Source organism: Mesoplodon densirostris, chromosome 4, assembly GCF_025265405.1.
Source record: "Mesoplodon densirostris isolate mMesDen1 chromosome 4, mMesDen1 primary haplotype, whole genome shotgun sequence".
In the NCBI taxonomy this organism is placed as follows: domain Eukaryota; kingdom Metazoa; phylum Chordata; class Mammalia; order Artiodactyla; family Ziphiidae; genus Mesoplodon; species Mesoplodon densirostris.
The window spans coordinates 118662275-118803805 of record NC_082664.1 but is presented as its reverse complement, the minus strand read 5'-3'; the positions used below and the strand labels follow the sequence as shown (position 1 = coordinate 118803805).

Genomic DNA, 141531 nt, shown 5'->3' with positions numbered 1-141531 from the left:
GCAAGGATGGTGTTACTCTCTCCATTTTACAGATGGAGAGACTGAGGCCCAGAGAGGTTAAGGGACATGATAAGAATTTGGGTCGTCTGATTCCGAGGACAGTTCCTTTTCCTCGGTGGTAAACTGGTGGCTGCAGGGGTGGGGGTAGGGGGTGGCATGTCCAGAGGGTGGGATAGTGTGGAAAGTACACCTCTTTAGGAGGGCTCAGAGTACCTGTCCTAGAAGGATTCGATTCCTGGTTTTCACACTCACAGGGGCCCAGCGAAGCTCTGCCCTGAGGCCCTGCAGGGCTGTTGGGCGTGGGAGGGTGGGCAGCAGTTCATCCTGCCAGAGGGAGTCTCAGGGAGGCAGCCACAGCCCCTGTCTGGATCGTATGGAAGGAGCGAGCTTGGCTCTGGGTTCAAATCCTAGCCCTGCCACCCACAGACTGAGTGGCCTCTGGCCAGCCACTTGGCCCCTGAGCCTCGGTGTTGCTGGGCACATAGTAGGTTCTCAGTGCTTCCCCCTCCCTCTGCCCACTTCCTCTGCTGATGCGTGGAGGTGGGTAATGACTGGGGGTGTGATTTCTCTCCGGGATATTTTCACTTTAATAGGAGACTTTAATGCCTCTGAACCCCAAAGGAACGATGTTTCCCTTTAACGGTGACATTTCAGGTGTGGTGGCAGCTGTGGGAGATGCTGGGGTGGGGGCTTGCCTGGTTCCTGTGTCGTGTGCAGCCTCATTCTCTGGCCCTTCTCCACCCCCCTTCCCCAAGGCTCCCTCTGCTCTGTTCACGGGCAGAGGGCAGATCAACGTCTCGTTAATTTGATTGAGGGATTTGTTCCGAGCGTATTTGCCCATCAGCTTGGTGAAAGCCCACCCTGGGAGTTGGCAGACATTCTGATGCAGCCAGGGCCAGCCTGACCTCTGCTCTTCTAGGAAGTGAGGGGTCACCAGGCAGAGAATAATTAACAGGCACACAGCAGGAGTGATTAACCCCTGGGAGGGAACCTGGGGGTACGGTCCTTGGGAAGACTCTCTAGGGATAGGTCTTATCTGGTCATTAATGCAGACCCTCAGGACCTTCCTATGCTCCCACTCTGACCACTGTGAACCCTCATCCACTCAGTCCTACCAGAAGTGGCCATGAGCCCCAGGTGCCTGCCATGGTGTGGCCATGTTGCCATGGGTAGACGAGGGGAGCAGAAGGATAGAGAGATCCAGGACTGGTGCTCTGGAGGAGCCCTGGGCCTGGGGATGGGGGTGGACTCAGCAGAATTTGAAGGCAGGGAGGGTTTGGAGAAGTCCCTGGAGAGTAGAGTCTAAGGGAGTGGCCACGTGGGCTTTGGCTGGAGGCCTGGGCTCTAGTCCAGGTTCTGCATTTGGCTTCCTTTGTGACCTTGGGTAAATTGCTGCTCTCTCTGGGCCTCAGTTTTTGAGTCTGTGCAATGGGAATTTTGGTCTGGACCAGCTAATCTCTGCATCCTCCGTCCATGATTCAAGGAAAGCTTAGGGAAAGGGCTGAGCCTGAGGGTGGGGGAGAAGGGTAGTCCCAGAGCACAAGGAGCTGGAGAGGGGTAGGAGGCAGACGTATGTGCTGCCATCGGCTGCGGCCGGCACATTCATTAAGCATCTCTATGATGGATACCTCCCCACCCCCGCACCACCCCCCGCCCCTGCCCAGTTCACCTGGCGTACGGGTCTCGGGATTTGTTTCTTACCGAATGGTGTCATCCATCAAGCCAGCGAGCACAGTGTCTTGCCTGAGTCTCCTGCAGGGTAGGGTGCCTTGTTATCCTCCAGGGAGTGTTCTCCTCCCCACCAGACATGCCTCCACACCTGACTGCCCTTTACCCATGGCATGGGGGGCAATTCTACCCTCTAGATCTGCTTTAGTCTTCATCTAGGTTGCAGGTTCAAGGTGCTCTAAAGGGTGCTGGACAATCAGGGCTGGCTTCTTGGAGGAGGTAGCAGTACTGGTTCTGGACCTGAAACAATAGCTGGGCAGGAATTGGACAGGTGGAGAGAAGCGTAGGTGCTTTCAGCCTTGGGGTTGGGGGAGGGATGGGAGACCATGGAACGAGTTGGAGGAGATCCCTCATTCATACCCATGTTCCTTACGGTGGGCGCCCAGGCAGTGCTGTTGACTAACTGATCCTGTTCCCAGTTCTTATAATCTCCTGCTCTTTCAGGCTCAGGTACTCTACATCCTTCCCAGGTGGCCCAGGAACTATTAGGTGACCCTATGCTGGCCTCCATTCACAGAGTATCCCCACATTCATCCTTGCTAGAGGCATGTGGTGCATGTGGTATATGGCAAGTTCTGCCCTCAACCAGCTAAGTGACTTTGGACAAGCCACTTCATCTTTTTGAGCCTTAATCCTCCTTAGTTATGAGAGAAATTGTCAGGTTTCACTGCAGAGAGGGCATTTGAGATGGGCTCCAGAGCATGAATAGGAGTTCAGTGGGCAGAGACAGGTTGGGGTGGCAATAATTCTAGATTATAGTGGAATGCCTGGAACAGTGCTAAAGGCCTCTATTGGGGACAGCTTCTTGACCATGATGCAGTGGTTAAGGGTGCAGTCTCTGGAGCCAGGCTGTGCCCGCTGTGAATCCTGGCTACTGCACTTACTAGCTGTGTGACCTTTGGAGAGGCACTAAAACCTCTCAGTGTTTTGGTTTCCTCCAAGGAAAGGGGGATAATGAGAGTACCTACCTCACAGTGTTGTTGTTGTACTGATTAAGTGAGTTTGTACATGTTAAGTTGTAGAACAAATCTGAGGTCATAGTAACTTTCATAAAAGTTAGCTGCTATTGTTATTCTTACCGAGGCTCAGAGAGACTGGGGGACTCGCCCGTGGACACAGCCTGTGATGAAGGTTTAGGCTTCAGGCCAATGCCTGTTTAATTCCAAACCTCTGCTCTCTCTTCTACTCTGGGCTTTCCTGGGGTCTGACAGATGGGTCCAATGTACAACCGGTGTCAAGGCCTCCCTGGAGGTGTTGGACCAGGCCTGCCTACAATGTATCCTCTTCCCTTCCGAGGACCTTGTCTGTCTTACACTGAGGACCCTCAAGGCTTGGCATATAATAGGTGCTCAAGAAATACTTGTTGATTGTCTGGCTGCATGAAAGAAAGTGGGGTGGGCTCCCCACCTGCTCCTGGAGCTTGCAGTGCTCACTGCATGAGCTCCTCAGACGCCACCTTTCCTGCCTGGTTGGGAGGTAACACCCCCACTCCCCCCAGGTTCACAGCAGTATCCCCTCCGGCCTTTGCGATGCCCACCCAGCTCCCTGCCTTGCTGCTGCCCTCCCCCAGAGCGGTGGCCTAGGGGCTTTTTCTTCTACTCTGCCCCCCACCTCCAGTCACTGCAAATCTTCAGCCTCTCTCCTGCCTCCCTCCGTCCTCCCCACTTGCTCATTAAGAAGAGAATAACTCCTGAACTTGATGTCTTTGCCTCTGCTTTTATATAGAACTATAATTTGACTGTCTAAAGGTTCTTCGAGGAGAGAGAAAAGAAAATCAACCCCCACTCTATGCCCAGAGTAGACCATCTTCAGAAGGAATGGAGCAGACCCTGCCCACCCTCCTTTGGCTGGGGCTCCTTTAGGAAGGGCACAGGGCACAGGCCTGAGGCTAGGAAGCCTCAGCTCTGACCCCCGCCCCCAGTAATCTGTGCCCTTTCAGCCCCTCAACTCCGCTTTGGGGGTATCGGGGTCATGCTCCCCCTTCCACAGAGAAGGTGTGGGCCCTGGTGCTCTCTTTCCCCTCCCCTGGTCCCTGGGCTCCCCGCAGGCCCACTCTCATCACCCTGTGGGCCGTAGCAAAGGTGATGGTCATGATGGACGTGACTGACAAGGGAATGAGCCCAGAGAGGAGAAGGGGTTGCCCAAATCCCCTAGTGAGACCCCTCCTGGCAGGGAAGGCTGGCGGGCAGTTGGGGAGGACGGGGGCGACAGCCAAGTCAGCAGGGAGGGGAGGTGGCTGGGTGTGCTGTCTGTGCACTGAGGGGTCTTTCTTCCATCTCCCACTGTGCCCCACGCTTTCTCATGAGTGTTGTGAGGGGCTGTGGAAACAAGCCGGTGGGGAGGGCCAACTCCCATTTTGTCTGGGACCGTGGAATCTGAATGGTCATATGCTGGTTCACACTCAGCCCCTGCGATTTCCTCCACCTGTCGCTGCTTTCTGCTCACCTGCTGGGTTTTTAAAATAAATTTATTTATTTTATTTTTGGCTGCATTGGGTCTTCGTTGCCGTGTGCGGGCTTTCTCTAGTTGCGGTGAGCGGGGGCTACTCTTTGTTGTGGTGCGTGGGCTTCTCATTGTGGTGGCTTCTCTTGTTGCGGAGCACGGGCTCTAGGCGTGCGGGCTTCAGTAGCTGTGGCACTTGAGCTTAGTAGTTGTGACTCGCGGGCTCTAGTGCGCAGACTCAGTAGTTGTGGCGCGCGGGCTTAGTTGTTCCGCGGCATGTGGGATCTTCCCTGACCAGGGCTCGAACCCGTGTCCCCTGCATTGGCAGGCGGACTCTTAACCACTGCACCACCAGGGAAGCCCCTCACCTGCTGTTTTGATGGCACCCTTTCCTCCCGACTCTGCCAGAGGTGAAACCGCCTGTGTGTCCCACTCTCCTTAGAGCAGCTTGTCACCCTCTGCAGTTTGGTTCCCCTGGTTGCCTTGTGACCTCAGCTCTCTGATGGGCTGGATAAAAGTTATGATTTTGCCCATCATCTGGTTTTTCTCTCATCGCTGGGCTGGGAGCAGGATTCTCTGTGTCTTCTACTCAGCCTCGGTTTTCCCCTCTGTAAGGGGGATGCTCACAGCCCCCTCAGAGGGCTGCTGGGAGGGTAGGTAAGCTGCTGTGTCAACCACCCAGATGGTGGCTCTGCAAGACCCTGTTCTGCTGTGACCCTGCTTCCCAAAGGCTTCGGGTACAGTGACAGGGAGGGGCAGAGCTGGCTGGGCTGGCCGGAGGCCGTGGTCGGGGGACCAGCCTGGGCCTTCTTACCCCTCAGAGGCTTAGGAAAGAAGGTTCAGCTCCACACATGCCCAGTGGCAGTTTTTCTGGCCTGGCCCGAGCTGGGCTTGGGGAGCTCAGCCAGGTCAGCCGGCTCCCCTGGAGTGGCCCCTCTGTCCAGCCTTGCATTTGCCAGTAACTGGCTGAAGGCCCTACTCCTCTGCTTGGCTCAGCCCATGAAGCTACTGGGCACAGAGGCTGATGCCCAATATTTCCATCCGCCTGACATCCAGGCTCTGCCCACTGAGTATGGCCCAAGCTGCTCTCTGCCCCTCCCCGCCACCAGACTCTCTCCCCCTCTGTCTGAACCCTGATTTCCTCTCTGGGTTCAGCTGAGGTCTTGGGAAGCCTTGTGTTTGGACCTTCTGGGTGAGGCTTCCCTGGTCTGTGTGGGATCAGAGCTTCAGCCCCCAGCAGTGGGGCTGGGCTGGTTACACTGAGCTTCCTGTACCTCCAACCGGCCTGAGACCCGCAGAGCCCATGGCCCCAGGGGGCCGTGTTGGAGAAGCTGAGGTGGGAAGCCACTCGCCTGCAGAACCACAGGGGCAGGCTGGGCCTTTCCGTTTCTTCCTGGCGGTGGTGGGCCCTGGGGAGAGAGGCTGGCCACACTGCAGTCTGTGGGGGCCGTGGCCTGCCCCTCTGGGGTGGCCAGGCTTGGTTTCCAGGGCCGCCTGGGGGATACTGGAGGGGTAGTCAGGGACCTTCCTGAGCAAGAACCCTTAGCCTCTGCTGTGTCCTTGACCCAAGGGGGCTAGGACCTCAGGGCCAAAAGTGGGGGACAGAAAGCCTGAGACTGGCTACGGGTTTCCCAGAACAGCCTCTCAGGGCAAGGTGGTGGTAGGCGGGGAAGGGGTTGGTTTCTTCAAGGTTCGGGCTTGTGTGGGCTGACCCATGTTCCCAGGAGCCCAGCCAGGCCAGAAACCCTGGGTGTGGGCAGAGAAGCAAATCTGGCGGAGGTTCTTCTGGGGCCTTGCCCAGGATGACTCCCATCTGGAGTGCCTTTCTTAGCCCAGCAAACATCTTAGAGAACCACTTCAGGTACCTCTTGCCTCCCTAGCTCAGGTTTGGGCTCGCCGGGCTCCCATCCGCCTTCCATGGGCCACATGGTGTGGTAGCTGCCTGAGTACTAGTCTGTGAGCTCTTCTAGTGGGGGTCGTGGGTGCTGGAAATGGGTGCTGGTGGACAGTGACTGCTTAAGGACCTTTGGACAGCATCCTGCCTGCCGCTGTTGCCTGGCTGCATAGCCTAGTGGAAGCAGCTGCTCTCTGAGCCTCAGTTTCCCCCTCGCCAACTTGACTTCTTAAGCGCTGCAGCTTAGAGATCAGCCTAGGCAGGCTTCAAGTCTTTGGGTGCCCACCTCCTCGGGCCTTTCCTGTGCTGCTCTGTCTCTGCTGCCCTGGATCCCCGCCACCTTTTTTTTTTTTTTCTAATTTTTGAAAAAATATTTTATTTATTTATTTAGGTTGCATCGGGTCTTAGTTACAGACACACAGGATCTTCATTGATGCATGCAGGATCTTTTCGTTGTGGCACGTGGGCTCTTCGTTGTGGCACTCAGGCTCACTCTAGCTGTGGCGCACGGATCTCTTCTCTCTAGCCATGGCGTGCAGGTTTTCTCTTCTCTAGTTGTGGCACATGGGATCCAGAGTGCGTGGGCTATGTAGTTTGTGGCATGCGGGCTCTCTAGATGAGGCACGCGAGCTTAGTAGTTGTGGCACGTGGGCCTAGTTGCCCTGCAGCATGTGGGATCTTAGTTCCCCCACCAGGGATTGAACTTGCGTCTCCTGAATTGGAAGGCGGACTCTTTACCACTGGACCACCAGGAAAGTCCCTTTTCTTTTTTCTTTTTTCTTTTTTTTTTTTTGCGGTACTCGGGCCTCTCACTGTTGTGGCCTCTCCCGTTGCGGAGCACAGGCTCCGGATGTGCAGGCTTAGCGGCCATGGCTCACGGGCCCAGCCGCTCCGTGGCATGTGGGATCTTCCCGGACCGGGGCACGAACCCGTGTCCCCTGCATTGGCAGGCGGACTCTCAATCACTGCGCCACCAGGGAAGCCCGCCTTTTTTTTTTTTATGTGGACCATTTTTAAAGACTTCATTGAATTTGTTACAATATTGTTTCTGTTTAATGTTTTGGTTTTTTGGCCTTGAGGCATGTGGGATCTTAGCTCCCATTGAACCCACACCCCCTGCATTGGAAGGTGAAGTCTTAACCACTGGACCGCCTGGGAAGTCCCACCCACCCACCTTTTTTTTTTTCATTTTATTTTTTAAACTCTTTATTTTATATTGGAGTATAGCAGATTAACAATGTTACGATAGTTTCAGGTGCACAGCAAAGCAACACAGCCATACATATACATGTATCCATTCTCCCCCAAACTCCCCTCCCATCCAGGCTGCCACATAACATTGAGCAGAGTTCCCTGTGCCATACAGTAGGTCCTTGTTGGTTACTGGATCCCCTGCCCACCCCCCTTATATTGTCCAAATCCTTCTTTATTCAGAGCCCTGACCTACCTCTTCAGGAAGCTCTCTCTGATACCTTTGGCTGTCCCTGATCTGAGTTGGAAACTGATGGCGTCCCCAGTTGCTCCCTTCTACTTGGCACACGCTCCTGGCTCTGTGCGGGGCTCCGGCTACGCAGAGACTGCTCAGCATTGCCTGTGTGAGCAGGTGGGCCTGTAACATCCAGCAGGAGGCTGGCATGGGGAGGAGCACTGGTGTAGGAGCCCAGAGGCAGCAGAAATTCCTGCCCTGGGGCCGATGAGGTAACACTTGAGCTGCACCTTGAAGGGGGAGGCTGGAGATGAGGGGGTCTTGGGGTCAGAGACCAGGCTAGGAAGGGCCTTGAATGCCAGGTAGGGAATTATAGGATCTGGCCTCCCTTTGCAAGTGGGGAGCCCTGGGGAAGAACCCCTCCCCCCACCCCCATTGGGTGGCATCCTCCTGAGAGCAGACCCTCCCTATAATGCCTGGAGCCCTCCACCCACACCCTCTGCCCTATGATCTTCTACTTGTCCTGTAGATTTCTGCTCTAAGGACACTTCCTCAGGCAAGCCTTCCCTGACCACTCTCCATGCTCTCAGAGCCCCCTCATCCCAGTGTGGAGTGGGCTTCCCCCCTGCCCCCCAACCAGTGTGACCATTGGTTGCTCACCAGGCTTTCAGGCCACTGAGGGCAGGAATCAGAAGGGATTGGTTGTCCCCTGCATCCCCAGCTCCCAGCCCAATGCTTGGCACAGCGTAGGTGCTCAATAAATGTCGATAGATTATGTGGATGTATGTAGGGGCACAGAGCTGTGAGTCCCAGGCTGGACGGTGGGGCTGATTGGGGAGGGGGGAGGCATGCACCTCAGTGAGGTGGGGCAAAACCTGGGTCCCAGTTGGAGCTGTGCTTCCTTTGTGTGTCATTAGGCGGCTCTTTAAAGAGCCGTTTGCTGGAACAAAAGCCATCTCTGGCCGGGCCTTGCTGGCTCCCTTTGGAAATGCTTTGAGAACAGGTGGACTGAGCCAACTTGTCACCCCCAGGCTGGCTGGTGACTCTGGGGAGTGGGGGGCAGCCACAGGGGCGGGGCACTGGGAGGCAGGGTGATTGGTGGATCCAGCCCTGACCTCAACGAAATTATTTTTAAAACCTGCAAGAGAAAGGAGATATTTTTAACCTTTGTTCCATCAAGGCATCCCAAGGGAAAAAGAAGGGGGAAGGAGGCAGATAGAGAATTGGGAGAGGGGCATGAGCAGAGGCACGAGCAGAGGTGGGGGCTTCCAGGGGAGGATGAGCAGCCCCAGAGAGCCCTGAGGACAAGGTTTTTGTCCCTAGCCCTTTTAAATTTTTTAAAAGCTCCAAACAACAAGAGGGACAGTAGAGTTCATTATATCGAGTTATCTCCTCCGTTTCAGGCAAAGATCAATCTTCCGAGTCTTGCAGCTCCGAGGGGGAAGGGAAGAGAATGAAAATGGGAGGCGAAGGAAAATGCTCCCTGGACCAATTTCCGCTGGCTAACACGATTACTTGGCTGCCAGGCAGCAGTGCCAGCTGTTGGCAGGCATCCTGGTCCCCTGCCAGTCATGCTCAGTTGCCGGCTGCCCCCCAAGTCTCCCTCCTGAATGGGACAGGTTGGCAGGTGTGAGAGCCCCAGTTCCTCCCTGGGGCGGGGCTGCTGGGCTTGGCATCCCAGGGAGGCCTCAGGCCCCACTGCTCTCGAGTGTGCATCCACCACTCCAGCTGGCCTTGTCCCAGCTTTGTGCCCACCTCCCAGCCTTTGCTCAGAGGGTCCTGCCCTGCTGGGTGTGCCTTCCGGCTCCTTCCCACTTCATATGGCAGCAGACTGTGTAGAAAATAGAAGCACAGGCTTTGGAGCCAGATAGAGCTGCCTCTGCCTCTTCATTCTTTCATTCATTTATTCGTTCATTCATTCAACAAATATTTACTGAGTGTCTGCTATGTGCTGAGTACTGCACATAGTTAGAGGTGGATATAGAGCTGAACAAGATGGACACGGCCCCTCCCTGCCTTACTGGGTTTGTATTATGATGAGGAGATCCATGAGAAACAAGGACTAAATCAGCAAGATAAAGTCTATGAAAGATGGGAGAGATTGGGGTGCATGGGGATGACCAGGGAAGATAAAAGAGGTCCCATTTGACCAGGGTGATAGGGAGGTCTGGGGAAAGAGCATTCTGGGCAGCAGGAGCAGCAATGACAGAGTCCCCGAAACTGGCCAGTGTGGGAGGGGGCCAGATTGTGGTCGAAGGTGAGTTCTGAGCAGTGGGTAGGCTTTGAGGAGTCTAGACTTGATTCTCTCTGCCATGGAAACCCCTTGCTATGGCTGGAGAGTGACAGGATTCCATTTGTACCATCATGTGGCTGCCCTGACAGTTTGGGGCCAGGGTGGGGTCAGGGAGCCTGGAGAGGCAGGAGGCTGCTGCAATTATCCAGGCAAGGGCTGACAGGGGCGGAAGCAGATGAGCCAGGGAAGTGGGCAGGTTCTGGATGTGTTTTGGGGGTTGAACCGACACGGTGTGTTGAAGGCTTGGGTGTGGGGTGAGAAAGAGAGGAGTCAAGGCTGAGGGAGACATAGTTTGGGGGATAAAAATTAAGAGTTCTCTTTTGGACAGGTCTGTTAGATGAGCAAGTGGAGATGACAAATAGGCCTGTGGATACACGCAGCTGCTGCTCAGGAGAGGGCTGGGGCTGCAGAGAGATCTGGGGGCATGGCTGGGATTTAAAGCTACACATCTGACCCACCAGGGAATGCGTAGATAGGAGAGAGAAGAGAGCCCCGGCCAGCCCTGTGGCCTCTGATGTTTGGAGGCGGGTGGGGTAAGAAGGGAAGAAAGCCTGGGAGCACAACCAGGAGAGGCTGAATCCTGGGAGCCCAGAGATAAAGTGTTTCCTGATGGAGGAAGCAGTCAGCCGTGTCAGAGAGTGACCACTGGGTTTGGCAAAAATGAGGTTTCTGGGAACCTTGATAAGAGCAGTTTTGTGGGGTGATGGGGATGGAAGCACAATTGGAGAGGGAGTGAGGGAGAGCCGGAGGTGAGGGAGTGGATACTGAGACACTTAGTAGAGAGAGCTCTTGAGTTTTGCTATAAAAGGGAGCAGAAAGATGGAAGGGCACGTGGACTGAGGAATCTCCTTCCCTCTCTCCCTTTGTGTTTTCCTCCCTCCTTCTTTTCTTCCCTTTCTTCCTTCATAATATTGAGGCAAATTGATATGCTGTTTACCAGCCGTGTGACCTTGGGCAAGTAACTTAATCTCTCTGAGCCTCAGTTCCACATCTGCAAAATAGAGATGACAACCCAGGTGTTACTGGATCTGGCACCTAGTAGGTACTCAGTAAATGGGAATTGTTCTTAAGTAGGCGTTCACCTGAGGAAATGGTCAGCTTGGCATTGGCACAGACATTTTTGGAGGACAATTTGGCAGTGAGTATCAAAATTTTAAATGTGTATACCTTTTGACCTGCTTTTTAGAAATACATGAGGCGGGGTTTTTTTCCAGCAATGTTTGAAATAAGAAACTGGAACCCCCTAAGCACTCATCCTGGGAGGTCTGATTATGTAGGTGAGGGTATGTTCACCACGTGGAGTTCCTCCACGTAGGACCGAGCATAGTGGGGCTTTGTTTGGAGCACAGACACTGGCACTTCACGGGCTCAGCCACTCCCTAGGCTGGGCGTTCTTGAGCAGGTTACTCGGCACTTTGGTTTTCTCATCTACAAATTAGGCTAACAGCAGCACCCGTCTTGGGGAGGTTGTTATGAGAATTAAATGGGTTAATACATACAGTGCTCAACCCAGTATCTAGCACATAGTAGGTGCTCAGTGAGTACAAGCAGTGATTATTGTTATCTTTATGTACAGACAGGGAAAGATCTCCAGAATCTATTGTGAGGAACGTGATTATACACCAACATAGAGACCATACTCTCTGGCACGTAACTGCAGGTTTGTTCTCTATGTAAACACTTGTGCACCTCTCTGCATGTCTGTGCAAATGCATAGTGAAGGTTTCACACCAGCCGGGCAGTCAGGACCTCTGGAGACGTGGTTGGGAGTGAGAGCGTGTTTACCGTACAAATATCTGTATTTGAAGCTCTTAATAAGAGAAAGCTTTCATGTACAGGCACACCTCGGAGATATTGTGGGTTTGGTTCCAGACCACCACAATAAAGTGAATATTGCAATAAAGTGAGTCACGTGAAGTTTTTGGTCTCCCAGTGTATATAAAAGTTATGTTTATACTATACTGTAGTCTATTAAGTAATAGCATGATGTCTGAAAAAACAAAGTACATACCTTAATTAAAAAATACTTTATTGCTAAAAAAATGCTAACCATCATCTGAGCCTTCAGTGAATCATAATCTTTTTGCTGGTGGAGGGTTTCAAATATTGCAAGAATTACCAAAATGTGACACAGACATGAAGTGAGCAAATGCTGTTGGAAAAATGGTGCTGACAGACTTACTCAATGAAGGGTTGCCACAAACCTTTAATTTGTAAAAACCACAATATCTGTGAAGTGCAATAAAACAAGGTACGCCTGTATTACTTGTATAGTAATAAGACTACAATATGTAAAAATAGTAAATTTAGTCTCTACCTCCTCCAGGAAGCCTTCCATGACTGCACTGGCCCATAGCCCGCACCTATCGGATCTATTCAATATAAGCTGACCTGCGGTGGCTGCTTTGAATCAGCCGTGTGTGCACACAAGTGTGGTGTCCTCAGTCAGCCTATGAACTCCTTGAGGGTGTGGACTATGCACTTTACAGGCCAGACACATCTAGACTGGCAGTTCCCAAAGTGTGATCCCCAAATAGCAGCAGCAGCATCACCTGGGAGCTTCTTGGAAATGCTGATTCTCAGGCCCCACCCTGGACCTGCTGAATCAGAAACTCTGGGGGTGGGGTCCAGCATGCCATGTTTTCATAATCCCTCCAGGTAACTCTGATGCACTTACTGGTATTGATGGGGAAATCAAGGCACAGTGAGGGGAAGGGCTGGCCCAGGGTCATGGGGCCAGCCAGTGACAAAGCTGAGATGACCAGGTCAAGGTCCCAGTTAGAGATGAAGGAGAGGGCCTGGGTGCTCCCTGTGGCCACCACATCTGACCTCAGGAGGGAGAATTTGAGGTTTAGTCCTGTGTGTCCAGGTGCCAGAGAACCCACAGGTATGGGGAGGTGGAGACAGCTGCTCTCTGTTTATGGGCACTCGGGCCTGCCACAGGGAGCACCCCTTCCCCCAGCTCCATCCCTCCTGAGGCCCCTCCCCAGCCAGCTGCAGCCAGGCACTTGCTTTACAGAAAGTGCCTTTTTATTTTTTTTTTATTTTTTATTTTTTTTTTGCGGTACGAGGGCCTCTCACTGCTGTGGCCTCTCCCGCTGTAGAGCACAGGCTCCGGACGCGCAGGCTCAGTGGCCATGGCTCATGGGCCTAGTCGCTCCACGGCATGTGGGATCTTCCCAGAACGGGGCATGAACCCGTGTCCCCTGCATCGGCAGGCGGACTCTCAACCACTGCGCCACCAGGGAAGCCCAGAAAGTGCATTCTTGACTCTGGAGTGAGTCTGGCATCCTTTGGCTGCCCAGTCTCCTGCTCCCTCTTTCCCGGGCTGTGGGCAGAGGTTTGGTGGGGTTGATTGCCAGATGGGTCCTGTGGGTGAGGAGTCTGCTGGTCTCCATCTGACTGCGGACTCACCCCTTCTCTGCTGTCTCTCTGCAGGTGTCCCTCTGAAGAGCCCCTGAGCCCACTCACGCTAACCCCCCGAGAGGTAAGCAGCAGCAGCTGTCTGGGTTGGTGGATGAGGCTGGGCCCTAGGGTGTGTGCGTGCAGAGCAGGTTCCAGGGGCCTTGTCTCCCTCTGCTCGGCCCTCTCTGCCACCATTTCTCCTCTTCTATCTCCTGGAGCCCACCTTTGCCCTCCTCCAGCCATGCTCCTGGGGGTCTTGTTGAGTTGCAGGCTGAAAAAAAGGGTTTGGGAATCAGCTTTGGGGAAGAAAAGAGGAGGGTGGCTCCTTGGTCTGAGGGGTCAGGGTCATGGGCGCTGTTGGGGCTTGGGGGCTGCTGGCAGAGGCACCAGCCAGGAGTGAGACCCTGGAGGGACCCTGGAGGCCCCTCACTGAGCAGGGGGCAGAGCTGTGGGCCACTCAGGGGAGGTGGGCCTGTCTGTGGGGGGCAGGCCAGGGTCTAAGTTAGGCTGTAGGTGCTCTAGGTGGTCGAGCTCAGGCTTTGGGGGCCTGGCCGTGCTCTGCAATGAGTGAGCATTTTGGGGACACAATTCCTGGGTCTGGGGAACACTGTTTGATGAGGGGCTGCATGGGCAGGCCCCAGCAGGTCTCGGGGCAGACGCTTTCCCTCCCCCCAGCTCCCTGTGTCTCCTCGGACTTCAACTTCAGTTCCAAGGAGGCTTTGCTGAGTGGATGATTTCTAAGAGGGCTCTGGCTTTAATTTGGCGTCAGGGGGCCCAAGTGTGTCTGCCGAGTCAGCCTTGCAGAAGGGTGTGAAGTAGGGGAGGTGGCACCATTCCCCTGAAAGCCTTTCACAGCAATAGCAGCAGCCAGTGGGGAGCAGTGGGGGACCTGAGGGCGGGCCTCCCTGGCTCTCCACCCTCGTCTGGCAACCTAACCTTGCTACACAGCCCAGGACAGGGGTAACTGAGATAATCAGTTGGAGTTCTGGCTTCACCCTTGTCTGTGCGACCCACTCCTCCGCATTTCCTCATCTCTGAAAGGGGGCTCCTCCCAGTGTATCCTTCCGGGCATTGTGTTGTATGGAGAAGGACTGGTACAGAGGCTGGCACACAGTTGATGCTCAGTAAATGTTAAAAGACACACCAGTTATTTTGCCTCATGGACTGAGTTCTGTGAACACAGAGCCCGGGGCCAGGCACAGGGTGGGTCTGATTATTGGGAAGAGTCTGCAGGACTCTGGGGAACAGAGAAGAGCAGCCCACGGAGGCTCAGACACCCCTGCAAAGGCCGGCGCAGCCTTCCTGCCATTCTTGCGAGGGAAAACTTTGCCCAGTGGACCCAATCCAGGCAGACTGCCTGGAGGAGGGGTGTTAATTGTTATTAATTTGCCATGGTTGATCACCTCTTTTAAGTCTACAAGAAACATTTTTCACACTTTAATTAGCTCATTAATCTTACCAACAACTCATGAGAGGGAGCAGTTTGTTCCCTTCCTAGAGGTGGAAAGGAGCCTAGAGCCGAGGCTGAGAGGTGGGGATGGACCCTGGTGGCCAAGGTAGGATTTGGCTCAGGTTCTCCCTCCAAGTCCCACAGTCTATGTATCACTCTCCACTACTCTGCACCTTTCCTCCCAGTCTGGGGCCTCCCGAGGGGAGAGGCATGGTTGGAGGCCACACCTTTGGCCACCATGTCCCCTGGCCAGGCCCCCAGGAGCTGGGGTCTGCCCTCCAGAGAAGCCATGGCATGTGGGGTGGGAGCTGGACTCCTGTCTGAATCAGGAGGCCACAATCAGCAGGGCTGCAAGATGAAGCCACTTGGCTGCTCTCTCAGGTTCCCTCTCTGGGACACATCTATCCTTCCTAGACATGACCCACTTCCCTCTCCTCTGTGCCTGCACACTGACAGCCCCTCTGCTTAGAGTTTGTCCCCGCCCTTAGGAGCTAGCCCACAGTAACTGCCCTTAGCTGCCCTCCCCAGCCCACCATCCCTTGGGTGGCTGAGTGGGCTCTAGCCCCATTCAGTTGACTGAGAACAAGCTCCAGGCGCTTGTCCCAGACGTGGGATTCAGCAGCAGGGATGCTACTAAGGGTAGGCTGGGAAGGGCAGCTTCAAATCCACAAGGCTGACCACAGACCTGAAGGGATGTCAACTCTTTGGAATAGAAGAAACCTGTGCTGGATCAGAGCGTGCGCGCGCGCGTGTGTGTGTGTGTGTGGTGCATGGGGAGCCTGGCGGGGAGGCATTATGCAAGTCTGGGAGCCACAGTTACAACAGCACCTGTCCAGGGGCAGAAGGAGGAGCCGCAGGTCTGCAGGTCACACCAGGGCACGGGCTCCATCTGCAGTCAAGGCTGGGAGTGGGTGGTGGCCAGCCTTGGCCAATGCTCTGCCCCACGTGAAGCCACACGTGGGCACCAAGGGGTGTACACTCATCTGAGGGGACCAGAAGTGTGAGGGCCACTCTGGAAGAGGCCTGGGACCCCCCAGAAGAGCCCAGGAGGCCTGGGGGAAGGGTCTTGGCTGGATTGGTGGGCTTGCCAGGCACCAACCCCGACTCTATCATCGCTGCCAGAGTTCACTGGCTTTTTTCATGTGGGTCTGAGATACAGACCCAAGCTGTGACTGCCCTCATTTCTAAAACAGGGGAATGATGGGGCTGGGTGTCAGGCCTATGCCCTAATTGACATCCTATTCTTGGGGATGTAATTTTCAGCTTTAAGAAGTCAGCGTGTCTCTGCTTCAAATACTGCTCTGTTTCCTTGGTTTTCACCTCAGTCAGCTCAACACAGAAGGGAGACCCCATGGCCTTCCCCCTTCTCCCCACCAGATCTCTGGTCGTGGGCATTTCTGTGGTGCTGGGGGATGGACTTAGCAAAAAAGTATAGAGTTAAGAGCCCAAGTTCTGAGCCAAACCACCTGGGTTCATACTGTTGTCACCACTTGTGAGCTGTGTGACTTTGAGCAAGTTTCCTAACGTCTCTGTGCTTCAGTCTCCTCATCTGTAAAATGGACATAACAGTTGCTTCTTCATAGGGATGTTGGGAAGATTGGTTAAGATGACGCATGAGAAGCCTTTAAACATGGCCTGTCACGTGGTGAGGACCCCGTCAGTGGAGCTATTATTATTGCCAGGATTGGTGGCCGGTTGCTCTTATGGGTGGGGCAGGCAGCAGAGCCAGCTCCAGCTGAAGCCAGTGGTATCTCTGTCCTCCAGCTCCTGTGGCTGTGGTTGTGGAGTTGGCTCTGGCTTCTTTTCTGCTGCCTTCCTCTGGGTATCAATTACTGAAGGCTGCCGGGGGCACTGCTGGGTATGAGGTGGAGGCAGCTTGTCCCTGCTTTGGTGATTGGTGCTTTCAGCCACCAGGGTGGAGATGGGTACAGAGGGGTGAAATCCAAGTTGTGAGGAGATGGGGAGGCTGCTTGAATGGAGCGCAGGAGGGCAGCAGTGGTAACGACGGGGCTGGCCTGAAAGGCCTGGCAGGTGGAGGTGGGAGACAGGGAGGAGAGAGGGGAAGGAGAAAGACCTGGCACATGCCACCTGCTAGGCACCTGACACAGTTTTCACACACGTAGCATTGTTCATTGCTCATACGGGAGAGGGATGTCACTAGCCCTGTTGCCATACGAAAAACAGAGGCCCGTGTGGGGAAGGTGAGTTGACCCAAGTCACAGAAGAGGCAGGGGTGGGATTGAACCCACCTGTGTCCTCTGCCCTGGGGGGCATGCAGGGCACCAGGAACGGGTGGGGCTGTAGTGCTAGGCTCTGGCTGTCCCGGGCAGTGGTCATGCATGGTCCTGGATGTGCATGTGTGACTGCATGTCCTCCTCGCTCCCCGACTTCGGCTGGACACTTCTGGGAAACTGGGGCAGTGGGACGGCTCCCTGACACCTCCTACGGTATTGGCACCTGGGGGAGGCTTCCACATCGGAGCCTGGTGCCCGGGCCCAGCCTGTTCTCCTGCACAGGCCTCCTATGACTCTGTCCAGCCCCCCACCCAGCCTACCTGCCAGGAGGGGGGTGCCGAAGGTGGGCTGGAAGGTGCCCCGGGATAATAAAAATGATCAGTGGCTAAGATGTTGTATGCCAAGCGTGGGTTAGTGATAATTTTATTATGCCCATTCTGCTGCTGTGGAAATTGAGGCCGGAGGGGGTGTAGTGACTATGCAGTTGTGGGGCAGGGTTCTGACCTGGGTGGTGGGACGCAGCTCTGGTTTTGTTCAGTGGGCAGTCCCAGGAGAGCCCCTCAAGGTCTAAGGAGTCAGGATCCTGCCCCAGCCCTGCTGCAGGCCAGGCCTCAGTGGGGCATGTGATACAAATCACCTCAACTGAACCTGCCGGCAGCTTCTTACTGTTCTTATGTTACAGATGTGGAAGCTGAGCTGTGAAGAGAAAATGAGGTCTGCAAGGCCACATAGCTGGGAAGGAGTACGTGGGGTGGTGTTCCCATTAGCTCTATCTGATCCCCTAGAGCTGCCCCTGGAGGTCCCTCCCTGGAGACTGAAAGGAAGGGGCAGGAGTGAGGTGGTGAGGGCTGCAGAAAGCTCTCATCCCAATGTGGCCATCACTTGGGCCCCACCCCTCAGCGAGGCTTTGGTCTCTGGCCTGGCTGGGAACTGGGAAGACTCTGTGGGCCAGGACTCAGGCAGGCCCCAGTGCAGCCCATCTGTCCTGGGCTCGTGGGGATGTGGCGTGGCCGTGATGAATGGGCTCCTGGCAGGCTGAGCATTAATCATATTGCCGGGTGGCAGGAGAGGCAGCTGCCTGAAATGCCTACTCTGGGACAGCATCTATCACCACCAGGCCTGGCTGGACTGGGAGGGTGAGGGGGCAGCCAGGGGTGGAGGGGAAGGGGGCCCAGTCTGAGTGAGGAGAAACAGCCTTGACCTGGGGGTCATGTCTGAAGAGGCTCAGTTTGAGGGGCCTCCTCATCCCCCCGCCCCCCATATGTATATCTTCTTTGGAGAAATGTCTTTTCAAATCCTTTGCCCACTTTTGGATTGGCTTATTTGGTTTTTGGTGTTGAGTCATAGGAATTCTTTATATATTCTGGATATTAACCCCTTATCAGATATATGATTTGCAAATATTTTCTCCCGTTCACTAGGTTGCCTTTTCACTTTGTTGATTGTTTCCTTTGACACGCAGAAGGTTTTAAGTTTGATGTAGCCCCATTTGTCTATTTTTGCTTTTGTTGCCTGTGTATTTGGTTTTATATCCAAGAAATCACTGCCAGGTCCAATGTCATGAAGCTTTTCCCTTATGTTTTTCTTTAGGAGTTTTATAGTTTCAGGGCTTACATTTAGATTTTTAATCCATTTTGAGTTAATTTTTGTATATGGTGTACCATAAGGTTCCAACTTCATTTTTTTTTTGGCATGCAGATGTCCTGAAACTGAACCTAGGCTGTAGCAACTGCAAGCTTCTTTTTTCTTGTGCAATATCTATATACCTGGGTCCATCAGGCCCACATCCTTTCCTCCTGGGGAATGACTGTTGCCCTGGCCACGACTCCTTCCTCCTCCCCTCTTTAGGCACTGCTGTACCCAGGCCTGGTTAGGCAGGACAGGGGCCTACGGCCCCACTAGGGTGGTGTGGACCATTGCAGGGTTGCAGGCTTCTTCCCTGCCCATCTCCAGGGCTGCTGGGGCCTCTGGGTGGATTCAGAGGCTCTGTGACGGGACAGATACCGGTGCCCAGTGACAGTGCGCTCAGGAGGACTTGGGCGGGACCAAGGGCCCAAAGAGTCAACACTGGATGTTGGTCTGTGGGAAGAAGGTCCCCAGTGGGGCACCTTAGGGCTCTGGCCTCATTCTGCCCCAGTCTTCTGGGGACTTAGATGAAGGCACAGAGTCCCACATTTGCCAGTGAGAGGTGGTTCTCACCTTGGGTCCTCAGCTGATGGAAGCTCTGGGCTAAAACCCACCAAACCAAATGGAGTCTTAGGGGTAGAAAAATGAAGTTCTGCACTTGGGTCCAAAAACTCAATGGCCAGGGGATGGGTACAGGAAGGGGACAGGGCCACTTTCACGCACACTGCAGCAGTGCTGTACTGGAGCCAGCTTGCACACCTCCTCCTCGAGGTGTGTCCATTGGCACATGTTCAGGAATCTTGTGAGCCAGTGGTTCAGCACAGGTGTCCCAGGTGTCCTGACTTCCCCAGGCCTGGCAGATGCAGGCTCCACCTCTGATGAGGCTGCCCATGGAGCCAGGGTGTTAAACAGTCTGCCACTAGCTTTCTGTGTGACCCAGGCAGGCATTTTCCCCTCCCTGGGCCTCAGTTTCTTCATCTGTAAAATGACCACTGTTTCCTTCCCATAGGGGATTTTTTTTTTTTTTTTTTTTTTTTTTTTTTTGCTGTACACGGGCCTCTCACTGTTGTGGCCTCTCCCGCTGTGGAGCACAGGCTCCGGACGCGCAGGCTCAGCGGCCATGGCTCACGGGCCCAGCCGCTCCGCGGCATGTGGGATCTTCCCAGACTGGGGCATGAGCCTGCGTCCCCTGCATCGGCAGGCGGACTCTCAACCACTGCTCCACCAGGGAAGCCCCACAGGGAAATTTTGAGGGTTCAAAAAGATGATGGCTGTAAGTCTGTCTGTGGGGAGTCAGCTGTGCTAAGAGTGGACTGTGAGCCCGAAGGTTCCCAGGGACCACAAATGCACTCCCTGCACTCTATGGATGGGGAAACTGATACCCTCAAGCTCATATGGCTGATCCAGGACTCAGACTCCAGTCACTGAATCCCCCATCCAGGGCTCTTTGTCCTATTCAGGTCCTGGCACAGGAAGTCAGCTAAGCTCAATTAGACCTGCCTCTGCACTGGGTACACCCAAACCAGCTTCTGATACCCAGGCGGGAGCCCCACCACCTGGAGGGGAGCGGTCATGAGGGTAAATCTTTCTGCCCTGATCCTCCACCATAGCTTATGTGACCGGTGGGAGGATGGAGAGGAAGCCAGGACTCCATCTCAGGCTCCCCCAGGGTAGGTAGTAACAGGGTCCACCTGCCATCTGGGAAGCACCTACTGTGGGCTGGGTGTGAGGTTTGTGGAGACCTGCCAGGGTGGGATGTTGGGTGGAAATGGACCAGCCCCTGGCCATGAGGCTGGAGCCTGGCCCAGTGGGGGCTCTTGCCAAGGGAGGCTGTGGGCTACTTCCAGCCCTTGGGAGCTCGTGGCCCTCTTCCTCATTATGGAACGGTGGCTTCATGTGCCTCACTTCATTTGTTCCTCACAGTAGCCCACAAAGTGGGTGCCAACCTTATCCCCACTTTACTGATGACGAAACTGAGCTCAGAGAGGTGAGCTCGGAGCTAGAAAGCGGCTCTGCCACTGATTGCTTGTGACCTTCAGCTCTCAGTTGCCACATCGGAGCAATGAAGCCTCAGACAGATGCCCTTGGGGGAATGTGCTTGACTTCAGATACATATTCTGCTAAGGATGCTGAAGTGTCAGAGTACCCACAGCTTTGAAGATTTGACAAGTCCAAGGAAGGGCCCTGATCGCAGTCTGTAGACCAGTGAACCCGAGGCAGAGAGAATTAGAGTTAGGTCTTTGGAAGTCACCCCCTTTCCCACCTCACCCCATCCACCCACCCAGGTAGGGCTTGCTGGCTGCTCCGGGCCCTCTTCAACGCCCCCTGAGGCTCGGGTCCCAGCTGGCAGTCACTGGTGATGCGGGTCTGGCTGTGTGTACGTGTGCACATGCGTGTGCTGGGGTGAGGGATGTGCCTGGATGGAGCCAGGGAAGCCGAGCAGACTCTGTGGCTACTGGGCAAGAGGAGGGCCCCCACCCCTCCCCACTCCTTCTCCAGGGGGCAGTGAGTGGGAGATGCCCTGGGTGAGGGTTTGTGCCCACTATATATAGCTGCTCAGACACACACACCCAGCTATTTCTGTGTTCTTCCTCCTACTGAGGCAGGGGGGAGGGGAGAGAAAGTAGTCCAACTAAAAATATAACCCGGGAAAATATCACAGCACCAGAGCCAGAGCCTGAGAGATCTGTCTCATTCTCTCACCTCCCACCCCCGCGCCCCGACTTACCTCACAGCCGCCTCAGCTCCCTTTGGAACCTTCAAGATGTGGCCTCCTCCCCAACCTGTGCTGCTTTCCCCTCTTGCCCGCTAGGTGGGGCTGGGGTCTCCCTGCCCCTATTTCACAGATGAAGAAACTGAGGCTTGGAGAGGGCTGGCTTCGGTGGGGCCGCAGGCTCCCAGACACAGAACTTTCTGCTGATGGCCCCTTGGGATGCCCAGGTGTCCCCAGCGTCTCCCCCACCGTTGGGCCTTGGACTTGGGTGACAGGGTTCAGGCGTGGCTCTGCACTCTCTTGCTGCAACATCCCCCCTGGAGCCTCGGTTTCCTCAGCTACAGGGGGGATAATGGTACCGTGTACCTGGTAGGTGGTGGTGAGGGTAGAACAAGAGGTGCAGGTGAAGGCTGTGACCCGGTGCCAGTAAGTCAGGCCCCATCATCGTTGTTTCTATCACTACTATCATCCTTGCCTTTTTCCTGGCCCGGAGTCCCTCTTTTCCTGAGGCCTGGAGTCCTCTCAGCCCCATTTCCTGAGGCTTTGCTGGGTACAGAGTGGTTTAAAAAATTACTTTATCCCTGGGAGCTTCCTGAGGGCAGGATGGCTCTTATCAGGTCTGCATCCCTGTGCCCAGTGGGAAGCAGGTCTGCCCACCCCAGCCTTCAGTAACTGAAGATGGTTGTATTTAAATTTGCTGAGGAAGGCGGGGCCAGTAGAAGGGTGATTAAGGGTGATTAAGCACCTTCCTCAGGCTAGGCTCCTGCTACGGGGGTAGGTCAGATGGGTCAAGAAGGGTGAGGTGTTGCCACCCCTATTATAATGATAGGAACCTGGAGCTCAGAGAGGGAAAGCCATAGTCCCTGGGTTACACAGCTGGGACAGCGGACCTGAAACAGAGGCTGCCTGACTCCCCTGGGATCCCAAGTTTCTGGGTTATAGGGGCCCCTCACTTGCCTGTCTCCCCTTCTGTGGACTGCAGGAGCCTCTGGGGGTACCTCTATGAAGGTTTAGCCCCCCACCCCATGCTCCTTCCTGTGGCTTTATGTTGTCTTGCTGCCACCTGTCACTGAATCTTGCTGTACAAGGGGTCCAAGATTTCTGCGGCTGGGAGAGTGTACCCCTGGATTTAATGAACACCTGGTGGATGCCTGTGTGATGGCTCGGTGTGAAAATGTCAACCTATCCGAAAGTAGAGAGACTAGTCTACTGAGCTCCATGTTCTCATCAGCGAACGTCAATTCATGACCAGACTGGTTTCCTCTATACCCACCTACTACCCACCACCATTGGGTTATTTTGACATCGTATAATTTTATCCATAAATGTTTCAGTGTATATCTTTAAAAGGTAAGGACCCTTTAAGAAACATAACCATAATGCCATTACCACACCTTAAAAATTGAATGTTACCTCGCACTTGGTATTTATTACCTGATTCACTCTGCAAAAAAAACCCCGAGGTAGGCGTTAGCATTGCCATTGTATAGATGAGGAAACTTGGGGCCCAGAGAGGTTTGGCAACTGGATTTAGGTCACACAGCTAGTAAGTGGCCAAGAAGGGATTTGAACCTGGGCCACCTGACTATAAAGCCAGTGCTCATTCCTCTTTCCTCTGCCAGGCAAGGCCCAACTCTGCTCCTAGCCATTCCCAAAGAGTTGCCAAATCTTGTGACCCCAGCAGGGATCTGGGCATATTTTTGTCGGGGAGTGTCTAGTTCCTGGGCTTCCTGGCAATGCCAGAGTCCAGTGCAAGACTCAGCACGGGTGTGTGCTCAGAGCGCAGGCTGCAAGGGAGTCCAGGCCACACCAGGATCAGGAGTGAGCTGTCTCCTCCGGCCAGTGCTGAGCTTTACAGGAGCATTAACAAGCCATTTACAAAGAGCTGACAATACACTTTGCGGCTCCTATTTAAGATGTACTAAAAAATAAGCACCTTTTCAGGGAGGGAACTGAAGCACGTTGGGGTAAAATACACCCGTGGGGTCACCTATGCACGTGTCACCCTGTAGGTGTTGTTTCGGGAGCATCAAGCTCCCAGTTTCACCCTCCCTGTATGCCCACAGAGGGTGGCATGTACTCGGTGAGCAGGTGCATTTGTCAGCATCGCCAACTCTGTGGGGAAGGAGGAGGGAGGTCTGAAGCTTTGGGGGTGTTAGATGTCAGGGTGGGGTGGAGTGGGAGTCATGGGTGGAGGGCGGAGGATGTTCCCTGCTCCAGACCACCCATTTCACAGATGGAGAAGCTAAGGCTCAGATGGGCTGAAAAGTCCCAGGTCACACATCCTAAGAGGTGCTCCCAGCAGTTCTCAGCCCCCGCAAGCCCAAGGGGGACACTACATCCACAGTGGGTGGTCCTGTATCTCTCTCCTCCCTCCTCATCCCACCTCAAAGCAGACATTCTCAGATCCTCAGACAGACCCAGACTCTTGCACTGGTTCACTGTAACCTTGGGCATATCCTGCTTCTCTATACCTTAGTGTCCATATCTGTAAAATGGGGAGAGTAATGATGCCCAAATGGGACGAGGGGAGTGGAGGGTTTCACAGTTTGTTGGGGTGACCCCCTTACCTCCTTGAAATGTCCTCAGCTGACACGGGGGCTGTGACAGTCTCCTAGAGAGTGCCATGGGCTGGGGCTCCCTCCCCTTCCCTCCTCCCTCTCTTCCTTCTTTCCTTCCACGAATATTTAAGTACCTACCACAAGCCAAGCACTGTGATGGACACTGGGGACACAACAGTGAACAAACAAAAATACAATCAAAGCAAAATAATAAAGGGTCTGGCTGCTTCATGAAGTTTATAGTTGAACAGAGGAGACTAAAGCTAAATAAAGAATCACAGCACTGTTGTAAATCCACTGTGTGCACACTAGCAAGGGACAGATATGCGGTGCTGTGAAAGGATTTAACAGGGGATGGACCAGGTCCAGGAGGTCAAAGAGGGCTTCCCTGAGGAGGTGACACATGAGCTGAGCACTGCAGGATGAACACATGAGCTGAGAGGGTGGCAGGTGGTGGCTGGAGGGATGAGGGCAGGAGGTAGAGGGAATAACACATGAGCTGAGAAGGATGAGGAAAGGCCAGTGTGGCTGGAGTGGAGAAAGCCAGGGGAGGAGTAGTGGGAAATGTGGCTGAAGCGGGCTGGGCCAGGCCTCCGTGAGGGCCGAGGAGGGTTATACACTTACATTTGTGGTATGAACAGATTTCTGGCTGTTATGTGGGGAAATGGCCTGAATTTGAGTCAAGAGTGGATTGGAGAGATAGTTAGGGGGTGAAGGTGAACATCCAGGTGAGAGGGGCTGGTGGCTTGGACCAGGGTGATGGTCTGGGGTGCCCACTGGCTGTCCTCCCCAATTATTCCTTCTGGGCCTGCTGACCCAGGAAAGTCCCTGCAGGTGTCCGGGAGGGACAGTGCTCTAGGACTTGTCATCCAGCAGGGGGTGAGGTGGGTACCCTTGGAGATGGGTCTCCTTCCTTCCCTAGGAGGTGGGGAGGCCCTTCTGAGGTCAGGTATGAGAGGGGATCATGGTGCAGGGCCCACTGGCCCGGGGGGCACACCCTCTCTGAAATGCAGCTCAAGAGGCAGCCGGGGTGTGAGAGCATGAGTGCGTTGAAGGTGTGACATCTGCCTTGTCTCCACTTTGAGATCTAACCTAGGGAGGAGCGGGTGCCCGAGAGGGGAAGGGAGCGGGAGAAGAAAAAAGTGGCTCGCTTTACTTAATTATGACTGATTGTGACAGCTTGCATCTTTAGTCTCAAAAGTATCTATGGGGTAAGGACTGCTTTTGTCAATTGGGATAATTATGTTAATTAAAATGCTTTCTTTATAGCAGTTCTGATTAATAAAAACAGTTTCACTTCTCTCTTTAACACTCTAACCTTCTGTTGCATGGGGAAGGAGGCCCTTTCGCAGCAATTTATGGTTCTTCACGCAGATTCCAAGAGGCGACCAGCTGCTGGGTGGCCTGGTGGCAGGCACTTTGCTCACATACACGTGGGGATGGATGCGGGGAGAGAGGGCAAGAGAGCAGACCTGGCAGGCGGCTGGACTGGCCATCGGGGTGGGGATGGGATGGGGCACCGTGCTGCTGAGTCTGCTGGAGAATAAAAATACCACTTATTGGGCTTCCCTGGTGGTGCAGTGGTTGAGAGTCCACCTGCCAATGCAGGGGACGCGGGTTTGTGCCCCGGTCCAGGAGGATCCCACATGCCGCAGAGCGGCTGGGCCCGTGAGCCATGGCCACTGAGCCTGCGCGTCTAGAGCCTGTGCTCTGCAACGGGAGAGGCCACAGCAGTGAGAGGCCCGCGTACCACAAAAAAAAAAAAAAAAAAAAAACCCTACTTATTTCTCTAATTGCTCTTTATTTCCTCTGGAAAACATAAGGATAATTAATGAGCTCCCAGTTAAGAAAAATTACATATGGGGGAAAGAGGTGCCCGGGCCAGGAGTGGTTCTAGAATTGAGGGGTGAGCCTGGGGGATGACTCCATCCTGGCCTTGGTGGGTGGGAGTGGGGACAGTGCGGGGAGGAGGGTTAGCTGGGGGATAAGGAGCAGGGGGAGTTCCCGAATAAACTGGGATGGTTGTTGCTGTGCAGGGATGAGAGATAGAGTGAGGGAGGGAACGGAGGGAGGGCAGGAAGAAGGGGAGGTGGGGATGACACCTGTTTCCCCCTACCAGTGAAGCTGAGCTGGAAGGGGATGAGAAGGGGGACTTGATGGCAGAAATCTGAGTTCTGGGCCTGGGTCTCCAGTGACGTGATGTGTGACTCTGAGCCTGGCCTCACTGTCTCTCAGCCTCGATTCTTCACCTCTGCCTAGGCCAGGATCACAGATGCTGCTCAGGCAGAATCTGCTCCATAGGCATGTGTGTGTGAGCTTGTGTGTATGTGTGGATTGTGCTGGGAGCCGGCCCGCTCAGGATGCTAGTGAGTATCCTCTTGGGTGCCGGTGTCTAGGTGGGCCTTGCACCCCACTGGCAGCTCTCCGGCCCGCTAGCCCTTGTATGGAGAGAGCACGGGCTGTATAACCTACCCCATGACTCCACTGCCCAGATGTACTGAGGGCAGAGCAGGGACCCTCCTCGTCCCCTCCCCCGGAGGCCCAGCCGTGGCTGGGGGTGGGCAGGTCCCCACATGGCCCAACCAAAGCCTGGCTGTGCAGTGGGGTCTGAGCACCACTGAGGAGGGCCTGGGACTAGGTGCCTGTCTGCCGGGGCTCCCTTCCCACAGAGCAGCCTGGGCCCTGGCACAGAAGAAGCTGCGCTTGCCCTAGGCTCCCAGGGCGGCCTCTTCTTCTTCCCACCAGCACGCTGGCTAAGGTGGGGTCAGCTCAGCCCTCGAAGTCTGTCTGCCTCCCCTCCCTTCTCTCTCCTCCCATTATCTGACAGGCCCCGGGGCTGTCCCTCTACCAAGAGGGAATGTGTTTTCAAAGATGGGACAATTCCGACCCCTAAGACGCGGTGTGCTGATGGAGGGGTTTCAGGCACTGTGAGAAATGCCCGTGCGCCCCTTCTGGGCAGGACCGCCCCCTCGCCTCAGCAGACACAGTTGGCTCCTGCATGCGTGTGGCGGCCCCTGCATGCGTGTGGCGGCCCCACAGGCCTGCTGGGACCTGGGCCTGCCACCCCTACCTCAGCCTGCCTAGGAGGCTGCCCCCCTCTCACCTCCACTGTATTTACGTGTCTATTTTATGATTTCAATTTTTAATGCCTCTGCTCTTTGAAGACGCTTAATGCTTTTGAGTGGAACATTTCCTTCCAGGACCTGAGCGCAGAGTGAGGACAGAGCAATAAATCAACTAATAACTGGAACCTCATTTTCTGCTCCACAGCAGAGAGTTAACCCCCGCCTCGCTGTATTCCTCTCGGAGGCGGGCAGCTTCGGGCGGGCGAAGGGGGCTGGTGAGCTGAGCCGGGCTCCCTGCAGCTCACTGCTCAGACTTTCCCGCTGCTCCCCTCCTCTCCTCTCTTCTGCCAAGTCTCTCTCCTTCTTGCCTCTGTTTCCCCTCTTTCTCTTCTTGTCTTCTCCTCATCTCTGTCCTTTATTTCTGTCCTGCTCAAAGCAAGCAGGAATAGAGGAGATGTCTGGAATTGGAGATTGTGGAGGGGACCCTGGGATGGTGTGAGAAAGCATTTGTTGAGAGCTTCCTAGGTCTGGGCACTGGCCCAGTTTTGTCCTGGCTTGCTGTGTGACCTAACAGGAGCCTCTCTGAGCTTCCAGGTTACCACCTATGTAATAAATGGATCTCACCACATGGGCAGACGAGGATTTGACTTTTAACATCTAGGATAGACTTGACGGCAGAGGTGGTCAGTGCCTGAGATTCCCCCTGTTACTCCCCTGCCCATGGTGGCTTGGGGAGAGGAGAGGTGAGAGCCTCTCGGGCAGAGAGACTGGTAGTGATGGCTCTTCATTCCTTTTCTGTGCATGAGTCTGTATGTTCACTAATGCCTGCATCTGTATATACGTCTGTGTGTGAGTGTTTGTGCAAGTGTCTTGGCCTCCAGGGTCATGAAGCACCACCACTGTTCACCTAAGATGACTTCTGACCCTCTGCAGGACTTGTGAAAGAGCTCACACAGGGAACCACGTATGCATTGAGAGGCTGAATGGTGCAGGTCGAGGTTAGGAGCACAGACTCTGGGGGTCACACTGCCTGGGTGCAATTCTGGCTTTGCCATTTAGTGCTGTGTGACCTTGGATAAGTCACTTAACCTCTCTGAGCCTCAGTTACCCCATCTGTAAAATAGAGATAAAATAGTGCTTCCCTCATAATTTTGTTGTACACATTAATGAGTTAGTTGCCTATAAAGTGCCTGGTACACAGTAAGTGCAATGTAAATGTTTACTGTCATTATTGTTTAAGACACACGCACACAGAGCACGCTCCCCTCCCCCACCCACTGACCATGAGACACCAGAGATGTAGTAGGCACATGTGCCCAGACCCACCAGCCTCCAACACCTGGTGTGCAACACAGCTTGCAAGTGAGGAGGAGCTCAGCATCTATCAGAGCAGCCTGGGGAGGCTTCTTGGAGGAGGTGGTGCCAATACTAGGGTTCAGGTAGATAGGAGGGTGGACCTGCAAGGGCAGGAAGAATATTTGGAGAGTCCCAAGGCCCAGATGGTTGTGCTTACATTGATTCAGAGGGAAGCAGGGAGGGGAAGGACAAACATTTAGTAAGCACCTACTACATGCAGACATCTTGTATATGTTATCTCTCTGTGGAGATGAGGAAACTGCATCTGAGCATTGAGTTGTGACTTGCCCAGGGTCACCCAAGCTGTCTGTAGCAAAGGTGGGATTTTTTTTTTTTTTTTTTTTCGGTACGCAGGCCTCTCACTGTTGTGGCCTCTCCTGTTGCGGAGCACAGGCTCTGGACGCGCAGGCTCAGCGGCCATGGCTCACGGGCCCAGCCGCTCTGCGGCATGTGGGATCTTCCCGGACCGGGGCATGAACCCGTGTCCCCTGCATCGGCAGGCGGACTCTCAACCACTGCGCCACCAGGGAAGCCCCAAGGGGGGATTTGAATGCGTGTCTGTTTGACCCTGAAGCTCTACTCCACTCGTGGCTCAAGTCCCAGTGCTGCAAGGCTGGAGAAGGGCAGCCAGTCCAAACCCTTCCCCTGCAATGTCCTGCTCTGCTGGACACCTCTGGTGACAGGAGTTCACTACCTTTCAGGACAGTTCATGTCATTTTCACATGGTTGCACTCTAACCGTGATATTCAGGCTCAGCCAAAATCCAGTTGCTGTAACTCATCCCTCATACACCGTACACCCCCTCGGCCATGCCCTGCCCAATGGGCCCATGCTGAGTGGGCCCCACTGACGTGTGAAAGGAATGGGAAGTGCGCCATATTGAGTGCCTGCAGTGTGCCGGACGTGATGCACGGCACCGCCGCGTTCCACCTGTGACCACGGTCACCCTGTAGAATAGGCTGGTGCCCAGTCCCGCGCGTTCAGTGTTCCACACAACCAGGTCCACCACTGGCATCCAGGGAAGTCCAGAATAGTGCTCAGCCCCGAGTATTTGGTTTCCAGAGTATTTAAACAGATGATTCTACTAGGTTATAATTTTAGCACATTACAGCTGATGTCTTCTTGAGGCCATGAAACAGCAAACTTTTACTGCTAGAAGCAGCTCCCAGCAAGACATGGGGAAATTATCATGTCATCGAGTCATCTGGGTAACAGTTACTGTTTTGGGGAGAGTGGAGTGTGTGGATATTTATAGACACGTGCACCCTCCCCCCTGTGCAGACGAGCCTGCCTCCTCAGGGGAGAGAGGATGATGCTGGGGGAGGAGACCAGGGAGCTCTTGTCCATTCACTCAACAAGAATTACTGAGCACCTACTATGCACCAGGCACTGACGTGCAAACTCCCTCTGGCTGGTGGGTAAGGAAGACAAACAAAATAAAGGCAAAGAGGAGATTCGAAATTGCTAATGGTGCAGTGATGGGATGAATGGGGTCACCTGTGAGATGAGGCCCAGCTCCCTCTCAGGTGAGGGAGCACCTGTGGGAGAGCCCTGAGTTGGGAAGAGGAGACTGTGGTGGGAGGGAGGTGGCCTCACATGACAGCATTTGCATGGCACTCTGGGGCTGTGGGGAGGAGCTGAGATGTTTTACAAGGGGCAACGTCCAGCTAGCTCTTGATGGGTTAAGCCGGGGAGTGACTGATGTGATTTATGATTTAAAAAGAGTTCTCTGGCTGCTGTAGGAGGGACCAAGAGGGGAAACAGGGTAAGGCAGAAGTGATGGAAGCTTGGGCCAAAATGGTAACCATGGGGATGGAGAGAGGCAGATGATTCCAGACCCATTGTGGAGGCAGAACTGGGAGTTGGGGGAAAGACATGAAGGAAGCAAGGAAGACACCTTGATTTCTGACTTCAGCCACTGTGGCCATTTTCTGAGATGCAGAGGACCAGATGAGGTTTGAGATTGGGAGTCAGATAGGAGTTTGGTTCTGACCGCCTCCTGGAGCAGAAATGTCCACTGATGGTTGGGTTCATAAAGCTGGAGCTCAGGGAGAAAGTTGAGCAGGGGATGGAGATGCAGGAACCAGAAGCTGTAGATGGTGTTTATAGACATAGGTGCTGATCGCCCAGGAAGAGATGTGGATGGTGGAGAGAGAGGACCCAGGCTTGGGCTCTGGGCTCACCAACGTGGAGAGTTGATGGAGGTGAAAGAGCCAGCACAGGAGGCTGACGGGGCATATCCAGGGAGAGCAAGGAAATATCCACACCAGGATGGTGTGGCAACTCAGAAGCCAAGAGAGGGTTCCAAACAGAAGGGCAAAGTCAGCCATGGTCAAGGATGCTGTGAGGGTGGGTAAGATGGAGACATAGACACCGCCATTGCCTTTGACAACAAGGAGGCCATGGCAGGCTTGGATGAGAGAAGTGTTGTGAAGGGATGAACGAATCCAGCTTCAAGTGGGCTGAGGATAATGGGTGGAGAGAGAAGGGAGAAAGGGTGTAGTTGACTCTTCCTAGAAATTTTGTGAAGAGGGGAAGAGAAGTGGATGGAGTGGGGGCTGGAAGGGGGAGAGTCACAGGAAAATCCAAAGGATGTGTAAGTCCCAGACACCCTCTACCTAGCTGCCCTCAGCGGTGATGTTCTGTATAACTGTAATACACATCAAATATCAAACCAGGTTACTGACATTGGTACAAGCCACAGACCTTATTCAGATTTCCCAGTTGTGTGTGTGTGTGTGCGTGTGTGTGCGTGTGCATCAGTACTGTGTAATTGTATTGCATGCCTAGCTTTGTAACCACCACCACCACAGTCAAGACACAGACTGTTCCATCACCACGAGGTTCCCTGTGCTACCACATACCCCTCCCCTCCCCCACCGTCCCTCCCCCGCAGCTACCACTACTTTATCCTCCATCTCTGTAGTTTTGTGATTTTGTGAGTGTTATATAAATGGAATCATATAGTATAGAACCTGCTGAGATTGAGTTTTTTTAAACCCAGCATAATTAAGGAAGGAGTTTTTAAAGGACGAGAGATACCAGAACATGATTGCTGCTGGGGGTGGGGATGATGGATCCAGCAGAGGGTAAGATGGGTGATATCAGGAGATAGCACAGTGGTGGGAACCAAACTCTTGGGACCAGAGGTGATCGGTTCAGAGTCCAAGTGGAGCAACTAACCTTCGACAGGCAGCGTGACCCCTCCTCAGGCAGGAAGAGGGGATACAGGCAGAAGCAGGTGGGCTTCTGGAATCTGCAGTAGGCAGTTGAGGGAGTTCACATTTGCCGGCTTCTGCTTCCTCAGGGAGACTGAAGGGAGGGCTCAGTTGAGAGTGATGGGTCAGACAGAGATGGGAGGTATGAGGTAAGTGGGGTAAGGGAGACATTGCCATCTTGGAGAGCTGGAAAGTGAGCCAGCCCGTGACACAAGCTGGGACTGCTGGGCAGTGCTGGGACCACTCAAATTCTGAGATTTTGAGCTCACGGAGGGCACAGCCTGCATGGTGGGCTCATTTTTTCCAATCACATTTGACTTTCCAGCTGTACGTGTCAAGAGGGTGCTAATTGGCTTCCTCCAGACATGGGTTTCATGAAAGTGTTGCCAAGGGAGAGAGGGGGGCAACGTGCTTGAAGGATTTATTATACTGATGGACCGTGGAACCCAAGCTAGGCAAAGAGAGTGAGGATGGAAGAGCAGTGAGGGAGAGAGGGAGGTGTGAAGGTCTCAGTGGTGGCAAAGGGCCAAGCAGAGGCACAGGTGGGCTGGGCTGGGAGGCTTGGTCAGAAGCTGTGGTGGAGACAAGGGCCAGGCTACAGCCTGGGATGGAAGCTGGAGGGCATGGAAGCCAAAAGTCACTGGAGGCCGGAGATCAGTGAACGGAGAGCCCCAGTGTTGGTCTTCCCTAGCATGGTGAAGTCACCAAGAGGATGACAAGGGCTGAGACTCGGAGGGAGATGGGAGCCTTCGGTGGGTGAGGAGGAGTGGCCAGGAAGTTGGAAGGAAGAGATGGGCGAGGCACAGCCCGATGGGGTAGGCATCCAAAGGGCAGGAAAATTCTAGGTGGGAGAGGTTTGGAGCTGAGGTCTGGAAGGGACTCAGAGGAGCAGGGAGCACGCCAGCCTTGCCTGGCCTAGCAGAAGGCATCTATAGGGTGTCACTGTGCACCCACCCCTCAGATGGGAAAATAGAGGCCCAGAGAGGTTAAACAAGCTTCAGAAATGATAGGCTCTGTGGAAGCTTAGCCAGGGCCCACTTGAAAGTCAGTGGAGTGGTGAAGAAGGTAGATTCAGGAGCTAGCATATTGCTGGGTTTCAGTCCTGCTTCCAGCCACCTATAAGCTGTTTTCTAAGCCTTTTTGGGCCTTTCTTCATTTGTGAAATGGAGCTAGTAACAGTGTCTACTCCAGAGGTGGGCACGAGGATTGAGTGAGTTAATACACACATTCTGTGAGTCCTGGAGCCAACCCTATTTACATATAGGGAAACTGAGGCTCAGAGAGAGGCATTGACTTGTCCAAGCCCCAGTGGTTCCCAGCTTCCCTGCCAGAGCCCACCGCCCTGCTCCAGGGGTACCCCACCCACTGCACTGCCCCACTTCCCCCAAACACATGCTTCTGTCAGGGTCATCCTGGATGCTCCAGCAGCCCCAGGAAGCAAGCAGGATGAGGGTCTCGTTCCCATTTGGCAGATGGGCAAGCTGAGGGCAGAATGGTGTCTTTCCTCCCTATGTATCCCAGAGTGCCAAGGGAGGGTAGAATCTTTATTATCAGCCAGTCTTTACTGTGGGGGACACAGAGTTGACACAGACACTGTTCCTGTCCCTGTGCCACAGTCTCACAGGGGAGACAGGACAAAATAATGAGGCAAGGTAGTAGCATTAAACAATGGAATACAAGGCAAGGAACAGTTGCTCAGGGTGACAGGGATATGGGGCTGGGAGATCTCAGAGGGCGAAAGAAGTCTGGTGACTGTGGTGGCGAAGGAGGAGCAAGGGTGTAGCTGGTTTTTTTGTGTGTGTGTGTGGTACACGGGCCTCTCACTGTTGTGGCCTCTCCCGTTGCGGAGCACAGGCTCCGGACGCGCAGGCTCAGCGGCCATGGCTCACGGGCCCAGCCGCTCCGCGGCCTGTGGGATCTTCCTGGACTGGGGCACGAACCCATGTCCCCTTGCATCGGCGGGTGGACTCTCAACCACTGCACCACCAGGGAAACCCCATGTAGCTGGGTTTTGAAGGGTCACATGAGTTTAGAGAGAGGGGCATTTGGGGGTGGGGGGCAAGGAGAGGGGAGCTGTACTAGCAAAGGCCCAGAGCGGGGGAGGGGAGGAGGCTTCCACTAGAGCAGAAGAGGTGGGAGGGCGAGACCTTGCAGGCTGGCTCCTGCGATGTCTCAATCTTCTCCAAGACTGGTGAACCAGATGTCCCTAAGGCTTGTGAACAGATGCCAACAGTGGGAAATTGGCCAGTGGATTCTATGGCCCAGCACGCCTGAAGCCGCCAAGAGCTGAAGCGGAGGGGCCTGCAGGCTGGAGGGGGGCTATTGGCCCCAGGGTGCACTGGGCTAGCAAGCTCTGCAAAATGGGGCTACCCCAGCCGCCTCTTGCCTCTCCCAGGCAGTCTGTGTGAGGTGTCACAGCCCTGTGAAGTCTTCTTCAGCAAAACAAAAGCTGGCACTGGGAGTGATGGGATGGAGGTGAAGGCTTTTAGACACCCAGCAGAAACCCAAGGCACGCCAGAAAGCAGAGTTGCGAAAGCAGAGTTGCGGGAGAACCTTTGATTTAGAGAACAAGGTTTTGGCATCAAACTGCGATCAGAGAACAGAGGCAGCCGGCCACGCCATGAAACTGAGCCCTGTAAACCTCATTAATCTGATGCCTCCGTGTTCAAAGAGGCACCTAATTAGAAAGAGCCCAGACTCTCCACTGGCTGGGTGGCCCATTGTTCCCGCAGGACAATTCACACCACGTGACTTCAAAGCCCACTCCTCCCGTCCCTCGGCTCTGCGGCGCCAACTAACCAGCATTAAGAGCGGGCTGCCCTGGCTGGTGAGCTTGGCTGCGCTCACGCTCCGTTTGGTGCCAGAGCTGAGGGCCTCCACGCTGTTCTCTAGCTCCTGGGGTAGACGGAGCCAAGTGCCAGCTGCAGGTTGGGGTGCGGTGCAGCCCACCGGGGCTCAGGGCCTGGAAGGAGCTGGAGAAGGCCATACTGTCGCCTCCCATCCTTCAACTTCCAGGTCCAGCTCCTCCTCTGGAGGCCCCAGAAGAGGACCTAGGATGTCCAGCCAGAGGTCACACTTGGTCTGGGGACACCCTATGGGGTCTTGCTGGGTGGTCTGATCTGCATGGACTCCGGGTCCCCAAGGAGATGCAGTAACCTGCCTTCCCTGGTTTTCACCCCCACCCCACACTGTGCCAAGGGCTTTGCACTGACAGAGTAGGTGCTCAGTAAGGGTCTCAGCACCTCCCTCTCTTAGCTGAATGCTGTGTGAGAGGCTGGTGACTGCACCAGGATGCAATGGCCAACAGTGCTGCTTAGAAGTTTCTGTTTAGAGTTGGGCAAGGCTTTCAGCAGTGATGTCACTTTCAGTCTGGAACATCTGGGTTCAGGGAGACTGTGGATCTTTCTCTGCCTTTCAGGATGTTGAACTACGGTTGAGTCTAGAGACAGGGGAGGCACAGAAGGAAGACTCAGGGTCATGAGCCTGAAAAAGGCCAGGAATGGCATTCAGGATTCCAGGATTTCAGGCCTGTGGTTGGCACTGACTGGCTACCTTGTTCTCTTGAACAGGTTATTTGCCTTCTCTGGGCCTCAGTTTCCAAATCTGTGGGATGGGAATGATAACTCTTTCCTGTCCAGTTCTCTGGACTGCATACAGTAAAGTCAGATGGGGGACTAAGTGTGAACCTGCCCTGGCATCTGTTCAGAGTACGGGGTCGGGAGGAATGGGGACACTCCCAGATTTGCTTGCACACCTCCAGAGGTGAGATGCTCACCACTTTTGAGGTTGCCTTTTTAATTGCTGGATAGTTGCAGTTGTTAGAATGGTCATTGTATTAATTTCCTAGGGCTGCCATAACAAATTACCACACACCTAGTAGATTATAACAACAGAAACTTATCTTCTCCGTTCTAGAGGCTAGAAGTCTGAAATCAAGCTGTTGGCAGGGCTATGCTCTCTCTGAAGGTTCTAGGGATGCACACTTCTTGGCTCTTCCAGCTTTTGGTGGTTGTTTGGCATTGCTTGGCTTGTAGATGCATCATTCCAATCTCTACCTCCCTCTTCACGGGGCATTCTTTCATGTTTGTGTGTCTATGACCAAATTCCCTCTTCTTATAAAGACACCGGTCATTGGATCAGAACTCACCCTAATCCAGTATGACCTCATCTTAACTAATTACGTCTGCAATTGCTAATTACCCTGTTTCCAAATAAAGTCACATTCTGAGGTTCCAGGTGGACATGAATTTTGGGGACACAATTCAACCAGTACATTCATTTTCCTTCTCCTGACGCCACCCCTGTGACCCCACCCCCAGAAATTATCCCCTGCCCAGCCCCAGCTCTGTCAGCCTCCCATGCCCTTGTCTGCTCTTCCGGGACACCTTTTGGTGTTGCAGAAACATTTCTGGCAGAGTGTCCGTCTTACCTCCCAGGTTTTGGCATCCCTCCTCCTGCTCTTCTCGCCTTTATTTATTTAATTTTTTAACATCTTTATTGGAGTATAATTGCTTTACAGTTGTGGGTTAGTTTCTGCTTTATAACAAAGTGAATCCGCTATACATATACATATATCTTCATATCTCCTCCCTCTTGCATCTCCCACCATCCTCCCTATCCCACCCCTCCAGGTGGTTACAAAGCACTGAGCTGAGCTCCCTGTGCTATGCAGCTGCTTCTCACTAGCTATCTATTTTACATTTGGTAGTATATATATGTCCATGCCACTCTCTCACTTCGTCCCAGCTTACCCTTCCCCCTCCCCGTGTCCTCAAGACCATTCTCTACGTCTGCAGCTTTATTCCTGTCCTGCCCCTAGGTTCTCCATCTTCTCGCCTTTAGACATGGAACTCCCATCGCTCCACTCCAGGACTCAGCCCAGGTCCCACCAATTACCAGCTGCCTTGATATATAATACTTTAAACCCCTTCACCTCATTATAGGAAATTTCTCTTGAATGGCCTTTAAAAACCATCTCATTACACAGGAAGAACTGTAATTATCTTGCACAAGAAGGAGGCTCTGGATGAGCTGGTGCCCAGCACTGCCCAAACCTCCAGACAGGGTTTACCACTTGCTGGTTTGGCCACTAGGGTTGAGCTCCTCCTCTCCCCCATTTAATCCTCTCCAGTCCCTTTTCTTCTGGGATCTGGGCACCCTTGTCACTGTTGGTGGCCGCAGGAGGTCAGAGCCTCCCATAGAGAAAGCAGAGCTGCAGAGTGGCCAGGGCTGGGGGTGGCGGCCTTGGATGGGGGCCTATGCTCCGATGGTCAGAGCCTCCTCCAGCCGTTTTCAGGGGCTGCCTAGCTCTTCCCGAGCCCACCCTCCAGGAGGTATGTGCAGCTTGCCCGATTGTCGAAGAAAATCACGGTGGGGCAGGACCCTGGAGGTCAATAGGTCCAGTCCCTGCCCTTAGCCTCTTACCCAGTCCTCCCCAGCAGCCTTCTGAGAAGGGACTCCAGCCTTCCTGGAATCATCTTCCTGGGATCAAGTCTTTTCCAACCTTTCGGAGGATTTCTTTCGTGTCTGGCTAAAACCCCTTGCTGCCCCAGTGCTGACCTGATTTTAAGCCTCTCTCTTCCTGGCAGTGTGACCATGGGCAAGTCATGTGATCTTTCTGAGGTGCACTTCCTCACCTGCAGAATGGTCAGGATTGTTTCTGCTTCAAGGGTGTAGTGAGATGGGCTATGGCTGCCCATGTGGAACACCTGGTGTTGGCGCGTAGTGGGAAGTGAATCCACACTGCTTCCTTTCCCAGAAGAGACTGGCCGTGGGGGCTTCTTTCCCTCTCCTCTCTGCTTAATGCTGGACCGAGTGGCCACTCTGGTGACTTGAGGAATGGCTCTCCAGCATCCCTCGGTGGTCCTGGGTGGATGTGGCTCTCCTCCCTCATACACTGTCCCCCCTCCCCAGCCCAGGGGTGTGTGTGTGTGTTTGGGGCTGGTTGCAGGGATGATTACTTCCTTTTTCTTGGTTGCCCTCCTAGTCGTGCCCAGGCCAGAGCTGTGGGCACAGCCTGGGCCACTCCTTAAGCCTCCCCCTCCCCTGAGGTCACCAGCATATTGGGGGAGTTGCAGTGGGAGGGAAGAGAGGGCATCAGGGTGCCCCTCACTGGAGATACCCCCCCCACACCCATGGAGCCTTTTTGCCATCCTGAACTTTTCAATTCTCGGCTTTCTGATAGGCTCTAGGGACTGCCTTAGTCCCCACTGACTAGTTAGATGGGCCATAGCCAGGAGATGGCGGCATGTGGAAATGTCAGTGACGTCCATGGAGCCTGGCAAAATGGCTCTCTTGGGAGGGGGGCTGCTGTATCAGTGTTAGGACAGCTATGAGGAGACACCAAGTTCCCTCCCCCCACAGGCCTGGTGGTCAGGAGCTGGGGGTGGAGTCTGAGTGAGGAGGCCCCTGAGTGGGAGGACAGGGCTCCTGGGGTTTAGTGCCAGGTGCCCGAGACCCTCCCTGCCACCACACCTCTCCCGTAGCCTCTGTCCCACTCTGCATCTCAGCACAGACACCCTTCCTCCAGGACATCTGTCTCCAGGATCCCTGAGCCTTCCCAGTCTGGTCTAGGTGGCCCTACTGTGAGCCCTCTCAGCACCCTGGACTCCCACCACAAAGCTCTCCCTCCACTCACCTGTGCACTGCCCAGACCTGGGGGGCCCTGAGCAGGCAAGCTTGAAGGAATGTTATCTGTGCGGTCCTCTCTCCCAGTAGTCATGCAGGGAACCGTGCCGGGCTTATTCACTCTGGTACCCCCAGTGCCCAAGCAGCACCAAGTACCTGGTGCAGATGTGCTCAATGATCGGATGATAGGAGGGTTGGCCCTCGTGGCTAGGTCTCCTTCATCAGGCCAGCGAAACTTAGGGGCAGGGATCCTGCCTGGCTCTAAGACTGAGGCTCATCTGAGGGTGGAGGGTGTCTCCCCCCAGCCTCCACCCTCCTTTCAGAAGAACATGACTAGCAAAGGAGCAGGAGGTGCTGGACGCTCACCACACACATGACCTTGGTTTGCTGCCAGCACTCCACCTAAACTCACCAGGTCTCCATCCCGTCTCCCAGGTGTGCTGACCTCCACCTGCAGAAACAATGATGGGAACAGAATACTGCTCCCTGGGAGCTCCCTGGGGCTGGGGAGTCCTAGAATGCTTCCTGCAAGAAGTGGGACTTGATCAGGACGAAATCTGGATAGAGAGATGAGGAAGGGCTTTCCAGGCAGAGGAAGATGCAAAGGTATGACTGGACGTCCAGGGCCTGCTGGCAGGAAGACGGGAATCTGAATTTTGGGGAGGATCAGTGTGGGAGAGTGTTGAAGGGGTCAGCTTGGGAGATGCCTGGACCCCAGATGCCAGGGGACAGATGCTGTTTGGTTCCCTGCCCTGCCAGCACCTCTAGCAGTTCAATTCCATGATTTGAGTTCCAGGAACCCCGTGTGTGAGACCCAGTCATAGCTGGCCACTCCCCTCCCTGCCCCCACCTCCACAACCCAGGTCAAGTTATCCTGAGCCTGGGTGCAGCAGGGGTCAGCCACAAAGGGCTGAATTGGCCGAGGCTGCTGTGGGTAGGGCCAGGCTCAGGGGCTTGCCAGAACCCAGTACTGAGAAGTAGCAATCAGAGGGGCGAGTTTGGATATTTTTTTTGTCTTTCTCTCTGTGTGTCTCTCTCTCTTTTCTGGAGCATCAGGAGATGTGAGCACATCTTATTCCTCCCCACATGCCTGCCCACTGCCTGCCTCTTGCTGAGATGGTTTGCCGTGAGCCAGCCCCTGGCACGGTCTCAGCAGCTGCTGAGGTCCTGCCCTGCTCAGTTCCTTGCTGCACTGTCCCCTACAGGGGATCTGCATGGTACCTTGGCATAGCTGAGGCCATGGGCACCAGCCAGGGAGGCCGCATCATGCCTTTCTGGGCGACTGTGCTTGCCAAGGCCTCCTCTGAGGCTCCAGATGTGGCTTTTGGAACTGACTGTGGAAGCAGGGAGGGGGGACACTCTGATCGGCTCCTGGGTGATGAACCTCGGGGGGCATTCCTGTTTACTGAGCCTCTACAGTGTCCAGGCACTGGGGATCCAGGGCTGAACAAGGCAGCTCTGGCCCCTTCCCTTGTGAAGCTCACAGCTTTTGTTAGGGTGGGGGTGGGGACAGACAGTAAACAAGTAAACAAACAAATAGATGTATAATTGCAAATTGTGACAAGTGGTACAAGGGAATAATAGAGAATGCGGAGGTGGGGAAGGCTCCAGGCCCGCTGAGACAGGACAATCTGGGAGGGCTTCTTTAGGAGGTGTCTCATCCCATAATCAGATGGATGAGGAGGCGGGAGCTGTGTGCAAGGAGTGGGGAAGAGCATTCCATATGCCTGGGGGAACCTTGGTGTTTTGAGGAGCTGGAAGGAAGCTTGCCAGGTGAACAAAGGGAACAAAGGGGAACAAAGCCAGTGGGGGTGGGTCAGGCAGAGTCTGTGGACCATGGTAAGGAGGGTGGGTGGGTTTTGCTCTAAGAGAAGGAGGACGTTGCTGGAGGGTTTTAAGGAGGGAAGGGACCTAATCTAATTTAGGGTTCACTAATACTGCCCTGGCGGCCATGTGAGAAACAGAGTGGAGAGGCATAAGGACAAAGGGTGGAGGTCCAGCAGGCAGTGGTAGGCTTGGCCTGGACGGAGGTGCAGAGAGGAGTTTGGACTGGAGACACTTTTAGACCTGTGCTGGGTGGGATGGGGGAGGGAGTGTGGGAGGAGTCACGAGGAGCTACAAGGGCTCCCACGTTTCTGGCCTGCACCGCTGGGCTGACGGTGGAGACATTCACAGAGGTGGGAGCATAGGAGGAGGAGCAGGCTTGGAGGAAGATGAGGGATGAGGGGTTTGTGGAACATCCTGGGGGACATGGCAAGGATGTCAGGATCTTAGTGGTAACAGTCAGGAGACTGACATATTATCGTTCCCTTAATCCCACAGCTTATGTGGGAATCTGAAGCTCAGAAAGGCACACAGCTGGTAGTACTGAGAGCCAGGATATGAACCCAGAGCCATCACCTCTAGGGGTGACTCCCCACCCTCACCTAGTCTTGTGTGTGAGAAGGGCAGTGCTTTCCCCAAAAGGATGAGTCACCAGTGGTGGGATTTCAGGCCTGGGTGGGCAGGTCATCTCCCCGTGCCACCACCTTGGTCTTCACCCAGGGTCCTGTCTGGATTCAGATGCACACACTCCCCCTAGTATCACACTGTAGTGCTGTTGGCCGGGAGGCCTCAGCTGCCCTGGGAAGGGAGGGGGCAGCTCATCCCTGTGGCCCCATAACGCCAGGGAGGATCTGGAAAATCTCTTCAGTTGTTCAGCCTGAGATGTCCAAAATTAGCCAGGAATTGGGGCTTTCTGAGGACAGAGGAGCCCAGGACAGCGTGGTTCCCTGAGGCTCTGCCACTTCCTGCTACCTTCCTGGATGTGGGAGGGGGCTTGGGGTTTGCCTGACTCCCATCTGCAGGGGCCCCTCCTCTGTTGGCTGGGTGGGGCACTGAGAGAAGGGAAGCCATTTGGCAGCCAGAGGGCTGGGTAAAAAAAAAATGCTGAACCAGGATGGGAGTCCTGAGGCTGCCATTTACCCCCAGTGACCTCAGTGTCCCCACCTGGACAGTGAGCCCAGTGAGTGGGTGAGGCTGGGGGCCCTTTCCCTTAGGCATCCCAGGATCTCCACCTTCTGAGGTCAGAGTGGCAAAACATACCAAGAGCTTGGGTCGTGGGGTTGTGATCAGGGGACAGAACTTGTCAGGGGGCCTGGAAAACATGGCCAGGGTGATGGAAGCAGGGCTGGGGTGTGTGTGTGGGGCATCTTCAGACAAAAGCCAGTGGCATAGGGGAAAGATGTGGGGAGGGTGTGAACAGAGGGGCAAAAGGCCAGGAGCACACACTGAGCCCACAGGCTCCCGTCTCCTCCCCACCAGGGATGGGCCAGTTCATTTGATGGAAGATTACTCAGCAATTTTTCTACAAGAAGATGGGAGCCCGACAGCCCTCCTTAGGGCTGACTATGACATTGGTCTCTGGTGGGGACTGGCCGCAGTGGCTGGTGACTGGTTCAAGGCTCAGTGTGACCAGGGTTGGGACCTGGTGTGTGTCCAGGGTCAGGGCTCAGACTGGTTCTCTAGGTAGAACCCTGCTGGGGCAGGTTTGGTACTCACCTCATCCACACTTCCTCTGAGCTCTCAGCACCCATCTCCCCATGGGCCCTGTTATTTACGTGCCCAAGGCTGATGTCACCCACTCTGGGGCTTGATATGAAAAAACCAAAGCCCTGGCCACGAATCTGGTCATAATATCTACAGTTCCTCCAGAACTTGCCACTACTGGACACTGTATAGTGTGATTATTTCCCCCATTTTATAGATTAGGAAATTGGAACTCAAAGAAGAAAAGCAACTTTCTGAGGTCAGCCAGCTAGTTGAGTGATGGAGCCAGGATAAAACTCCCTGTCCCTTTTCCCCTTTGCCTCAGCATCCCTCCCTGGGGCAGAGAGGGGCCTTCAGCAGAGCTCTTCCTGCCCAGGTCCCCCCATGGAATCTTATTCCCTTTTCCATCGAGATTGGGGGTGTAAGTTCAGTCTTCCTCAGGCTGAAGTTCCCTGGGTAAGTCAGCTGGGCCTGAGGATGGACTATGAGATGTAGTAAGTAAGTCTGCTGGGTCCCATAAGGACCAGGGGTTTGGCTTTGCCCTATTAGAGGACAAAGGAGCATGGCAATCCCAGTGGAGGCCTTTGGGCATCATGGTTCTGGATTTGAGAGCTTTAGAGGGTCCTTCCCAGCACCTCTGACATCACCCCTACAGGCATTTTCCTCCTCTGCTTCTAGGAAGTGGTGCAAAGAGGGCCACTCCACCTCCTGTAGGCCTGGACAGCTCATGCTACAGGCCAGAGAAGAGAAGACACTTGTACTAAGAAACAGTATGTTAGTAGAGAAGAGGGACCAGAACCCCAGCACCCTACCTCCACCGTCAATATTCCTAGGTGTTCCCTCCTTCAAGCTCAAGACGATTGTGGAAACTGAACACTCATGAGCCCACAAAGGAATCAATTCTAATAGTGGGACTCCGAGCACTGTACCAGCTATTCTCTTGGGCTTTCCAGACCCCTTTACTAGCCTCAGACATTTCTCAGCGATAAGAATCTGCCCATTTGTGAGTCATTTAGACTATTTCATGGGGAGAAGCGGTTCAGAACTTGAACAAGGTCCTGGGAGGGAACTGAAGTGGGGTCAGCAGGCAGCCACACTGACACGGGAGGCAGCAGCCCCTGGCATGGCTTATCTGCACCCCAGCAGGCTTGTGGGATGGACAGGATCAGCTCGTTTCCCAGCCGGGAGACTCAGTGAATGAGGTGAAGTGATGGGCCTAGAGTTTTCCAGCCAATTCTCACCCACATCTGATCTAAAGCCAGTGGAGTCCCCTCTGTGTGCCCAGACGGTGGCATAGAGAGGAAGATAGTTCCCTGCCCGCAAGGAGCTGCTGAGAGAATGAGATTTAAGTCAGAGACATAAAAGGGAGTAAGAGCTACTGAGCTAGGTCTCAGGGCTTTGAGCACAGATCCTAGCCATGCCAGGAGCCCAGGAGAGATCACTGCAGCTAGAGCAGTTAGGGGAAGGTGGGTGAAGTTTGTATAGAAAGAGGGAATCGGGAAAAGCAGGCATAGCTAAGGCTGTGTGTGTGGTGGAGGTGACCAGGTGGTGGTCAGGAAGGCAGCAGCCAAGAGCTGTCCGGGGTGCTGAACAAAACAGCACTCACAGGACTTGTCCTCAGCTTTTCCTGTCTTCCTGGAGCCTTGGAGTGTCCTTTCTCATGTCTGAGCCTCAGTTTGCTCACCTAGACAACTGGAGTACCGATACCTACATCACAGCCTTGTTGAGAGGATAAAGGAAGGTCACAGAGGATCGTGCTGAGCACGCCGCCTGCATACAGTTGATACAGGCATTGAGAGGGGTGGCTTGTCTGGGGCGTCTCCACTCCCCTTCCGTGTCCCCCAGCCTTTAGGCCTGGACACCTCGTGTTGCCGATGGGGCAACTGGGGACCAGAGTGGGCAAGATACTTGTGCCAAGAAACACAGTGTGTAAGTAGAGGAGGACCAGAACCTCAGGGCCCTACCTCCCACTGCCAGGATTCTTAGAGGGTGCCTCGCCCTGGCTCAAAGCTTATGGAAACTAGATACCTCTGGGGACTCAAAGAGTGGGAGTCCAGGCAATGGACACCTGTTCTCTTGGGCCTTCCTGACTGCCTCCCCACCGCCCACCTAGGCTCAGCCCCCTCATCCTAGCTCTGGGCTGAATTCATCTCTCTTTAACCACACCCTTACCCGCCCTGGCCTCATACGAAGGTGCTTCTCAAGCCCTGTTGGCAACATCAGGCCTCCAGGGTGCCCCATCTCACCAGAGAGATGAATGCTTTGAGCAGGGGTAGAAAGAGGCAGAGGGCTGCTGGAAGCCGCAGGAGAGATATCCCTCGCCCTCCCCTGCCTCTTACCTCCTCATCTTCTCAAACTGTCTGACCCCCTGAGTCCTGGGCGTGGGACAACTTGAAGCCACTGGGAGGGGAGCCAGGAAGACTTCACCCCCAAAGCCCTCCCTCAGGCCTACTGATTATGCTTGAGATACCCTCCAACTTCAGCCCCATGAGCCTGTTCAGCCTTTGGCATCTCCTTGTTCATTAGAAACAGTCCTCGGTATGAGTACCAGCCTGGCCATTCCCATCTGTGACCTTGGGCAAGTATAATATAATCCCCCGGAACCTGTTTCCACATCAAATGGGAATAATAACATCTACTGCCTAACATTGTTGTGCAGTTTCACCACCGTGCCTCTTTAGAGCCCGAGATCTTCTGGAACCTGGCATGTGGGTGAGGTGGGCCCTGTGGGGGGTCGGCGGGGGAGCTGCAGGTATAGGCCATACTCAGCACCAGCGTTGTAAACACTGGGATGGCCAGACTGAGCTGCCACCATAGCCACTGTGTAACCTCTGACCTTGCTACCTCTGACCTGACTCTGGAAGTTTCCCTCCCCCAACCCCTACCCCCACCCCACTCACCCAGGCTCAGGAGTGGTCACTTGGAGTTATGCTGAAAACATGGGGCAACTCGCAGACCTTGGCCACTGGTGACACCCACCTCACCTACCACCGTGCCTGCAGCTGGCCCAAAGCTCAGACCTCAGTCAACCCTCCACCGGCTGGTCCAGCCAAAGAGAGTCTAGGAGAGGGGCAGGCTTGCCCTCAGCTCCAGCTCAGTCTCTCTGGGCACAAAGTGCTCACACAAAGCTTAGCACAGAGTAGGCGCTCCAAATTCTTAAGCTATTATTATTATTATTGTTATTATTATTATTATTGTAGTAGTAGTAGTAAGAGGAGGAGGAGGAGGAAGAGGAGGAGTACTTAGTAGTACTTAGTAGTATAGCAGTCCCATTTCACAGAAAAGCAAGGTGAGGCCCAGAGTAGTTGAAAAGCCACCACCTCTGTAAAGCCTTCCAGGTTCTGCCCCTTCTCCCAGAAGTGGCTCTTCCTTCCTCCTGACTTGTTTCAGTTTCTCTCCAATGCTCTTTGTTGGGTAGGGCCTGGCACACAGTGGGGTAGGTTCTGAGGTGGGTGGGGTGAGTTGGAGGAGCAGCTCACAAGGCTATGGGTGCTATGAGGAGGCCTGGGCCCAGGAGGCCCATCTGCCCAGGGACCCTCCACTCGGGTGAACGCCATTCCCCAGCCCTCACTCCCTGCCTCGGGCTCCCCTGCCGGCCTGCTAAATGATTAAGGAGCACTAATATGTGTGCTGAGAGCAAGGCCTCTGCTGCCCCAGCAACCTGGGCCTCTGCTTCATCCTCATGTCTGCTCCCTGGGGCATCTGCCATGTCCGTCTGTGATGTCCTCCTTCCTCTCAGCCCCTTCCCCACTGGGTCCAGTGGGCAGAATTCTGACCTCCCTACATTGCTACCAGCAGGTTGGCAGTTGAACTCAGTTCAGTAAGAGTGAATTGAGCAAAAATGTGTGTGAGACACTGGGGATGCTGTGAGGACTAGAGGAGACTCCACCACAAGGGACGGGAAGGGGACAGTCATCCATGTGCACCTACTGTGTGTGCATCCGGGCACGGAGCAGTGCTTTCCTGACCTGACCACTGAGAGGTGGGGTCTGCCTCAGTTTACTGATGAGGAGAGTAGGGCCCAGGGGAGTGAGGAGGCTGCTGGCGAATGCTCAGTGTGACGGGCTGGCCTTGAGGAACCAAAAGGGAAGAGCTGCCCCTGTGCTGACCCAGGTGGCTCCCATCAGCGGCAGGGAGAGTCTGGAGGCACTTGGGCTGCTCTGGGCTGTGGCTGGGGCCTCGGGAGCCCACATTCTAAGGAGGTTCTTCGTGCCCCAGGAGCACAGGGCAGCCTGAGGCTACTGTATGGGGCACCGGCTAGGGCAGTCATGGGGCCTGCTTCTCCCTGCCGGGGTTCCCTGCCCTCTGCCCTTCCCCTCGCTCAGACATCTTAGGGGGCTCAGCCCAGCTCTGGGTCCTCCTGATGTGCCCACTCTGACCCCTCTCACCCTCTGGCCCTGCCTGTGTGCCCCTTCGTCTCCTTAGGTGGGGCTGTTGACCTTGTCATTCCTCACCTGTGCCTCTTGCGCCCTTTCCAGCCTCTGGCCCACGGAGGAGAACTCCATCGTGAACTTGCCTCCGTCCCCTCACACTTTCTCTCTGGCTTCCTACCCCTGCCTTAGAGGAAGAGGGGCTTTCACTCCAAGCTGAGGCTCCTCCCTGCCCCCACCCCGTGATCCCCCCCTCACCCCCATCAGGCTTCCCCTTTCCACAGCTCCTGTCTGGCTCCTGCCCCTGCTCGTTCCCCAACTCTGGAGACTTATCTGGATCCCTCAGGCCATGGTCATTTCCGAGCACTCCTGCAGACTCTTGGGCTGCAGCAGAAGCCCTATAGCACCTGTCACTAATGGAGACTGACAGCAGCCCTGGACTTCTGCCCACCCCATGTGGCCATGGAACTTCCTGGGCAGCACTTGTGGGACTCAGTTTCCCCTCTGTTGAGTGAGCCAGAACAATGCCTGGAACAGAGTAGGCACTCAAGAAATTCTTGTTGAATTAATGAACTAAGTAACTAATCCCTGAGGGCTGTGCCGATCAAAGTAACTAATGGATTTAAAAGGGCTTTGCAGAGTTGGACAGTGTTGTTTGGACAGGAGCATCCATGATACTCAGCAGGATGTTGCTGCTCCCCACCCAGCTAGAGCCATTTGACCTTTGCCTCTCCCCCCACTGGTCAGCCTTGCTCCTCTCGACCCCTGAGACCCTTACTGGCCTGAGCACCTCCAGAGCCTCAGTACTGTGCCAGGAACCCAGCACTGAGTCCCACCTCTACGCTCCTCTAACCTGGCCCCAGCCCTGCCCTGTGCCCTGGCCAGCCTGCAGATGGTCTGCCTGCCACCCTGCTCTTGCAGACTCATGGCCTGGAATTTCTGGCTTCCTGGCCCGGCTTCCCTGGTGCTGAATGTGTTACCATGAGTGATGCCCTTCAGTGGACCCAGTCCATGCCTGACCCTGGTTTCCTCCAGCCCTCGCCTCCTAGCCTGCAAATCTGAGCGGAGTCCTGAGTGCCAGTCCTGCGTGTGAGAGGGCTTGGGGAGGATGGGAAGGAGGAAATGCTGTCCCGTTCAGAGGGAGCCCCTAAGGCTGAAGAGCCCACATGTAAACAACCACCGGAGAATGGCAGAGCCCAGAAGGTGGGGTTCTGGCTGTAGGAGATACCCAGGGGTGGGGGTCAGGGAGGGTTTCCTGGCAGAGGTGGTGGTGCCCTATGGGGGCCAGTGAGGACGAGGAGGAGGGGATGAAGAGGAGGTCTTCACCCGTGGGCAGAACAGCGTGAACAAAATTGTCCTGGGTGCCCACTTTGTGCTGGCTCTGTGCCAGCTTCCTACCCCCACCGCACAGCCTTCGGGTGCGTATCATCAGCTCCATCTAGCAGGCAGGGACACAGAGGTTCAAAGGGGGCAGGAACTCACCCAGGGTCACCTGCTATCACTGAGGCATTGTCAGGCCTCGACTCCATGTCTAGCATCTTTTCAGACTCCTTAGTGGAGGGAGAGTCTGGGGAGGAGGGGGCGGGATGCTGGCACCCGCCGCAAGCATCGCACAGCTGGTGACTGTGACTTTCCGGGGAGGGGGTGTGGGATGGGGGGGTGGCTTTCCTAGTTGGTCCTGTTCTTCCCTCTCCCCACCCCCGTGGAAGAGCCCTCACGATGAGAGGTTCCCACCGTGCCCCCTTTCTGGAGAGGCCGGCAGTTTGCCTTTTCAGAGGATAATTCCCCATTATACAGGGATATTTAGCCTAATAGAAGCCGACAGATCATTCAGGGCAGTAATGCACTCCGGCTTCAAGCATTTAGTTTCCTCAGCCTGAACTCCCAGATTAAAGGCTCCTTGCCTGCGCCTGCCCCACAAGGATGCCTGTGACCTTGACTGCGGTGATGGGGTAGGTTTCTCCCACCCTCCTTCCCTCCCCCTCCTTTGCTGGCTTCCTTCTCCCTCCCTTTCTCTCTTTCTTAAAAAAACAAAGGTATTTTTCTTCTTAAATATTCAGTTGAGAGGCTGTTGCTTAAACCCTGCATGCTCTGGGGACAGGCCAATTGCGCTTGGCTGCCAGGGGGGCACGGGAACACCTGGCGAGCCCGGAACACTCCCACAGCCACAAATTCCCGGCCATGAGTCTGCAAGAGCAGGGTGGCAGGCAGACCATCTGCAGGCTGGCCAGGGCACAGGGTAGGGCTGGGCCAGGTTAGAGGAGCGTAGAGGTGGGACTCAGTGCTGGGTTCCTGGCACAGTACTGAGGCGCTGGAGGTGCTGTATGCTGTACCACGTATGCTGTACCTGGTGGGCTGTCTGGGCAGCTGGACCCTCCAGCCTGGCCTGGGCAGACAGAGGCCGGGCAGGTGGCCTTGCCCAGGGATAAAACTGGCCCCCTACTTTCTCTGCCCACCTCCCTGGCCCAGGGATCTGGCCTGACACCCTCGCTGACTGGGGGCTCCTAGGGCAGGGGGTTTCTTCTGCTCCGTGGACCTGGGCATCCCGGGAAGGACCTAGGGAAGACTAGTAGCTAAACTGGAGGGGCAGATGGCTGCAGAGGTGGCACTGGAGGGCCTTTCATTGACCAAGAGGGTGGTTTCTGCAATTGCCTCCTTCTGGCCCCTGCAGGGTCCACTTGTCAATTCGTCTGTCCCTGCTGCTCTCTGTCTTATCTTTGTCTTGCCTTCTGTCTCCCTCTCTCTGCCGCCCCTGCCCCTCTTTCATCTGCTCACCAGGCTGCCTATTTGAGCTTCCTTGCACTTCTGTGGAGGCGGCAGGGAGCATGGAAAGCACAGGGTATTTCGAATCAGCCAATCCTGGGTTCAAATCCTGGCTCTAGAACTTACAGGCTGTTTCTGTTCGGTTTAATATTTTGAGTTTGGGCAAGTTCTTAATCTCTCTGAGCCTTCATTCCATCATCTGTAAAGTGAGATGCTGCTACTTGGCTCACAGGAATATCCTGGGGTTCAGTGTGTGATGTGACATGGAGTGGTGCTAAGGGGTGGCAGCTTTCCTGCCTCGGTGGTCCCAGTCTCCCCACCTCCTGACGCTCCCACCTCTCCTGCCCAGATGCCCTCTCTCTGACCGTACAGCTAGGAAAAGGGAAGGTGTTCAGGAGGGATACCTGGCTGGTGGGCTCTGGTTCCCCCTGGACACAAGCTGCCTGTATAGGGGTGAGGCAAAGAATAAGGCTGAGTGGGAGGGACCCTTCTCCTCAAGTTCATTTCCTGGGCAAAGCCTAGTGTCTGGTCCTGGGTCTGGCTTGAAGGATCCAACCTAAGGGACTGTGGTAGTACTACCAGGGGAATGAGACGAAAGGGTGGAAGAGCAGGGCCTCTGTAACCTGGGAGGAGAAGCCTTCTGGGTTGGGATGCCCCTCCCAGGTTTCAGTGGGGCGGTGTGCAAAGAGAGCCTCTAACCTTCAGGGATGGGGAGTTGTGGCAGCTGGACAGGAGCCCAGGGTGGAGGGGAGATTCTTGTCCCCTCCTTCTGAGGCAGGGGTGGCAGGATGACCATTGGAGTGCAGGAGGGGAAGGCCCCTAGGTCTGGGGCTGACGTGCTGGTCGGAACTCGATCTGGTCCCATTCCCTCTCTGGGCCTCAATTTCCACACTTGCTAAATGGGGTTAATCATCCTGCCCTATGTTCCTCATGGGGTGGGCAGAAGATCCAGTTAGAGAATAGATGGGAATGTGTGGTGATCTATAATGTAGTAATAATAATAATAACTATTATTCTGGCCATTATCTTGCCTTCCCTTCACTCTCTGTAAAACCCTCTTTGATCCACACAATCTAGCCCTGATTCATATGTGACTAGAATTAAAGAACCTCATGGCTGAAAGCAACCCCCCATTTAGTGCAAATCCCTACCCAAAATATATGTTCTCTAGACCTCTGCTTGCATGCCCCCAGGGACAGGGAGCTCACTACTCCTCATGCTGAAGAGAGATCTCTCTTCCTGGAATCTTCTCTCACTGGGCCTAGCTCTGCTCTCTGGGCCCATAAATGCCAAGTGTCTTTATCAGGGACCTGAAGTCCTGACCAGGCCCCCGGGGCTTTCCCAGGGAACACGGGTTCCAGGCCCACCTCTTCCTGTCAAGCCCCTGTGAACAGACCCCACTGTATCAAAAATCTTCTGGACAGATACCGTGATGACGGACATGGCTATCTGGAGGTGGCTGCACCGTCTCCAGTGCTGGAGTGGCTGGCTCACCCAGCCCCACATCTCCTGGCCACCAGGCTCCACAGAGGCCACGACTTCCTGGCCACTCACGGAGCTACTCACAGAACTCAGCCAGAGCCTAGTAACTCTCTCTTGTCCACTTTGGCCCTTTCCTAGGGCAAGTGGAGGGCTTCGAACAGGGGATCCTGCCTCCCTAATTGACCCTTCCCAGGCTGGAGCTACTTTCGAAGCTCCATCCTAGTCTCTGCCAAGAAAGGTCGTTCCAGGCAGGGCCAAGGACCAGCTCTGCTGATGCCGATGAGATTCCACCCCAGGGACCAGTCCGACCCACTCTCCCACATTCTTGGACATGGTTATGTAGCGAACCACTGAGAAGCCCAGCCCATATTTTTCTGTCTCATCCATCAGGGATGTCATGGGGGCCTCAGTCGTGGCTGGTTGGAGTGCATGTCATCATTCTGAGCAGCCAAGAGAGGACATGCAGTTATCTGCAGGACTCTTTGGTAGTGAACTTCTCAAACTTAACTATTGTCTTTCCTGGCGTCTGGGCAACACTTCTAGAATCTCTATTGGAATAGATGTAAGCTTCGCAGTCTAAGCTTAGATAGGCTTTTTAAGCCCCCTTTTTATTAAAAAGGGGAGAGATGCTAATATTTATAAATGTCAATTCTTGACATGTATCATTTCAGTGAGTCTTCATCACAGCTCTCCGTGGGAGGATTGTGGTTACAACTTGGAAGATGAGGAATCTGAGCCTTGGGAAGTGAAGTAGCTTAGCCAGGGTCCCACAGAGAGCAAGGGGGTGGAGCTAGGACTCAAACCCAGGATTGTCTTCGCTTCAAACTCCTGCTTTTCCCAGATTCTGGGCCCTACCTCCCCAGTCCCCACACCCACCTTGGTATAACTTTTCAGATTCAGCCAGCTTGTTCTTTACAAACATGTGCTGGGGGCCTGCTCTGGGCCAGCCCCTCTGCACCCTGCCTCGTCCTGCCCTGTCCTGTTTTTTTGGACAATCTTGTCTCCTGTCAGCCTGAGGCTGGGCCCCAATCTCTGCCCCTCCCTGTGTGCCACACATAGGACCAGAGAACAGAGCAGGGGCTTGGGAAGAAAGATGCTCCCCGGGGGGTGTGAGACTCAGCGTGTGTGTGGGGTGGCAGTATTCCTGGTGGCTCATCTGCTGTTATTTTTTAATAGTTATTTAAATTTTTGTGGGGGGGTCTGGTAGTAAAAATAGCACGTGTCTGTGGTAGAAGATCTAGCAGTCATCCTTGATTCCTTTTCCTTACCCTCACCTCCTCACATTCAACTCATCAACTAACTGCCGATGAGTTGTTTTTGCTATAACATATAGCCTGCATCTGTCTGGTCCCTCCCTCACCCTAGCCCGAGCCTCATCTTCCTGTCTTGGGTGACTGCGACAGTCAGCCCACTGGTCCCCCGCTCCTGTGCCTGTTCCCCTTCAATCCAGGCTCCACTCAGCAGCCCAAAGGAACTTTTCACAATGAATAAAACATCCCAGCACTTCCCAGGTGACTCTTCGTTGCACTGGGGATGAAGTCCAAAACTTTACCTTGGCCTTCAGGGCCCACCCTCCCGCTGTGGCCTCCTTTCCTGCTGTCGCCCCTACCTCTGCCCATCTCATTCCGCGTGCTGACCTGCTGTTGCTCCTCAAAAACACCAGGCTCCTTCCCAGCTCTGCTCTTTTTTTTTTTAATATTTTATTTTTGGCTGCGTTGGGTCTTTGTTGCTGCGCGCAGGCTTTTCTCTAGTTGCGGCGAGCGGGGGCTACTCTTCGTTGCAGTGCGCGGGCTTCTCATTGAGGTGGCTTCTCTTGTTGCGGAGCACGGGCTCTAGGCGCGCGGGCTTCAGCAGTTGTGGCGCACGGGCTTAGTTGCTCCGCAGCATGTGGGATCTTCCCGGACCAGGGCTCGAACCCGTGTCCCCTGCATTGGCAGATGGATCCTTAACCACTGCGCCACCAGGGAAGTCCCCCACTCTGCTCTTTGCCCTGCTCCTGCTGCTCTAGGAGTGACTGAGTTCTTATCGTCCAGGTATAAATTCAGATGTGACCTCTGCAGAAAGGCCTCCTCTGATCCTCCAGCTAGAGTGACCCCTTAGCCTCATCCCAGGTACTCTCTCTCACATTACCAGGCTCGATTTTCTTAATTGCACTTGTCACTCTTTGGAATTATCTTGTTTCTTTATTTGCTTATTTATTTGCTTATCATCTGTACCCCCCATCCCCATGAGGGGTACTCCACTGAATCTCCAGCACCTATAATATACTTACTATATAGTAAGTGCCTGATAAGTATTTGGTGACAAAATGAAAAATAACAGAGAAAAATGTAAAGGAGAAATAGAAATACAATTGTGGATATGGTAGCAGTTAATAATGTAATAATTGTTGTGTGTGTGTGTGTATAAGGGGATCGCCTGCCCTTTTAATTATAGGCTTGAGGGTGCCTGGGCCTGAAGCATTGCACATATGGGAGACATACATGTGCACATGTGGGTTGTATGCATGCACATGCATGTGCACACACTCGTTTCCCTGTTCAGTAGCAGTGTGATCTCTGACGAGGTCTTTTACCTTTTGGGCCTCAGTTGCTTCACTTGTAGAATGGGGCTGCCTTGGGGTTGGAGGCAGAGGACTGGGTATCTTGGCCTCTTGAGGTCAGCCCTGGCCAGCAACAGCAGCACTGCGGGCAGCTGGTGCTCTGAGGCCTGTCTGTTGGCCTGCTGCACTGTGCCAAGGGGTGCCAGGAGGTGTTTATTGAAGTCCACCTCCATACAGGGCTGCTCCCCGCTGCTCTCTGAGGTGAGGATCTCACCCAGGCAGGAGGGAGCAGTACGAGGTCAGAAAATTGGCAGGAAAGCCTGGAGACATGAGCTTTGCTGCCAGGAGGTGGATTACGTTCACAGTCGAGGTCTCTTGGATGCATCAGTAGCTTCAGTTTGAATGTTTTCATTTTTGTGTATGTGTTTAAAAAAAATTTTTTTTGATACCATATTTTACTTCTGGAATTTTTTTTCTTTCAATTGCTACAGAAAGAATTTCCATGCAATTAAAAAGGGAAAACACACATGCATCTGTATTTCTACTGTTCCAAGTCAATAGCTGTTCCCTCTCTGCCTCCTTACCCTTTTCCTGTGAAGACAATACTGGAACCTTGCAGAACATGTGGGAAGTAGAAGTGGCCCTTGACCTCTGTGCCTCAGTTTCCTGATCCAAAAAATAAGAGTATAAATTGCTCCTCGTACAGTTGTTGTACAGACCACATGGGCCAACATTTGTAAAGCACTTAGAATGTGTTTTTGTTAAATAGGATGAGTTAATTAATAGAAAAGAAAGGGCACCGTTAATGCCACCATCATGGCACAAAGAGGCAGCAGTGGAAGTCTGTCCCTTAGAGTCAGAAATCAAGAGTTTGAGCCCCGACTCTGCCCTCACTCCCCATGTAACCAGGTGTATGTGTGTGGCTTCTTGAAGCCGGAGTTCCTGCATCTGTAGAATGGTTATGAAATCTGGAGGTCGTGATGCTGTGGTGTGGGCTGGGGGTAATAGATATAAGTGGGCTCCGTGAGTGCAGAGACCTGCACACCGCTGCAACCCAGCCCCACCCTCATCCATTTTCTGTTTTCTTGCTCAATATTGTTAGGTAAACATTGCTCTGTGCTGCTACCAGTCTCTGTGTTTATCATTTTTAATGGCTGTGTAATATTCCATCCAACAGAGGTGTCATGATGCAGTCTGTCATCTCTAGTGTGGGATGTTTAGGCAGCTTCCAGCATTTTGGTGTTATTAGTAACCCTGCAGTGAACAGCTCTGTGCCCAGAGCACTTCTTCTCTGATAGATGTTTTCCCCAGCCAACCTCAGGGATAGTCACTGAGGCTGCTTTGCTGGGGGTGCTGGGGGATGGGCCAGCAGCAGTGGCTGGGAGAGTTAGGTCCCTTCAAAAGCGGCCTGATACCCTGCCCCAGGAGCAGCAGCATGGGTAGTGGGGCAGCAAGACACTCCGTGACAGTGCTGAGCAAGGTGGGAGAACATAAGGCCACCATGGGAAGGGCAGTGGGTGCTGTGGAGAGTCGGGGCTAGGAGTCTGAGGACCCAAGTTCTGGCTTTTGCCTTTGCCACTCTCTATGTGACCTTGAGCAAATTCCTTCTCCTCTCTGGACCTCAGTTTTCTCTGGGTACTGTGGCCAGGGACTGGGCAAGTGTTGGTCCGGGGCTGTACTACTATTCAATGTGGTAGCCATTAGCCACATGTGGCTATTTTGATTTAAATATAAATGAATAAAATAAAATAAAAAAATCAGATTCTTAGTGTCACTATCCACATTCCAATATCCGCATGTGGCTAGTGGCTACCGTATTGGGCAGCACAGGTATCGAACACATTCATCATTGCAGAAAGCGCTATTCGACTGTGCTGGTCTAGAGACATTTCTAGAGATCCAATCAGCCCAATGTTCTGTGATTCAAGATCTCTGTCATCATGCCTTTTTCTGGAGCCGGGAAGAAAGCCAGCATCCTTTAGATCAGAGGATTCATTAAGGGCCTAAAGAGGCTTAGTGACTTTCCAAAGCCCAGGACAGTGTCCTGAGTCTGAAATATCCTCACCCTCTTTCTCTCCCCAAAGGTCGCAACTTGGTCTCAGAGAGAAGCTGGGGAAGAGTGTGGGCCCCTCGAGGGGTGGCCCCCCAGCCAGGGACAGTGCCCAAGGGAGGCTGGTGTGAAGCCAGAGTAGTTGGCTTCCTGGTTCCTCAAACAGGAAGGCACTTGGAGGGCCTGCACTGCTCTCTGCCTATGCCTGGAACACCACCATTCATGCCCTTGGGTTAAGCATTGTCCTCTCCTGGATTCTTTTAAAAGTCCAGACCAGATATCAAAGGAGGCGGCTGCCTCACTCAGCTTTGTCCTATTCTGGCTGCCTCAGGCCCTAGGCCTAGTTCTGGACACGCACTGGGAGAGGAACTGTGAGAAATGAGTCCACAGTACTGAGGGTGAAGCTCCCCCGTCCTCTCCCCACACCAGGCACATACACTCTGGCCATAGCACATGGATTCCAGCCATGCCTGCCCCAGAGCCCTCCCTTCTCTTCAGAGGGAAGGCCTTCTACAGATGCTCTCCTACAGCCTGGAGGTACTCCAGGGGAAGGGGGAAGTAAATGGGGGAAATGAGATACAAGATGTGAGGAAGTGAAGATAAACTCGGCTGACTTTTGTCTCACCTTTGTCAAGGTGTGGCCACCATCTGCCTTAACGCCCTGTGCCCCTCTGTCTCCCATGTGAACTGTACTGCTCACTCTTGCTTCTCCTTTTTCTAGGGACCCCACAGTCATGTCCTGGCTGCCTTGAGTCTGCCTCCTGCCCGCGTTCCAGGGCTCTGGCCCTGTCCAGCCCCTGCAACCGCTCCCACGCCTATTCCTCACCTCAGCCTGTGCCGAAGGGACTCCTCAAGCTTCAGGACTCAGCAGGCACAATAGCAGTCACGGTAGGTGGCGTACCCACCCTGCCTATTCCCTAGCTCCTGGGGATGTCTGAGCCTTCTTGGTCTCTGGAACAGGAAGGATACATTTCTGAACACTGTATCTGTCAGGATCCCTTTGGATGCAAGTAGCAAAAATCTTATTTCAGTAAAATGAAATTATCAGCTCATGTGACTGAAGTGTCCAGGGGTAGGTTGGGCTTCAGGCAGGGCTTGATCCAGTGGTTTCAACAATGTGAACAGGATCTGTTTTCTGTCTGTATTTCTCTGCTTCTCTTTTTTGGTGATGGCTCCACTCCTAGTGGCTTTTCACATGCCAGCAGTTTCTGGGGCAACATGCTACCAGGTTGAAATTTGGCGTCTGGGCTAGAGACAAAATCTGCTTTCCTGATAGAACAAATAAAAGTCCTGGAGTTGATCTCTTGGGCCCAACTGGCAGGATTAAGATCATCCCGCTCCTTTAATTGGGTCTGCAGGGCTTGGAAACATGGATGGGCTGGGGATAAGGGTCTGTCCTTCCCCAATCGTGTGACCAGGAATGAGGGGGAGAGTGTTTCCCAAAGGAAGCTCAGGGTCCTGCTGGCAGGAAGAGATGCCTCCAACTGGGGGAGGCAAATAACAAATGATTATTATAGATGAGTCTGCCCTATTCTTTTTTTTTAAGGCCCAGTTTAGGTCTCTCCTTCTCTAGGAAACCTTTGCTGACTGCTCTAGCCAATGGTTATTTCCTTTAGTTCATCGGCCAGCTCCACCCTTTTTACAGATGGAAAGCCTGAGGCTCAGTGTGCACTTCCTTATGAATACTCTATTGGTTACTGCATTAGTGCCACAGTGTGTTGCTCTCTTTGCCTTGGCTGCTAGGAAGCTCATAGCTGGTTCGTGGCTCATTTCTGATAAGTGCTCAGGATGCTGTGGCATGCAGTTGCTCAGTAGTCTTGCCATTGGCTTCATCTTCTTCTCTCTCATATTTTTCCCTTGTTCTGATTTCTTCTCTTATGTTTCAGTTTGTGCTGTTCTTAGCAGCCTCAAACTCTTTTAGAAGGAGGTGGGGTATAAATAACCAAGAGTGGCCATAAATGAAGCATTCAGCACTGACTGCAGCCAAATGCTAGGCCTTTTCCTTTCTAGAGGCAGCTGGGGTGGGGGTCTCCCCAGGCCCAAGGCCAAGCCTGTCCTCAGGGCGGCACCAAAGCCTGACCATGGTAGCCCCAGTACAATGCCCACCTTGCCCTCCTTGAGTTAAAAATGGCATTGTTCTCTTTCCCACCCTCTTCCCTTCCCATTCCTCATCTTATCAAAAGCTAATGAAAGAGGCTGGGAAACCCAATCCTCTGGTAATTAAATTTACTTAAAGGGTATTCAAGTGGAGTAATGAGAAGTTTAATGCAGTGATTAGATTTTTCTTTAATTAATTAAAACTAGAATGATGTGTCTTTCCAGCAAACCAACTTGACCCTCTGCTTGAGAGTAGCAGGCAGAGTAGTAGTGGAGGGTTTGGCTGGGTGGATGGGACTGCTGAGGGGCGGGCGCAGCCTTCTGCCCAGCTCCGATGCCCACTCAGGCCAGTCTCTGATTCAGCTCCCATTTCTGAGCCCTGTGAGTGTCAGACCTGGGCTGGACCTGAGTCGCCCAGGGCTGAGGGATCCAGCAGTCCCCGCACCCAGCTGAAAACTGATTCAGGACGGAGGTTTCAGAGGAGGGTCAGCAAGAATTACTTAAAGCAAGGAGCACAAAGGAGGAATTTCAGGCACTGTGATAGGAGGAGGTATTTGGGTAGCATATCTCACTGCCATGTACCAGCTAACACCTTCGCCTTCATGTTCAGCCAGACCTGGGTTTACCTCTGTTGGCACTGGATCCTCTGGGCTAATGGAGTGGGGACAGTGGGGTGAATAACAGAAAAATCTGAGCTAACTCACAAACCACTTCTCCTTGGCTTAAGAACGCATTCATGCCAGAAGGCTGACTGTCCTGCTGTGTTTCTGAAGGCCAGTTAAGGATGCAAGGAAGCACTTCCTGCCTTGAGCCCCTTCTGTAGGAGTCAGGTGGTGGCTGGGGCATGGTGAGTATGGGGATCCCAGCATAGCTGCCTGGAGTGGAGCAGAGGACAGGCCTTGCCTGAGTAGAGGGTGGGCATAGTGGAGACTCAGAAGACAGGCCCCAGCACCCCAGGAATAGGATATGCTGTTTTCAAAGCAGCGGGTAAGGCTGGGAGAAGTCCTGAGCCCTTCACGGTAGGGGCAGAAAACTTCCTTCATTGAACCCTGACCCCAGTCCAACACTGAGCTTTGATCCTGGACAGACTGAACTTTGATCCCAGCCCCACACTGAGCCCTGATCTTGAGCAGACTGAATCTTGATCCTGGTCCCATGCTAAGCTCTGACCCCAGCCCCACACTGAGCCCAGCATTGTCATGGATACTCAGTAGAGCAACAGGTGCCGGGTGGGAGGGGTGAATGGTCGTGTTTGTTCATTCCCACTGCTAGCTCTGCTGCCTGTGGGCAGGACTCCTGTGCCAGACCCCACACTCTGCAATGGATAAGATGAATCAGATGTGGTTCCTGCCCACAGGGCTGGTGGGGGAGGTGACAAGCAAGCAGTCAATGACAGCCCAGTGATCAGAGTCAAAGTGGGTCTCACTTGGAGTGTTCCTCTGGCAGCAGGTGGGAGGGGGAGGTGCTGGAGATGGGCCAGCGGGGAAGCAGCTAAGATAGGGTCCCTGTGAGCGATGAGGAGGATGGCACCCATGGGGGTCTTGGGGGTGCCTAGGGTGAGTGATTCTCCCCGCCTCCAAGAGCTGGCTGTGACTCCCCCAGGGCATGCTCAGCTCCTGGTGAGCCAAAGGCCTCACCTCTGGGGCAGGTTGGTGGTGTGCTGGGCACTGGGCTGGCAATATTACTTACAAGGAAAGCATCTTTATCCATTTCACAGAAGAGGAAATGGAGACGTGCAGGGACTTGCCTAATGACACTCAGCCTGAAGTAGTCCAGTGGGGCATGGTCACAGGTCTTACTTGTCTCTGGTCCTGCACACCACTGTTCCCGCGGGTGAACTTGCCCTGGGAGGCAGGGGCTCCTCTTCTTCCAACTTCTCCACCCAGAACTGAGTGAATACGACCGGGCACGGGCGGGGGCTGGTGGGCCTCAGAGTAGGGGGTGTGAGGAGGGCCTTGGCTGGGTAGGGGACTAGCCCCAGGAAGGAGGGTCTTCTCCTTCCTCCATCCCCACTCCTCCCCTCTCTGAATCCCACCCCTCTGGATTTCTGCACCTCCCCCCGCACCCCCCCCACCCCACCCCCCGTTCCCTCCTTCCATGGCTCAACCCCTTCTGAATAACCAGGCCTGGAGAAGCCACCCGACCAGTCACCTACCACTCGCATGGGGAAACTGAGGCCCTGGGACGGGCAGGGACCTGCTCAAGATCGTGGGGCTCTGCCTCTCGTGTCTCTTTAAGGTGCAGAGTGTGAAATGACATTACCTGGAGTTTATACTTTATTTATTTTATTTTATTTTTATTTCATTTATTTTTTAATTTCTTTAAAAATTTTTTAGAAACATCTTTATTACAAGTTTTTTTTTTATATCTTTATTGGAGTATAACTGCTTTACAATGGTGTGTCAGTTTCTGCTTTATAACAAAGTGAATCATTTATACAAATACATCTGTTCCCATATCTCTTCCCTCTTGCATCTCCCTCCCTCCCCCCCTCCCTATCCCACCCCTCTAGGCAGTCACAGACCACCTAGCTGATCTCTCTGTGCTATGCGGCTGCTTCCCACTAGCTATCTATTTTACGTTTGGTAGTGTATATATGTCCATGCCACTCTCTCACTTTGTCACAGCTTACCCTTCCCCTTCCCCATATCCTCAAGTCCATTCTCTAGTAGGTCTGTGTCTTTATTCCTGTCTTACCCCTAGGTTCTTCTTGACATTTTTTTTTTCTTAAATTCCATATATATGTGTTAGCATACGGTATTTGTCTTTCTCTTTCTGACTTACTTCACTCTGTATGACAGACTCTAGGTCCATCCACCTCATTACAAATAGCTCAATTTCATTTCTTTTTATGGCTGAGTAATATTCCATTGTATATATGTGCCACATCTTCTTTATCCATTCATCCGATGATGGACACTTAGGTTGTTTCCATCTCCTGGCTATTGTAAATAGAGCTGCAATGAACATTTTGGTACATGACTCTTTTTGAATTATGGTTTTCTCAGGGTATATGCCCAGTAGTGGGATTGCTGGGTCATATGGTAGTTCTATTTTTAATTTTTTAAGGAACCTCCATACCGTTCTCCATAGTGGCTGTACCAATTCACATTCCCGCCAGCAGTGCAAGAGTGTTCCCTTTTCTCCACACCCTCTCCAGCACTTATTGTTTGTAGATTTTTTGATGATGGCCATTCTGACTGGTGTGAGATGATATCTCATTGTAGTTTTGATTTGCATTTCTCTAATGAGCAAAGATGTTGAGCATCCTTTCATGTGTTTGTTGGCAGTCTGTATATCTTCTTTGGAGAAATGCCTATTTAAGTCTTCTGCCCATTTTTGGATTGGGTTGTTTGTTTTTTTTTATATTGAGCTGCATGAGCTGCTTATAAATTTTGGAGATTAATCCTTTGTCAGTTGCTTCATTTGCAAATATTTTCTCCCATTCTGAGGGTTGTCTTTTGGTCTTGTTTATGGTTTCCTTTGCTGTGCAAAAGCTTTGAAGTTTCATTAGGTCCCATTTGTTTATCTTTGTTTTTATTTCCATTTCTCTAGGAGGTGGGTCCAAAAGGATCTTGCTGTGACTTATGTCATAGAGTGTTCTGCCTATGTTTTCCTCTAAGAGTTTGATAGTTTCTGGCCTTACATTTAGGTCTTTAATCCATTTTGAGCTTATTTTTGTATATGGTGTTAGGGAGTGATGTAATCTCATACTTTTACATGTCCCTGTCCAGTTTTCCCAGCACCACTTATTGAAGAGGCTGTCCTTTATCCACTGTACATTCCTGCCTCCTTTATCAAAGATAAGGTGACCATATGTGCATGGATTTATCTCTGAGCTTTCTATCCTGTTCCGTTGATCTATATTTCTGTTTTTGTGCCAGTACCATACTGTCTTGATGACTGTAGCTTTGTAGTATCGTCTGAAGTCAGGGAGCCTGATTCCTCCAGCTCCATTTTTCCTTCTCAGGATTGCTTTGGCTATTCCAGGTCTTTTGTGTTTCCATACAAATTGTGAAATTTTTTGTTCTAGTTCTGTGAAAAATGCCAGCGGTAGTTTGATAGGGATTGCATTGAATCTGTAGATTGCTTTGGGTAGTAAAGTCATTTTCACAATGTTGATTCTTCCAATCCAAGAACATGGTATATTTCTCCATCTGTTTGTATCATCTTTAATTTCTTTCATCAATGTCTTCTAATTTTCTGCATACAGGTCTTTTGTCTCCTTAGGTAGGTTTATTCCTAGATATTTTATTCTTTTTGTTGCAATGGTAAATGGGAGTGTTTTCTTGATTTCACTTTCAGATTTTTCATCATTAGTGTTAGAGTTTATACTTTAAACACAAGGATAGTATGTGAATACTTTTGCTGGGCTGGGAGGCCCTGTGGCTCATCTGCCCCCACAAGTTCACATCACATGGGCAGATGCCCCGCGAGCCACCTTGGCCTCCTTGGGCGCGGCGCCCCTGCCAGGTGTGGCCATCCCCCCTCCCTGTGTCCCGGGCGCTTCAAATCACTGTCTAATTGAATTCTCTCAGCAGTCTAGGAAGGTGCATGACTTTCTAGATGAGGGCACCAAGGTGGGGAGCTAGGCCACTGTCCTGCAGCTAACTGCAAAGGTGGATTTGCCTGCCAGGTTCCGATCGTAGGCAATCCACCCGCTCCAGAGTGCCCCCTCCTCACCTGCGGGCAGCTGCCCCCTCCAAGGGCCCCCAGCACCCCTACCCCTGCATCCACTGCTGCTTCCCTACTTGTCCTGTGCTCCAGCCAAAACCAGTGACTCTTCCCCAATGCTCCGCACACTTGCCTACCCCCAGGCCCTTGTTCCAGCTGTTCCAGCCCCCCAGATTTCCCTTCCCAACTCATCTGCCCAGATCCCCTTCATCTTTTTAGGCTGAGCCCAGATGCCACTTCCTTCATTGAGGCCCCTTGTCTGCTTCATCCAATCAGAAGCCAGGCCCCCGCTCCTGCGAGCACCATCCGACGGCTCTTGGCCTGTCCCTCTCTTAGGCTCCTGGCCTCCATGTGTCTGACTTTACAGCACGTGGAGGGCAGAGTAGTCTCCTGGCCGCCGGCTTCCCTGGCCCGTTACCCCAGGGCCTGACACACAGTAGGTATGCGGGGAGTAGCTTGGGTCCCCGCCTCGGGTGGGGCTGCAGCTCCACAAACCGTCCCTTTCCTCAGCAGTCCTGGGTCAGCTGGCCCCCAACTGTGCTGGTCCCAGCCCCCATCCTTACCGCCACCCCAGCTCCCTGAGGAGACCAGCTGCTTCCTTTAGCCCTTGCTGGGTGGCGTTGGGGGCTGGCTTCTGGGCCCACAGACCTCCCTGTGCACGCTTGACCTGCCCAGGTTCTGGGGCAAGAACAAGACAAACCCCAACCTTGAGACTCCCAGGCAAGTCTTGAAGCCTGGCAGGTATAGGTACTTTGTGCTGAGCGCTGGTAGGGGGCTGCACGGGTGCCTTGCCTGGCACCACTCACTGGCTCTGCTGATTGTTGGCTGTGTGACTTTGAGCAAGTTGGGTAACCCCTCTCTGCCTCAGTTCCCTCATCTGTTAAATGAGGTGGTGACAGGCCTTCCTAGGGTTGCTATGAGGATTGAAGGAATCAGTACAGTGTAAAGCATACAGCACAGCCCCGACACAGACACATGTGTGCTCCCTGGTAGTTGGCTGTCACCGTTGCTGGGAGGGAGAGAGAAGGCAGAGTGTGGGGGAGTGTTCAGGGAGAGTTTCCAGAAGGTGGCGACACATGAGGAACGACTTGAAAGATAAGGCACAGAAGGCAGGAAAGGACATTGCGGGAAGATAGAACCACAGGGACAGAGGCCCAGAGGCAGTCTGGGGGACTAAAAGGGAGCTGAGCTTGTCTATCTAGACTTAGGCAAAGAATGGGACAAGGGGAAACCTAGGCTGGTGGCACACAAGGGCTGTGTCCTGAGGGACCTTAGGGGCCACCCCAAGGAGTTCAGACTTTCTCTTACAGCCAGTGAGGGGCCATGGATGGAGTATTTTTCTTCCTTTTTCCTTTCCTTTTTTTTTTTTTTTTTAACCACAAAAGCAATGTTTGCTCATGCAAAAATTGAAACAATATAGAAGTGTGTCCTATTAAGTAGGGAAGTTCCCTCTTTGCCCTTAAATCTCATTTTGCTGAGGTCCCACGATTGTTGGTCTGGTATGCCTCCTTCCAGAAGTTTTTCTGTGGTTTTATAAACATACTTATTGTATATTATCTAAAAAAAGAAATGGAATTGTATTATGCACATTACTCTACAGCTTCCATTTTTCATTTACCAGTGTGTTGTGGGCATCTGTCAGTGTCATCGAATATAGATCTCCCATGTTCTTTTCTTTTTTTGGTACACGGGCCTCTCACCGCTGTGGCCTCTCCCGTTGCGGAGCACAGGCTCCAGACGCGCAGGCTCAGCGGCCATGACTCACGGGCCCAGCCGCTCCGCGGCATATGGGATCTTCCTGGACTGGGGCACGAACCTGCGTCCCCTGCATCGTCAGGCGGACTCTCAACCACTGCACCACCAGGGAAGCCCTCCCATATTCTTTTTAATTGCTGCCTAATACTCCATTGTTTGGACATAACGTAATTTATGTAACTAGTCCTGGGTTGATGGATGTTTAGGTGGTCTTCAATTTTTCACTCTTGCAAATAATGCTTCAGTGAACATCCTTGTATATATACCTTGGCTGACACGTGTAAGCCTTTCTATAGGATAGACTCCTAGATATGGAATTGCCAGGGCAAAGGGTATGCTTATTAAATTTTGCTAGCTACTGTCACATTGCTCTCCCAAAAGGCTGGGCCACCCTTGGTATCTGCAGGTAGCCATTTCCCCAGCCACCCTAGCACTGAACATTATCAAGCTTTTTAATTTTTGCCAATCCAGGAGAACATCTCACTGTGGTTTCAACACTCACTTCCCTTCTCCCCAGTGAGGCTGAGCATCTTTTCATGTGGTTATTGGCCATTTGTATTTTCTTCTCGGTGAATTGACTATTCACATCCTTTGCTTATTTTTCTTTTCTTTTTGCCTTTTTCTTATTGGTTAAAAGGAGTTTTTAGTATATTAGGAATTTTAAAATGTTCGTCTGTTATATGTGTTGGAAATATCTCCCTTAGTCTGCTGTTTGTCTCTTTAACTTTGTTTATGGTATCTTTGGCTATACAGAAGCTTTATATCTTTATTCTGTCAAATCTGTCAGACTTCTCCTTAAGGCTTCTGAGTTTCACGTCTTGCTTGGCCAGGCTTCCTGGAATGCTTTTAAGCGGAGTGGGGGTGAGGTCAAATTTGTGACTGGGAAAGGTCATTCTAATTGCCACTGTGTGGAGGGTGGGTGGAGGGAGGACTGCAAGCCAGCTGGGGTGGGGGTGAGGGAGAACCGGGAGAAGATGAGTTTGAGAAATAATCAGGAATTGGCTGACTATGGTGAGAGGATGTGAGGGTGAGAGAGGGAAAGAAAGGACTCGAGAGTGATGTCTGGGTGTTTGGCTGGGGACTGCATGGCTGATGCCACCACCAGCCTGAGTTAGGGACAGGACCAGGGAGGGAAATGCATGCCTGTGCATGTGAGTGCTCACCCAGGCAAGGACATGTGGATATATGAGTACATACATGCATATACATGCCCATGCCCATGCCCATATCCATGCTTGGAAGTTCTGGAGACTAGCACATCTGTGCTGTGGCTCCATGGCAGGGAGAAGGGGTGTCTACTTTTTGTGGAATTCCTGTTCTCTACCAAGTACTGTACAAGGCCACACACACACACACACACACACATACACACACTCACACATGCTTTGTAATCTTTACTACCATATAAAGTATGTTCTACAGATAAGGAAGCAGACCCAGTGTAAGTAACTTGCTCAAGGTCACAGAGCTAGTGACTGTCAGAAAGGGGATTTTTTGGACAACCTAGATCTAACCACCCACAGACAGAATTCCTGCCAATGGCATTGAGGGGCCTTTCATCCATTTCTAGCCTGACCAACCCAGTTTCATCAGGGACTCTTAGGATGGGTGCTGGAGCCTGACTGCCTGGGTTTGAAACTCAGCCCCATTCCTTATAAGGCAAGTTACTCCCCCTCTCTGTGCCTCAGTTTCCCCATCCTGAAAATGCAGACAGTGACAGTACCACCTCCTAGGGTGCTGGTGGGCATTGAACATGTTCGTGCATGGGAAGTGCTTAGCCCAGTGAGGGTGGAGCCCTCGGCATGCTGTCTATGGTGACTGCGACGAGATGGTGATGTCTGTGCCCCTTTACCCTCTCCCATCCCTCTCCATCCTCCCTCCACCTGCCACCTCTCTCCTGTGCCAGCTCTTCCTCAATTCTCCAAAGGAACTTCTTTCAATATTTGTCTTTGAAACTTCATCTTCTGTTTTCATCCCCCAAACCCTTAGCAGACAGTGGATTAAAGCCCAGTCAGTCAGCAAAAACCATTCAGGGGAAAACGATTCATGTCGTGCTCACGGAATCCTCCCCCAAGCAGTTCTAGTCAGGCATTCTCCACGAGCCAATGCGTTCATCCCAACATTGCCCAGGCCTCTGGATACCAAACCATAAGGTCCAAATCTAAAACCCCTTCCTCCCTGAGTGGGGATCCTCAAGTTTACTTTCGAGCCAGGGGTCTGAGCTGACACCAGCCCAGCCAAATCTCCACTCTAGCCACAAGCCATCGCTGGATCCTTGACCCCAGGATGAGTAATTCTCAGCATCATTTGTCAGGAAACTTGCCTGTAGGAAACAAAAGCAGAAAGCACAGCAAATTCTGGGCACAGTTCCTTACCACTAGCATATCTAAGCAAATCCTGTGGTCATGAGGGTAGGTGCAAGGTGTCCAAACTGGGTTAAAATCTCAGGTCTGCACCCAATTTAGATTTTCTCCTATGCCAAAAAACTCACTGAAATCACCAAACTTATCATTATGGATTTCTCATCATCAAAATAAACCCCCAAGTAAATAAATCCCCACATAGGGACTTCCCTGGTGGCTCAGTGGTTAAGAATCCACCTGCCAATGCAGAGGACACGGGTTCGATCCCTGGTCCGGGAAGATTCCCACATGCTGCGGAGCAACTAAGCCCGTGCGCCACAGCTACTGAGCCTGTGCCCTAGCGCCCGTGTGCCAGCCCGCGTGCCACAACTACTGAAGCCCCCGCACCTAGAGCCCGTGCTCCGCAACAAGAGAAGCCACTGCAATGAGAAGCCCGCACACCGCAACGAAGAGTAGCTCCCGCTCACCGCAACTAGGGAGAAAAGCCCATGTGCAGCAATGAAGACCCAACGCAGCCATATAAATAAATAAATAAATAAAATTTAAAAATATAAATAAATAAACCCCCAAGTAAATAAACCCTCATGGTAAACAATGGAGCAGTTATTGCCTATTTCCTTGGGGGATTTTGTTTTCAGTTGAACTGTATCAGTCACACCCTTTTATTCTTAGCCAAAAAGATGGCAAAACTCGCTTCAGTCCTTCCCAGGGAACAGCCACACCCAACTGCAGGCCCCCCACCCCCAAAGCCTCTGAGAGAGGATTCCTTATGACTGCTCTTTTAGAAGCCTCTGTCCCCAGGTCCCTGGGTTCCACCAAGTCCACCTTTGCCCCAGGGGCTTCTACACTTTAAACAACCCCACCCCTGCCTCTGATCCAAGTCCCCACCCCAGCACACCCCAGTACCCCTGCAGCGTGCCATGCAAGGCCACAGTTTCCAGCTACCCTGGCCCCATTTCAAAACCACAGGCCTTTGGATGCACGGAGACAAGTATTGACACCAGCATCCAGCGCTCATTCTCAAGAAGTCTTTTTAATGGCCTCGAAGAAGCCGTATTGTACCAGTTTGGAGGGGGTGTGTGGCAGGAGACAGTGTATTTTACTGTAGCCAAATCTCACTTCTTGGAAAAGGCAAGAAGTCACAGGGGCTTTATATAAACTAAGGACTTTCCCCTCAGATCATCTACCAGCGCCCCGCTCTTATCTTGAGGGGAGGCCTCTTCTCCCTATTCCCTGTGTTGTCCCACAGGAGCATAGAACATTCAAGGTGATAATTGCTAAAGTGTCAGTAAATTCAAAATATAAACCTACAATTAAGCTTGCAGTGCATTGTCATTTGCGGCTCCAAGGCCCTGTTGGAGTTTCCTTCCCCCTCCCTCCCTGACCCCAAACTGTCCATCCAGGACAGACCAGTTTGGGGTCCAAGCACCTTTCTGAGAGCTGGTCCCAAACCTAAGTTAGGGATAAAGCTCTAAAGGCACTCCAGCCTTTGTTCGAAAGTCAAGTTCAAGCTCTTGAATGTAGGCCAAGGCCCCAGCTCTCATGGAGATGCTCCCAGCTGCCTCGGTTCACACCCCCCTTCCCCAGATGGGGATTGTCCTCCTAGTGGATCCTGCCAAAGGGCCTGGAACTGCCCCCTTTCCCTTGCGAATGGGAAACCTTTCAACTTGGTGATTGAGATATTCCATCCCCCACTGAAATCCTAGTCATTTAGGGGCTCCCAAATGGAGCTTAATTCTGTCACCCAGAAAGTCATCCAAACATGTTCTCAAACCATATGCCCCCACGTGGCCAGTGGGGATGTAGGTAGCATAGTGATGGGCTGCAGGAACAAGCTCTCTCTGAACTCTCAGTGATTTAATGCGACAAGGCTCCTTTCTTCTTTCTTCCTTTACCATATGAATTCACATTACATGTTCGATGTGGGAAGTGGGGCAGGTGGCAGCCTCTGGTCCATTTAGTCACACAGGGACCCAGGCTTACAGAAGCTCCACCATGTGGTAGCTGCCCCATCTGGAACTTGTGACCTCCTTCAGCCACTGTGGCAAAGAAGAGAAAATGGTAGAGGCACACACTGGCTCCTAAATGCATTGGCCCAGCAGTGACACACATCACTTTTGTTTACAGCCCACTGGCCAAAACTTCTCATATGGCCTCAACTACCTGTAAAGGAGCTGAGGAAGTGTGGGGACATTCTGTGGGGGGGAGGGCATGGAGGAAGTGTGCCCAGACATTCAGTGAGCAGTAAAGTTATCTGTAGCAGGGGTTTTATGGGGTGCTCTCAGAGCAAGGGTTTCAGAATTGCCAAGGCCATGACTTCCTGTTCATCCTCTCCACCTGGGGAGGCCCACGGTCTGTGGGAGGGACTGATGGGAAAAGCTTTGAGGAAGAGTTCCCGCTAATGAATAAGCCCCATGGCAGGCCCAGGCCCTCTACCATCAGGCTCCAGGTTTGACTCAGCCTCACCCCTCTTATCCACATTGGACACCTGCCACACCAACATAAAATGAATTTTTTAGGAGGAGAAGCAGGATTGAGAGTGAGAATGAGTTCAGCTTTGGAGGGAGAAAATCCAAGAGGCGGCGTCTAGAAGCCACTCTGTCTTAGTCTGTTCAGGCTACTATAACAAAATATCAGAGACTGAGTGGCTTATAAACAACAGTAGTTTAATTCTTACAGTCTGGAGGCTGGAAATCCAAGATCAAGGTGCTGGCAGATTCAGCGTCTGGTGAGCGCCTGCTTCCTGGTTCCTAGATGCCATCTTCTCGCTGTGAGCTCACATGGCACAAGGGGTGACAGGGCTCTCCGGGGTCTCTTTTCTAAGGGCACTAATCCCATTCATGAGGACTGCACTCTCATGACCTAATCACCTCCCCAAACCTGCACCTCCAAATACCATCACATTGGAGATCAGGTTTCAACATATGAATTCTAGAGGGACACAAACATTCAGTCCATGGCATGCTGGATTGAAGTTGTTGCCTTTCTTCCACATTTTCATTCCTTTAGCAAATGTGGCTGCTATGGGCCAGGTAATGTATTGATTATGACTCCAGACTCTGACTCCAGACCACCTGGGATTGAAGCTGGGCTCAGTCCCTTATTAGCTACTGGTTAATTACTTCCCTCTGCCTTTGTCTTCTCCTCTTTAAAAAGGGCATAGCATCTGTCTCTCTTAGGGTGGTTATGAGGATTAAATGAGTTAATATTTGTAAAGCACTCAAAACAGCACTGGGCACATGATAAGGACTCTATAAATGCTCGATATCATCATCATCATCATCATCATCATCATCATTATCCATTATCCATCTAGATACTCTTCTAGATATTGGGGGAGTAGATGCCAAGGCCCCTGCTCTCACATATGATGGGAGAAATGGAAAATAAACAGAAGTAATTAAATCAAGATGGTACTTTCAAATAGTGATGGTACTAAAATAATAAATCAGGCACATAAAAAAATCACTCATCATCATTAGTCATTAGGGAAGTGCAAATTAAAACCCCAGTGAGATACCACTGCGTATCTCTTACAATGACTCTTGCAAAATTGACAACAGTAAGTGCTGGTGAGGATACAGAGCAACTGAAACTCTTATATGTTGCTGGTGGGAATGCAAAATGGTACAGCCACTTTGGAAAACTACCTGGCAGGTCCTTATAAAGTTAAAAATATGCTTACCATATAACCCAGCAATCCTACTGCTAGGTATTTACCCAAGAGAAATATAAACTTATGTTCATGCAAAAACCTATATGCGAATATTTATAGTGGCTTTATTCATAATCACCAAAAACTGGAAAAAAAATCCCAATGTCCTTCAACTGGTGAATGGATAAACCATCGAATACTACTCAGCAATGAAAAAAAAAAAAGAATGAAATTCTGGTACAAGAAACAACACAGGTAAATCTCAAATGCATTATTTGATAAATGAACAAAGCTAGACTCAAAAGGCTACATATAGATGATTCCATTTGTATGACATTCTGGAAAAGACAAAAGTATAGAGGCAGGAAAGAGATCAGTGGTTGTGAGAGGTAGAGAGTGGGGGAAGTTGACTACAAAGGGACAGCTCATGGAGATTTTTGGATCTGGGGATTAATAGAAATGTTCTGTATCTTAATTGCAGTAGTGGTTACACAGATTATGCAACTATCAAAGCTTAGAACTGTGCACTAAAAAGGGTAAAGTTTGATCCAGTTTTATTGAGAAATAATTGACATACATCACTGTATATATTTAAGGTGTACAGCATGATGGCTTGATTTACATATATTGTGAAATGATTACCACCTAATATCCATCATCTCATATAGATACAATAGAAGGAAAAGGAGGAAGAAAAGAGGTAAAGTTTTTTCTCCTTGTAATAAGAACTCTTAGGATCTACTCTCTTAATAACTTTCCTATATAACAGACAGCGGTGTTAACTACAGTCATCATATTGTACTCTATGTCCCTAGAACTTATTTATTTTGTAACTGGAAGTTTTGATCACCTTCCTCTAATTCCTCCTCTCCCAACCCTCTGCCTCTGGTAACCATAAGTCTGATCTCTTTTCCTATGAGTTTGTTTTTTTATTTTTTTAGATTCCACATACAGTATTTGTCTGACTTATTTCACTTAGCATAATGCCTTCAAGGTCCATCCATGTTGTCACAAATGGTAGGATTTCCTTTAAAAAAATTTTTTTTTTTAATGCGGGTCTCTCACTGTTGTGGCCTCTCCCATTGCGGAGCACAGGCTCTGGACGCGCAGGCTCAGCGGCCATGGCTCACGGGCCCAGCTGCTCCGCGGCATGTGGGATCTTCCTGGACCGGGGCACGAACCTGTGTCCCCTGCATCGGCAGGCGGACTCCCAACCACTGCGCCACCAGGGAAGCCCGGATTTCCTTATTTTTTATGGCTGAATAATATTTTGTTACTTAGATATATATCTCACATCTTCTTTTTCCATTCATCCATTGATGGACACTTTGATTGTTTCCATATCTTGGCTATTGTAAATAATGCTTCAGTGAACACAGGAGTGCATATATCTTTTTGAGTTAGTGTTTTCATTTCCTTTGGATATATACCCAGAAGTGGAATTGCTGAATCATATGGTAGTTCTATTTTTAATTTTTTGAGGACCCTCCATACTGTTTTCCATAGTGGCTGCACCAATTTACATTCCCACCAACAGTGCACAAGTCTTCCCTTTTCTTCACATCCTCACTAGTATTTGTTATCTGAAAAGGGTAAATTTTACTGCAAGTAAATTATACCTCAATTAACCTGACTGGAAATAAAGCTCACTGTGGGATTGTTGAGACAGGGAAAACCAAATGAGAAATCAGTCGGTCAGGGTAGTGTGACACGGGGAAGGAGGGGCTCCTGCACATGACGGTCAGGGAAGGCTTTCTGAGGAGGTGTCTTGAGCTGAACCTGGACGAGGAGGGGCCAGGCCTGTGTGGATCTGGAGGGAGGCAGAGAGAACTTGTGGCTGGAGCTGAGGGAGGAGAGGGGAGGGTGGGAGACAGGTCAGGGGCCTCCGCTCTCCTCTGGGCATAATGGGAGCTACTGGGGGGCATAGATAGAGGGTGATTGAAACATTGGTGTGAGTGAGATGGCCCAGGGAGGAGAAGGGAGGGGAGGATGGAAACAGCAGCTTGTGACCATGTGTATGGAGGAGGGATGAAGGGGTGCGATGAAAACGAGGAGAGTACGTGTCAGGAGCCTCCTACAGGAGGGAGTGGTCAGCCAGCCAGAGGCCCAGCAGGCTGGGGCAGGAGGACTGGCACGGGCAGGCGGGGGTCCTTGCTGAGGGTATCGTGGGCAGTGGTGGGACAGAAGCCAGACATCCTGGGTTGAGGGTGCTGGGGGTGAGGACATGTGAGTGAAGCTTCCAGGAGGCAGGGGACAGACTTCGTGGGTAGCAAAGAGAACCTCAGAGAGAACGAGGTAGAGCTGCCTCTGGTGTGTGGTGTGTGTGTGTGTGTGGTGTGTGTGTGTGTGTGTGTGTGTGTGTGTGTGTTTTGAACAAGACTTACCGAGATGGGCCTGACCTATTGAAGACAGTGTGAGATGGTGAGAAGGGAGGGTTTCGAACAGGCCCTTGGACACCAGGCCTGGGAGGGCAGTCCAGGGGGCTGGGAGATGGTAGGGAGGCCACTGCCACAAGGCCCATCCCTGAGGTGGGAGGCAGCGCTGAGTCCGCTGGGCTAGAGGGTCAGGATCTGCCTTGGGGGACCCATGCCGAGGTGGGCCCAGCCCAGGGAGCAGAGGCCCCATCTCTGTCCGCACTAACCTTCTTGCTCTTCCCACAGTGCATGCTGGGAGCGAGACGGACAGGCTGCTGCTCCTCCTGCCGCTCCTCGGGCCCCCAGAGGACCATCTGTTTGCGTCCTGGTGCCGTCTAACCCAGGTAGGGGGAGATCAAGGGGGGCTCTCCCTGCCTCATGCCCCTGCACTGGGTGGGAGGGCTCTAAGTGTAAGGACCCCCGCCCCGGCTGAATGGGCCAGTGTCAGGGCAATGGGGAGGGGCCCAGCATGGGGTTTGAAGTCCCCAGTCACTGCAGGGCCTCCTGGGGAGGCGTTCCCAGACCTCCAAGAAATGGGCCACTCCAGCAGCAAGCCATCCTCACCAGGCCGCCTCCCTGGGACACTGAGAGGCCCCCCGTTTGGCTCTCACATGTTCGCTGTCTGCGGTTTGTTAAGGATCCTTCGTGGTACACACCCGCCAGTGTGGGTGTGGGAGGCTTTGCATCTGAGGTTTCTCATCCGTTGCTGTCACTGGCTTTTCCCTGCCAGAGTCGCTGTACTCACTCCCCTGATGTTCGTGATTCCGTGAGTGGTGGCTCTTACTCCAAAAGGTCCCCACTCTCTACAGGACACCCTCAGGGCAGAGGTGCTCTTTCCGGCACCAAGAACTGCCCTGCTCACTTTTAATCCCCTCGGTCCTTGGACCTGAGAGAGGACATTTCTCTGCTGCTCCTGGGAGCCCGAGGTGGACGGAGGCTTTCTGCTAGGGGCCAAGTTCCCCAAGGGCTGGGATGCGGTGGGAGCTAGGCTTGCCAGGAAAAATATAAGGTGTCCAGTTAAATCTGAACTTCAGAAAGACAACAAATCATTTTTTTAGCGTTAAGTATGTCCCCAATGTTGTATGGGACATACAATTCTATTTATTAAATCTGGCAACCCTAGTGGGAGCTGAAACCCTAGACTCCCTCTTCCTCTGTTCAGTCCTCCCTGCTGGGCTCACCTTGGTCCCCTCGGATCAGCTGCATCCAGTGCCTGTGGAGGGTACCCTGGAGCCAAGGGCGGCCAAGCCTACTCAGGCCACAATCAATGGGTATTTCCTAATCGCCCAGGTCCTGCAGGCTGTCCCTGGGGCAGAGACCTGGGGTTCCTGCTAGACGCTGGGGCAGCAGTCCTGGCTGTTAAGAGTGCTCTTGGGGTCCTTGTCTTCCCCTCTGGCTCTCTGACAGCAGAATTCAGGCTGAGGCGGTCACTGGGCTGGGTTGGTCAGGCCCTTGTGCCCGTGATCAGAGCTGTGAGACAGGTGTGGAGCTGTGAGAGGATCTAGGAATAGAAAATGGTTTCGTGAGCTTGGAACCCAGCATGCTGGGGGTGTTGGGGTGGAGGTGTTGGGGTATCAGGGATGAGGCAGGGCCAGATCATGAGGGCTTAGACTGTCCTATTTCTGCATCCTTCAACATTTGGGGAGACAAAGGAAGTGTCTTCTCCTTAGGCGGAGTCATTTTTCCAACTGTTCAGGTAACATGTTCTCTATGTGTTTATCTATCTATCTATCTATCTAACAGTGTAGAAGTATTTAAAGCATGCAGTTCAACCCCTTCCCATAATCTCTTCCTCGCCAGGGCTAACCACTGCTAACTAGTTCCATATATCATATCCTTCTAGACTTTTTTCTGTGTACTTATAAACATATTTTAAAAGGAAAAACATGAGATCACACTAGATATACTGCCCCGTCACTTGATTTTTCACTTAATATATTGTGTAGATCATTCTAACCTTCTTCTCTATCCTTTTACGCCCATTGTATGGATGATCTTTAAATTATTTTATCAATTATTAATCCTGTTGGTGCCATTTAGATTGTTTCCGGTGTTTGGCTATTTATAAACCTCACTCAGAGAACCTCCCAGTTCGCACCTCTGTGTGCACTTGTGTTATGGGTCCTTTGGGAATGTTTCTGGAAGTGGACTGTCTGGGTCAGAGGTTACGCACAGTTCCAGGTTTGAGCCATAGGCCAGATCAACCTCCAGAAACTTGTGCCCACTTATCATGTACAAGAGGCCTCCTCCCTTCACCCTTGCCAACCATGACATTATCAATCCCTGCCAATCTGATAGGTAAAACTGATTTCTTTTACATTTCTTTGATCACTAATGAAGTTGAGCATATCTGTGTACGTTTTTTGGCCATTTCAACTTATTTGTGAATTGCCTATGTATGTCACGCCCTCAGCTCATTTTTCTATTCATCTGTCCCTTTATTCAGTAAGCATTGATTGAGCACCTATTACGTGTTAGGTACTGTTTTGGTTAGGGACCTAACAGTGAACAAAAGTGACCAAAAAAATCCCCCGCTGCTCCATGGAACGAGCTCTAGTGAAGGAGAGACAGCCAAGGGAAAATAAACAAGTGAAATACAGTGTGTGTAGTATGCGTGTTAGGTGCTAAGGAGAAAAACATCAAGCAGGTGAGGGGATGGGAGGTGCTGGGTGACTTGAATATGGTAGTCAGCAAGGCCTTACTGGGAGGTGGCAGTAAAGGAAAGACCTGTAGGAAGCGAGAGAATGAGTCACACAGATGTCTGGGGCCCTGAGTCAGGAGCAGGCCTGGCCTGTTCAGGGCTCAGTAAGAAGGCCAGTGTGGCTGCAACAGGGTGAGGGAGGGAGAGAGTGGGATGTGTGACCAGAGAGGCATCAAGAGCCAGATCACGCAAGGCCTTGTGGGCCACCCTAAAGCCTTGGCTTTTACTCAGAATGAAGCAGGGAAAGCAGGGAGACATGGAAGGTTCTGAATAGTGATATGACATGATCTGAATTTCATTTTAACCAGATCATTCCAGCTACTGTGAAGGGGGCCAGAATGGAAGCAGGGAGATCAGTCAGTAGACTGTTGCAATGATCCAGGGAAGAGATGGTGGGGGCTTGGACCAGGGGATCTTGATGGAGGTGGGGAGAAGTGGACAGATTCTGGGTGCTTGTTAATGGTAGAGCCAATAGGATTTCCTGACAGATTGGATGAGGTGGTGTGTGTGTGTGTGAGAGAGAGGGAGCCAAAGATTACTGTCTTAGTCATTTTAAGCTGCCATAACCAAATACCATAGGCTGGGTGGCTTAAACAACACACATTTATTTCTCATACTTCTTTAGACTGGGAAGTCCAAGATCAAGGTGCTGGCAGACTCAGTTCTTGGCGAGGACCCTCTGCTTGGCTAGCAGATAACTACCATCTCGCTATGTGCTTATGTGACTTCTTTGTGTGCACACGGAGAGACCAAGCTCTGGTGTCTCTTCCTCTTCTTACAAGGTCACTAATACCATCATGAGGGCCCCACCTTCATGACCTCATCTAACCCAAATTACTTCCTAAAAGTCCCACCTCCAGATACCATCACATTGGGAGTTGGGCTTCAACATACGAATTTTGGGAGACACAAACATTCAGTCCATAACAATGACTCCAAAGGTTTTGGCCCACGTAGGGAAAAGGATGGAGCTGCCATCAACAGAGACAGGGCAGAGAAGTGGGTTTGGTGTAAGGGGGGAGAAGAGCTCAGCTGTGGATAGGACTGGCTACATAATGTGTGGGGGCCAGAGCTAAATGCAAGTGGGTAGCCCTTTGTTTAAAAAATAATGTTAAGAATTTCAAAGTGGTGACAGTAGAGCATTAAACTAAGCCTGGGACCTTTCTGAGTGTAGGGCCCAGTACGACTGCCCAGGTGGCATACCTGTGAGCAGGCCCTGGCTGTGGACATGTAAAGTGTGAGATGCTAGTAGACATCTGAGTAGAAATGGATACGTGAGGATGGAGTTCAGAGGCTAGGTCTGAGCTGGAGATACAAATATGGGGTCATCAGCATAAAGATAGCATTTAAAGCTACGAGATTGGATAAGAGCATCAAAGGAGTTGAGTATAGGTAGAAAAGAGAAGACCTAGTCCTGGAGCCTCCTTTGGTCTGAAGTTAGGGAGCTGAGGAGGCACCGAAAAGGTGACTGAGAAGGTGCAATGAATGAGGTGGAAGAGAGCCAGGTATGCTATCCTGGAAGCCAAGGGCAAGACATGTTTCAAGCATAAGGTCGAGTAAGATGCAGACTGAGCATTGATCATGCATTAGCAGTGGGGAGGTCACAGGGGACCTTGGTTCAGTGATGGTGGGAGGGTGTGTGCAATGCATCTTATTGAATTGCAGGAGCAAACTGATTTGTAAGAGGGTAAAAGATTTAACCCTTTTGCCTGTCATATGTTGCAAATTGTTTTTTCACAGTTTTGTGGGGTTTTTTTTTTTGTCATTTAAATTTATGGAGTTTTTTTTTAAACCCCTTAAAAGTTTTAAATTGTCCCGTGGTCAAGTCTGTCACTATTTTCCTTTAGAGTTTCTGGCCTTACCCACTGAAGAGTTTTGAAAAGCTGTCTTATGTTGTTTTCTAGTTTTTATGATATTTAAAAATATTTAAATACCTAGTTCATTCGGAATGTTCTTATGTGTGTGGTTTGAGGACAGGGATCTACATGGTTTTTCCCCAAATAACTAGCCAGTTGTTTGGACACTGTTTATTGAGTGAGCTGTCCTTTCTCCCTGCTCTGAAGCTCCACTTCTATCATGTGCCAAATGTCCTCACACTCTCATGACTGACTGCCCAGGCCTTGCTGTTTGATTCCATTGATCTTTGCCTGGGGAAAGATTTAGGAAGTCCAGAGAATAGGTAGACTTGGCGATTGATTAGGGCTAGCGTGTGAGGAGGTGGGAGGAGTGGAAGGAAGAAACAAAGGGAAGTTAGGGATGATGGGAGCTCTACAGTGTTGAGGGCCTCCTATGTGCTGTCACAATTCCGCAAGCTTGGTATTCTATATATGCATCTGCAGATGAGGAAACTGAGGTTCAGAGAGGTTTCATCACGTGTCCAGTGGCGTCAACTCTTAGCAGGTGGAGTCAGCCTGGGAGGCTGCTCTCTGGGCTCCCATGCCTGTGTTCTATTCATGCCAGTGACAGGGGAGGTGAGAGGGGTTGCGTTTCAGGGAGGCTGGAAGGGCTCCAGACACAAAATACCACCCCACCCCCCTCTCAGCATTCCCGCCTGCCATTTGGCTGGCTCTTGAAGGTTTTCCCACTTCAAAGAGCAACCTGTTAAAACCAAAATACTCCTGGCAGGGAATCACACGTTAAGTTTACAGCTAACATCTTAATTATCAGTTAACACCTCTGCAGGGATGAACTGACAGCCAGTTGAGGACACTGAAGGGGGGCCTATTCCATGTGTATCTGGGTTGGGGAAGGCCAGGAGAGGGGAGGGGTGAAAGCGGAGGGGACAGGTACCTGGCAATTCACAGTTTTTTCCTGGAAAAGAGGGAGGTGGAGCTGGATCCTTGTGGGAGGGGAAGGGAGGGGCATGGCAGCTTCTCCACGGAAGCCTGGGGCTGGGGCTCCTAGAGGACCTGGTGTCTACTAGACACGTGCTGTGTCCTGGACACAGAGGAGGTTGTCATCTGCTCAGTCTTGTTCTCAAGAAAGTCAGGAAATCAGCCACCACGATCTACCTTGGGCACCAGCTGCCAACAGTCGCTCAGAGCTGGGATCTGTCTCAGGCACCCAAACACTGGATCTGTCACCCAGGCCTGAGGAATTGGGGGAGGTGAGAGGCTGATGCCTCTGGAACCTCCTCTCTATCTTTTTTTTTTTTTTTTTTTTTTTTTTTTTTTGCGGTATGTGGGCCTCTCACTGTTGTGGCCTCCCCCGTTGCGGAGCACAGGCTCCGGACGCACAGGCCCAGTGGCCATGGCTCACGGGCCCAGCTGCTCCACGGCATGTGGGATCTTCCCAGACCGGGGCACGAACCCGTGTCCCCTGCATCGGCAGGCGGACTCTCAACCACTGCGCCACCAGGGAAGCCCCCTTCTCTCTATCTTTGAGAGCCAGTCTGCTCTGCGGGTCAGGGCTCCGTGCGTGACCTTGGTCGCAGCTCTGTGTGTGAGGAGGGTCCAAGCTCACTGTGTGACTAAGGATGAAGCTCTGTGTTTGACCAGCGTTGAGGCTTCTAGTGTGATGGGGGTTGGAGCTCCATGTGTCAGGAAGGTCCGGGCTCCCTGTGTCACCAGAGTGGGGCTTGGTGTGTCACCAGAGTCTTGGCTCCCTGTGTGATCAGGGTCGGGGGTCCCGTGTGACTAGGGTCAGGGCTTAACGTGTGACCAGGGCTGCAGCTCCTTGTGTGAGGGGGGTCGGGACTCGGTGTGAGCAGGCTTCGGGCTCAGCATGTGAGCAGGCTTTGGGCTCGGTGTGTGAGGAGGGTCTCAACTCGGTGTGTGGGACCAGGCTCTGGGTGCGTGGGAAGAAGATCAGGGCTCCTTGTGTGAACAGGATTGGCACTCAGTGTGTGACCAGGCTCAAGGGTCAATGTATGAACAGGTTAGGAGGGGCTTTCTCCCCACCTTTACTTCACTCTGAACAGCAGGGAATGATCTGTGTCTTTGGGGGATATTTGTGTCCACATGTAACTGGCTGCCCAGCTGCTTCATCACTGTGTTGGACTCTGACTTAGCCTTCCTGGGACTCCGGGGCTAAGAGCAGCTCCCTCATCTTCCCTATTCCTCCCTATCTTGTCCCTCCTCTCCCCGTTTCTCCCTTCCCCTCCCCTCCTCTCCTCTGCCAGCCAACGCTTTGCACCCAGTTGCTGACAGACAGACCCGGAGACACCCAGATACCCTTCCAGCTTGAGGCTGGCCCGAGTCCTGGGTAACCTACAGTCAGGCACACTTCCAGCTCTTCCCTCCTTCTCACCTGCACACCCTCCCTAAGGTGCTCAAGTGCTCAACTGGGGAGGGAGCCTCATGGGAGGGGGCAGGTGATGAAGTCGGACTTCCAGGAGGGGAGGAACTGAGCTTGATGCCTAGGAACAGGCTGAGAGAGGCTCCAGAAAGGGGACCTATGGGAGAAAAGGCTGGGGCTCTCTGGAGGTGCTGGAGGTGGGGCCTGTCAGTGAGTTGGGGAGCGGCTGGGAGGTGGGAGGGGTCAGATGGAGGAGGCCTCCATGGCCACCTGCAGACCTCTTTAGCAGTTCAAACCTGCAGTAGGAATGCCTAGAGTGGAAAATAGACCCAATCGTTCATTCAGCAAATGGGCACCTAGTTGTCTAGACTAGGCACATCTGTGAACCAAACAAAAAGTAGTTTCCTGCCCTGCAGGACCTGCCAGTCTACAGCGAGGCCATGACTGAAGGAGGAGTAAAGGGCCTCACCCTGCCCACCTCCTCCCGTCCACCCAGTGGCCCCCAGGGCACCTCCACAAACACAGGGGCTCACGGGGCTAGTACTGGAAACCTGCTGTCCTTGAGGGACCTGAAAGGGAAGCTGAAAGAGAGGATTCCCTTCAGCTGATGGATGGTTCTGGGAGGGAGGATGACCGAGACAAGGAGAAGGTGAGAATGAGAGGAAGGGGAGAAGGAGCCCCCTCCCTCTGCGACTCCTACCAGAGCAGAGAAAGCGGATGGGCCCTCTCAGGCATCGTGGCCAACTGTCCCATTTGGCCCAGGACTGTCCCAGTTTTAACACTTCTCAGTCCTGGGATGGTTGGTCACCCTACCAGAAAGCCATTCTGCACCGGAGGCTTAGCCTCTGCCCCTGGCAACCCACAGCGTCCAGGCAAGCCGTGCTGGGCCTCTTAGGACTTGGATGTCTAGGTCATGGTGCCGGCTGTGCCTAGGAATTGTGGGAAGCAACTCTGGGCTCCCTGGGGGGCGGGGTTGCTGAGGAAGGAGCGAGGGGCAGGGGTCTCACCGCAGTGGCTGAGATGCCTCTAGGGCCCCAGGGGATTGAGGCCAGATCCAGTAGGTGCACTTGATTCTGAGACCTGAGGAATCTGGGGGTTCTTGAGGCAGGAAGCAGCAGCAGAGCTGTTCATGCTTTTGTGTCCATCTTCCTCTGCCCACGAGAGTCTGGCTACCAGCTGCCCTGGTCATCCTGTACCGGGTTGGGAGTCCTGGCTTCTCTGTTCTGCCCCCGACTTGCCATGTGACCTTAGTTCAGTCAATCCTGAACCTGGGCCTCTGTGGCCTTATCTGAGATACGTCTGTAACTCTGGACCAGACCTGTCTGAGGGAGGGACTCTGGACCAAAGCACAAAATGTGGCCTGGGTTAACATGCTGCTGTGGTCACTGTTGTGGCTCAAGTGCCTGCCCTTGGGATGCCAGCTCTGGGGACCACTGAGGAGCCTCAGGTAGGGCCGAATCTCCATTCTTGTTGGGGAGACAGATGTATGAACTAGAGGTTGAAAATTGGAGGCCCCAGCCAGGGATGTGGCTTATGGATAGGTTTTGTTCCATTTTAAACAATTTGTTTTTTCTCACTGAGATATAATTCACGTACCATAAAACTTACCATTTTAAAGTGTACAATTCAGTCTTTTTTAGTATATTCACAAGATTATGCAACCATCATCAGTATCTAATTCCAGAGCATTTTCCTCACCTCAAAAGGAAACCCTGTACTCATTAGCAGTTACTCCCCCTCTTTCCATCCCCCAGGCCCTGGCAACCACTAATCTGCTTTCTGTCTCTATGGATTTGCCTATTCTGGACATTTCATATAAATAGAATCATACAAGAGATGGCTTTCTGTGACTAGCTTCTTTCACATAACAATGTTTTCAAAGTTCATCCATGCTGTAGCATGTGTCAGTATTTCATTCTTTTTTATGGCCTGATAATATTCCGTTCTCCGGATATTCCATATTTTGTTTATCCATTTGTTCATGGACATTTAGGTATTTCCACTTTTTGGCAATTATGAATACTGCCACTATGAACATTTGTGTAACGGTCTTTGTGGGAACCTGTTTTCCATTCTCTTGGGTTTATCCCAGGAGCGGAATCACTGGGCCATAAAGTGGCTTGGTGTTGATGCCTTAGGCAGGGTATGTGCTCTCTCTACTTCTCAAGTCCTGCCCATCTCCCGATTGCATTACCTACACCTCTTCACTCACTGTCACTTCCTCTCTGGTCCCTGTAGGCATCTAAGTTTTCAGCCCTTGATTACAGAACAGTGATGGAGAGAAACACAGGGGGCTGTAGGAGCCAGAGAAGGTTCCTGACCTGGGGAGGGGTCCGGGAGGGCTTTCTGGAGGAGTTATCACTTGAGCTTAATTTAGGCTGAGTGGACATTTTTTTTTTTTTTTTTTTTTTGTGGTACGTGGGCCCCCCACTGTTCTGGCTTCTCCCGTTGCGGAGCACAGGCTCCGGACTCGCAGGCCCAGCAGCCATGGCCCACGGGCCCAACCGCTCCGCGGCATGTGGGATCTTCCCGGACCGGGGCACGAACCCGTGTCCCTTGCATCGGCAGGCGGACTCTCAACCACTGCGCCACCACTGCGCCACCAGGGAAGCCCGACATTTTCTTTTTTGTTGTTAAACTTTTAGCTGCACCACGCGGCATGTGGGATCTTAGTTCCCTGACAAGGATCGAACCCGAGCCCCCTGCAGTGGAAGCACGGAGTCTTAACCACTGGACTGCCAGGGAAGTCCTGAGTGGACTTTAAAAAAATAATACATTTATTTACTTATTTACTTATTTTTGGCTGCGTTGGGTCTTCGTGGCTGTGCGGGGGCTTTCTCTCGTGGCGAGCAGGGGCTACTATTAGTTGCGGTGCGAGGGCTTCTCGTTGTGGTGGCTTCTCTTGTCGTGGAGCTCGGGCTCTAGGCGCGTGGGCTCAGCAGTTGTGGCTCTTAGGCTCTAGAGTGCAGGCTCAGTAGTCGTGGTGCACGGGCTTAGTTACTCTGTGGCCACGTGGGATCTTCCCGGACCAGGGATTGAACTCGTGTCCCATGCATTGGCAGGCGATTCTTAACCACTGCGCCACCAGGGAAGTCCCCTGAGAGGGCATTTTTAAGGGCAAAAGGAGTGAGGGAGAGTTCTCCAGCGGGAAGCAGAAGCAAAGAGGTGTGAAACCTCTTCCTCTTCCTCTTCCCTGAGGGGTGAGCCCTGGGGGGCCGGGGGGGCGGTGCTCCAGGGGCCAGCTGAGCTACCCTCTCTCCCTTCCTCTAGCGCTTACCTCCTGTCTGTCTTTTCTCTCTCTCAGTCTTCTCTTTCTCTGTTTTCTTTTTTTTTTCCTGTCCTTTCTGTCGTTTGTTTGGGGAACTGCAAACAGTTCGACCGGCTGGAGAGGAGAAGAGGGAAGATGAGGGAGTGAGACAAGCCAGTGGTCTTAAGCCCCTGCAGAGAGAGCAGGGTGGGGTGAGGGGCAAAAGGATGGGGGACTGCAGCCCTTCCTTAGCTAGGGGCCGAGTCCGAGAACCTAGCACAGAGGTGACCCTGAGCCAGAACACTCCATGTCCCAAATGGCATCCAATTTTCCTTCCCTTGGGGGCAGGTGAGAGGTGGGATGGGCCCCGCCAGGCTGGACCAGGCCTGCAGGCAGAGGCACAGTGAGGGGCCCAGACTCAGAGCTGTGCACACATCTTCCCAGGTTTCTGCTCCACTACTTAATGGGTAATTATACCCTGACATGCACGGAGGCAAAGAAGGGATTTTCTGTGAAGCAAAATCTCCCATGAAATATTCAGGCCATGCTGGGCTTCTCTTCCCAGGCACCTAACCACTGCTGCTTGGCTTGGCCACAGTTTGAGAGGCCACATGTACCAAGAAGGCAGCATGGGGCTTTTTATTTCCTTCTCGATAGGGAGAGTTTTTCATGGACTAGGAAGAACCTTGGCTTTGGGCCTAAGATGCTGCGTACATACGTGTGTGTGGTGTGTGTTTGCCTGTGTCGCCTCTGCACGTTCATTTATGAACTTGGCCGTACGTGTGTATTCTGAGGATGCGTGCTTACACATGTGCTTACACATGCACCCTGGCATGGACAGTGCATTTCACACAGCTCTCTGGGTTGTTTCTGAAGGTGCTTCTCCACTGGGCCCTGTACTCTGATTCTGGGGAGGCTGCCTATGAGACTCTCTTGGTGGGTGAAAGTCCACCCTGTGTGTGAGTTCTGCCTGTGACCGGCGTGGCACTCAGGGTTGTGGGTTTGCACTGAAAGCCTTGAAGTCCTCACAGGTTCGGGGGCTCAGAGGTGTCAGCTGGTTTGCTGCACATTTGAGTCAAGCTTGGCCTCTCTTCTCTCTGGCTTATCATTTGTTTGGTTTCCACCAAGTTTTGAGTGCTTGATGGAGGCTTGGGGGAGCATGTTTGCTTCTGAGAGTTCATTGAACTGGGACATGTCTGTCTCTTTGTCAGTGCCCCCGAGCCCCTATCCCTAACCCCACTTGTCTCCTCTGGCCCTTAAAGCCCCTGTATTTGCACTGAAGGTCACCCTTCTCAACCCTTGCTTTTGCACTTAATTTACTCCTCCACATTGCACAGGATAGGCAGGACTAGAATTATTGTACCCATTTGGCAGATGAGGAAACTGAGATCCAGAGAGGCAAAAGACGTGCCTGAAGTCACGTGGTGAACCAGGGCTTCAAGCAAGATCACTAGCTTCTCCTCCCTGTGTATGTTACCCTTTGCCTGCAGCTGCAGCCCTGGCCCTTGGTAGAGGGGACCCTGCCCAGAGGAAACAGTCCCCAGTTTCATGAATGAATCGAGCTGGAGGGTGTTCCCTTCTCCACATGGAGCTCTCCTCTCCTCTGTCATCATTCAACATTGTCCTGGGGAGACAGCCACAGGGCTCTTTTCATCTCCAAATCAACAGGCAGGGACGCAGAGGCAATAATATTGACGTCCATCATTGATATTTCCTTATTGTGGCTGTAATTAGCAATTCTTCCATGGCTGAGGCTGGATCTGGCAGACAAGTGGAGGATCTCCAGCTTGTTAATGTCAGCCCGTTAATGTCACACTGACATGGCTGATGGGAGTGGGGGTGGCCTTAGGTAGGGAGAAGGAGAAGCGAGAGGCTGAGCAGCAGGTCGACAGCTCTTCCCTCCTCCCAGGCACTTGTTCTCCTTGAGCACAGCCCACTAGAGCACGCTTCGTCCCGTGTACCCCAAGAGAGTTCACTTCCCAGGTTGCCTCCTTCACCCCATGCCCCCTCGCCCCTCCCTGTTCTGCCAGGACAACTTGGATTAAACAGAGGCGTCCACACCCCTGGGAAAGTCCACAGGCATCAGCCTGAGGTCCCTCACATCTCAGGAAGCCTCCCCAGAGGTGGGAAAGCAGCTCCTCAGCCCTCTTTCTCCTCCAGCTGGGAGAATGCCCCCCAACCCCACCCCCAGTCCTGCCACATCAGATCTGCATGCCCCTGCTGGCGCTGGCCTCCACGGCAAGGCAAACACAGCCCCTTCCAGCAGGTCCTAGCACACCTTCTCTCATCCGTGTACATTCTGAGCAAAAGGGCTAAGATTAGCACTCCCAGACCCTTGGGAAACTACTTGTCCATTCAGTGAAGGCTTCCCCTCTTTCCTCCTCTCAGGGTCCCTCCACCCAGATCTCTTTAGATGCGTTGGTTCCTTGAGCAGAGAAAGTCAAACCTAACATCCTCTGGTGAGGCTGATTTACTCAGCCCTAGACATCTCCCCACCTCCCTTGCTGCCAGCCTTCCTATTCTCTGCATGCCTAGTCTAGGGCTGCTTCTAATGATAAAACAAATAATAGTGGCTGTTCTTGTTCCTTGGGTGCTTATTCTGTGCCAGGCACTGTTAAAAGCATCTTATAAGCATTTGATCCTCATAACAACCCTATGGGATAAATACACATATCATCCCCATTTTACAGATGAAGAAAACTGAGATGCACGGAAATTAAGCTAGCTGCCCAAGGTCACAGGGCCGCTAAGAGGTGGGCAGCATGAAGCAGGATGTGTGGCTCCCAAGCCCCCCTCCTCTGCCTCTAGCTTTAGCCCATCAAGTCGTTTCTTCCACCTGCATCTCTACTTCATGAGCTCCCAGGGCAGGCAGGCACCACATCTTCCTTGGTCCCACAGCACGTGCTCATGGTCGGCAAATGAGGTAGCGGTGGTAACAACACATTCTTTGGAGCTCTGCGTCGTGCAGATGGTTCCCCTCCCAGGGCTCAGCACCGTGCACTCCCTGAGGACGGAGGCTTCATACACTGTATGCCTCGCTGGTGGTGTGGGCTGAATGAGGGACCAGCATCTGACTGTAAGGCTCCCTAAAGCACATCTACCCCCTTGAAAGAGACCTTCAAAGCTGTGTCTCAGCTTACGCTGGGACTTGGCAAGGATGTCCACACGTTCGCATCGTTCATTCGTTCATTCATTCATTCATTCAATAAATATTTGCTGGATGCTGGGTCCTCAGTGCCAGGCCCTAAGGAGAGCCTTAAGCTTGCTGAGATGAAGGTGCTGGCCATGCCCTGGGGGAGCCCACAGCCAGTCAGGACAAGAGCCTAGCCAGACTTGACCAGTGCCGGGTGAAGACTTACCCCGTGGAGACAGTACCAGAGCATCACGTGGGTATGAGCACAATGGGGGAGGAAGGCTGCACAGAGGAGGAAACTTTTGAATAGATTCATTAAGGAGACGGAAGCGTTTTCAGACTGATGGAGAGGGAAGGTCATCACAGCAAAGGAACAGCCTGTGCAAAGGCTCTGAGTCTGAGAGAGCCAGGCAAACTCAGGAAAAGGCAAGGAGTTCAATTACAGAATACCCATGGGGGCCTGGCTGTGGAGACAGGGTAGGGGTGGCTGAGGGAGCTCTCGGGAGGACGGGTGCACCTCCTCTCTCCTGCACATGCTGGAGAGATGCACTGCAGGGCGTGTGAGGACAGAGGCCAGGGCTTCTGCAGATGGTCACAGGCCCAGCACACATGCTGGGGAAGCTCAGCGTTGCTCCTTTCCTGCCTGGTGTCGGGTGAGGCGTGGACAGGTCAGCATCCATGGGTGGTGACTGAGCCCGCTGTGGAGGGGGTATGTGAGGACAAAGGGTATCCTGACCATGCTGGAAGGCTGCCTCATGCTCAGGAACTAGGTGCTCTGGGCTGCAGCTGGCCTGGAGCGTACCCATGGCTGTGGCTGCATCCACCTGTGCCACACCTCCAGTCCTCACAGTGACCCCTCCGGTGGGGTCAGCCTTATCGGGCAGAAGGGAGACTGAGGCCCTACAGGGGCAGGGCCATGCCCAGGGTCTCACACGAGTAGTGGATGAGCATAGCGTTCCCCCCGCCCTTCAGCGGGATGTTGGGGTCCTCAGCAAGGACAAACCCCCCAGCTCTCAGGGTTCAGGATGGAGCCAAGGTGGCCGCCCTGCAGGGCGCAGAGAAGGCCTGGCTGGAGAGGAGTTGGTGCCGGGCCTGCCGAGAGCAGAGGTCTGGCAAGGAGCCTGGAATGTGGCAGAGGAGGACACCTCCCTCTGGAGTCTTACCACAGGAAGGTTTTCAAGGATTTACCTTGAGCCCCTAGTAGTCTCTGGGGAAAGTTTCTCCCCCATGCCTCTTGGGGCCCAGAAGAGCCCACGAGGGAACCGACCATTGTCCACTGTGTGCCCGTGAATGTACCAGCTCATACTTGAGTGTACAGCCCTGCTTCTGTTTGCACATGCAGGTCTCTGTGTATGTCATGTGTGTGTGTGTGTGTCTGATGGAGTGTGACCCTGTGAGTACAATTCTACATCTGTATGTGTACACCACAGCCCCCGGCCATGACCAGCAGCCCTACCAGACAAACCCTTTTCCTTCCACCGGAGCCACAAAGCTACCGAACCTCCTGCTGCCAGGCCTGGGCCCAGCTCTGCCCTCCCCTCACGAAGCCCTTCCCTGAGTGCTAAGGTCTAATCCCTTGGGGACAGGCATTGTGGGTAGACCTGGCATCAAGGGAACAGCTCACGCTGGGAGGGGCCATCCAGCTCTTTTTTGTGCTCGCCCCCTCCCTACCCAACCCTAAGTGCCTGCCATGGGATCCTGAGAGGTAGGTACCCTCCCCCTGCCACTTGTACAGCCCCCATGATGGGGAGCTCATTGCCTTCCAGGGCAGCATCAGTGTGACCTGTGGGACACTGCCCAGGAAGGAGAGGTCAGGAAGGCCAGAGGGTGGGGTTAAGGCTCAGCCCTGACCACTCAGGGCCTGGGGCTCTCCCCCAACAGCCAGGCCTGGGGCTCCAGGTCCTGGTGGCAAGGTCAGGCCCGAGTATTCTGGGCCTTTCACCTTGTTGTCAAGAGCATATTTTAGCTATTAGTGATAGAGCAAGGGATTTGGGGAGGATTTCTCTCTCATTTCCCAGAGCTTTCAGCAAGCTTCCTCCCTTCCCACCACCCCTCTGCCTGCCAGGACTGCGAATAACACACACACGCATGCACACACGCATGCACACACACTCATACCCGGTGTTCCTATGTGGCTGAGAGAGAGGGAGAGAAATCTGGGTCAGTCTCCCAGGGAAAGCTCCGTGACATCTCCCCACCTTCCCCAGCAGATGCTCAGTGTTGCAGACTCAGACTGTGGTCTGAAGGCCAAGGCCTGTCTCAGTCCTGCCTCAGATGCCCTGTGGTGGGACCCCAGACTCACCCCTCCTGGCCCCTCCCTGGGCCTCCCTGTCCAGGTGACCTCATGTTCTGGCCTCAGTGTTTCCCCAGCCAGGCCCCGGGAATCACAGTTCATTTTTGCCACTCTCTGCTGACTGCATGGAGGGTGGCGGAAGCTCTCCCTTCCCCCATTGGACCCTCCAGCTTCAGCCCCTGGGCTCTGGGGATGAGGGGTGGAGTGGTTGGGGAGGCCTGGCTGGAGCTGGGGCCTGTGTAATAGCGCTCCCATGGAGAGAATGCCTGGCACAGAGGAGGGACCCCTAGTGGTGGAGTTTCAGGCAACTGGCAGGGTCTGAGGTCTGGGTAGGATGCCTCAGGGGTGGGAAGGGGTTTCCAAGAGAAGGTGGACAGATAAACGGCTCAAGACATTACTGCTCTTTCAGGATGGACTCAGCTAAGTTAAATCAATGTCTGAGACAGGACCTAAGTCCAGGGTGGGAGCCTCGCCACTCCCAGTGAGCTCAGGGAGACATTCACTGGACTAGGGGCAGAGCGGGGAGGGGTGTTTCCTCTTCAGCTGGGAAAACTGGATCATGGGGAATTGCTGTGGTTTAAGTCACCCAGGGACACTGGACGCCTTCCCCTACCTCCACCCCCGGGAGACACCAAAGCCACTTCCTTCTTACTGCCCCTGGCACACAGTTCTCAGGTGACCCAGCAAATCTCTCCTTCCTTCTACCAGGGCATGACCATGGGGTACTCAGTGCTTGCCCAAGAATGTCTGTCTAGTGAAAGGATAGAGAATTGATTTGATTTAAGCTAGACATAGGAAAGACTTTCTAATGCCACTGGGGTAGCCTTAGCCTCAGGGTGTGATGCAGATGGAGGTGAGACAGATCCTCGAAAGGTCTGTCATGTGGAAGGGGGGACCCCAGCCACCCCCAGCTTCCATAGAGGCCAGTTCCTGCCTGCCAGGTGTGGGGAGCGGCGGCTGCCTGCCTGCAGGGGCTTCAGCTTGTCCCAGAACCTCCAGGCCCAGAGCCCGCTGGGATGCTCGTGTCTTTTCAGAGTGCATGTGTCCCATGTGAGGGTTGGCTGTTGAAATGCTGGTGTCACTTGTGTGGATGTGTCGCCACACATCTGCGCTGTGTGTGTATGTGCACAGGATGGCTCAGGAGTCGCTTCATGGACTTAAAAACTCTTTTGAAATATGGCAGCAGAGACCATCCATCTTTAGAAGGGGCTAAAGGGATTGTTTTTGAGGCCATGGAGAGGGTGGCTGGCCTCCCTTGACTCACCAGCCACTTATGCAGTGCAGACTCCCAGGCTGGAGCATTCAGGGAAACACTGGTCTGGCTGTGAGAGGAGTTGACTAGGTTCAGGGAAGAGAGGGTGGCACGGGTGGAGGTTTGAGGGGTGAGGGCAGGGTCATGCATGGCCTCTTGAGATGGGGCCCCAGAGCAGGACTGGGTTTTTATTTCTCACACTGGGCTCCCTGTGGCATTATTTAGGCTCCTGGACAGCCTGGCCCCTCCTTGAGAGCCTGTGGAAAAGAGTTTCCTGCCCTCTCATTCCCAAGGACCCCAGCCAGGCCCATCCCTCTTCCCTTCTCACTACGCCCGGGCCCTTCCCTCGCTCCCGCTCTCTACGGCCCTGGCCAGGCTGAGCTGCCAGCACAGACTCAGGGCCCCTCAGGCAGGAGCCAGACAGCTGGGGCAGCCGGGGCGAGCTCAGTTCCCACCGGGAAGGCCCGAGCTGCCAGCACGTCATCCCCCGATAAGCTGACTGGCTCAGCGCGTGCACTGGAGCCCCCAGAACCCCCCGGGCTAGGGGCACACACATGCTCACACGTGGGAGTCCTCCCGGGTCAATAGGGTAAGGAAGTGGAAAAGGTATAATTCAATCTGTCGGCCCGGTTCCTAGTTATTGGGCTGGCGGTGGCTCCTGCCCCTCCTCTGCCTTCTCCTCTCGCCTCCATTCAGAGGGCCAAGCAGGATCCTGGCTGGAAGGAGAGCTGGGCCGCATGCAGCGTGGGCAGTGTCCCCGGTAGGAATGACCCGTGAAGGCTGAGGCAGAAGCTGGGACAGCCTCTCCCTGCCCAGAGCCATTGGCCCTTGGAGGGTCTGCAAGAACATCTGAGTCAGCATAGCCATCGTGCAGACAAGGAAACTGAGGCCCAGAGAAGGTAGAGGGCTGACTCGTGCCTGTGTGTGGTGAGGGCCGCCCTGTCCCAGCCTGCTCTGAGAAGGATAGGAGGCAAAAAGGAGCAGAGGGTGGGGAGGTCAGGGAGGAAAGGGGTGTAGGATCTAGAGTGGTGTGAGGATGTGGCCAACTGTTCACCCGGCAAACGACGTCTAATCCCCTGGGCCAGAGAAGGGCTTGTCTCCACCCTGCCCTCAGGGATGGTGGTCCAGCTGGGGAATGGACAGTGACCTGCACTGTGTCTCCTTTGGAGCCTCATATGGCCTGGCAGGATAGGCACTGTTATCCCCATTTCATATGCACACACTGAGGCCCAAAGGGAGGCTTTTCCAAGGCCTATGTATAGGGAGGGACAGTGCCTGTGCGTAGGAGACAGCCGTGCTCCTGGTGGGGGGTCTCCCACAACTGAACACTCTCAACAAAGGGAGCTTTTCTTGCTCCCTTGAGGCAGAGCTGGGACTAGCTCCTCTGAGAGGCCGACGCTTGCCTTTAGGACACCAGACTCCTCAGTTTGTTCCTTGTGCTGGCTGAGAGTTTCTTCTGCAAGTCTGACCACAGTCCCTCATGCTTTGACTTCGCCCCGACACTCCTGTGGGATCTTGTTAATCCAAAGGCCCTACTACCTCTCCTTGGTTCCTCTGCCTTCTTCATTCCAGGTGGGTATGGGGGCATGCACACTGGCCCCTGCGGCCTGGCTAGCCCATGAGGGCAAGGGGCGAAGCTGACCTACCCCAGCCTTCCCAGCCAGGCCTGTTTGAGAATCAGCTCACCTTTGCCCAGCATTGCCATTCTCATCACAGTTTCTGCCCATCTCATTTCTGTTAACCTCATTTGCCATCTGAAGGGCTTCATTTTCTATTCTGTTTGCCCATAATCACCCCCCAACCCGTCCCCATCTCCCCAGCCTCCCCCTGCAGTGCCCAGAGCAGAGGTGGGCAGGCAGCCAGGCTTGGGCACAGCTCAGTGCCTCCCCTCTACTGCCAGCCTTCCCTCCTGACAGTCTTGGGAAGAGGCCTGTGTTCCAGGCAGACATCTCACCCCTACCTCTGTGGATTTCCCTGCTCCCAGACCGGACTCCTGGTTTGATTGAGAACTAGGGGCAGACTCGTAAGCCCTTGAAGGTTTTTCACCCTTCACGCTTTACCTTCTCCACCCACCCAGGCTAGGAACACCTGGGCAACGTCGCCCTGAAGTACAATGCTCAGAGGCCCAGGTCTTTCTTATTATGTGCCCCCCACACGACAAGCTCCAAATTTACCCTCATCCCAAGAGAAGCTGACCTTAGATGGTTGAGCAGGAAAGCAAGATGGTTTTTTTTTTTTTTTTTTTTTTTGCGATACGCGGGCCTCTCACTGCTGTGGCCTCTCCCGTTGCGGAGCACAGGCTCCGGGCGCGCAGGCCCAGCGGCCATGGCTCACGGGCCCAGCCGCTCCGTGGCATGTGGGATCTTCCCGCACCGGGACACGAACCCGTGTCCCCTGCATCGGCAGGCGGACCCCTGAACCACTGCGCCACCAGGGAAGCCCACAAGATGGTTTTTTAAACTAATTCATACTAAGGTGTGAGTGATTGGTAGCAACTTATCCTGCCTATGTATTTGGATTTGAACAGAAGAGCATTAGAGTAATAGTGTTAATAATAATAGCAATAATAATCACTAACACTCAGTTTTTACTGTGGGTCAGGCACTGTTGTTAACACTGTACAAGTATTAAAAAGCTGTATTTAGCCATTTAATTAATCTAATAACCCAAATTAATTGGGAAGAGTGTTGAGGGGTAGGAGGAGAATGGGGCAGCAGGCTGCAAACCCCTGCCTCCTCCAAACCTCTACCCCAGGTGTACAGAGAAGTACCAGTACATACCCATTGTACAGGGATTACCTCCCACTTGGCACAGAGAAGAGAGTCCAGTTGTTTGCACTGCAAACTATGTCAGGCAGTCACTTGAGGTCACCTTGCAAGGGCAAGAGAGTCTCTGCTCCTCCCTGGGGGCTCACGGTTCTCCCAGGAGACGCCTGGGAGGCTGGTGCTCCAGGGTTGGCAGCCTTCCTGCAGGAACCTCAGAGCATCCCTTAGAAAGTCCCTTGGTGCTGAGGGTCATCTCACAGGCCCCCTGAGAAGTCAAAGGCAACGTCCTCCATGGTCTCTGAACCCCTCCCAGTCTCCTGTGGCCGAGCAGCTGCCCAGCCCTCTGGCCACACCCTTGACTCTACAGTAGGCTGGACATGACCCAGAGCCCGTCTATAAGCTTGACTTAACGTGAGCTTCAAACAAACCCTATAGGGTGAGTGGAGCTGGGATGAGGATCCCCATTCTGCAGATGGGGAGACGGAGACTCAGAGAAGAGTCTGTGCTGAATCCTCCTATCCAGAAGGATGCCCTGATGAACTCTGTAGTGTGGGGCGAGGAGGGCTTATTGCATTCTGACAGGGACCTCACCACTTTAAACAGACAAGTGCGAGTTAATGGTGGCATTTCAGTCCCCACCCCTTTCCCTCTCCACCAGGCGGTCTCCTGTTTCCCCCGGGGACCCCCGTTGGAGGAGGCTGAGCACTTGCTCCTAGGCTACCCCCTCATCTCACCCCTGCCTCTCCTGCCTGCCAGCTTGCAAGGTCAGGTTGCCTGGTAATTCAATAATTGTTCTGAGAGACTTCCATTATAAATCTCCCAGCCGTGGCCAGCTTTTCCCATACAGCCAGCCGCCCTATCCTGCAGCCCATTCCGTCCAGCTTTCCCTGGTAATGACCGCTCATCTATTCCTTGTTTTCCCCATCCCCACAGCCCTGTGGGCAGGGCCCCAGGGACTCTGAATTCAGAAAGAAGTGACATGGCTCTGAACTGACCTCAACCACCAAATGCTGTATGGTCTCAAGAAAGCCACTTCCCCTCTCTGAGCCTCCGTGTCCACACCTGGGACGTGGATCTGGTCAGATGGCTTTGGGGGTCTAGTGTGACGTGTGGGAACTGGCAGGGTGGCCACTGTGATGAGGGTTCCCTCAGGAACCATGCTTGAGGGGCCTCAGGGTGGAGGAGCCCAGAGTAGGGCATGATTGCACGTGCCTCTCTCAGCAAGTCAGGAAGACTTCTCAGAGGAGGTGGCATTTGGTCTGGGCCCTGAAGGATGACCAGACTCTCCTACATTTGGGGGTGGGGACAGTGATGTATGGTATTCTAGGGCCCTACATGGAGGCATGGCCAGCCTGGGGCCTTAGGATTTCTTACTTGCAAATCTGACCACATCAAGCCCCTACTTTTATACCCTTCAGTGGCTCCCTGAAGCCCTTGGGCTAAAGTCCCCATTCCCTTGGGAAGCTTCGGAGGCCTGGCAAGATCTAGTCTCTGCCAGCTTCACATACTCGAGCCACTGTCTCCAGCCTTGATGAATTTTTAAAAAATTCTCTACAGGCTATAACCTTTGCACCAGCTGCTCCCTAATTTGACTCTATGACCACCATAAAATTTGACTCTGTGACCAAATAAAACCCCTACTCCCTTCCAGGGCCCACAAGGCCCTATGTATCTGCCTACTCCCTCCCCCTAGAGCCCACCCCCTCTCTCTCAGTGTCCCAGACCCTCACACTGAATCCCCATATTTGCGACTCAGCTTATGTATGCCCAGCTTAAAGTAGCCACCAGGTGACCAGTCATCCTGCTCCACCTGAGACCCAGGTATTTCCAGGGTGCAAAAGTTTTTTGTTTTTTTTTTTTTGTGGTAACGTGGGCCTCTCACTGTTGTGGCCTCTCCCATTGTGGAGCACAGGCTCCGGACGCGCAGGCTCAGCAGCCATGGCTCACGGGCCTAGCCGCTCCGTGGCATGTGGGATCTTCCCGGACCGGGGCACAAACCCGTGTCCCCTGCATCGGCAGGTGGACTATCAGCCACTGCGCCACCAGGGAAGCCCGGGTGCAAAAGTTTTAAAGCTAAAACCAGGACAGTCCCAGAGACATCAGGATGATTGGTCACCCTAATTCCCCTCCAGCCCTGCTGCCAGGCCCACCTGTTTTCTTGTCTTCACCACCCTTCTGCTGGAAGACATTCATTCATTGAATGAATGAATGAGGGGGCATGGACTTGGACCTGGGCAAGCCTCTCCTCCTCTCTGGCCTCGGTTTTCCATCGATACCATGAGGGTGGGCTCCCAGCCCCAGTGCATCCAAATGCAGCAAACTGGAGAGGAAGGGCAGTGCCCAGCTCAGTGAGGGGCTGCGCATGAGCTGGACTGCGGGGTGGGCAAAGCTGGCAGTGGCCTGGCAGCAGGGTGGGGCAGCACGGCTAGGGGAGAGCAAGTGTCTAAGCGCTCACCTTCTTAGACATCCCGCCGTTACCTGAGGGCCATTTCTGGGCCAGGACATTGGTCCAGACCTAGGACTGGAGGTGTCCAGAGCGATGACACGAACTGCCAAGCCCCACTCCCCTCCCACCTCCGGGGAACAGATGGCCCAAGCTTGGGCAGGCGGCAGAGATGGAGACTGGCATTTGTGTATGTGTGTGGTTTTTTAAAAATCTGACACATTTTTGTCACATCTTGGTGCATCAGAACAGTAAAGGAGGCGGGAGTGTGAAGAATGTTTTAACTCGCAACTTTGTAACAGTTCCAGTTTCTCCAGGCCTCCTCCCCCTCCCCCAAGCCCCTGCGGAGGAGCCTCAAAGCCCATCTGTTCCTGAATCCCTGTTCCCGGCTCCCCCCGCCCCCATCCATCCATCCATCCATCCATCCATCCATCCTTCCTTCCTTCCTTCCTTTTCTCCCATCAGCTGAGAGGGAGGGAGAATCAGAGGAAGCAGGTTGGTACTCCAAGAGGACACTGGGCAGGGAGGCAGGGGCCCTATTTCTGGGACTACTTGACACCAGACTTGCTGTGTGACCTTGTGTAGTTTCTGACCTTCTCTGGGCCCCAACTATGTGCTCCTAAGGGCTCAGACCCATCCCCTTTGGGGTTCCCTGACTCTGACACTCATAGAAATGTCTGGAGAGAGGGGATTAGAAACGGGAGAATACAGGAGGGATCAAGACAGGGAAGTTTTGGGTTTAGAGCATCCAGGGAGAATGGCCCCAAGGCGGTGAAGGGAGCCACATTCGTGAAGCCAGACTAAGTGGGTCCCAACCTTCACTCCCCTCAGATTTGGGGCTTGGTCCCCCCATTAACTCCCACTACACCTAACCCACCCAGGGTGGTTCTTTGCAGGTGATGTGAGTTCTGGGCAGCTGCTCCAGGGTCAGGCGGAGGGATCCAGGCAGTACTAGGGACCTAGACGTCCCTCCTGTCTGTCCTGCGGGGCCCTGGGAAAGGAAGCAGCGTGGGTGCCAGGCCCTGGAAGATTTGTTTCCCAGCCGCCTGCCCTGCTGTCCCCAAGCCTGCCTGGCACTAGCTTCCATTTCATTAGTCATGGAAATGCCAACTGGCCTGGAAAACCATGAGTCCACATAGTAGGCTGGTAGGAGCTGCCCTGGGCATGGAGAGCAGTTAGAGGCATGAACGGGCAGTGCCCTGGGGCAGCTCAGCCATGACAAGGGCCCAAGCCTTGCTTCCTCATTCCACAGCTCAGAGACCAGAGCTGCTGGGTACCCGTGCTGTGGGTTGGGATGGGGGCAAGTAGCTGGTGCACGATTGCCAGGAGCAAAGAAACAAGCCCCAGTTCCATACTGTTTCCTGTATCCATCCACACCTAACATGGAAATCCTAAAGTCCAGGAAACATACCGGGAGCAAAGGCAGAGGGAAGGGTGAGGCAAGGGAGCTCCCGCCTACCCTGTTAGGCCAGCCCACTCTGCTCTGCTTTTAAGGGTGAGAAACAAAGTCTGCATCAGATCAGAAAAGCCCCCTCCTCAGGCCTGAGGCAGCTTCTGAATATTGCCCCCACCTCCCTGCACCCTGGGTAGGACTTAGCACCCCCAAAGAGTCCCTGCAGGAGGTGGTCTTGTTTGCTCAGGAGGGTAGGTTCTGGCCAAGGCAGCCGAATAAACCAACATTATCCCCGTTGAGGCCTAGGCCTGGGACCCCAGGGCCCAGCTGAGTCAATGCCATGTGAATCTCACCATATGGGCGCAGGGCGGCTGCGGCAGGGAGGAGCTGGGGTTGCCATGAGAACCCGCATGCTGGCATTTCCTCTTTGGGGGAGGCTGAACCATACTTCGCAGGCGGTGTAGGCTTCTGAATCCCATTTCTCTGTGTTTTTTAAGAAGGGAAAAAGGGCAGGGGAGGGGGGTGGGAAAGGCAAGGAGGGAGAGATGGAGTAAGACCGAGGGAGCAGTGGGAGGGCGGGAGCTCTGTGGGGCTGTTGAGGTTTGATTGGGGTCCTGTGTTCCCCAGAGCTCAGCCCAGGGCCAAAACAGGCCTGGTGTCCCCTGTGACCCCCTGTCCAGGCCTTGGGTAAAACCTTCCCTTAGAACATGCAGCCCTGGGCCCTGCCTGAGGGCTCACGTCAACTCCGTGGCCCTTTCTGGGCTCCTCACCATATGCCTGTCTCCTGAATGTTCACCCTGTGGACAGTGACACTGGGGCAGAGACAGCAGAAGACTCGGGCCCTTCTCCTGGTCAGGGGCAGGCATTAAAATCTAACCGGAGTACGTCCTAGACTCATTGGGTGGTAGTGGAACTCCACATGGCCAGGGCAGATGCGGAAGGCTGCCTGGAGAACAGGGAACCATGCAGAGGTGGGAGGTGGGAGGCTCGGCTCGGGAGGATTTGGGGAGCTGAAAGGAGAGGACTGTTTCCACCCATCCATCTGGTCAGGGATTGAGGGGGTATGTATGCTAAGAGTACAGGCTTTGGAGACATGGCTGTGAGTCCAGCTCCCTCTTTTCATACCTGTGGTACCTCTGGTAAATGAGCCTCCTTGAGCCTCAGTTTCCTCATTCTGTAAAATGGGGCTGATAGCCCCTACCTTGAAGAGTTCCTGTGGTGTGCACACAGCACAGGGGCTAGAGTAGATCTCATTAAATGGTAGCTGCCACTGGTGTGGTCATTCAGGACATGATCTCTGGCATTCGCTGGGGACATAGGGATGAGTTTATGTGGTCCTGAGCCTGGAGGGGGACCTGCCCTGAGCAGAGGCGTGGTGGTGGGACCTAGTGTGGCCACGTTTCAGGTAGGCAGCAGTGTAGAGAGGGGCTATCTGGATCAAGAAGAGTGAGCTGGCAGGAAAAAGGCTGGGATGGGAACTAGGGATCTTGGGTCTGGGGGCAGAACGGGGCCATGTGGGCAGCTCTAAAGCAGGACCGTCACCTCCATTGAATCTCCAGCTCTCCCCTAGCTCCTCTTTCTGGAAGCCCTGCCTGGCGTGTCTGGGGCGGCCAGCCTTCCTTCTTGGGAAGGCCCCTCCAGACCCTTGGAAAATGGGGCTACTGAGCAACACTGACACCAGCTCCACCAGAGCTTCCTGAAGTGTGATGCTGGGAAAGCCTCTCCTCTCTGACTATAAATGGGTTTACAGAGAGCTATCCTTCCCTCCTCCAGGGGCTGATAGGGCCCTGTGAGATGATGGGACAAGCTTCCTTTAGGATGTGTCTAGAGAAACCAGGGCAGGGAAGTCTGGCTTTATTCTGGTTGAGGAGGTGGGGAGGGCAGGGGTGGAGAGTTGGGGTGGCCTCAGCTCTGGGTCTTGCCTCCAGTGATAACAGAGCCCAAGTATCAGGTCCTACTATGTGCTAAGATCTTTGCATCTCATTTCATTCTTACAATAACTAGGGAAGTAACATTATTCCCATTTGACACCTGAGAAGACTGAGGCTCAGAGAAGGACAGTAACTTGCCCAAGGTCACCCAGCTAGGGTAGCAGAGCTAGGACTAGAACCCAGGTCTGCCTAACTCATAACCCTATCCATGACCTCTCCAAGCCTCTCTCCTCTGACCTCCACCAGCCCTCACAGACTGAAAGGCCCCAGTCCGGCCTCTCCAATGGGCCACTGGGAGGGGTTACAGGGACACTATGCTCAGCAGAGTGGAAAATGAGGAGAAATGGATGCTGAGCAGCAGTCCCCGATCCCCAGTGGCTGGAGTCTGACCACACCCAGCCAGCCTGGGGCAGACACAGGACCCCAGCTTAGGAAGAGCATGGTCTCGGCATCAGGTATATTGAGACTGACCGAAATTTGCTACTTACTCACTCTGGTTCCCCAACAAGGTACTGAACCTCTCTATGTCTCGGTTTTCTCATCTAGAAAACGGGAACAGAGCGGCACTGTATCAGTCAGACTAGATAGGTTTTGCTGCGATAACAAACAACCTCAAAAACCTCAGAGACTTAAAACAGCTTAGGTGCATTTCTTGCATGACTGCAACAGGGGGAGGGAGGGTCTGTTCTTAATTGTCACTCAGGACCTTAGGCTGAAGGATCTGCCCCCATTTCAACATGTGCGTCCATGATACCATAGCAACAGGAAGAGGCCTGACCAAGCTGGCGGTGGCTCTAAAGCTCGCTCTTGTAAGCGACACAGGTAATTGCCACTAACAGTTCATTGGCCAAAGCAAGTCACATGGCCATGCCCAGCTTCAAAGGCAATAGGGAAGTACATTTCCTTACCACATGCCTGCCTGAAAGAAGAAAACTGAGATCTTAGCAAACATTGCTTACTGATGACCACCGGCACGGCCCCACAGGGATGCCATGAGCATTCAATGTGCTAATACAATGGAGACCCTGGCACACAGAATGTGCCTAATAAATGTTAGCTCTCTTCCCCTGCACTTCCAACTTGTAGGGAATCCAACCGCCTTTCCTTTCCTGGCTGTCTCCCCTGATGTCATCAGGGCTGACCAACAGTCCCCACCTTGAGGATGAAGACTTTTGCTGCTGGGACAGAGCAGAGCAGTGTCTTCCTCTGGGGCACATGGCATGGTGGCAGCAGAGCCAGGACAAGCAGAGAGCAGACAGATGTCCTCACTCCCAGCTGAGCACCCCTGCCCCCCCGCCAGTGCCTCTTTTAACAAATGAAAACAAGCAGGAGATACCAGTAATACCTTGACTTTATTAAGGGTTTCATAAGACCCAGATCAAATTGCACCTCCTGCAATTGAACAGTAAATTCAATTCTGTTCAACAAATGTTGCATTTGACATGGAGAAGGCCTGGGGTGGTCTGTGAGACCCACCAGGCTGAGGACCCCTCCTCTCACTCAGCACCTTCCCTCATCACTCAGGAAGGTGCCATCCCCCCCCTGGCTGGAGGCCACACATCTGCCTTAGAGTCCAAGATGAGTAACCAAGAGATGGGGCAGGGAGGGGAGAGGGGGCAGGGACAGTGACTTAGGACTTGGGCTGGAGTCCACAACCACATAAGGCTGTGTGACCTTGGTCATGTCCCTTTCTCATTTTGGCCCTCAGTCTCCTCCAGTGAAGGGATTGACCTAGGTTCCCCCCCACCCCGCCACCTCTGACATCAGGGTTCTGAGGACTTCTTTACCAACCAGCATTTCCCCCTCCCCAAAGTGAGGTGGCTTTACCTTACCCTACCCCTCACCCTATATTCACTGGGCCAGTCAGACCCTGCCCTCCCCTGCAATAGCTCACAGTCAGAGGAAGAGATAGGCAGGTAACCAGGCAAAGACCAGGTGGTGTGACAGAGACACACTCCCTCCAGGGAGGCTCACTCCTTACCAGCCATGGCACAAACCAGACAGGCTATAGGTTGAGCCCAATTTCCTGCCTTCTCTTCCCTGGTCCTGCCATTGACCACTACTGGGCTGGAGAAATCCAGGAGGACTCCCTGGTGAAGGAGGAATTGGATCTGGACCCTGAACCACTTAGCTGGACAAGGAGGGGGAGCAGGTTCTAGGTGGAGAACAGCAGGAGCAATAGCTTGGAGGTGGGGTGCATCTGGACTGGGTGTGAGTGACAGATGTCACCTGGAGGATATATTTACATGGAGAAAGGTGATTTCCATGTTCTAGCAACACACACACACACATACACACACACACTTTCCCCAGCTGCAGCCAGAGGCAAGGGATGTTGGGATTGTCCAGGAAGACAGAAGAGCTATCAGCCAAGATTTCATAGTGCAGAGCAGAGATGCTGCTGGAAGGCCCAGACAGGCTTCTGAATCCCCGGGTACTGTAGGAAGGGACCCCCTTCTACTCAGTGAATCAATAACAGCAACAAGAATAGTAGTAATTCTTTTGGGCACTTTACCGTTAATGAAGTACTCGAGTATTCATCATCTTATTCAGTCCTCACAGTGGCTCTTTGAGGGCTGCTCTGTCCCATTGATTCCCTGATTCACAGAGAAGGCAAAAGTTTTGCCCAAAGCCAGTGGGTCCAGGAGGTGTGCTCACGCCCTTTGACTCCATGGTGTATTCTGCCTGCTTTTCAGAAGCCACGTGGGCCCTCATGAGGGGGAAGCTCCTCAGCTCCTTGGTGAGGAGAGGGAGCAGGGTTCTCGCATGAGTGGGAAATGGATTCTAGATTCACTGCTCTGTGGCTTTCCTTGACTTCTCGAGTTTGAGAGGTCTCCTAAGCCTACCCTTGCTCAGCCTTCAGCTGAGAGTCCCCGAGGGCTTGACCAAACCTAGAGATCCAAAGACCCCAGGCCCGAAATTACTTCAAAGCCTCTTTCCCTTGAAGCAAGACTGTGGCAGAAGTAGCCAGTTCCTTGGGTGAAGGGGTCAGCCACGACCCTGCCCCAGAATCTATATTTCCACTAGCCGGAGTTACTTACCCATCAAGAACTTTTGAGTTTGTATGTGTTTGTTCTTCATCTGAAGCTGTTTGGAAAGCGTGACTTCCAGGACTTCAAGCTGTGAGGTGAGCACGAGCTTCAGAATCATGGCTTATTAAGTTAGAGCATGACCTAAAGAAATCTAAACATGTGGGTACAATGTGGTACTTTCTTGGTAGAAATGGACTGTTATCAGTCACTACTTGATACAAATTTGGGCTTTTATCATTTGACCTTAAGAAGGAACTGTGACCACTTTTTCCAAATTTGTGTTGCCAGACGCTCTGGGTGTGCCCTGGGCCACGTGATGTTCAGAGTCCTTTAATCTCCTGGGCCAGCAACCTCCTCTTTTGTATTTTTAGGTTGGCTTGGCTTCTTTTGCTGCTTAGCTTTCAATACCAGCCTGCAAATGATCAGAGACAAGGTGTCGACTGCCTCCTTAGAGCTTCCATGTAGCTTTGTGAACACCATACATTCAGTCCTTTGTCGTTCATTCATTTGTTCAAAAAAGTACTTCTTGAAGTCAGACACTAAGGATACACAATAAAAGAGGTAGTGAACTCCCAGCCACTTTCCACAAATGTAGGACTCTCTCTTCCCCCCAGTTCAGTTTTCCATTAAAAGTGGCCTCTGTGCGTACCCAGATGCATGAATCTGCCATAGCTACTTTTTTCCAATCAGGATTTTTCTTATCCACATTTCTCTCCTGCCTGACCCCTGCCTTTGAAGCACAGCCCTGAGGCCAAATTCACTCTAGACCCAGCCTCTAAAATGACTGCTTGCCCTCCATTAACATAGGCTCAGCGGTGGCATGGGAGAGCCACTGGCTTCCACACCATGCCCTGTCCACTCCAGCACCTGGACCCTCCAGCACTTACTCCATCTCCCAATCCTTATTCCATCATCTGTATTAGCCATGCATGGCCTCTCTGCTCTGTGACCACCTTGTGGGACTCCCTTGCTGCCTCTGGCAACCTTTCAGCGCCCCCATCTCATCCCCTCCCCATCCTGACACTTCTCTACCTTCAGACTCAGCTCCCAGTCTCAACCTGGCCTGGCCCCACCACTAGGCAACTCCTGTTTGTCCATCGTGGTGGCCTCCAGAAGGGAAGGAACTGGTGACCTCCAGGACAAGGGTACAGTACTGGACCCAGCCCCACCTTCTAGCATCTGCTGGGCTGACTCACCCTGTTCAGCCCAGAGAAACCTGCAGAGTCCAGGCTGCCCCCTGCCGGATGCCCAGAGTTGCTATGGCGACCCTCTGCCTGTCTTCCCTGCGTGGAGACAATCGAAAAATAACAGCAAAGACTGTTTTATTCTGTGTCCCACCTGGGAGCCATTTAAGCCTCCCCACTCCTTTTGACACGTAATAATTTTTTTTTTTTTTGCTTTTAAGCTTATCCTGAAATCTCACTTCCTTCTCTTCCCCCTCACTTCAAACCTCTGTGGCGGAGTCTCTGAGAGTCTCAGGTCTTAGGAAAAAAAAAAAAGGTCATGAAAAACCTAGGGGTAAGACAGGAATAAAGACACAGACCTACTAGAGAATGGACTTGAGGATATGGGGAGGGGGAAGGGTAAGCTGTGACAAAGTGAGAGAGTGGCATGGACATATATACACTACCAAGCGTAAAGTGGATAGCTAGCGGGAAGCAGCCGTGTAGCACAGGGAGATCAGCTTGGTGCTTTGTGGCCACCTAGAGGGGTGGGATAGGGAGGGTGGGAGGGAGGCACAAGAGGGAAGAGATATGGGAACATAAGCATATGTATAACTGATTCACTTTATTATAAAGCAGAAACTAACACACCATTGTAAAGCAATTATACTCCAATAAAGATGTTTAAAAAAACCATATACACACATGTGTGTACATGCTGTGCACATGCTTACACACCACGTAGACATCAAATTGGCCTCCCTGGTGCTTATCAATTAGCAACAAAACTCCAGGGACCAGGACTCCTCCACCTCACATTGTACATCACTTTACAGCTTTCAAAGCCCTTTCACATCCTATCTCATGTAGGAACCGCACAGGAGGTATTAACACACCCTGCATTTTTCATGGGAGAAGATTGAGGCTTGGGATCTTAGGTGCATTGACCAGTATTATCTGGTGGCTGACTAGGGCTGGAACTAAGGCTTCTTGACACTCTTGTTTTATTTTTCTGTCGTTGACCCCCCTGGGATGATAGAGTTGGGGGGGAGGTGGAAAGATCCCCACCCTTTCATCCTCCCCACTCTCCCCTTGGTAGGGCCTCACTTGCCCAGTCATGAGCAGTGGAGCCCAGCCTGTGTCCAGCTGGGCACACGGGATTCCAAGGTCCCCTAATTGCACTTTGTGTTCCCTTGGCTTCTGTTTTCCAGCTAGAGACCTTCCCCAGCCACGTCTGGACCCCAGCTGAGCAGGTTCTCCACCTTGACCCAGGAGCCAGAGTCCACTACCCCCAGCTTCTTTCTGCACCCTCTTCCCCACTCAGAATCCTCCTCTCCTTTCCACATCGTGCCCCTGGGTCTTTGCTCTCCCTGTGCCACCCTTTCTCACCGTGATTTCCATCTCTGATAGTCAGCCCCATATTGCAGATTCACATGGGTATTTGCCTCAAGCTTGCATCTGTAGTGAACACATGCGTTACCATTGACCCCACATGTGCATTTCCATCGAGCAAATGTATTTTTCATGAAGTCCTCTGTCTTACCAAAGACTGGACATTTACATTGAACACAGCATCACCACCTATCATGTTCACTTTGAATTCATGAACATTTACACCAGCCACAATTAGCCTAGAACATTCCCATTGACGTGAACATGTGTGTTGCTATTTACACACATTTACGTTGGACAGCCAAGCAGGGCTCTGGGTTTGCAGATAACACAGACTGCTATCCTATATTACTCCCAGGTCTGATCCAAACAACCTTTCTTAGCTTGCAGGATTGATAGTCATTCCTTGGATGTGTCTTAAAAGCACTTTCCCTAAGTTTGGACTTGAGGGTACACAGATCTAGACCCACAATAACACATGCATAGCTGAGGGCCTCCTGGCCTTACAGGGGTGCTCCAGGGTGTGTGTGCAAGATTCCTGGGAGCCACTGGGCTGTGTAACAGCAGGTTTGAGGCCCAGGCCAGGGTTCCTGTTGTCCCCTCCTTGTGTCTTCTGGCCACAAGGAGCAGACTGGGATCCCAGAGGAGCAGGGCCCTGCCTGTGGTCTCCAGCCCTGGAGAAGAGAGTGAGCAAAAGGTAACCCTTGGGAAGGAGGCATGGGTTGCTCAGCATGGTCCTGGGGGACCTTGGCCCCAGTTCATGTGTTGCTATCCAGGGCCCAGCCTGTCCAGTCTCCCCCTTCCTTAGCAGGGTCTCTGAGGCCCAGACAGGGCAGGTCATGAGGAGGAGCCAGGCTTAGCCGGATGCTCTGTACCCCTCGGCCTGAGGAATCAGGTGGGGGTCAGGGTCAGGCCAGGTCGTCCTGTGGTTAGAACTGCTGTTTAATGTCCTCTTGGCAACAGCAATCAACAGGCAGTAGAGCCCAGCTTTGGAATGAGAATGTAGACAAGTGTGGGTTCAAATCTTGATTCTCCCATTAGCAGCCAGCTGGAGGGTAGGGGAAGGTTGCAGCTCGCAGAGTGAAAATGGGCATGGTTGTATGGGGGGACATTCCAGCTCTACGGGCCCAGCTGTGTGGCCTTGGGCTAGTGACTTCCCTTCTTTGAGCCTCAGTTTCCCCCTCTGTAAAGACAGGGTTGGTAATGTATCTGCCTCATAGGTTCATTGCATGTGAAATGTCTAGCACAGTGCCTGGCATGCAGCAAGTGCTCCTTAAGTGCTGGCTCTATGGTTAGTGTTAGTATTGTAATTATTGTTGTATCTGGGTGATCTTGGGGCTCAGTCTCCTCATCTGTAAAATGGGCTTAATGATGCTACTGAGGGCCCCAGCTGCCCACCTGATGCCAAAGTCATCCCCATTTACTACCCTTCTCCCCCAGCTGCTGTATGACTGCCCAGTCTTTCCTAGATTCCCACAGAACAGAGCCCAGAGAGGGGGAGGAAAGAAGGAGACAAAGAAATAGATATCTTACTGTCCATCTATCAGTTAGCAATGGTGGCGTCAGTTTTCATGAGAAGGGGAATCTGCAAAGTAGTCAAAAAATTTTTTTTCTCTTTGACTCCAGCAGCCCAGCTGTTCTCTTTCAGGAAAAGTGCTGAGGGCTGAAAATAAAATAAGGAACAATGATAGAAAGACACAAGGAAAGAAGGGAGGGAGGGTAGGGAGGGAGGAAAGGGAGGGGTGGGCAAAGCAGACAGGGAAGAGAGGGCATGGGGCACAGCAGCAGAGAGGGGAGGAAGGTTTTGCCAGGGCCTTTCTCAGGCTGCCTGGAACAGCATTCAGCAAGGCTGCCATTGACCCAGCATGTGCTCTAGTGAAAGAAGCCATCTGTGATCTTTAACACTGGAATTGTTTTTCTGAGTCTTCCTGCTCAATTTCAGGGAGCTGCTCGGATCCCTTGGCTTTTTAGAAAAGGTTGCATCTCAGCAATGAGTTAAAACACTGCCCTCAGTGCTGGGGAGGGAGACCTTGGAGAGGAATTCCCAGGCTTCCACTCAGCCTCTGACTGTATTCTGACTCTGACCCCATGCTGGGCAGTTGTGGCCACTCCATGGGCCTTGTACAGACCCCACTCTGTCCAGCCTTCATACCTTTATACCTACTGTTCCTTCCTCCTAGAATGTCTGTGCCCCTCTCTGAAGGTCAGGAGGCTACCAATCCTGAAAGACTGCCTCCTCCAAGGAAGCCACTGGGATTTCCTCCCTTCCCTGGGGTTCATCTTTCCTCCTTTCCAGCTCTGATCACTACTCATCTTGTGTCAGACCCTCCTGTGAACTGGGCCTACCTATCCCCTGGCTTGTGCTCTGGCAAACGGACTGGGACCCTTTCATCTCTGGCTTCCTAGTGCCTTCTGTCAGGGGCAGGACAGCATGGGGGCCATAGCAGGGCCTGGTCTGGGAGCCTCCAGGGACCTTGATTCTCAGCAGGGCACTGGCCCGTCCCTAGACTCCCACCAGGGAAGCTTCAAGAGAAACTGTCCTCCCAGCTTCAGCATTAGCACCTATAAAATAGGCAATTAGACAAATGAATTCTAGGTCCCCTACCACACAGTCAACCAGCTTAGAGCCTTCCCCAACCTCCATACTCTTCAGCTGGAATGTACCCAGGGGGCCACTTACTTCTCTATGACCTTGGGTAAGTTACTGTGCTTCTCTGTGCCTGCGTTTCCTCACCTGTAAGATGGGGACGCTCATAGCACCTTCCTCTAGAGTTGTTGAGAATATGAAATAAGTTAATGCCTAGATTACAGGAGGGCCCTGGTACCTGGCACAGAGTAAATGCTCCGGAAGTCTCAGGCATTTCTATTTTTTCCTACCATCTGTGGAAAGCCTGCTTCTCTTCTGGGCCTAGTTTAGAGGAGCACACCCTACCTGGCTGTCAGCTAATCCCAGCCCAGTCATTTGTGACTGTCGAAGTCCCCGCCCTTCCTGGGGTACTCCTGAGGACAGAGACACCTCAGAGGCTCCAAGGAGGACATCGCTTATGCTTGAACCTCAGGCAGTGGGGATGGAGATGGGAGAAGAATCACAGCAGACTCAGCAGGGGGAGCTGTCTGGGCCAGGGGTTGGCCCTCAAACCTTGCCCTGAATGTGGGTTTTTACTCTCCTGCATCTGTTCCCAGGAGAGAGGGCTGGCTGGCCTCTGCTCTGGTCTACTTGGGGGTGGGGGAAGCTCCAGGTTCCTGCCTGGGCTCTACGTGCTCAGAGATTTGTGACCTATATAGGGGACACAAAGAGGAGGGAAGGAGCACTTGGCCCTCTCAAGTGGGTTGTGAGCCACAGCCCAGTCCCCTCAGCCCACTCCTCTTTCCCCATCCCTGCCCTGACTCAGCTCTCTTGGTTGCCATGACAGCAGGGCTCTGGGAAGTGGGACTCCGTATGGGGACAGAACCAGTTTGCCAGCACGTGTGCCCGGAGCGGGGAGCTTCGTGTACATGCCCAGGTCCTCCCGCACCCTGGGGTGTGGTGGGGTGGCGGTGGGGGCCATGTGTTTGGGTGGGGTCCCTTCAGGGCTGCAGGCCTGATTCACACACACACTTCCCTGACATGTAGCTAAAGCACAGGCAGGAACAATCCATGCCTTTACTGACTATGGGGGCCATAGATGTGTCTTTCCCCTCAGTGGCTGGGTGTCTGCCCCCATCACACCCCAACCAGGCTCGTGCAGAGGGCCCTTCTCATTGTCTCTGGCCCCTTCATGAGGCAGGCAGGATAGACAGTGCAGTCCCAATTTGTAGATGGGGAAACTGAGGTCTCGTCATGCACTCGCTCATTCCCTGGACTCACCCTGGACTACCAGCCAAGCTGAGGCTCTTCTGGGGCATCCTATGACCCTGGGTTGTCTCCTCGTCCACTGGGAAGGCAGACTAATGTCCACCACAAGGGGAGAATTATCAGCAAGATGTTTAACTTTGCTTCTCTTTATTCTTCAGTTCCCAGAGCTAACTAACGGCTTGAGGAAAGCCCGCTAGCCTTTCTAATGGGGGTCTGGAGCCCACTCTCTAGGGGGACCAGTAAGCTGTGTGGTGAGTGCAGGTGTGTAACAAAATGAGCGAGGGTCTGAGGCAGCCGCCCTGCCTGCATTAGGGACCAACCTGCCTGGGGATGGGAGGGCACACACTGTGGGCCTGAATTTGTTCATGACTCTTCCTACACTTCAGACATTAGCTGGAATTTATCTTTAGCCATGAGATGTGCAGGTACCCCCTCCACCCCAACACACACCTCCTGCGTGTTAACTAAATGTGAAGCTGTCCCTGCCAAGTTCAAGAGTGGAGAGAAAGCTGGGCACTGGTGGAATGAGTGGTGATGAGTTCCACCTCTCCACTTCTGCTTGGGCTGCCTCTGGGGAGAGAGACAGTGAGAAGGAGTGGGCCTCGGGCTCAGCCCCCCGCTCCACCCCATTCTCCCCACCCCACTGTGTGCCCTGGGACCCTCCCTGCCCTGCTTCCTAGGCTGGGATGTATGGAGTCTTTGCAAGCTGGCTGGCCAGGGCTCCCCCCTCCCAGACCCCTCAGCCCCCTGAGTCAGGGAGTGGATGGGTGGTCTTCTCTACCCGGCTCTCTTTGGGGGAGGAAGGAGGCTCCCAGACAAGCCAGTTGCGGGGGTGTGCATATGAGAGGAGTGTCTGGGTGTGCAGAGGCGGGGGTCCACAAGTCTGTGAGTCACTGAAATTTCCTGAGGGCACACCAGACCTCTCTTCCCACTCGCCTGATGAGCCACCACGACAATGCAGGTATTTATGGCTGGTTTTCGCACCCCAGCAGGTGGTGTGAGCACACTGCATCTGAGTGTATGAGCCCATGTTTTGATTCAGGGTGGGGGGCCCCCATTATTTGGGGCCTTCCAGATCCTTCCACCTCAGGCTGCCAGCCTGAGCCACATCATTTGCCCCACGGAGAAGTTTCCATTTGGGGTTCCTCCTTCCACCCCCAAACCTCTGTGACTATCACCAGGGCCAGACCTGGCTGTTAGTCCTGGCTCCACTGACTAGGACAAGTCACCTCACTTTTCTGAGCCTCAGTTTTCTCATCTGTGAAATGGGCACAGCAACGCCCTCTGCACATGTTGCTTGAAGGGAGTGAGGGAACCAGCCCAACGCTGTGTCCATCAGCTTCAGGGGTGACCAGTGAGAAGTCAGCCAGGGCTCAGCCTGCCCCTGGCTCAGCCCTGCTTTGGGACCCATTTCCTGTCATCTCAGGGGCACATGTGCTAGGTTCTTTCTTGCCCTCCTGGTATCACTCATACTTCTATCAGTGCCAACCTCATTCCCCAGGTTATAGAAATGCCACAAGTAGGTGGTAGGCCCAGAAGGAGCAGATAGATACTCAGGTCTGCCCTTGGGACTCCTGGAACCAAGGTACCTCCCTCACCCACCTGCCCTCCAGGCTCTGGTCAGCCAGTTGCGGGAGGTGGGCTTCTAGGACAACATGGGCAGAGAAGGGATAGAGAGGGCAGGCATGGTCCAGGTAGAGACCATAGTTGCTGCTCCTCTCCACACAGCTGGAAGCCCTGAATGAGGGCTTGGGTTTTCTGTCTGTGGACTGATGGAGCTAAGAGAATGGGGGAGATGAAGAAAAGTCCTGCTCAGGACACCTAACCCTGACACACACAACAGCAATGACACATCACGTTTAACAGTGATACACACAGAACAGATATGCAATCCAACACCATTATCATAAAAAACCATAACACAAAAAACTGGATACACACACAAAGCAGACATCCCTGCACCAACTAGACTCATGATCACAACAGTGCACCCTCTTGAGGGCTGACCATGTGCTGGGTCCTGTTCCCGGGGACCTGAATAGATTATGTCATTTAATCCTCACGACTCTTTGGAGCAGGTTAAGGGACTTGCCTAAGTGCTCTGCCCAGAGGGTTCCATGTTCCAGAACGTTCTCTCACTCATTACACTCACCCATTTCCCTGTTTGCAGATATCTCATCCCCCTGCCCAGTCCCATACTAGAGGGAGAAAGGATAAGAGGGCAAAAATCCCAGGCGTCCTGCCTGGGGGTGGCACCAGACTCTCAGGATGGATGCCCTGGTTTCCTACATCCCTACCTGAGATTTTCCTCTGGCTTGCTGCCTCTGGGCCAGAGCTGTGGCTCCTCTCAAGGTAGAAGCCCTAAACCATTGAGCTTGGGGTGGGCCCTCCTGGGATGGGCCCTCCCTGACACCGGGGCTACGCCTGGTGGGACGGCACACCCAAGAATGGCAGGAAAGGAGGTGCAGGCCCACGTAGCCAGAAGAGGCTTGAGGAAGCGCCACAGACCTGAGGCTCCTGGGCTTTCCTCCCTGTGTGCCCACCCTCCACGTTCCCCCATGAGCCTCTCTTTCCCTCTGTGTAGCCTGACTATTGCTGATGGTCAACAGTCCTTATCAAGGTCTGACCTAGCTAAGGGAGGAGAGAAGGTCCTTCTCGCCTTTGAGGGTTGCCTCAGCCCCCAGTCCTACCAGGGCCCTGTGTTTCCCCTGACCCCCTGGACAGCCCTGCTTTCCCACCTGGTCCAGCCCAGGCAGCCTTCCTGCTCTCCACTCCTCAGCTCCCAGCACCATCCAGGGGGCCTGGTCAGATCCACTTGTCACTGGCCCAGGGGTCTGGCCTGCCTTTCTTTCCCCTGACACTTTGAGAGAAGGAGGGTAAGCCAGAGAGATGGAGGGAGGGACAGACCCTCAAGGGGTCAAGGAGGGGCTGATGCTGATCTCGGGGCCATGAGGGTCTGTGGGCTGACCTGAGCAGCCCACAGTACACACCAGCCAGTGACCACACCGCTGCACCGTCTACATGCTCCCCCAGTTTAGTTTGGTGCAGACTTTGCAACCAGACAGATATGTTCCAGCTCCCCCCACATCTGACTTATGATCTTGGGCAAAAGATGTCCCCTCTCAGGTTGGAGGTGGGGGGAGATGTCCTTAGGTCCCAGGTGAGCACCCAGCCCCAAGAGCCGTCCCTCCAAAATGCCTCCATCCCTCTCTGACCAGGCCACCTGGCTGTCACTGCAGGCACCTACCCCAGCTGCCCCCACCCCGCCGGGCAGGTGATAGATAGGCAGGTGCTGAGGGCTGGGAGTCCTTAGGCAGGAAGGACGCTCCTGGGAATGCCACACCACAGTGGCTGTCAGAGTGCGCTCATCCCAACAGTCACAGCACAGTGCCCAGCACCCAGCGTGACAGTGTGAGTCTCCCACTTCCTCCCAAGGCTGAGTCCAACAGGTGTGGGGAGAGGCAGGAGGCCCCAGCTTCAGGCGTCGGCACTGACTTGCTGTGTGACCTGGGGCAGCGATGATGCCTCTCTGCGCATCTGCAGAATGGGCTGCAGTGGGACAGACCAAGCCTGTACAAGATAAGATAAGGGGTGCAGAGAGGACCCCTGGAGGAGAGGCCCAGCCCGAAGCATAGCTGATAAAAACTCTCAGGATTCCCTTCTTTCCTCGAAGAAGGAAACCACCAGATGAACGCTCTCCTGGGGGTATTTCAGGATTGGGGAGAGGAACCCATCTGTTGCCCGAAGCCAAGCCCAGATGTCGCCCCCTTCTGCTCCCTGTGTGGCCTCAGGCAGGTTATGGAGGGCGATCTGGCTGCCTCTCCAGGGCACCTTCCCTAGTCCCCTCCTCTTGTCTTGTGTGGCCCTTGGCAGCTGAGCACACCATGGGCACCCAAGTGCCCCAATCAGGCTGCCTGGCTGCACCTCCTGGGAGAAAGCATCTTAGAGACTACAGACCCCCAGCCTGAGAGACAGCGAAGTTCAAGCTCTTCATCAAGGAGCCAAAATGCTAGCATTCCCAACCATCACTCCTACACCTCCCCACTCCCCGAGACCTCTCTCTGTTGGCAGCTCTAGCTCTAGAGCACCCCCTCCATCTTCTTCCCCTGTTCCCCTGGGGTGAGGGTGCCCTGTGTGAGGTAGAGCCTGGGGTGGGCCAAGACCTGGCAGCTGGACACCTTCCCCCGCCTCGGCTGCCTCCCCCTCCTCCTAATGTCCCAGACTCAGGCTTAAATGAAGCGTAAACAGAGCCTGGCAGAGGGAAGCCTCATTAGGCCTGATCTAATTAGAAGCCCCCTGTGAGATTGGGGGTGGATGTGGGAGGTAGAGGAGTGTCCTGTGCACAAGGGCTTATGTGCACCCAGAGTATCACATACATATGCTCCTAGGACCCCCTCCACAATCCTCCATGATAGGCATGGCTATACCCAGGTAACATGAATGGAAAGTGGCTCAGAGGGTGGGTGACTTACCCAAGGTCACACAGCTGGCAGGTGGCTTTCCTGTGATGTGCACCCTGTGTGTCTAGCCTCAGCATCCAGTTTTTCCCAGCACCCAGTTGGCCTAAGCACATCAGACTGGGCAGGCCTCAGTGTTTTCCCGGCTCCCCTGTCCTCTGTGACAGGTTTGTCCAGCCCCTGCTTGCATGCTGCAGTGACGGGGACCTCATGGCCCATTTTGGGCTCTATGTCTGTGGACCTCCTCTCTCTCCCAGCACCACCGGACTCCATAGTGGGTCAGGATGTTGGAGGGGGGCAGGGAGGGGGGGCAGCCAGTCTCTCTGCCTCTCTCCACACCCACCCTCATGCATCTCCCTCTGCAACCAGGGAGGGTGTGGGGGGACCCCACGCAAGGCCAAGCAGCAGGCTGCCCCTTCGTTAGTCTTAGCTAACAAGCTGTTTATGGGTGCCACGTGACACCTGCTTTCTTCTTTATAACTTCAATAATTTATGGGTATATTAGTGGCCAGGCGGCTGCCCTGGGTTCCAGCCAGACTGGACGGGGAGATGCAGCCGGGTGCCTCGGCCAATATTTACTCTTTCCCACCATCAGTTAGTACGGAGCGTTCCTTCATTTTTGCACGTAATTACACATGCCATTATGGTTCGAACTCCCCTGCTCTTAAGCCTTCTGGAGAGGGGCCCTGCCTGCCCAACAGGGCTGAGCTGGCGTGGGAACCCAGCTGGTTAGAGAACCCAGCAGGCAGACACTCTCCCTACTTGGGAGAGAGACGGTGGCGGCCTCAGCCCCACACCCGCTTCTCAGCTGAGTTGGAACCATCTTGGTCATTGCTGGCCTTCCCTGGGGCCTGCTGTCTCTCCCCACCGTCCCAGGGCCTTTGCACTTGCTGTTCTCTTTACTTGGAGTACCATCCCCCCACCTTCCGTCTTCTGGTTGACTCCTACTCACCCTTTGGATTTCAGCTCAGCCATCACCAGCTCCTGGTTGTCTATCCTGCCTGCCCAGTGCCTGCTCTGTGTGTGCACGAGCCCCCATGTTTCCCTTGCCTCAACCTAGATCACGCTGTGCTGAGTCTTGTGCATGAGACCATGGGCTCTTTGGGGCACAGAGAAAGCTGTAGTGAATGTTTGTTGAGGGTATGAATGGGAGAAGGGATGGATGAATGCCTCCACCTGCTTCACCATTAATAAGCTCACTGAAGCACCTCCACCTCCCCCTCCTCCAGGAAACCTGACCTGATTGCTCCAGCCACACACATCTTTCTCTCCTCCCAACTCCTCCAGACCTTCCTGGTCTGGGCTGGGATCCCCAGAGGGCAACAAGGCCTGGATCCTCCATCTCTGCCCCTAGCAGCAAACAGAGGGCAGGTCAGGGTGGAGGGAGGACAAATCCTGACAATCTCAGCTCTGCTGTGCCACCTGGGGAAGTTGCTCACCCTCCCTGGTTTTGTTTCCTCATTGGTTATGTGGGGATAATAACAGTTCCTACTTACTGGGTTGTGGTTGAGGCTTACATGAGATAATTTAGAAAAAGCACCTAATACAGGCCCAGCATGTTGTAGGTGCTCAAGCAATATTCCTTCACCTCAACTATTGTCTGTGAACTGAGTCAATGCAAAATTGAACTGAGGGCTTCCCTGGTGGCACAGTGGTTGAGAGTCCGCCTGCCGATGCAGGGGACACGGGTTCGTGCCCCGGTCCGAGAAGATCCCACATGCCGCAGAGCGGCTAGACCCGTGAGCCATGGCCGCTGAGCCTGCGTGTCCGGAGCCTGTGCTCCGCAACGGGAGAGGCCACAACAGTGAGAGGCCCGCATACCGCAAAAAAAAAAAAAAAAAAAAAATTGAACTGAACTGCATTGTGTTGAATTTAACCATCTTATTCACACCTTCTCTTGTCCACACCTCCTTGATTTTAGTCTCCCCTACTATGTAGCTGGCCCCAGGCTTGGCTTATGGGGGGCCTCTGCAAATATTCCAGATTGATTAATCAAGACTTTCCCAGCATCTCAGTCCACACCTAGGAAGGGGGAAGGGGAAAGGGGGGAGGGCAACAAGTCTCTCCCATGCTACAGAAGAATAGACCGAGACCAGGGTGTAATGTGGCCTCCCCCAAGTTAGCAATAAAGTGAGAAACCAAGCCCTGGCCTCCCACTGCACTCCAGGAAAATCTCCCTGGAGATCCTGTGCCTCAGTTTCCCCCTCTGTAAGAAGAGAGAATAATAGAATGGACCCCATGGGGTTGTTGAAAGTATTAAATGAGTGACTTAAAACCACTGTGCATGCTCATGGTAAACACTCTGGAGTATGGGGTTCAGGATAAGCCCAACTCTACCACCTTCCCTCCCTCTGTCCCCAGAGGTGACACTCCCCTGGAATCAGAGTTGATCATTCTCATGCATGTTTGTATGCTTTTCTTATATATGTAGATGTCCATACATAATTTATAGGGTTTGGGGCTTATTTTTAAACCTTATATAAATGGTACCATCTTTGGTTTTTTTCCTCAACTTTGTGTTTGTGAGAGAACCCACACTGACATGTGTGGCTCCAGCTTGTCCATTTTCATTGCTGTGTAGTATTCCACTGCATGGTTATACCACATTCTGTTCATGCCTTCTCCCCATGATGGACATTTAGGGCATTTCTAGTTTTTCACTAATACAAACACTACCCCTGGGAACATTCCTGTGCTTGTCTTCTGTGGACGTGTTTCTCCAGGGTGTATACCCAGGAGGGTATTGTTGGGTCATAGAGTGTGCATCTCCTCAACTTTACCAGATAACCACCTAGTTGCTGTGTCATTCCTCACCCTGACAGGCAACAGGCACTTTTCCTGCATTATCTCAATGCCCCCAGCCATACTGGGAGGAAGGAATTTTTATGCCCATTTTACAGATGAAGCATGTATTAGTTATCTATTGCTGCATAACAAATCATCCCAAAACATAGTGGCTTAAAACAACAAATATTTATTATCTCACAGTTTCTGTAGGTCAGGAATCTGGGTGAGCCTTAGTTGGGTGCCTCTGGCTCAAGGTGTCTCACAAGGATACAATCAAGACGTCCACCAGAGCATCAGTCATCTCACGGCTGGACTTGGGGAGGCTCTACTTTCATGCTTGCTTGTGTGGCTATTGGCAGGTCTCAGGCCCTTGTGGAGTGTTGGTTAGAGACATCAGTTCCTTTCCATTCAGGCTTCTCAACAGGACAGCTAATAACATGGCAGCTGGCCTCTGTCATAGTGAATAAGCAAGTGATGGAGAGAGGGTGCCCAAGATGGAAGCCACAGTCTTTTTTTGTAACCTAATCTCATGAGTGATATCCCATCACTTCTGCCATATTCTGTTCACTAGAATTGGGTCAATTAGTCCAGACCACAATCAAGGGGAGGAGATTACACAAGGGGGGTAAATACCAGAAGGCAGGGACCATTTGTGGCCATCTTAGGGGCTGCCTATCATAGGCAGCTGAGGCTCAGAGAGGCGAAGTGGCTTGCCCAGTGTCATGCAGTGGTTAGAGACAAAGCCAGGACTGGAACTCAAGATTGCTTGGCTCTAGGGCTGGACATCTTCCAAGCTGCCTTGCTGCCTTTGGCTCAAGTTAATAACAGGTTCCGACTTGATAAACAAGTCTCCTGCACAGCAGAACTCAAGACAAGTGCTTAATAAATGGATTTGTTAATAGTGCTGTCTGTTTACACACATTAGCTCAAATTCCCCCTGACATGATCCGTGGGGACAGCCGAGCCCAGACTCTTGGGAGAAGTCGCTCTGCCAAGCCTGGAGTCTAGATTCCCAAGGAGCCAGGGAGTATCCCTTTATACAAACTACTTTTTACATTTGCTTTTTTGTTTTTGCTCTCAATTTAATCATTTGGATATTGTGTGTGTGTGTGTGTGTGTGTGCACGTGTTTAATGGAGTGCACGCTTCCCTGTGTTCTTAAGGAGAGCTAACTTCAAGGTCAGGAACATCAGTTATTCCCCTGGAGGGACTTCAGGGTGGGCAGGGCAGACGAGCCCCTTCACTGACTGGCCCCAGACAAATTTCCTGCTTCTCAGCCATTATGGATGCAGCAACCAGGCACCAAGCTCAGCACACTGAGTAGGGCCCAGCCCCAGGACCTCACCTCTCTGCAGGCTTCTGCCTTGGGTCCTCCAGGAGCCTTTTGGCCTCCCCCAATTCTCAGTGCAATTCCAAGTAGTGGAGGCTGCTACCTACATTGTTTCTAGATAAGTGAACATCACTGATGCTGGAACATTTCCAGTGGAGGCGTGGGTGATCGAGGCCCCCAAGATGAGGGGAGGTGAGAACTGGGGATTCAAGAGTATCCCTGCCCCTCACCTCCATGCCCTGGTTCCCTTCTTGAGGAGCCCATTGGTCCTTCTTGATGAATGGATTTCAGTTGAGTTTAATTTGCACACATCAGACTCTCTGGAATCTGGGCTTCGGGCTCTCTGAGGAAACTGGAGGAGACACAAGAACAATCCCTGCCTTCAGGGTGTTCCTGATGCTTAGAGAATGAAGAACTTGGTCCAGGCTTCTCCTGATGGGAATGCTGAAAGGGAGCTTAGGGTAGACCCCTGTCTTTACGGAGGAGGGGCTGCAGGGTCAGAGGGCAGAGAGCAACCATAACAGTAAGTATAATAACCATAACAATACCTACATTTGTCAAGCACCTACTGGGTGCCAGGCCCAGCATCAAGTACTAGATATACATTTTGGTCCTTCGTATCCACAGTTTCCACATCCACAGATTCAGAGGGCTGACTTTAAGGGACTTGAGCATCTGTGCATTTTGGTATCTGTGGGGGGTCCTGGAGGGATGACTGTACATTGTCATGAGATCCTCACACCAGCCCCATGAAATGCGTTCTACTGATATTCCCATCTTACAGAGGAGGAAACTGAGGCTTAGAGAGGTGCCCAAGGATGCAAAGGCCAGCTCAAGAGCAGGAGACTGAGCTGCTTCGAGCAGGCTTCTGGAGGGAGGGGGCCACATAGTGCCCTGCATTGGAAGGGGAGTGGGTGAAAGGATTCAAGGAAGTGGGTCTAGGGTCTTAAAGCTGTTAATGATAAATAAGACATGGCTGCAGTGGGGGCTGCCAGGGAAGAGGATGCCCCAAGGAAGTGAGGGTGGGCTCTTCACACCCCTGCCCTTAGAGTCTTGGCCTCAGCCTGTACCCACGGTGGGTGTCCCTCCATGTCAACCAGCACATCTCCACGTCCAGCTGGGCCAGCCACTGTGCAGATAGGTCCCCTTCAGCTGACCCCCAGTGCCCCCACCCTGTGCCAGCTGCCCCATGCAGGATGTGGCAGACCAAGAGCTAGGGTGCACCTGGACAAATGACCTTGAGTAAGTCCTTTCCCTTTTAGGTACCTCAGCCAGACCCTCTGTAACATGCCTAGGTGGGACCCTGAAGTCCCTGAGTCCCTTGTGGCTCTTAGGGAAGGACTTAAGAGGGAGCAGGAAGGCCTTAAGCCTGGCCACAGCTCCAGGCCTACCTCCTAGAGGGGACTTTCCTGCCAGCCCCCTCAGGTGTCCCCCCATCCCTTGCCCCCTCCATAGCTGCACCAGCACGGGGCTCTGACCTATGGATTTTCTGCCACTTCCTGATCCACTTCACTCCAGCCTGAGTCTTTAGGACTTCATTATACTGGCAGCCTCAGCAACCCCAACATGGAGGGCTGTGAGAGCTATGCAGGGCTTCTTCAGTGGCTCCTGGAGGCTATAGGACCCCAGCTTCTGGGCTTCAGCCTTCTAGGGACTCAGGGTCTTTCAAGGAGCCCCCTCTTGCGGCTTCATCCTATTCTCCCCATAGAACCCTGAACTTAGAGAACCCCAGGCCAACCCCTTATTGTGTAACTGAGGAAACTTTCACCCAGGGCGGGGCAGTGACTCCCCCCAGCATGACACAGCAAATTAATGAGTGCTCAGAATCAAATGTGTGGCATAGAGTGGGACATAGGTTCCACCTGCCCCACAGAGACCTCCAGCTGGATGCCAGCTCCAACCCACTTCACCAACCCTGCTCCATGCCCAGTGCCACTTGCCCAGCCCCCACCTGCCTCCCTGGCTCCTGGTCTCCGTTTTTCTTGCTAATTAGAGGTCTCAGCAATGACTCCACTGTCCCAGCCATTTTAGAGCTGTCATTAATTTCAAGTGCTTTCAGAAATAATCATCACTGTAAAACCCTAAGAGCTGCTGGGATGCAAGCGGGCAGGACCAGCACAAAGCAGGCATGCATGCAGGCCTGTGTGTGCCACCCATTCCTTCCTGTGCCACAGGGGACTAGGCCCTGCCTCCTCAGTCTCCCACAGTGGGGGAGAGCAGGGCTTGTGCTCTGATATCAGGCACACACAGAGCTTCAAAGCCCAGGTCTACCTCTTTCACAGAGTAAACTTGGGCAAGTCACCAGCCCTCCCAGAGCCTCAGTTTTTTCATCTGTACAATGGGGATAGCAATCTCAATCTTGAAGTGGGATGAAGTATGTAAAGTATAGCTTAGAACCTGGCTTACAGTAAGAGCCAAATAAATGTTGGAGGGTCCTGCCCCTCCTCCACAGTCCCCTGACAAACCCATTCCCAGCTTCTCTGCTTTGCTGTGAGCATTCAGGCTGTAGCAGACTGACTCCTTGCAGCCACCAGTTCCTGCTTTACTGGGACTTGCTGAGTTTTCACCCTGAAGCCGGGAACATGCTGTCTCAGGCCTGCTCTTGGGAGCTCCTAGTCTGAGGACAGAGAGGGAGGAGATTGGGCCCTTGCCTCTAAGGGCATTTCAGCCTGAGGAGGAGAGACAGGAATAGATGCAAATGGTCTTAGTTTGGTCTTGAAGCACAGGTGGGAACCAGGGAGAGGAAAGGCCGAGCAGGTGGACCAGTAAGGATAAAGGCCTGGAGGTGTGGGTGAACATTCTTCAGCTGAAGCTCCAGGGTTATGATCTCCAGGTTGTGCCAGTGAAATCTTGGACTGGGCCATTCTGATGTTCCACATTCTTCATGGCCCTGGGATCCCTGAGAGGGCTGTGTTGGGGACCGCCCCACCAGACAGGAGTGGAAAGATACCTGTCCCCAGTGACACCCTTCCCCTTTCATGGGGTCCCTGGTGACAAGGCCAGGGACCTGCACTCTCACCAGGCCCAGGCTGGACCCTCAAAAAGGCCTTTTCTCCAAATTCTTCCCTCCCCGAAGCCTTCCCTTCCCCATTGTTTCCATTGGTGAAATAAGACAGGGGATGCTGGGAGGGGTCATTTCTTTTAGAGAAACGGAAGGGGAAATGGCTTGGATACTGTTCACATGGAGAACTAAGACTCTGGGGCAATTCCTCCCAGACACACAGCTCTTTGGTCATCCCTGCTGCCTCCAAGGTGCAGAGGGACAATTGTGGGCCCCAGAAGACCTCACCCCAGGACGCCAACTTCCTCAGCCAGCATCTGGGAGTTGGGGGTGGGAGCAGTGGGCTCTCCCCCATTTCTCCGTCGAGATCACTGAGGCAGGGAGCAGGTGAGTCGGGGGCGGAGATACGCCGTGGCCGTGCAGTGTCTGCGTCAGCCGCCGCACCAGGAATAGCCCCCGCCCCCGCCGCCGCCCCGCAGCGGGTCTGCTCGCCCGCCGGGTGCCTGGCGGAGCCTTTACGCAGGAGCGAGAGAGCGTCTATTCCTGTCTGGCTGGTGGGAGGAGGCGGCGCAGGAGGGCGGGAGCTCACGGGTAACTCACAAACAGCCGGGGTGGGGGAGCTGGGGAGCCTGGGATGGGGGTCCAGACGGCACAGGGTTGAGGGGCCGGGGAACCGCCTGCGCTGGGCTATTGAAGCGAAGGGGACTCCTGTGTCGCCTTCTCTCTTCCCCTCCCAGCTTTTATAAGTCCCTCTACCAAGCCTGCCCCCTGCTGGAATTGGCCCTGGAAGGCGATTCAAATTCCCTTTCCAGGCTTTACTAGCTGTTTGACCACAGGGAAATCACAGAACCTCTCTGAGCCTGGGGTTCCTTCTCTCTGTCACAGGGGGAGCAACAGTGCCTTCTCCCAGGGTCGCTGGAGGATGAATGTAGAGTGCACAGCACAGCATCCTTACTTACTAGGAGGGGGCTCCAGCTAGGCCTAGGCTGAGGATGGACATAGGAGACAGGAGATGGTTCTCCAGGCATGACTGTTCAGAGCTGTGGTGTGGCTGTGAGACTGAGAAGTACCCAAACTCTGTCGAGCTAGAACAGAAGGTCTGTGCAACTCTTTGGGCTGTGTGTGGGGCTGAACAGTGGAGAAGTAAGATGGTGCTGGGGTTGGGGATGGGGGGGGACTGGCGGCCCCACCATGCCAGCCAGGTAACTGCAGTGAATGTCAGACAGGCTCCATGGGGGTCAGGGCACTGGGAGCAGGATTCCCCATTTCTGCCCCAGAGACTGAAAGGCTTTGGGCCAGTCTCCTCCCCCACGTCTGTGCTCCCCAGCCTCAGCTTCCTTTTCTGCCTGCCGGGACCCCTACCCCTAATGTGCTCATGTGATGCACTCCCAACAGTGGAGAAGGGGAAAGCATGTGGGGTGGTGTCAGCATTGATGGTTATTCTAATCAAACTAGCTTAGTGTTTAAGGGCATCTGGCTTCAAGGAGATGGAAGGGGGTGTACAGTGGAAGGAGGTGAGGTCCCAAGGGTCGTAGCCCACTCTGCAGGCTTTGCCAAGACACCTCCACCAGCCGAATCTCTGTATCTGCAGGTCAAGGGGGATGTGGATCTGAGGACAGGTCCCATTCCCTGGGCCTATCTGAGTATGTGCCTCAACTCAGGATCCCCTGGACCCTTGGGGAGCCGAGTACGGAGGCTCTGCGTTGCCCTCTGCTGGTCTCTGGGTGCAGTGCCCGCGGCCAGAGCTGGCCAGAGCTGGCCAGAGCGGCCTGCTGCCCTCTGCTGGACAGGAAGCCAGGCTGGGCGGGGACCCAAGCTGCAAAAGAGGGCGCAAGACCACGCTTGGGGTAGAGCCGCGGGGCTGGCGCACCTTCTTCGGCGTCCCCCGGAGCTTCCCTCTCTACCTGCCTCGCTCCAAGGCCGCCAGGATGTGGGCCCTCCAGGGATTCGCAGACAATTCAGAGAAGAGGGGACAAGGCGCTTGACCGCGGCTCCAGGCCTCACCCTTCCCACGCCGTCCTCCAAACAACCCTGGTCGGTGGGGAGCCTTGCCGGTTCACGTGCGTGTGTCGGTCCACATGGCAGTGTGCAATGACCCCAGTTAACACGTGTGAACACACGCGCTCACATGTACACGCAAGTGGCCACACGCGAGGGTGGGCACACAGCCCCAGGGAGGACCGCGGACCGGACTCCCCTAGGCCGCGCTGGCCTGGGACTCGGAGGAGCGAGGTCGTGTGCGGGGCTGGAGCTCGGAGGCGCCGGCCCCGGAGCAAGGCTGGCACGCCCCTAGCCCGCGCCCCTTTGTCAGTTTCGCTGCCCCATCCGTGCAGGGCGGTGGTTGGGGCGTTCCTCCCTCTCCGCCCCCTTCGCTGAAAGGAGCCGAGTCCTCCACCTTACTTCCCCCCCACCACCACCTCGGTTTTGCGGCCGCGCCTTCTCCTCCCCCGCCCGGCTCCCGCCGCTAGCTCGCTCGCTCTCTCGCTCCCTCCCTCCTCCCTCCCTGGCTCGCTCCTCGCGCTCCCTCCCCGCGCCGCGGCAGAGCGCGGAGCCCGGGCGGGAGCCGGCGCGGGAGCCGGAGCGGGCGGCCGGCCGGCGACAGCACAGGCGGCGGCGGCGGGTCCCGGTTCCGGCCCCGGCCCCGGAGCGCGCGGAGTCCCCACCCGCGCCGCTCCGGCTCCTCTCCCGACGCGGGGCTCCGAGCAGCATGCGCGGCCGCTGCCCGCCGGCCTCAGCCCTGGCCCCGGCCCCGCTGCGGAGCGCGCCCGGCCTCGACCCCGGCCCCAGTGGCAGAGGCGGCGGCGGCGGCGGCTCCAGGCTGGCCCGGGGCGCAGAACGAGGCTCGTAGAGCCCGCGTCGCTAGTCCTGAGCGCACCCGCCCCTCCGCCCGCCGGGGCGCCGGCCTCCCGCCTCCCCACTCCCCGGCCCTTGCCCCGGCCCCGGCTCCGGCTTGGCTCCTGCCCGCGTGGGGCAGACAGACGGACGGCTAGCCCCGCGAGGGCGCGCGGACTGCCGGGCGGAGGTGTCGGACAAGGAGGAGGAGACGAAGGAGGGGGCTGGGCAGGGGCTGGGCAGGGGCTGGGGCCCTGGCGGGGGAGACATGCGATTGGTGACCGAGCGGAGCGGACGGACAGCGCGCCCGAAATGCAGGTGAGCCCGGCGGCCGCGGCCCAGCCCCGAGTGGGCAGCCCCACGGCGAGCGCCCCTGGGGGCCGCCGTCGGCCCGGGCTGTGCCCACCTTGGGGCTATGGGGCACCCCAGCGTCACCCAGACCCGCTTTGGGTATCACAGATCTGATCGCCCCCCCCCGCAAGCCTCAGAAATGAAGATTTCTTCTTTCCCGTCCCTCCCACCCAACAAATTCCAGGTTGTCTAGCTGGGACCCCCGGAGCTGGGGAGGGGTCACAGTCCTGCTCGTCCTCTGTCCCACCTCCCATTCTGAGCATTGGTCACCTCTCTCCATAGACCCCAGACACCCCCAGGCACCCCCAAGCCGGTGGATGCAGGTCAGGGACCAGGTTTCTCCACAGGCACGGGGCTGGGCGCCACCTGACTCCCTTAACAAGGGGCGGCCCCTTTCCAGCTCCTGCCCAGTGAGGGGGAGGAAAGGGGAAATAGGGGCTAGGAGAGTGGAGGAGAGGGAATTGGGGTGGAGGAGGACCCAGGAACCATTGGGGGGCCTCCCCTTTGTCTTCAACCCTGGCTTCTCACTTCCCCCTGCCCCACTTTTCATTCTGAAGCAGAGCTGGTGGGAGGTAGGAACCGGCTGAGAAGAAGGGGTCTCCTTCTCGGCCCCCCACCTCTGCAAGGTGGGCTGTGGGCTTCCTGCTCCCCCAGGCACCTCCAGGTGGATCCCACTTTGAGGAGGGGTGGGGCCAGGCCCAGTGGGCAGTCCCCTCCTGTCTCTTGCCCTGGGTCCCAGCCCAGCTCCATCCAGCTCCTCTTTGTTCTCAGAGGTCCTGGGGTCAGGCTGGGGGAGTTGGGGCATCTGGGAGGATGGCAACAGCTCTGCCCTGGTGGGGTGGGAGTGCAGGAAGCCCTGAGGTGGGGGCAGCACCATCTGGGCAAGCCCCTTTCCTGCCAGCCCAGCCCTCCTCCGTCCTCCTCTGCTCGGCTTGGGCAGCTGGAGGGTGCGCAGCCCAACCTGGCCCACGGTTCGGGCTCCAGCTCTGGCTCTGGCTCAGCCCTGCTGCTCGTTATGCCAATGGCTTCAGCACCGGTGCCTCCCATGCCCAGGGAGCAATGAGCCGGGGCATTGAGGCGGCAGAGAGCCTGGGGCTTCCGCACATCCAGCAAGGAGTGCTGTGAGGGAAGGGAGGGTCGGCTGCTCCCAGACCCTTTGTCCTTGTGTGGGCCAGGTGGGGCTCAGAGTCGTCACACCTCTGGGAAGATGCCAGCACCTGGTCTGCTGGGCCAGCTTGCCTGCCCTTCCTGCTTTCTCCCCATGGCCTGAGGCAGGAGACAGGGGATTAGGTGGCAGAAGGGAGAGGCCAAGAACTCCTTGGAACCCAGATAGGGGCTCCTGGCAGCACCCAGCTGCCCCTCCTGGAGGGAGGCTTAGCAAAGGCGAGGGCGGGCCCCCTGTGGTATTCTCGTTGTCTCTGCCCCTTCTCCCACTCCCTGCCAGTTTATGTGTGAGACGGGCCTTGGGTAGGGCTTGGTCAAGGCTGCAGTGCTCCCCAGTGCCTGGAGTTAGAGTGGGTCCTGAATCCAAGGGGCCAGGTTTGGGGGGATGGGTGGATGCTCAAGACTAAGGTATCATGGCTTGTGGGCTGAGGGCATTGTAGAGACCACTTTACCCCTTGCAGTAGTCTTCTTCCTAGGGATCAGTTCCCCTATCCCCTGCCCTGGAGCACCCATTTTTCCTATACTAGATATTATTTTCTAAAACCCAGAATTCCAGGGGGATATCAAAAAGAAAAGAAAAAAAAGTCTTGTGAGGGTTGGTCAGCATAAAGCCAGACAGGATCCCTGGTACCAGAGATGGCTCATCTGGTACTGCTCTCCACGTGCCACCAAAGCAAATGGTGAGAGGATCATGATTGGGTACGGAGGGTGGGAGAAATGCATGCCTGCTGAGAGATGAAGCAGTGCAGTGGTTTGCACAGCGTCCCATGGAGGCATGAGGCAGTGTGTCAGGTGGAGGGTTGAGGAAGTGGGTCCTGTGGGACTAGGGAAGGGCCAGGGAGGGGAGGCTGTAGGTGGTGGTGGTTTCAGAGTGAGAGCCTTGGTTTTGCTGGCTGGGGTCTCTTGGTCTAGCTGTAAGAAGACCTACCCAGAAGGTCTTCTCTTCTCCTGGCCCCTCCTCTAGGAAGCCTCCCTGACTGCTCCACGTCACTGACCCTCCTCCTCCAAGCACCTATGGTGCCTGGTTTGCACCTAATATTGTACCAGCCAATTCATTCATGCATTTATTCTACACATCCTGGCCAAGCTGCCTGCTCTGCTCTGGGCTAGGCCCTCCCATGGCCCCCATGGATTGCCTTGAACACCCGGGGCAATCCTGGACCCATCCCCTGGGCTCCCCTGCCTGGCCTTGGGGATAGGAAATATGCTGGGAGGCACCAGGGAGCATCTGATTCTAGTAGCAAAAACTACCTACCTGGAAGGAACACAGTGTCTTCAGCCTGTAATGGATGGACAGAGGTAGGTGGTGTCAAGGATGCCCCAGGCAGGGGTTGGGGAGAGCCAAGGCAGGGTATTCAGTAGCACACACTGGTATTCAGAGAAGGATGGAATTTGCTCCTGGGGGCTGCGGCAGTCAGGGGTCCTCCAGGAAGAGAGAGAGACTGGGTATCTCTTGAGGCAGTAAAAGATTTGGCAGAGACACAGAAAGCAGGATTCCAGAATCAGGGACGGTTTTTTTGTAGAAAGACAGTGGGAAGGCAAGTTCATTTCCAAATGCATTTGAAGGATGCTGACCTTCATTTATGTGTTGAATGAATGAATATCCTTGGGCTCTGTGGACCCAGTAGAGCTGTTCTGACAGCAGTCCCCTCCTCCTGTGTTCAGTTCCTTTAGTGTCATTTTATAGTGAGGTTGTTGAGTGTGGTACCTGGAGCCAGATGCCTGGGTTCAAATCTCAGCTCCACACTGCCTAGCTCTGTGACTGTGGGCAAGTAACTTAATCTTTTGGACCTCAGTCTCCTTATCTATAAAGTGAGGATAACAGAGGGACATTATGAAGACTAAGTGCGTTCATGTATGCAAGGCAGTTAGCACAGTGCCTGGTACACAGTAAGCTCTCCAGAACTGCTAGCTACTCATAGTTTGTATCAGTGATGTGCTCTCAATCTTAGCCTTGTAGGTGGTACAGAGGTTTGATTTTATAGCTGAGAAAACTGAGAGCCAGAGAGTTAGAACAACTTGCCCAAAGACCCCAGCTTACAAGCACGGGGCTCAGTCTAGAATGCCTTCTTCCTGAGCTCTGGTCTACGACTCTTGCTCACCGGTCCAGGCATGGCCTGTTAATTAATTAATGTAGTTAGTATTACTACTACTACTACGACTACTAATATAATGAACACCATGACCCTACTCCCTAACCTGAACACTAGCACTTTAATAACGACATGCATCTTCCCATGTGTTTCTTCTCACCCCATCCCTTGGCAGCCACTACCCTAAATTACCTATTTAGTATTCCCTTGCCTTTTAAAAATCACATTTTAATATAGAGAAATTGTTCAGTTTTAGTTAGTTTTGAACTTTATAAAAGGAACATGAAACTGTGCAGTCCTCTGGAATTTGCCTTTTTTCTTCAACACCGTATGCCTAAGTTTCATCTATATTGTTACAAATAATGATAAATGTAGTTCATTCATTTTCACTGATGCATAATGTTCTGTTTGAACAAAAACAGTGTATTTATTCTTCTATTAACGGGAATGTGAGTTGTTTCCCTTTTTACTCTTACAAACAGTGCTGCGGTGAACTTTCTTGTCCCTTCCCCTAAGACAACAGGCAGGGCGTCTCTGGGGCACACAGCTAGGAGCGGAATTGCCATAGGTCATATTCATATTCAACTTTACTAGGAAATGTGCTACAGTGTTTTCCAAATTGGTTGGACCGTTTATGCTTCCCCCAGCAGGAGATGAGTATCCCCATTATTCCCCACCTGCACCTACACTCGGTATGCTCAGACATCTTGACTTTTAATGATTGAATGAGTGTAAAATGATCTTATATTATGGCCTTGATTTGCATATCCAAAATTCACAGTTTCTGGTGTATGAAATGGAGGTTGAGATAGGCAGCAGCAGCCAGTGTGTAATGGGTGCTCACTAAGCAATCATTCCCTTTGCACCTCAGTTTCCTCAGGTGTTGAGGTGCTGCTGTATAAACCCTGGGCAAGTGGGTCAGGGATAGGCAAGAGCAGTCAGGGAGTTCTCCCCAGTGAAGTGGAAATGAAGGAGGAGCAAGGAGAGCTTAAGTCCCTGCACACTTAGAGCCAAAGGAATCCTAGTGGCTCTGTGTTCACCCACAGGATGGGCAGGGGTGGTCCTAGCTTGGGAGGTAGAAGGAGACTTTGCTTCATTATTTTAATAATGCACAGGCCCCGATAAACCCCTGGCACCTGGTGTGGGGCTTGGCCTTGGTGAGTGCTAAGAGTTTGGTGACCTGGGGAATGAACAATGATGAACATATATATGTTCGCTCCTCCTTCTTTCCCACCTCCTTGGGGAGTTGTCCCTGATTTCCCTTCCCACTGAGCAAGTGAGGGATGGCTGAGCAAGGTGGCTCCTGGGCATTTGCAAGGCCCTCAAGCCCCTGCCTACCCTCAGGGGCTGAGAAACCTGGTGCTGGCAAGCTAATCTGGAGCGGCTCCCTCTGCCAGCCTGGTGCACCAACAATTGATTCTACACCGCTTTTCCCGCCCGGGCCTGGGCCCCTGGAGCTGGTTAGAGATGAGCGACAGGGCTGGCGGAATAATTATGCCTATTTCATGTGACACCCAAATTGATTGCCTCCAGGGTGACATTACCAGGGCATTGTTCCTTGTCTCCAACCTCTTATTACGTGTTATTAGGGTGTGTGGTGTGTGTGTGTTTTTCTATTTTTTCCCATTTCAGGGAATTAATCTCTCTCTGCCACCTCCTCTGCTTCCCTCTGCAGAGAACCGGCTCATGGCTCCAGGAGGGGGTGGGGGCCCGGCCAGCATGCTTCCTCTGTCTGGCCCAGCACAGGGTTGCAGATGCAGTTGGGGGGCTGGCTATGTCAACTCCCTTTACTGGGGTGCAAGATGGGGGTATCTCAGAGCTAAGAGGGGCCGCTGAGGTGTGGACCCACCAGAGGAGTCTTCCTGCAGTGTCCCTGATCCACGATCTCTGCTTGCATACCTCTCATGACAGCCTGCTCACTCATTATCTACCAAGGTACATCTTCTATCCTGAGCCGTCTGATCTTCCATTTGATTCCTCGTACTGAACTGAATAGGCCTCCTCTGTGACTCCGCACATGGGCCTTTGGTTCTACCCTGTGGGCATGCACTGGGCCCTTTATACCCTCTGCCTTGGGACACACTTTAGAGATTTGCAGAGGTGCCAGGGCCGTCCCAAGTTTGGGCTTCTCGTGAATGCACAGTCAGGTGATGGCATCAGTTGTTCCTGAGCAGAACACACCACCTGTATGTGTCTGACCAGAGGGGTTCATCACCTCTTGATACTGAGCTTAGTATACATACCAGGTTGGAAAAAATGGGCTTTGGCAAGAGGTTGGCCAAGATTCAGTTGAGCAGAGAGGGCTTTGACAGTCAGTGCCAAGAGAAGGGCAAGTGTTTTTATTTATAGTTTGCCTGTCCATGGTATAAATAACTCACTAGACCTTGGTTTGTGATGTACTGGGGGCTTGTTTTTAAGTCTTCTCCCTCTTCTGAGGCAGAAATAATGCAAACCTTCACCTGTCCCTGACCTGGCTGCAGCATGAATGGAGAGGCTATGTTATCCTTGCATGATGTTGGGGAGAGAAGGTGGCTGCCGTCAGGAGTCTGGGCTTCTTCCTAGGCCCTAACCCTGAGATGCTGTGGGACCTTGGACAAGTTGCTGATGCTCTTGGGCCTCCGTTTCCTCACCTGAGTGATGGTCTCTAGGGTTATCATGCCTCTGGAGTTAGACAAGCTCAGTGACCTTTGGCAGGTGAATTAATGGCTTGGAGCCTCAGTTTCCTCATCAGTAAAATGGGGCTAATGGTACTTCCCTCACAGGGTATGTGGCGAGGGTTGGTGGGGTCATTCTGAAAAACATTTAGTTTATGTGCTCCATATAAATTTCTCTTCCCTTCCTTCTCCTTGAATTCTCTGCCCCCAGCCCTATGAGAGCAGTATAGAAGCTGCCATTCCCTTTTCTAAATGAGGAGTTTAAGGCCCCAAGGCATAAAGCCACTTGCCCACGATCATGCAGCTCAGCAGCCCTTGAACTTGAATCAGAGAGAGGCAGTATATGAGTGGTCAGGACAACCTGTGGTCTAACTGCCTCAGGACTAATTCCAGCTCTGCTACTTACGGCTGTGTGATTTGGGCCAAGTTGCATCACCTCTCTATGCCCCAGTTATCTAATCTTTAAAATGAGGATAATAGTACCAACCTAATAGGATTGTTGTGAAGATTAAACAAGTTCATGTTTGAGTTCATATCATGCTAGCTTTGTGACCTTGAGCAAGTTTCAGAACCTCTTTGTGACCTTGAGCAAATTACAGAACCTCCTTGTGCGTCTGTCTTTTCCATCTGCACAATGGGAACAATAACAGGACCTACCTCAACAGGTTGTGGTGAGGTTAAATTAATTTTTATATGTAAAGTACTTAGAATAATGCCGGCACACCAAAAAAGTCCTCTGTTAGGGTTTTTCCAATCATCATCATCATCATCATCATCATCATAGGTCTCTGGCCTTCAAATCCCACATTAGATCCACCACTTCCCCTCAGCTCCCCCATCTTCACCCTGGATTTCTGAGGCTGTGACCTCTCCCCTCTCCCAAGCCCAAGGCTTGTGACCCTCCCAGGTGGGGACTGGCTGGTTTTCAGGCCTCCAAAGTCTGAAATGGGCCAGCCTGAGCTGTTCCCAAGGTAGAGGAGCCTGAGGGCTGGAGCAACTGGGAGAGGGCCCTGGGCGCCCCAGAAAGAGGGGGGCTGAGGGGAGATGAAGCAGGCATGTCTGCTAGACACCTCCCAAGGGGCCCCTGGCCTGGGCGGTGGATGGGGCCAGAGTCCTTCGGGGGCGTCTTCCTGTCCCCGAGGGCCTGGGTTGGCATCTCAAACCTGGAGAGAGATGGGAAGGGAGGTATGGGGGTGCAAGACCATCACTTTCCTTGAGACCTGTCAGGTCACCACATGGGTGCTTGTGTACCCCTCCCCAATTCTGGGACAGCAAATCCAACTAGGATTGCTGTCTGCCCAGGCAGGCCTACAGCAGACAACAAGGAAGCTTCCCAGAACCAGTGGCTCCCTCCTGCCTCCCCCAGGCCGGCTCCTAGCTTCCCCACTGGCCTCTCACCTCAGAACAACCGTGTGGAAGGGCAGGCAGGGTCCAGAGTGGTCCAGGACTCACCCACCCACGTTCACACAGCAGGGTAGGGTGCCCTGGCCAGAGCCCAGTGCCCTTTGCCCACTCAGAAGTAGCCTTCTCTAGGCCTTGCCCCACGCTTGCTCCTCCGCAACGGATCAGCAGCTCCTAGAGGGCAAAGCCTATACATAGAAGCCTTTAAACCCTAAGATGCTTTGCCAATTAAATTTCATCATTTATCCCACAAATGGCCTGGGGCTGCGAACTGGCTGGAAGGCTGTCAGCTCCTGAGATCAGCTGTGCTCAGTGGGGTAGGCAGTGGGGTGGGCAGGGGCGTCCCTCCCTTAGGTGCAGGGGGCACGGGTGCTTGCCCAGGGCCACACAGGGGCAGCTGCCCTAGCAAACAGGCAGGCAGCCACACTGCGCCCAGTCAGCACCCTCCAGCCCGGCCATGGCTGAGAGGCCAGGTGAGCACCTTTGGGAGAGGACTGAGTTTCCAAGTGCACCTAAGAGATGGGGCTGATGGCAGTGGCCGGGGGTGAGGGTGGGTGCAGGGAGCGGCAGTGGCAGGAGGAGGGACACACACCCACATAGGCCACACATGGCTGCCTGCTCACAAACGTCACACACAGACACCCCGGGGGCCCAGCAACTCTTTGCTAGAACCAAGAGCAAGAGGAAAATAAAGAATTATACACAACAAAGGACATGACCTCAATTTTTTTCAGGTTGATTTTTCCTCCCCGTTGGGGGGGGTGGATGAAGGAGGAGAAGGGAGAGGGAGAGGGCAGGCAAAGGCAGGCAGACCAGCCCAGGAGGAGGCAGACGGACAGACAGACGCGGCCCAGCTGCCTGCCTGCGGGCCACAGTCGGTCTGGATTTCTCCTGCCAGAGCTCAACCTGGTGCTAACCCCTCCTCCCAGGGTTTCCTTTGCCCCCATACGCCCTCCCCGTGTGCCAGGGGGCAGCCCCTGCCCTCCCCAGGCTCTCAGCATAGCCCTGCTGGATTAGACTGGCCAGGGAAGACCAAGTTTCCCCCATTAGCAGCTCACACCTTAAGCCATTATCAGCCATTCATACCTCAGCAGGGATTAGCCCGGGAAAGCCAGAATGGAGGATCTTTAAAAGGAGTCCAGGGACCCGGGTCAGGATTTGGGGTACAAGAGAAGCAATTAGGAGCCCCTGGATGCTTTCAAATGTTCCCGGACACGAGTCACCTCCACCCTGCACACCTTTGCCCGCACCGTTCTCTTGGCTAAAATGGTGCCTCTCCCGCCCCTGACTTGGCCGGTGGAACTGTATCTGTAGTTCAGCCTGAGCCCACATGACACCTCCTCCTCCTCCTTGAAGCCTCGGTAAAGAGCTTAGACCTGGAGTCAAGAGCTGTTCTGGGCAGCTGTCCCAGCAGCTGTGTGTCGGGGCTCTCTGCCCCTTGAAGCTGGGCCTGGCGGTGCTGAGCTCTAGCAGCCCCAGCCCTGTACGGGGGGCTCTCAATCTGGGGGCCACAGAAGGGGAGGCAGCAGAGGCTCTAACAGAGGGAGGAAGGGAGAGAGGTAAACCCACCAGCAGTGCTCGGCAGACGCCACCCGAGACCCAGGGGGACCCCCAGGAGGTGATCCCTTCTTCCTGGCGACTTGCAAAGAGCGGCTTGGGGTAGAAGGCCCTTGAGCTGGATTCTGAAGGCTGAGTGGGGGATCTCCAGGCATGGGGCAGGTGGTCGACCATCGCTGTGGGAGAAAGGCCCCGGGATGGAGTGACCATCGGGGCTTTCTAGCCAGGCCTCACTCCACCCCCGCATTACCCTACTTTCAGCCAGTGGCCACAGCTGCCTCTGAACAGGTACTCTTTATTTTTTTATTTTTTTTGCGGTACACGGGCCCCTCACTGCTGTGGCCTCTCCTGTTGCGGAGCACAGGCTCCAGACGCGCAGGCTCAGCGGCCATGGCTCACAGGCCCAGCCGCTCCGCGGCATGTGGGATCTTCCCAGACCGGGGCACAAACCCGTGTCCCCCTTATTGGCAGGCAGACTCCCAACCACTGCGCCACCGGGGAAGCCCTTAACAGGTACTCTTATCACGAACGTGCTTTATCATTTCATGGAATGGATCCAGCTGCTCTGTGCCCTGGAGCTGAAGGCAGAGAAGGGACTTCAGACAGGCAGGAACCTGGGGACAGGGCAAGTCATGAAGAATCTAGACCTTACCTTGCCTCCAGTCTTTGGTGACACAGCATATGTCCCTTCACCCTTCCGGGTAATCGACCCACCTCAAGGGGTGGTGGCGGGAACAGGATGTGCTAACAGGCCCAGGGCTTTGACAATCAGTAGGAAAGGGTAGTAGAGTTGGGCGGGGCCCAAGGCAGGCTCTCTGAAGCCCTCAGTCCCCCACCCCAAGTCTGCCCTCCCTCCTCCCTCCTTCCTGCTGCAGGCTCAGTCTTAGGAATGTAGGGTGTCAGGACAAGATGAGATCGTGCCTAACAGCCTCATTTCCCAGTGAAGAAGCAGCCTGTCACAGTTGCCCCAGGTCACACAGCCAGGCTGAGAAACCAGGGGGCCCCGGGCCCTGGGGATGGCAGTGGGCACCTCCATGCCAGGGATCTCATGCCTGTGTGTACTGGGGATCCCTGCGGTCCCTGAGGAACACTGAGTGGGAACACCATGAAATATTGATACTGTAAACCAAAAATAACTGAACCTTCCATCCTGTGCTACAGCCGACCCCAAATTAGGTGATATTCTAGCATAGACAGTGGCGGCAGGCAAAGGAGAATGCTACGGTGGGAAAACACTGAAAAAATTCAGTGTGTTCAACATACCATTTTCTGACAGTTGGGGAAAAGCTTTTGTCATTTAGGGGGCAAGTTACCTACATGCAGCTACCTAAGGACTACTGCCTTCCCTTAGCCCTGGGGGCCTTACCCTAGCACTGCTGCGACACGCCTGCCCCTCCTTTGGCTCTGAATTGGCCTGTGTGTCTGAAAGAAGTCCGGCTCCACTTGTGGTAGCTCTTGGGGCAGGCAGCCTGACCAGGAGCAACGGAGCTCTGCTGTTTCCTAGCTTTGTAGCCTAGGCCTAAAGGCAAAGGAATTTCCTTTTGGAAGCCTCAGCTTTTCTCATCTGTAAAATGGGTAGGAAATATCTCTGAATGCTGGGTGAGGGTTTCTAAGACAGTGTATATAAAGCCTAAAACCTGGCCTGTAGCAGGTGGCCTGAAGATGCTAGTCCCAGCCCTTCCCTAAGTGCAGGCCTCTGACCAGCTCGTATGGGCCAGGCTGGCTGCGTGGTAGAGGCACGCCCCTGCCCCCAGGGGCCTCCAGATGCTGCCTTAGGAGATAGGATGACCCCTGACCTCCCTTAGGGTTCTCCAAGTCACCCATGGATGATCCCAAGCCCCTTCTGTCTCCACCAGTTATGCTCTTCAACCCTGAGCCCCGAGGGACAGCCCCAATGTGAGGCCCCAACTGGGGATGCCAACCTCAGATCCTTCCAGTCCCAGTAAAACTGCAGTTTGGGGCCTGAGCCCTTACTCGTCTTCCTTCCTTAAGCAGGTTTGAGGATGCTGACTTTCTTGCTGGGGAAGATCCAGTTTCTGCGTGTGTTCCCTCAGGGACCCTGGAATCAGTCCCTCCCTGCACAGCGGGGGGAAAGGGCAGAGAGGGCAGGCGTCCTTGAGGGGCACACAGTGGAGTGGCTTGTGTGGGGAGCAAGTGAGCCAGGCTGTATCTGCCTGAGTGAGGGTGTGATGGTGGCAGGTGGCCCTCTGCAGTGCAGGTCTGATGGCTCGGCTGCTCCCACCACTCTGGGGTTGGGAGGACGCAGGCTGCTGTCGGCTCTGTGTGCTGTGGCCCGGGCACGGCTCTCCTCTGCCTGCCCACCTGCCAGCCTTCGATGTTCATTTCCTTTGTATTTATTGGTCCAATTTTTAAAGTCTTGCCCTTGTGGGAAGCCCTTCAGGGGGCAAGGATCCAAAATAAAACACTGATTAAAATGCATAAAACACTTCTCCTTGGCCACTGCAGGAATAACCAGCAGGATTAATGGTGCCAGGAGGGCGGGAGCAGCACGTCGCTCACTCAGCAGTTTTGGTGACCCCGTCAGACACGACCCTACCAGTATCCCTAGATGACAGGGATGTTAGACCTGGAGACCAGGCCCAGTGTGCTGAACCAGCTTGGGAAGCCATGTTAGCCCCTCTAGGCCTCAGTTTCCCCATCTTTCAGGACAGTCACATGTAACAGGCAATTCGGAGGATGTGCCCTTCTGGAGCTATCCTGGTCCCGTGGAGTATGGCCCATTTCTCAGGGGGTCTAACTGCCAGGCCTGCCACACAGGGCAATGCCGACCAGCTTTTCTGTCAACATATTTGAATCCACCAGGTCTCTCTTTGCTCAGTGGGCCTGCTCCAGGGTCAGCTTCATCAGAGTGACTTCAGCCCCTGCAAAAACTCTCTCATGCACACACACTTCCTTTCAAAGAACATTCAGTTGAGTCTTTTCCATGCCACACCTTGGTCTGAGGCTGCAGACACACCATCTGCCCTTAGGCACCTCAGTCTCTAGCAGGTGAGAGAAATGTACCCATGGGAGTTTGACCCAGGATTAAATATACGACACAGGAGAGGCGCCAAATGCTGAGGCTTTGGAGCACATTTCCCTCTTTGCTCAGGCCACTAGGAAGCTCTCACCTTTAATCATTATATAGGATTTTGTGACCTTCTGTCTTGACTGGCTTGCCTTCTTTAGCTTTATCTCCTTATCATCTTGTAACATAATTTTTCTGGCCATTGGCTCAAATCATTTTTAGAATGAAAATTGCTATACATCAGTTACATAATGTCATTACTAATAAATCTAAGGTACTTCAGAGTTGTGGGCAAGAGATGATTTCTGACTGAGTAGATCAGGGGTGGCCTCATGGAGGAGATGGCCTTTGGGATGGATGGTCACAAAGGTTGCTGGGGCAGTGAGGCTGGGAGAGATCTCCAAAATGAGATGGTTTAGAGCCAGGAATGTGCAGGACAAGGCTGGGATACCTGGGTGTTTTCCCCGGGGGGAATGGTGGGAGAAGAGGTAGATGGGTAGGTTGAGACAAGGGGGTGGAGTCTTCATATGCCAGATTCTTGTCTGTATGAGGGTCTTACCGACATCTCAAGGTAGCCTGTGCACTCGCTATCCCCTCTCTCATTCCTTAGCACCCTCTCCATCAGCCTACCCCATGCCCCAGCGCAGTCGTGAGCTGGGTGCTAAAAGTCCTATTTACCTCTCCCAGTCCCCAAGCTCATACCCACGTCAGCCCCAGCTGCCGTCCCAATTACTTATTGATTGCCTGTCAGGATGTTTGCTTTTCTGGTGGGTCACTGGAGCATGTGTGACTTGTGGAAAACGGCCTGATGAGGGTGGGGTGGGGGAGGCCAAACCACAGAAAACTCTGGAGAGAGGATGAGAGGGGCTGAGGGGACGGGGGTGGTGGTGGTGGACAGAACCCTTGGGAATAACAAAACCTTGCAGATTCTATAACATGTCAGTGACACCAGGAGCCCTCTCTAGTTAATCAGTCACTTAGTCGATCAACAACCAGGGAGTGCCTGTCAGTCCTGGGAGACCGCTGGAGCATTGTCATTGAAATCCGACAGACCAGAGCCTTGGTCCCAAATCCACTTCCTCAACTGTCTGGGTGTCCTTGGGCAGCCACAAGCTCTCCAAGCCCCAGTTGCCATAAGGGTTGACGTGCAGATGATGAGACCTATGGCTTTGGAAGTGGAGGCTGTGTGCAGGTGTGGGGAGGAGCTTGAAGGGGTGGGAGAAGGGCCTGAGCTGGGGCAGAGAGATGGGACCTTCCCAGCTTGGGCATCCCCTTCCTACAGTGAGGCCCCCTCAGGGCCATGAGTGTGGGCTATGTGGATGGCAGCAGAGCCCCAAGGGTGCCAGGCTGGGTGGGATGGATCTTCACCCCCACTAGCAGTAGAAGGGCTTCAGCTCGGCCCCCAGAGACCATCTGGTCCAGCCTCTGGAGTTTGAAGGAGTCCAGACTAGTCCTCCCAGCCCCCTAAGTACCCTGCTAGGCCAGTTTCCCATAGGATGGAACAGAGATAGAGGAGGGAAGAGCAGTCTAGCAGAAGTGGGAGCAAGTGGCCTCTGAACGCACGCTAGGAGAGAGTAATCGGGGGTGAGCTCCTGCACACCCCTGGCTCACACCCCCTGCAGCCTGTACTCAGGCTGGACCCCTATCCCGGCACCATCTCCCTTGTCATCACCACCCAAATCCTGCACGTTCCTCAGGGCCCAGCTGTAACAAGCCTCATGTCCCCAGTGCCCCAGCGTGGACCGGCACCTCCAGGGCTGCCTGCGCCGTCCTGGGCTGTGGGTGTCTGACTGCTCCCCCACTGGACCAGCAGCAGCACAGAACCCTGGTACTAGGAGAAGGGTGATTGGAAGCCGGAGAGACAGACAGACAGATGAAGCCTGGGGGGAGTCTTTGAAGGGGAGTACACTTCAAGCTGGGGATCAGAAAAAGCTTCTCAGAGCAATGGCCTTAAAGATGGGGTTTCAACACACCGGGGGAAGGGACATTCCAGGAGGAAAGAATAGCAGGAGCCTGAGCTCAGGAGCCTGGGTGGGTCACCATGGGGACCCAGAAGAAGGGTAGAGTTGGAAAGATTCCCCAGGGAGGCACTACGGCTGGGTCCTGGCTTTCTGGAAAGGGGGTACCCTCCACTGATCCAGAAACCCCACTGGGGAGCAGTTTCACAAACACTGGTGGGAACCACTGGGTATGCTGGTTGCCCAAGATTCTTGGGCTTCAAGCTCAGCACAGTTTTGATGGGGAGGGAGCCGTGGTGTCTGTGCCTGGGGATGCTCAGGCTGGAGTTCTGAGAGGGTGGGCCCCAGCAGCCTCAGAAGCCCTTGCCTGGCAAGCTGGGGCCCAGACGTGCTCCTCTGCTGGCTATTCCTAGAGGCCTCAGCCTTTGAGCCCCTTTGATTCCCTCTGTGAGCCCTGAGGGCAGCTCAACAGGTCTCGCTTTACCCCTGATGAACACCAGGGGAAGCTGAGGCTCAGGGTGCCAGGTGGGGTGTGAGGTGCATGCCTGGAGTTGCACTGTCTGTAAAATGTAAAATGGAAAGGAGGTGGATGCGGCCTAGGGTGCCAACGCCAGGCTCATCTGAAGTGACCCTGCCCCTTCCATGAACCCCCTGGACACCAGGGATGCTGGAGGGTCCTTCAGGAGGGCTCTGGGTAGGGTAAGGGGCAAGGAGGAAGCAGCATGGGGTGGCAGGAGGCCCTCTGGCCTGGGCATCTGGACCTCACTGTGGGTTCCCAGGCAGGTGTCATATGCCCCTCTGGACCCCTGCCTCTCTCTGTGTGTCAGGGACATCCTGACAGGGCAGGAGGGCAGAGGGCACAGAGGGCTCTGGGCGGGGGTCCAGCAGACACTGCCCTCTAACCGCCCCCTCTGTCCTGTGCTTGCTCCTGGCCACAGGTGAGCGAGAGGATGCTGGCGGGGGGCGTGCGGAGCATGCCCAGCCCCCTCCTGGCCTGCTGGCAGCCCATCCTCCTGCTGGTGCTGGGCTCGGTGCTGTCAGGCTCGGCCACAGGCTGCCCGCCCCGCTGCGAGTGCTCCGCCCAGGACCGCGCGGTGCTCTGCCACCGCAAGCGCTTTGTGGCGGTGCCTGAGGGCATCCCCACCGAGACCCGCCTGCTGGACCTGGGCAAGAACCGCATCAAAACGCTCAACCAGGACGAGTTTGCCAGCTTCCCGCACCTGGAGGAGCTGGAGCTCAATGAGAACATCGTGAGCGCCGTGGAGCCTGGTGCCTTCAACAACCTCTTCAACCTCCGGACGCTGGGGCTCCGCAGCAACCGCCTGAAGCTCATCCCCCTGGGCGTCTTTACCGGCCTCAGTAACCTGACCAAGCTGGACATCAGCGAGAACAAGATCGTCATCCTGCTGGACTACATGTTCCAGGACCTGTACAACCTCAAGTCACTGGAAGTCGGCGACAACGACCTCGTCTACATCTCCCACCGAGCCTTCAGCGGCCTCAACAGCCTGGAGCAGCTGACGCTGGAGAAATGCAACCTGACCTCCATCCCCACCGAGGCGCTGTCCCACCTGCACGGTCTCATCGTCCTGCGGCTCCGGCACCTCAACATCAATGCCATCCGGGACTATTCCTTCAAGAGGTTGTACCGGCTCAAGGTCTTGGAGATCTCTCACTGGCCCTACTTGGACACCATGACTCCCAACTGTCTCTACGGCCTCAACCTGACGTCCCTGTCTATCACACACTGCAACCTGACCGCTGTGCCCTACCTGGCGGTGCGCCACCTGGTCTATCTCCGCTTCCTCAACCTCTCCTACAACCCCATCAGCACCATTGAGGGCTCCATGTTGCATGAGCTGCTAAGGCTGCAGGAGATCCAGCTGGTGGGTGGGCAGCTGGCCGTGGTGGAGCCCTATGCCTTCCGCGGCCTCAACTACCTGCGCGTGCTCAACGTCTCCGGCAACCAGCTGACCACACTGGAGGAGTCGGCCTTCCACTCGGTGGGCAACCTGGAGACACTCATCCTGGACTCCAACCCGCTGGCCTGCGACTGCCGGCTCCTGTGGGTGTTCCGGCGCCGCTGGCGGCTCAACTTCAACCGGCAGCAGCCCACGTGTGCCACGCCCGAGTTCGTCCAGGGCAAGGAGTTCAAGGACTTCCCTGATGTGCTCCTGCCCAACTACTTCACCTGCCGCCGTGCCCGCATCCGGGACCGCAAGGCCCAGCAGGTGTTCGTGGATGAGGGCCACACAGTGCAGTTCGTGTGCCGGGCAGATGGTGACCCGCCGCCCGCCATCCTCTGGCTCTCGCCCCGCAAGCACCTGGTCTCGGCCAAGAGCAACGGGCGGCTCACGGTCTTCCCCGATGGCACGCTGGAGGTGCGCTACGCCCAGGTGCAGGACAACGGCACTTACCTGTGCATCGCAGCCAACGCGGGCGGCAACGATTCCATGCCTGCCCACCTGCACGTGCGCAGCTACTCGCCCGACTGGCCCCATCAGCCCAACAAGACCTTCGCCTTCATCTCCAACCAGCCGGGCGAGGGAGAGGCCAACAGCACCCGCGCCACCGTGCCTTTCCCCTTCGACATCAAGACCCTCATCATCGCCACCACCATGGGCTTCATCTCTTTCTTGGGCGTCGTCCTCTTCTGTCTGGTGCTGCTGTTTCTCTGGAGCCGGGGCAAGGGCAACACCAAGCACAACATCGAGATTGAGTATGTGCCCCGCAAGTCGGACGCAGGCATCAGCTCCGCCGACGCACCTCGCAAGTTCAATATGAAGATGATATGAGGCCGGGGCGGGGGGCGGGGACCCTGGGATGTGCCGGGCAGGGGAAGGGACCTGGCTGCCATCCGCTCCCTCTCCAGTCCTTCCCACCTCCTCCCAGCCCCTCCAACACACACTCTTTTTCTCCCTCCCACGCCGTCCCCTGCTGCCCCCGCTGGCCCTCACCGCCTGCCCTCTTTCTACCAGGACCTCAGAAGTCCAGGCCTGGGGACCCCAGCTGCACAGGGGCACACGTTGACAGACTGGAGTCGGAAGCTGACACGGCACAGTCAATAATTCAATAAAAAGGTTACGAACTTCCTCTGTAACTTGGGTTTCAGTAATTATGGATTTTTATGAAAACTTGAAATAATAAAAAGAGAAAAAAAAACTATTTCCTATAGCTAGTCGGAATGCAAACTTTTGACGTCCTGATTGCTCCAGGGCCCTCTTCCAACTCAGTTTCTTGTTTTTCTCTTCCTCCTCTTCCTCCTTTCTCTTGTCTTCCCCTGTGGGGAGGGATCACTCAGGAAAACAGGGAAGGAGGTTCCAGCCCCACTTGCCTGCCCACCCGGCCAGGGCAGTCGCCAGGAGCAGGTTGGGTGGTGGGTCTGGGCCCAGCTCTGGGCTGGCTGTTTGCAGAGAGCGGGTGGAGGGGACTGGGCTGCCCAATGGGGGTGAGGGCCTGTCTGCTGAGCTGCCAGGCAGCACTACTGCCAGGGGGCGGGGCCTGGCTTGGGTGTGGCTGAGACTCTGAACAGGGGCTGGGGTCCTCCTGGAGGACAGCACAGTCAGTGGAGAGAGCCAGGAGCCGAGGCCCAACTCTGGTCCCAGCTTTGCTGCTGACTTGCTGTGTGGCCTCAAACAGGTCATTGACCCTCTCTGGGCCTCAGTCTCCACATCTGTATAAATGGAAACGCTACTCCCCGCCCTGCCTACCTCACAGGGCTGTTGTGAGGAATTGATGAGATGATGTATGTGAAACACTTTGTAACCTGTAAAGCGCTGTGCACATGTGTGGGTGACTGTTCTCATTATGGTCATTATTATCTCACTGTGGGGGGCATGCCAGGGGAGGGCCGCCTCCAGGGACTTCCAGAGGCTTCTCCCAGGACAGCTGCCTGGCGGTGGCCACAAGCATTGCCTGGATGGCCAGGGCTCTAGACCCCCCGAGGAGTCCCGAGGCCCATGAGCATCATCGCTTCCACCACCTCTGGTGTGGGGTCCCTCCAGGGAGAAGCCCCTTGCAGCTTTGACCTGGACCTACCCAGGGATTGGGAACACCAGATCTCTCCAAGCCTTCTTTCCATAAGCATTTATCAAGTGCCTACTCTATGCCACTTCCCATGTAGAGTCCCCAGTCTTTGGGGCTAGGAAGGCAGTTCTGGGGCTGCCCTTAGGACTGCCCAGACCCGGGTCACCAACCCAGTCATGCCCTGTCTTGGGTTTGGGATTGGGAGCCACCTGCATGTGAGCTGACCAGGAGAGTCAGAGGTGGCCCTGTTCATTCTCACCAAACCTAGATGCTCCAAACTCAACCCTGGAAAGGGATGCTCTGAGTGATGATAGAAGTGTGATGAGCCAGACAGGTCAGCTTGTAACTTTTCCAGAATCCATGGGCTCTAGAATCTGGGGCGGTAGCTCAGCCAGCAGACCATGTGCTCACCCCTCATCTCTGTCGGACAGGGAGGGGCAGCCAGGAAAGCTTGGCTTCACCCCTCCAAGTTTCCTCTTTCTACTCGGGGACTCCTTGGATTCAGCCCCACAGTGGGCCCAGGGTGACCCTGCTGCCCATTAACCCTCAGGCTAGGGGAGAATCCAGCAATGCAGGAACCCATGGGTACAGACTTAGCTGAACTTGGGAGTGGGGGGATGTAATAGGGAAGTCAGCCCTCAGCAGCAAAAAACTTCCAGAATGAAGCTCCTCCAATCAGGGCTCCTCCTGGGGCTCACACCCCCCCAACCCAAGCTGGCATGAACTGGGTAGCTGCGTGCCTAGCAACTTCTAAACCAAGCCTCTGGTGGGATGGCAGGGTGAGCAGAGTCTGGCATGGAGTTGGCACTCATTCATTCATTCACTCATTCATTCATTCAGTTTACAGATGTACCCAGGAGCCTGCTCTGCTCCAGGCAGTCTGTGTACACTTGCCCACATCTCCCAACCACCACCCCAGACTGTGCCTGGTTTTGGGGAAGCCTCAAGCCCCCTGAACTGTGGTTTTATCCTGGGAAGAAACAGGATCCTCTCCCCACAGGATCCTAGAGTTTTGATGTGGAAAATGTTGCAGGTCCCGGGGTTGGGGGGCAGCCTAGACTAGTGATGATAAGGCCCTGAGGTTTGAGGTCAGGTCTGAGTTTGAGGTCCTGTTCTAGCACTTACTAGCTGTTTGGGACTGTTTCTTTCTTTCTTTCTTTTTTTTTTTTTTTTGCGGTACGCAGGCCTCTCACTGTCGTGGCCTCTCCAGTTGTGGAGCACAGGCTCCGGACACGCAGGCCCAGCGGCCATGGCTCACGGGCCCAGCCGCTCTGCAGCATGTGGGATCCTCCCGGACCGGGGCACGAACCCGCGTCCCCTGCATCGGCAGGCGGACTGTCTACCACTGTGCCACCAGGGAAACCCGGGACTGTTTCTTAACCCCTCTGAGCCTCGGTCTTCTCATCTGTAACATAAAGATGATCTTAAGACTTTTGTCCATTAGGAGGTTCAATGAGGGAGCATAGGTATATTTGTTGATTGATGTAGTGCCTGGCACTCAGTAAACCCTCCACCAGTGGTGGTGGTGATGATTACTGTTGGGTCCAGCTGTGACGCAGAGCCAGGAGCAGAGAGGGTGGTAGCTTAGCCAATGTCATGCAGCTTCTAATTGACAGGACCAGGGCCTGGAAATTCCAGAGCCGCAGACTTCTAAGCCTGGCTCAGGGCTTCCCAGGGCCAGGCCTGGGGACCCCCATCTGGCAGGAGACAACTTTGGGGACCTCAAGGGCAGGGAGAGGAGTCCTTGGACATGGGGGTGGCTTGTATGCAACAAGAGGCCGGTGGTATCGCATGAGGCTTCAAGAACTCGACAGGCCTGCCCACCTCCAGAGAGAGACCAGAGCATAGGCTCTCCATCGCCACAGCCCTGGATGCCCTGGTGGGCACCGACCTCACGCAGAAAGGCAGCCCACGGGATTATTACTTAACCCATCTGGGAAGCCGGGATCCCTCGGGCTTCACGAGGTTCTAGTAAGAGCAGGGCCAATATCTTCCCGGATACTGGGAGGGAACAGAACCCCTGAGGAAATCCAGTACAGAAGAAAATTGTGAGGTTGTTTTCAGATGGGGGAGAGAGCCAGTTCACGGGGATGTGGGCACCCCGGGTCCGGGGGCTGGGTTGGCCCAAGCCAAAGAGCCTGGGCCCCAGGAAAAGCCCAAGCTGGGAGCTAGGCAGCTTGGGTTTTAATGCTGCCCCTTCCTAACTGTTGGACCTTCGTCTATAGAAGAGGGTAATGAACTCAACTGCTAAGAATCCTGGCAGATTTAAGGGGGAATAGCGTGGAAAGTCAGACTGGAGAGGTTACTTTCTCCATGGCCTGACAGCCTCCGAGAGAGAAAGAGAAG

The 141531-nt window shown here is 53.8% G+C and overlaps 1 protein-coding gene across 2 annotated transcripts; it reads left to right on the top strand.

Annotated features, from left to right (window-relative positions):
* The first annotated feature begins 55526 nt into the window (after positions 1-55526).
* On the top strand, positions 55527-138568 carry LINGO1 (leucine rich repeat and Ig domain containing 1). Of its 2 annotated transcripts, XM_060095144.1 has the most exons (3): positions 55527-55661; positions 71978-72075; positions 136098-138568. In XM_060095144.1, exon 3 carries the CDS (start codon positions 136110-136112, stop codon positions 137952-137954), a length of 1845 nt encoding a protein of 614 aa, XP_059951127.1. In that variant the 5' UTR covers positions 55527-55661; positions 71978-72075; positions 136098-136109; the 3' UTR covers positions 137955-138568. The 2 variants fall into 2 exon arrangements, with proteins under 2 accessions (XP_059951127.1, XP_059951126.1); XM_060095143.1 differs by lacking the exons at positions 55527-55661; positions 71978-72075 and adding an exon at positions 120923-121271.
* Positions 138569-141531: the final 2963 nt, after the last annotated feature.